The sequence below is a fragment of the Anabas testudineus genome, chromosome 3, assembly GCF_900324465.2.
Source record: "Anabas testudineus chromosome 3, fAnaTes1.2, whole genome shotgun sequence".
Taxonomy (NCBI): Eukaryota; Metazoa; Chordata; class Actinopteri; order Anabantiformes; family Anabantidae; genus Anabas; species Anabas testudineus.
Genome location: NC_046612.1, coordinates 192,883 through 321,366, shown reverse-complemented (window position 1 = coordinate 321,366; position 128,484 = coordinate 192,883). Strand labels below are relative to the sequence as shown.

General features: G+C 42.2%; 5 protein-coding genes and 1 long non-coding RNA gene across 10 annotated transcripts; 1 reads left to right on the top strand and 5 right to left on the bottom strand.

Moving 5' to 3' along the window:
* Positions 1–3,780: 3,780 nt before the first annotated feature.
* tppp3 (tubulin polymerization-promoting protein family member 3) lies at positions 3,781–9,073 on the top strand. Of its 2 annotated transcripts, XM_026378227.1 has the most exons (5): positions 3,781–3,899; positions 6,207–6,406; positions 7,237–7,390; positions 7,684–7,847; positions 7,978–9,073. In XM_026378227.1, the coding sequence occupies exons 2-5, from the start codon at positions 6,219–6,221 to the stop codon at positions 7,994–7,996; spliced, it is 525 nt and encodes a 174-aa protein (XP_026234012.1). In that variant the 5' UTR covers positions 3,781–3,899; positions 6,207–6,218; the 3' UTR covers positions 7,997–9,073. The 2 variants fall into 2 exon arrangements, with proteins under 2 accessions (XP_026234012.1, XP_026234010.1); XM_026378225.1 differs by having other exon boundaries at positions 7,684–9,073.
* Positions 9,074–21,401: 12,328 nt separating this feature from the next.
* On the bottom strand, positions 21,402–27,699 carry LOC113174520 (arachidonate 15-lipoxygenase B-like). Its single transcript, XM_033325929.1, is given in 14 exon segments — positions 21,402–21,581; positions 21,726–21,896; positions 22,859–22,959; positions 23,039–23,175; positions 23,574–23,743; positions 23,822–23,908; positions 24,084–24,287; positions 25,302–25,445; positions 25,538–25,701; positions 26,053–26,156; positions 26,245–26,367; positions 26,993–27,068; positions 27,204–27,408; positions 27,544–27,699. Coding segments are annotated over 14 exon segments (2,022 nt in total).
* A 7,255-nt stretch (positions 27,700–34,954) lies between these two features.
* On the bottom strand, positions 34,955–36,904 carry LOC113174885. The gene is made up of 3 exons (XR_003299918.1): positions 36,878–36,904; positions 35,070–35,173; positions 34,955–34,994 (listed from the first exon to the last, which is right to left on the bottom strand). It is a non-coding gene; the product is annotated as an uncharacterized LOC113174885 (long non-coding RNA).
* Positions 36,905–45,807: 8,903 nt separating this feature from the next.
* LOC113174748 (lectin-like) lies at positions 45,808–49,069 on the bottom strand. Of its 2 annotated transcripts, XM_026378865.1 has the most exons (7): positions 49,043–49,067; positions 48,650–48,760; positions 46,964–47,067; positions 46,749–46,888; positions 46,380–46,532; positions 46,136–46,259; positions 45,808–45,935 (listed from the first exon to the last, which is right to left on the bottom strand). In XM_026378865.1, the coding sequence occupies exons 3-7, from the start codon at positions 47,019–47,021 to the stop codon at positions 45,865–45,867; spliced, it is 546 nt and encodes a 181-aa protein (XP_026234650.1). In that variant the 5' UTR covers positions 47,022–47,067; positions 48,650–48,760; positions 49,043–49,067; the 3' UTR covers positions 45,808–45,864. The 2 variants fall into 2 exon arrangements, with proteins under 2 accessions (XP_026234650.1, XP_026234649.1); XM_026378864.1 differs by lacking the exon at positions 48,650–48,760 and having other exon boundaries at positions 49,043–49,069.
* A 13,763-nt stretch (positions 49,070–62,832) lies between these two features.
* LOC113174618 (transient receptor potential cation channel subfamily M member 1-like) lies at positions 62,833–112,757 on the bottom strand. The gene is made up of 29 exons (XM_026378698.2): positions 112,695–112,757; positions 112,512–112,574; positions 111,330–111,406; positions 110,938–111,130; positions 110,640–110,853; positions 110,231–110,355; positions 109,191–109,362; positions 106,791–106,965; positions 105,498–105,621; positions 104,454–104,526; positions 104,167–104,267; positions 101,457–101,621; positions 88,708–88,842; positions 87,396–87,446; positions 86,750–86,890; positions 86,597–86,626; positions 86,229–86,521; positions 85,552–85,780; positions 85,122–85,250; positions 84,892–85,029; positions 83,957–84,085; positions 83,061–83,312; positions 82,609–82,783; positions 80,414–80,434; positions 79,726–79,870; positions 79,031–79,233; positions 78,820–78,952; positions 64,560–64,936; positions 62,833–64,212 (listed from the first exon to the last, which is right to left on the bottom strand). Exons 1-29 carry the CDS (start codon positions 112,755–112,757, stop codon positions 63,749–63,751), a joined length of 4,590 nt encoding a protein of 1,529 aa, XP_026234483.2. The 3' UTR covers positions 62,833–63,748.
* A 6,904-nt stretch (positions 112,758–119,661) lies between these two features.
* Positions 119,662–127,959, bottom strand: galr1b (galanin receptor 1b). Of its 3 annotated transcripts, XM_026377546.1 has the most exons (4): positions 127,134–127,959; positions 124,279–124,344; positions 121,512–121,831; positions 119,662–121,259 (listed from the first exon to the last, which is right to left on the bottom strand). In XM_026377546.1, exons 1-3 carry the CDS (start codon positions 127,839–127,841, stop codon positions 121,514–121,516), a joined length of 1,092 nt encoding a protein of 363 aa, XP_026233331.1. In that variant the 5' UTR covers positions 127,842–127,959; the 3' UTR covers positions 119,662–121,259; positions 121,512–121,513. The 3 variants fall into 3 exon arrangements, with proteins under 3 accessions (XP_026233331.1, XP_026233330.1, XP_026233332.1); XM_026377545.1 differs by having other exon boundaries at positions 119,662–121,831; XM_026377547.1 differs by lacking the exon at positions 124,279–124,344 and having other exon boundaries at positions 119,662–121,831.
* Between the last annotated feature and the right edge of the window lie 525 nt (positions 127,960–128,484).

Genomic DNA, 128,484 nt, shown 5'->3' with positions numbered 1-128,484 from the left:
TTTCATTTTTACACTTTACTTCACTTTTAACTGCTCTCAGAGCTCCATTCTATCTTGTCGACCTTCTTCCTCTAGTTGTCTGTCCCCCACTGTAGTCTTCATCCTCCTCCCTCACTGCTTACATGCTGTAAGTACAATGAGCTGTTTTTATTTATGGTTCACTGTGCAGCTGCAGCATCATTTCCTTTGAGCTTTATCTTTTACTCTGCACACAGTTTAGTAAAGGTCAGTCTGTTTCCCCTCTTCGTGCGAAGTTAAGATAAGCTAACAGCTGCTGTCTGCAGCTTCGTGTTAAGCTTCTGACTGACAGAAAGAAAAGAGGATTTATCGAAATGTAGAACTGGTTCTGCAGCTGGACATGTCCATTCCTCTTCTTAGAGACTGATTTTACCTGTTTAACAATAAATGATGAAAACTGATCAGATCTGGATCCTGTGGTGCTGAAAACACAGTTATTAGAACAACACAACAGAAACTGATTCATGTCAGTGTGATAGTAACCCGTATGAGCCCTGACCTGCTTCACACAAGTAAACAAGTGCAGCTACTTCAAGCTAAAAAATATAAATTTTATCCATTGTGTTTATGTGTGTTTAAAAAATACCAACCCAATCTCAGCATTAGCAGGACTTTCACACCACCGTCAGACCGCAGTGGTAGCAGTGAGGAGCTCAGCCCACTGGAGCTCGGACGAGACACTTGTAGCTGGAAGCCGCAACCAATCAGCTCCTGAAAAACCTTCCCTCATCCGTCAATCAAAAACAGTTACCTGTAGAGAAATCCACAGAAGCAGACACATGCTGCACAGCACAACACGGTTTTTAAATCAAAGCACAGTAATACTTGTACTCACATTTGTCAAACAGTTCTCCGTCCGTCCTCCGACTGATTCAGTCTCACCTCAGTTTGTTCTTGTAGTACGTTCACCAGTGGAATGATCGTCATTGGGCTGTACGGTGCCTGTTCCCTACGGTCATGGTGGTGCAGGCTAGTCCAGCGGCTGTTTGTGTCTGTGAACTTGTGTGAATCATTTCAGGCCTCAGTCTGTTCCTCCTAGTATTTTCTAACTTGCTCTACCAAGCAGCACCTACCTGGACAGTGTGAAGTGGTAAAATGGCTGCCTTCAAAGACCGGGGTTCAAATCCAAGCTGTGGCCTACCTCTAGTAGGGGTCCTTAAGCAGCCTTAGGACCTCCTTACACTCCTAACATCGGCCTGTAAAATGACTGGTTCTGTTGACCCTGGGTTTTCTTCTGACTACAAGGTCCATGAGACTGAGGAGAAGCAACAAAGTCCAAACCATGAGTTAAATACTGAATATAATGTGGACGAAACCAAGATACCTGCAGGCAGCAGGACTGATAGAACTCCAGTCTTTGTGATTCTAAGTTTTCAGAGAGTAATGGAGACTGCAGATCTGAGGACGATTTATGGGAGACAAGGCTCCTTATTGAAGGCAGACAGGATAAAATAAGAATTTAAAATAATTCCCGACAACTGTAGCTTGACAGTCTGAGGAATGACTTTGTTTCTCTGCTGCATGAACTGAAAATAAAAGTTTAGTAGAAATGTGGTCACAGCTGATTCAGACTCTGTCAGCAGTTTGTGAGAAGCAACTGAATTAAGACCAGCTGGTGAAGATTAGTTCAGGAAATCTTCTCCATTCTGTCCATAACAGCTGCTTCCTACTGTTTCCTTCATTAACCAGGTCCTCTCAGCACTTCAACACAAATATGTTCTATCATCAGTGATCAGCAGCAGCTCAGCTTTTATTTTGACAGGCTGATAACATCTGCATGTGCGTGTTTCTGTGCATGTTGCATGTAGCATGTCATCATCCTCCACGGTGTGAGGAAGAGTTGCCTCAGCAACGAGCCACGACAACACCATAACACAGTCAATCAAAAAGGAGCGGCACAGAGATGTTTGCGTGTCCTCTGGCAGCGGCCCAGTCCACCCACAGCCTATACTGGTTTGCACTATGCAGCTGAACTGGAGGAAATCCGATAAACAAAGCTGCTTTGTTGTGTTGTTCTGCACACAACTGTGTTTTTAACAAGTAGGACTAGAACTAAGAGACCAAAAACCTGAATCCAGACCCGGAACTTGAATCAGATCAGGTTCTCCTCGGCACACCCTTTCTTAGGGTTCCCCCCATGATCCTGAGGCCACACCATCTACACCAGGACTCCCAGTTCCTCGGGTCTGTGGACATGGTTTGTTTTGACCGTGCTGTTTGAAAATCTCCAAACAAACGCCAAAAAAGCTTCTGTCGTTCATGTAACCTGCTGCCTGCATGTCGTGGGGGTCCCTGGAGACTCCCCCACCCTCTACAACATGATGTCATCCTGAAGTCTTCCCACACTGACAGATTCTTCCTGCTGACATCACCGCTGACATGAGGTCATTTCCTGCTGCAAATAAACACAAACACACATGTTGGGTTTACTGTAGTTGTGAGGACTCTCAGTGATGTAATTCATTCCCTAACCATCATAAGCAAATGTCTAAGCCCAGTCCTTACCTAAACACTAAACCTCCAACCTGATCCATTCATCAGGTTTGAACCCCTTTGAAGATGAGCACCAGACAAAATGCTATACAAATAAAACTGAATTGAATAGCAATAATTAGAATAATTGAATATTCAGAAACAGTCTAGGGCTGTGAAATGTTGAAAAGGGTTGCGTGACCTCTGTCCTTCTACACACTGTCCTGACTCTCTGCAAGTTTATCACCAGAACAAAGCAGTTGCACCACTGACAGACAAAATGTTGACACGTCATCCGTCATTCCCTGTTGATCTCCTGCTCTCAGGAAGAAGGTGCAGTCCCCAATCATGCATCCTGTTCACCACACGACTGTTTCTGCACTGTCTTTTAAACTGAACATGTCATATACATCTCTAAACAGCTCCATTATCAGCTGCAGACACAGATGACTTAAAATTCAGCAATAGAGTAGACATTATAACAAAAATCAAGTCAGATACAGAACAGAATAATCAGTTTAGTACGAAAATCCAGAATAGAGGCACAATCGTAGTGATACAAAAGGAACATGTTGAGGGAGGTGAGGACGCCTACAGTAGATAAGTGTGCTGCTTCATGAGAGGCAACAGTGACACCAAGCTGACAGATTCCTCAGGCTCTGGAATCTCCGTCTGCAGTTATCTGAGTCACTTCAGTTTGCTGGGAGCAATGGAGGCTGAAGTCAGATCTCAGCAGAGACCAAGGACCTGCAGCAACCAACTGTAAGCCAGGGCCGAGTTCATTAGGCTATGTCCTGATATGGTCCATGACCGGCCCTAATGATTCTTCTATTATACTGGAGAAGCACTGTGTCCGTTCTTCTCAGCGCTTCCTCTTCAGCTCGTGGTGCATTTCAGTATTAAGTATCTGATTAAATCTAAGATGAGAAGAAACGATCTACATCTGCACATAACGACAAAGCTGCTGGTCAGGTCCTCCTAGATTTTACCTGTAAAACCCAATCATGTTGTCATGACGACAGAAAAACAAACACCACATGTCACAGAGTGATCATCTGAATTAAGCTGAGGGGAGCTTGAAGTTTTTAATAAAGCTTTGTCCAAACCATTCCGTGGTTACAACTGCCTCAATACAAACTGGAGTTTGTTTAGTTGGTTTGTATTTACTGATACTTTGACCTCTGACCTCTGACGTCCCCTCTGGGAGCCGACAGAAGCATGAACGCACTGCAGCAGGACCAGCACTCCCTCCCTCCCTTTTATTGCCCTCCCCCAATGTGGGACAGAATGTTACCGTGGCAACAGAATAAACAGATGATAACAAGCCCGCAGCAGTTGAGAGCTTCAAATCCTGCGACCGCCAGAAGAGAGAGAGGAGAGACGCAGGAGAAGAGACAGAGGACAGACAGGTAGGACGCTGCAGCACAGTGTGTGTTTATGTAAATGTCTTTAATATGTATGATGAAGACTTTGGTGGATTTCATTAGATAGTTGGGAACTGTAAAAGTTCAGACGGAAAAACAGAGTGTAGATGGTTTTATTTTTTTATGTTCTAATTATTTTAGATTTACTTCTAATGCAAAGAAGAAGGAATGTCGATACCAGAAAAAAAACATTAACAACAGAAGCCTACAGGAATAACAGTATGAGGAAACAGAAATACATGTTACTGCAGCTGTAGAGACACAAAGACACAGTTGGCTGCGCTATTTAGAATTTTTACTTTATGCATGAAGTTGATGAGCTGCACAAAAATTTTAGAGCTGAAAGCAACCAGTGTCAGTTAATGTGCAGATTATTTATTAGATTACAGTTTATACATGGTTACACCAAATGTCCTATTTTGTTCAGACCCCAAAGATTTTATCTCCATACACAGGAAATAACAGCAAAGTTTCCCTGTTTCACTTCACTGTTTTCATTGAATCAACTAAAGGTGCAGCCGAACGTCCTGCAAACAATGAAATAACAATGAATAGTTCTGAATAAGTGACAATATGCAGTGTGCAGAGATAGTTTATAACACACACAGTGTCCACGCTGGTAATGATTAAGGACGGTTGCTTCTGTACCTGAATACATCACGCTGCTTCCACCAAACCTCCTGTTTAGGCGTGGTGTCAGTGGGGAGATTTGGATCAGGAAACCTTGTCAAAACTGGGAACTTTTTTAAACACACCATGCTGTCCTTTGACAACTAATCCCACTATAATGTCACACAGATGTCAGCTGACATCCACACCTGGCGGAAAACTGCTGACAAAGACGCCTCTAACAACACAGTCTGACAGGCTGAAGTTTATTATGTGTCACCAAACAATAGCAGGTGTCACGGACTCTGTGGACGCCCGCTGTTCTGCTTCATGTGGGTGTTTTCCTCTGAAATCGTCCCCATTCACTGTCGGTCTTCAAACAGACAAACACATCATAACCAGCAGCCTCTGAAGAAACTGATCCGTTACTGTTGTTGTTCTTGTTCACATTTGGCTCATATTTCATTAAATCTGAGCATGTGGAAGTTTAAGAAGTGTTGAGTCCCAAAGACCTGGGTGGGGTGGTATCAACCAATCAACATGGTGTAACTTGAATAAAGAAGAAATAAAGTAAGGCTGTGTGCAGTGCTCCTCCCTCAACAGCCCAATATCATATGTACAGATACAGGCTGTATTAGAGACAGCATGCTCTGCCCAAAGGTACTTGCTCATCTTCAGGAAATCACACTGATGTGTAGATGGCACAGAGTGAACTTTATGTTAGTTAATTAATAAACTTAATGTTTTTGAGAATGTGACAAGGGATCATTGCTGTGGAATAGCCTAGATGATAGAGTCAGAACACAGCATTTTTTCTAACCTGAACCAAGAATCTGTGAAGTCGAAACTCTATAAAGTTGTTTAATTATGTCATAGTCTGGTACGATTTGGTGAAAAAACTAACAAACTGAGTATATTTTACTGAAACGTTCAGTATCCACAGATTCCACTTTTCAGCATGCCGATCAAAAATGTAATCTGGTTCATTTCATTCAGGTGCAGTTGCAGTGTATAGAAACATACTTTTAAGGAGACAGGCTTGGTGTCTTTTTCTGTTTTGGGGTGAGGCAGCAAGGTGGTGATTTTAGAGATAAAGGGCGGATTGGACATTGTTCTATAATTTACTAAAACCCCTGAGTCCAGAGTAGGCTTTTTGAGACTATGACTACTGCAACCTTAAAAGCCTGTGGTACGTAGCCTGTTAGCCTCTGATCTAATATGGACATGCTGATCAAAGGTAAGACACCTTTGTGCAATTTAGTCGGGATGGGGTCTAAGAGAGGTTTAGATGAGTTAATTGCTGAAATGAATTCAGAATGATCTACGTGGAAGAGGCAGTATAAGTAAGAGTGTCAGCTGACAATTTAATCTAGAGCTGTACTTAACAGTCCATCCACTCCGTATGCAGGGAGGATCTGAATATTTGTTTCTCTAATAGTTATGACTTTATAGGTAAAGAAATTTAAAGTCATTACTACTGAGAGTTAAGGGGACACTGGGCTTGACAGAGCTATGAGTCTTTGTCAGCCTGGCTACAGTGCTGAAAAGAAACCTGGTTTTGTTCTTATTTACTTCCAAAAATGATGAATACGTAGTTCTAGCTTTATGGAGAGCTTTTTTTTTATTATAAATTATTAAACTGTGTTTCAAGGCAAGATTAATCTAAATTAGTGTTGGCTGTAGATATTTTCCATCATGGCGGAGAGTACAGATGTGGACCAGCTTCTGGAGGCTTTTAAGAAGTTTGCCATTCACGGAGATACAAAGGCGACAGGGAAGGAGCTCAATGGAAAGAACTGGGCCAAACTATGCAAAGACTGCAAGATCATCGATGGCAAGAACGTCACCGGCACAGATGTGGACATTGTTTTCTCCAAAGTCAAGTGAGTCTACAGCCTGCACACAGCTGCTGATCCAACACGAGTTGTTATTGTGATCGGTTGATTGATCGATTTCATTTTTAAACTGGATCATTGAACTTGTGTGGTGACGCAGCCAGGTAAATGTTATCCTATAGGTGCTCATAAGTGGTGTGGAGGAAGAGTGGGTGGATTTTGGATGGAGCACAGAGCAGCAGGGAGCTGCAGCCTGTGTCTGGCTCCAATTTGGCTCTGGGGTTGCTCTACTAAAGAATGTTCTTTTCGAGTTGTTGCTCCAGTTTAGGTTTCACGTCGATTTACCCGTTTAAAATATATAGAGTGGTTGGAGTGAGCAAATAGGTCTGTGAGCAAAGAGCATAAATTCTCACCACTCCACTTGGAGAAGATGTTTTTCAGATACTGTTAAATTACCACCACTGAAATATAAAATGTGAAGTCGTCTTTGATTATAACACATCCTACACTGACATTTTCCGCAAAATGAAGCTATACGTGTACGTTCACAGTATCTACAGTGCCTATAAAAAGTATTCACCCCCTTGGATGTTTTATCCTTTTATTGACATTATAAATGAATCATGGTACATAAAAGTTGGCAACTTTGAAAAAATTTAAAAATACCTCAGTGTCAAAGTGAAAACAAGTTTCTACAAAGTAATGTCAATTAAACACCCTTTTGGGCATAATTTAGTATTTAGTGTTTAGGCTGCAATCAAAGGAGTTTGTGATAGGTCTCAACTAGGTTTGCACATCTGGACACAGGAACTTTTGTGCTCTTCTTCTTTACAAAACTGCTAAAGCTCTATCAGGTTATCTCTGTTGTTTTTGTGCAGACAGAAGACATCCAGGGTGATCACGTTTGACGAGTTTCACAGGGCCCTGGAGGAGCTGGCTCCAAAGAGGTTTAAAGGTCAAAGTAAGGAGGAGGCGGAGCAGTCCATCTTCAAACTGGTTGAAGGGAAAGAGCCCACCAACGTCGGAGTGACGGTAAGACATGAAGTCTTTATCTGAACACTGCTTGTTTTACAACCAGCTGACTGATGTAGGCAGTAAATGAAGCCTACTCATTCTTCTTGATTCTTAGAGGAAAGTGAATGTAAAACATTTTCTCCTCTGTCCGTCTAAAGAAACTGAAACATTTCTCCTCTTCTCATATTGCTTTAAATGTCTTCTCCCTGACTTGGCTTTCTGCTCCGTTTTTTTTTTTTTTTTTAAAGTCACTATCCAAAATCACATGGGACATGTAGCTTCTGAATATATATTTTCTGTGTGTCTATCAGAAAGTGGCCAAAACGGGGGCGGTGGACCGTCTGACCGACACATCCCGTTACACGGGATCGCACAGGGAGCGATTCGATGAGAGCGGCAAAGGCAAAGGCCGAGAGGGCCGGGAGGAGCTTGTGGAGAACACTGGCTACGTGGGAGCGTACAAGAACGCTGGAACGTACGACACTAAGATCAAGTCAGATAAATAACATTATGGGAAGCAGTGCCCCCAGCCGACAGAAAGTACCGTTTATCAAGCGCTTAGCCTGGACCAAACTTTTGACCCACTCCTTTTGTTTGTATGTTAGTTTGAACAGGACTCACTGACAAAGCTTCATGTTGAGCTGCACTCAGATCACACCTGTCCAACTCTGCAGGCACATGGACATGACAGAGAAGATGCCGTTTGTATGTAAGGAAACCTGACTGGACCACCACACATTATCTTACACCATCCTTTTAGCCCCATTCAGGCTGGATCTCTGCCTTAAGGGGAGGTGGGGTGATTTAGTAGCAACAGACTGTACGTAATATTTCACCCTGATCTCTATATTCCTGCCACAATCAACTCCTGTTTTCCTGTCCTTTCAAAGCCAATTACAAGCCTGTTTGTCTGTCACAGGTAGGTCCTGCTGTCCTCTTTTGTGCCCCTGGTCTCACTTAGTTTAACTGTCCTTAGACTTTAAAGTATCTTTGCTAACCATGTTCATGTTTCATCTTATGTTCATCTGTGTTTGTACGTGCACAGCCACACTACAGTCAGGTATCACTGTACCTGTGTCACTGCAGAAAACTAAAGACACAGAACTGCTGGACAGTCTTCATGCTTCTAAGTGGATTTCTGGAAGTTCAGTGTGTAGGGAGATAATATCCTCAGGAAGGGGAGGTTATTTTCTCTCATGTCTTTAATTACTGACTCAGATTCACCTCACACAGTATCTTCAGTATCCCCTTTAGCTCGCTCTGTATCATCCCCTTTGTCTCTGTCCTGCTGAAAATCCAATATTGTCTGATACTGAGTAGATTCAACAGTAGTCTTTTCATCAGGTTTAAAATGATTCCCAACTTCCCCATCATGTCTGGATGCAGCTTTAGCTTGTAATGTTCATGTTAAAGGTGGTAACTAGTAAGGATTGCCTTAGCTACAGTAGTTATGGTTTGAATAATACTAATGTACTACGCAACAGCTTTTGGATCCATTTGAACTTAACAGAACAGAACCTGCAGCATCCTGAGACCGGAAGCCATGTTGGGTTTTTGTCTTTGCTTTTTTAATATGAACGTTTTGCAGCCTTGTTGTCCTGCAGTATTATCATTGTGACTTTGCTCCATAACTTTTATCTATCTCAAACTCTGTTTGGAGTTGGTTATATTTAATGAATAAAGGCAAAGAAGTATTTTTCAGTTCTCTCTTTGTTGTCGTTTTCCACTGCGGAAATGTAAAGGAAGAAATGAAAAAGGGTTCTTGTTTCTCTGCCTTGAAACACATTCTCTCAGTTGGCTTCCTTAAGCTAGACATCCTCCTGCTGATTTGGATGGATGTATGCTTGTCTAAGACACAATTTCTGATCTGTCAGGAAAAGTCCTGGATTTCAAGCAATTATACAACATCACTTCCAAAAAGATGGGAACTCTGTAAAATCTACATAAAAGCAAAATGCTATGATTTTAAAACCCTATGAACTAAGGTTTCACTTACAATAGAACATAGAAAACAAATCAAATGTTTATATGGAGAACATGTATTTGGTTCTATGTTTTCTAGTGTTGCGCTTCCTTCACCCTCTAATAGTAGGATAGTGCCCTGAGCTCATAAAATGTTCTTCCCCAAGTTGATTCATGAACAACCCCTTAAGTTTAAGTAACGACTGAACGGAAACTCTTTGCAAAATACTCACACTCCTCCTTATAAGTTGTCTACTGTTCTCGTTCACGCTATGAAACAAATAACAAAACAACTACAGTGGCAAGAAAAACTTTGTGAACCTTTTGGAATTTCATGGTTTTCTGAATTAATTTGTCATAAAATGTGCTCTGATCTTCATCTAACTCACAACAATACAAAAACACAGTCTGCTGAAAATAATACTATAAAAACATTATATGTTTTCATGTTTTTATTAAACATAACATGTAAACATTCACAGTGCAGGGTGGAAAAAGTATGATAACCTTTGGACTTAATAACTGGTTGACCCGTCTTTGGCAGCAATAACCTCAACCAAACGTTTCCTGTAGTTGCAGATAAGACCTGCACAACAATCTGGAGTAATTTTGGACCACTCCTCTTTACAAACCTGTTTCAGTGTAGCAATATTCTTGGGATGTCTGGGATGAATCGCTTTCTTAAGGTTATGCCACAGCATTTCAATCAGGTTGAGGTCAGGACTCTGACTGGGCCACTCCAGAAGGCGTATTTTGTTCTGTTGAAATTATTCTTTAGTTTAATTACTTGTATGCTTTGGGTCATTGTCCTGTTGCATCACCCATCCTCTGTGGAGCTTCAGTTGGCAGACAGGTGGTCTTATGTTTTCCTGCTAAATGTCTTGATAAACTCTGAAAAATATTGCCATCAATGACAACAATCCGTCCAGGCCCTGAGGCAGCCAACAGCCCCAAACCATGATCCACCATGTTTTACAGTGGGGACGAGGTTTTGATGTTGGTGTGCTGTGCCTTTTTTTCTCTCCACACTTAGTGTTGTGTGTTTTTCCTAAAAAATCAATTTTGGTTTCATCTGTCCACAGAATATTTTGCCAGTAGTGCTGTCGAATATCCAGGTGCTCTTTTGCAAACTTCAAATGTGCTGCAATATTTTTTTTGGACAGCAATGGCTTCCCCCGTGGTGTCCTCCCATGTACTCCATTCTTGTTTGATATTTTCCTTATTGTAGATGTGTCAACAAAAATGTTAGCATGTGCCAGAGATTTCTGTAATTCTTTAGCTGACACTCTAGGATTCTTCTTTACCTCATTCAGTATTCTGCGCTGTGCTCTTGTAGTCATCTTTACAGGACAACCACGCATAGGGAGAGTAGCAACAGTTCTGAACTTTCTCCATTTGTAGACAGTCTGTCTTACCGTGGACACATGAACATCAAGACTTTTGGAGATACTTTTTTAACCCTTTCCAGCTTCATGCAAGTCAACAATTCTTGATCGTAGGTCTTCTGAGAGCTCTTTTCTGCGAGGCATGGTTCACATCAGGCAGTGCTTCTTGAAACCAGTAAACCCAAAACTGGTGTGTTTTTAAAGGGCAGGACAGCTTTCAGCAACACATCCAATATCATCACACTGATTGGACTCAAGTTGGCTAGGGGTTCACATACTTTTTCCACCTTGCACTGTGAATGTTGACATGTTGTGTTCAATAGAAACATGTAAAACATACAATGTTTGTTGTTGTCTATTGTGACTTAGATGAAGATCAGAGCACAGTTTATGACAAATTAATGCAGAAAACCATGAAATTCCAAAAGGTTCACAAAGGTTTTTTTTTGCCACTTTATGTCCCCAAGTTAGAGCCGAATTTGTTAAATAAAAGAAAAAAATAGAAAGCCCTGACTGTTGTCAAGGTTCTTTTCATATCTCATTTTGGGCCAGTAAAAGCAGTCTTTAATAGGTTCTGTGGTTCTGTCAATGCCCAGGTGACCAATGTCGTCATGCAAAGACTTCAAAATGGGTCTACACTGCGCAGGTAAAACCAGCTGCTTTGATCTTTCTCTTTGTAATAGAACGACATCAGAGTTGCCATGTCCAGAAATAGAGGTACCCTTGCCTTTCTTTACTTGCTGCCTTACATTGCCAATGACTGGGTCTGAACTTTGAGCTTCTATTAGGTCTTTGCGGCTAAACTGCTCAAGTGGACTATCTGCCTCTCTATCTGCGTGAGATGGGCATACACAGCAGGAATGGCATCAGGGGCTCCAAGCTGATCAATTAATCTGCTGCTGTCATGTATGGGAATCCTTATACCAATCTGGTAACACAGGGCTTACACATTCTGTGTCTCTTGCATGTTCCTCAACAGCAAGTCAGCATCAATGTTCTCCCATGCAGAATTATTTTAGATGGTAAAGTCACAGGTGGAAAGTGCAGCTAACCATCTGTGACCTGTGGCACTCAGCTTGGCAGTTGTCAAGACATACATGCGCGCAAATAAATATGCATCCTCACAGGGAACTCTGTCCCATACAAGTAGTCATAAAACTTGTCGATTACCATTTCCATTTCAAAGCTAGAAATTTTAGCACGTGAACTAGATAGTTCCTTTCAGGTGCATTCGATTTTTGGCTGCCAAATGTACAAGTCGGAGCCCTTGGGATGCTGTTGGTTTAGCACAGCCCCTAATCCGTTCAGACTTGCATCTACATGCATCTACCTTCTGAATAACTTTAGCAGAATTCTCAAGAGCAGTACAGTTATTGGCAATATGGTCATCCTCTCCACATCTGTAGCAGAAGTAGTTTTCTGAACCTTTTCCTTTCTGTAGTTTATCTGCTTTGTCTTTGTTTCTCCATTCTTTCCTATGAAATTCTCGTAGTACAGAACTGTTAGATACTAACATCACTGTTAACTGTTGTGGCAACTGTTATACCTGCTGCCTTAACATGTTTACTTCACTCTCTCTTTCAATGTCAGTACGTATCTTGATGGGTTTAGTTTTAAGTTCTGTGCATTTGTTTGCTGCTTGTTAGCTCAGAGAACTGGGAGTGCAACTCTTTAATCTCTGGCTTTAATTCTTCAACCCGTTTCTTTGGGCTTTGGTCCATCATTAACTTCTTCTTCCTCCCATGTCTCATTAAGCAGCTTTAGAAAGCTGGGAGGCATGTCTCTTCTTTCTTGCAGCCTTAGATTTAGTAACATCATATCAGATTCTGTGGCACGTCTTGTGAGCTGGTCAATCCTGGTACGATCTGCCCTGTGGCCAGAAAGACCTCCCTTTTTCACAACTTTAGTTAGTAGGCACTGTAATCTCCTCAAGAAGTCAGAGAACTTTTCATTGGACTGTTGGTGTAAACTGAAACGTGAAGTAGAACTCTTCACCAGACTCAAGAGCCTGAATTTTTCAAGAAGGGGACCTTTCAATTCAATTCAATTCAATTTTATTTGTAGAGCGCTTTTTACAATTGACATTGTCACAAAGCAGCTTTACACAACCAAAGAACAGTACGTGAACAGTGAATGTGTATGAATCATGAAATGAGATTGTCCATGATGAGCAAGCCAAGGGCGACGGTGGCAAGGAAAAACTCCCTGAGAAGGCAACAGGAAGAAACCTTGAGAGGAACCAGACTCAACAGGGAACCCATCCTCATATGGGTGATTACACGCTGTGTAGGCAGCAGGCAGTCCAGTATAACAGTTAATGTCTTAAGTTAATGTGGAGTCCAGTTAGTTAATTGCAGGCAGACTTGTTCCATTCCTGGACTATCGAGCGTTGAGTCGAGACCTCCTAGAAACAGCTGCCAACGTCCGCCGAGGCCGACTTCATAGTAGTGTGTGACCAACAACCTTTTAGGCTTTTTTCTCTGTCAGAGCAGTTGCACTCTTCAATCAATCAATCAGATGAGCTTGTTCAAGCCACTGCGCCAGGTTCTCTTCACCTGCAGAGGTGGGCTGGTTTCCAGAAAACATAAGCAGGTTGCGAAAGGCATTGTTCTCATAGGTAAGTCTCATGGTATTTCCAGGTAGATCTTCTACTGCTTGAATGATGGATTCAGAACTAGCCTGTGGGACATCGGCAAACAGCAGAGCATGCACATCACTTACTGTTTTGCTTTCCTCTTTCATTCATTTGTGGAGCTTCGCTTTGAAGTCATTTGCATTTCCACAGGTTCAGTAAGAAAGACAACTTTCCATTTTGAATCTACACTCAATGGTTGCTGGTATCTTATCTCAATTCAATCGTTCAGGTGTACATCCCCTCCCGTCCACTGCGCTCAACCGGGGAACGTCGTCTGGTGGTACCAGCACCACACAGTCGACACCAAGGAAAACTGTTCAGCTCAGTGATCCCACGATGGTGGAATGAGCTGCCTATCTCTGCACGCTCAGCCACCTCACTTTCAACTTTAAAAAACTGCTGAAAACAGAACTCTTCCGCATCTTCATCATCTTCCTTTGCACTTAAAAAAAAATAAAAAAATAAAAATTCTACCCTTTCATTCTCACATCTCTTGAAACAGAAACACTTTTTAACAGCACTTTGCTTTGATGTTGTTTCTTCTTGACTTAGATTTTGTTTGCTTGCCTTGTTCCTCATTTGTAATTCGCTTTGGATAAAAGCGTCTGCTAAATGACTAAAATGTAAAATGTAAATGTATGATGTAATGGCGTCTGGATCTACTTTGTAACAGCACTCACAAAGCACCAGGTTACTGCCCGTCTCAGCATGCAGTTAGGTGACTCTTTCTTTGACTCCTCCAAATACTTTCACTGAATGAGCTGCTTCTTCATTATCAGCTATTTCAGCTTCTGCCGGGACATCATACAATACTAGCATGTACTGGATCTAGGTTTAGCTTGCAGCTGCAACTCTTGGTGGGTTGACATGATGGTTTGACTGCTACTTATAACTCCAACACAATTGTTGTCAAATTTACTTTTTTTTTTTTATTTTATAAATGATATTTTTTAAAATAAGTAAATTAGGAAATATCCCAGCAGTGCCTACAATTTGTGTAGGGCTTCCTTCACCCTCTAATAATATGATAGCACCCTGAGCTAAACTTTACTTCCCCAAGTTGATTCATGAACAACCCTTTAAGTTTAAGTAACGACAGAATGGAAAGGTACTGGTACTGTGTTCAACCCTTTAATCATCTGCATTTAATATTTAATATATCCTACATTTAAGAAACACAATAACAAAACAAAAAACTGTATTAAAAAAGTAAAAGTTAATAGCTTTGACCATCTCACTTTAACTTCACTTTGTGGGCACACACACACACACACACACACACACACACACACACACACACACCAGCTGGTGAACAGAGAGAAAACACATAAATTAAGTAAAAATACAACTAACCCCCTGTTCCATGCCTGGTCGACGCCTGGGAACGTGGTGGCCAAAAACGTTGAAGCCCTTTGACTCTAGCTGCAGTCAAAGTTGGAGTACTCACATACAGCCAGTGTCAATGTCCGTGTCCAAACGCTGCACCTCCACGCTGTCGGGACGATCCAGCAGCAGTCCGTAGGTTAGCTCACAGCTAACGGCAGTGGGCAACAAGAGTCAGTTCATCGGGGAGGTGAACCGTGCCCTTCTCCCTCGTTGCCAGAGGAGCTGCCAGGCTTTCTCCTGGTCACCTGGAGCGCTATCTGGGAAGTCTGGAAGAGTCTCTTCTCACGCTAGCTGGTTGTTAGCCCGACATGCTAATCAAACAGAGTCGGCCTCCTCCTCTTTGCGGGGTTAACAAAACTATTTAATGTAGTGCAGTCCACAGGGCTGCAGCGGGTACAACAACAGGAGAAACAAGCACAATATTCACCGTTAAAACTGCACTTTTCATTCTTAATGTCTCCGTGTCTCTCGTTCACTTTTCTCCCAGCTGACCCCCTGACCTCTCTAACTCCCGCCCATTAGCCAATCACCTACAAATCCACCGTGTTGACACTTTCATTTTCCAATCACAATAACAGGATTAAACAACACTGGTTGTTCACAGCACTTTGTACATAGTACATCACAACCAAACTACAGTTTGGCTACACCATGTTGTGCTGTGCATAAAATGTGGGTTTATGAGACTTGGAAGATTTGACACAGTGTACCAACCTTTTTGGAATTGGGTGTGTATAAACATTTGTGTGAGGACTTATGAACAATCTGCCTCACAGTGACTTCACAACATTTTAATGCCACTTAATGTCATTTGGAATAATGCTGTGCACCTGGTCTGAGACATAGCACATCTTGTTTCACTCCCTGTAGTGTAGTTCTACTGAGGGATGATACTGTAGTCATTCAGACACAATGCTCATGTTGTCATAGGTCGGAGGTGTTAAAATACCTGTCAGAGTATATGTCCAGGTATCGTCCATAAAATCTGGTCTTGCAGTCACACATGCAAGTGTTCAGTGCATCAAACTGCACACACACTGAACTGCTCTGAGAGGAAGGTTGCTGTTTGACTAATACTCAAGGAAATGGTGGGGGGGTAAAAGAGTTACCGTTCCACCACTGTGAAATGTCTCGGATTTTATGCTGAAACAAAATGTTGAGTTGTAAGTTTTGTGAACAATGAGTTGAGTTTTTTAGCTGAAGATGCTGATCTTTAGCTCATTGGGTAGCACCACCTAGTGGACACAGAGTAGAGCACCAGCACCAGAGTTGTCAATTAACTGGTAGATCTTAAAATCCAGCCACACACACAACTTCCAAAAACCCTGTGTAACAAATCAAACAGCTCGTGCGGCCTGTTACACCCCCAGATCCTCCACTGGAGGTCCCCAGTTCTTTTTTTCCGTGGGGGGGCTTGTAGAGGAAGTGCATGAAAGGGATCCCGCTCATCTGGACTCTCCACGCCACTGCAGTAATCCTACAGCATCTTCTGCTCATCAGCAGACAGTTTAGTCAAGACCAGTTTTAAAATCCTTTTGGAAACCAGTGCTGATCTGAGACCCAGGCCAGAGGCCAAGGCCGGTAAAAAAACACTCTGATAAAACAAAGGTAAAACTGAAATATTAAAAACAGTGCAGTGTCAAGGAAGTGTATCGGCTGTTTGTAGAATGGCAGAGTCCTCAGGTCTCCGGAGAGAAACCTCGGAGCAAACTGCAGCCTGAAAGCGGACACTCTGCTGGACAAGTGGATCAGACATTGACCACCTTGATCTTTGGTTAAAATAAAAACACACTGCAGCACCTAGTGAAGCTGGTCCCAGAAAAAAATCACAATGATGAACTAAACCTGTTTAAGAAGACCTGCAGGACGGTCTACACAGGCCAGGTGATGCCAGAGTACGCTCACCAGAAAGTTGATCACGAGAGCCCCTATATGACATCTGTGGTAGTAACCATCTCCACTCCTATAGGCAAAAGGATTTTAAAACTGGTCTTGATTCACTTCCACCTTCTCAACAACACCATCCCAATTCCTGCTGACACTCTCCTTATTCCTCAGATGCACAACTACATGCACAGGGAGCAGCCCTGTCTGATACCTCGTTGCTCAGCCCACCATCGATCTTCAGTACTTTAAGTTTAGGCTTAGCTGCTACTAGTGGCCCCTGTAGTACTAGTTCAACTGATAGCACTAGTTTGCAATAGTGCCACTAGTAGCGTTGGTTTGACTAGATGCAATAGCAGTACTAGTAGGATTAGTGTAAAAAGGCCTATGCCTCAGCCTCCCTGGGAAAGTCTATGCCAGAGTGCTGGAGAGGAGAATTAGGCCGCTAGTCGAACCTCAGATTCAGGAGGAACAATGCGGTTTCCGCCCTGGCCGTGGAACACTGGACCAGCTCCATACTCTTGCCAGGGTGCTTGAGGGTTCATGGGAGTTCGCCTATCCAGTCTACATGTGTTTTGTTGACTTGGAGAAAGCGTTTGACCGTGTCCCTCGTTGCATCCTTTGGGAGGTACTTCGGGAATACGGGATTCGGGGCCCTTTGTTAAGGGCCGTTCGGTCCTTGTATGACCGGAGTAGGAGCTTGGTTCGCATTGCTGGCAGTAAGTCAGACTTGTTCCCGGTGCATGTTGGACTCCGACAGCGCTGCCCTTTGTCACCGATCCTGTTCATCACTTTTATGGACAGGATTTCTAGGCGCAGCCAGGGGCCAGAGGGAATCTGGTTTGGGGACCACAGGATCTCATCTCTGCTTTTTGCAGATGATGTTGTCCTGTTGGCCTCATCAGACCGGGACCTCCAGCAGGCACTGGGGCGGTTTGCAGCCGAGTTTGAAAGGGCTGGGATGAGAATCAGCACCTCCAAGTCCGAGGCCATGGTTCTCAACCGGAAAAAGGTGGCTTGCACTCTCCAGGTTGGGGGGGAGATCCTCCCTCAAGCGGAGGAGTTTAAGTATCTTGGGGTGTTGTTCACGAGTGAGGGAAAAAGGTAAATCGAGAGCTTTGCCTTTCGGCTCAGCTCCTTTTTCACAACGACGGATTGGTGCATCGGCAGCAGTAATGCGGTCGGTGTACCGGTCAGTCGTGGTGAAAAAGGAGCTGAGCCGAAAGGCAAAGCTCTCGATTTACCGGTCAGTTTACGTTCCTACCCTGACCTATGGTCATGAGCTTTGAGCTATTTAATACAGTAGCCAAATTAACTAGAAAGAAGACCACTGCAGATATCTCCGCAACAACGTTGTGCAGTAGTGAGGACTTCATGAACTTTTTCAATAACAAAATTGTGAATATAAGGCATAAATCCAAGCTTTAAAACCAGACAATTTAGTTGACACAGGTGACGAGCTAACCTCAGCAGATCAGTACCTAGATTACTTTACTCCTCTTGAAGCGAATGAACTAATTTCACTCATCTCTTCTGCAAAATCTTTAACCTGTACATTAGACCCTATACCGACACACTTTCTAAAACAGATAGTGCCAGAAATAATAGAACCCCTGCTGACAATCATAAATTCCTCACTCAGATGTGGGTATGTCCCAAAGTGTTTTAAATTAGCAGTTATTAAACCGCTAATCAAGAAACCTGATCTCGACCCCTGTCAGCTGTCCAATTACAGGCCGATATCAAACCTCCCCTTTATCTCAAAGATTCTCGAAAAGATAGTAGCTGGGCAGCTATCCACGTATCTTCATAGAAATAACATACACAAACTCTATCAGTAAGTTTTTAGTCCTCATCACAGCACAGAGACGGCACTTGTTAAAGTAGTAAATGACCTCCTATTGGCCTCTGATCAGGGTAGCGTCACTATGCTTGTGCTACTCGACCTCAGTGCAGCTTTTGACACTATTGACCATAGTATTCTCCTTCACAGACTAGGAAATGTTGGAATTAAGGGAACGGCCCTCTCCTGGCTTAGGTCCTATTTGACTGATCGTTATCAGTATGTAGATCTAAATGGCGATTACTCCACATGCTCTCCAGCGGAGTTTGGTGTTCCAAAGCGTTCAGTTTAAGGCCCACTGCTCCCCCCCCCCCCCCCCCCCCCCCTACATGCTTCCTCTGGGCAACATTATCCGTAAGCATGGTATTAACTTTCATTGTTATGCTGACGACACACAGTTATGTTTCATCAAAACCAGATGAGATCAAACTGCTTAATAAAGTTGAGCAATGTGTAAAGGATATACGAGACTGGATGCTAATTAACTTCCTTCTGCTAAATCCTGATAAGACAGAAGTACTAGTTATAGGATCATCTGCAGCTAGAAGCAAGATTTTAGATCATGGCGTAACTCTAGATGACCTTTCTGTTACATCTAGTGCAAAAGTAAAAGACCTTGGTGTGATTCTAGATTCCAGTCTTTCATTTGAAGCTCATGTAGATAATATCACCAGGACAGCTTTCTTTCACCTCAGAAATATTGCCAAGATAAGGAATATTTTGTCACTAAATGATGCAGAAAAATTAATCCATGCTTTCATCACCTCTAGGTTGGACTACTGTAATGCCTTACTGTCTGGCTGCTCAATAAACAAGCTGCAGTTAGTTCAGAATGCAGCAGCGAGAGTCCTCACTAGAACCAGAAGATACGATCACATCACGCCTATCTTATCTACACTTCATTGGCCTCCGAATGAAATTTCGCATTGATTTTAAAATACTACTTTTGACATTTAAAGCATTAAATGGTCTTGCGCCGCAGTATCTAAGTGAACTGCTAGTGTCTTATGATCCACCACGCCTACTTCGATCAGAGGATGCTGGCTGCCTGTCAGTACCTCGTATCATAAAAACTACAGCTGGGGGCAGAGCTTTTTCTTACAAAGCCCCAAAGTTATGGAATAGCCTTCCAAATAGCGTTCAGGACTCAGACACAGTCTCAGTGTTTAAGTCTAGGCTGAAAACCTATTTATTTAGTCAAGCATTTTTGTAGATAGATTTGGGAAGGACTCATGGACGTAGAGCATTATGGTGAACTGGTATGTTTAGATGCTGTCTTCCCAACTCTCACTGATCACTCAGGTTTGTTGATGGTGAAGTGATTGGTTGCTCTACATGCCAGGGAGCCCTCATGTCTGTGTTTCCTTCTGGCCCACCCTTTTAGTTAGGCTGTCATAATTAGTCCTGCCGGAGTCCCTGTTGCACTACACTAAATATACATTCACCTCAAACTTCATCCGACTGTGAATACAACTAATTGCCATCTCTCTCTTTCTCTACCTCTCTATTTCCCTCTTCCTGTCTCTCTGTCGAGCTACACGTCATTCCACCCTTTGCCCTCTGGACCTGTCTGACTCGTCCTGATGCCCAACTTCTGGCTGGAGATCTCGTCGCCTGGATCCACCGTTTGCCCAAAGGGATGAAGTCGGTCTTGGCCTCGGCGGACGTCGGAAGCTGTTTCTCGGAGGTCTCGACTCAACGCTCAATAGTCAAGGAATGGAACAAGTCTGCCTGCAAATAACTAACTGGACTCCACGTTAACTTAAATACATTAACTGTTATATTGGACTACCTGCTGCCTACACAGCATGTAATCACCCATATGAGGATGGGTTCCCTGTTGAGTCTGGTTGCTCTCAAGGTTTCTTCCTGTTGCCTTCTCAGGGAGTTTTTCTTGCCACCGTTGCCCTCGGCTTGCTCATCAGGGACAATCTGATTATTATGATTCATATACATTCACTTACATGTACTGTTCTTTGGTTGTGTAAAGCTGCTTTGTGACAATGTCAATTGTAAAAAGCGCTCTACAAATAACATTGAACTGAATTGAATTGAAACATGTAAACAGTATATTCAGTCATGCAGAGTGTTAGGAGAACACTTCTTGATAACAAGATGTAATTGTTCTACCCATTGTTGATTTTGGATTTTTTCTTTTCTTTTCTTTATTTCTTTCGGTGGTGGGCTGTGATTCATCTGGACCAAGTACATGTGAGAAGCCTTTGTCAGCTATTTTCCATTTCTTCACCTGTGCATCACTCTGGTTTAAAAGCACTCCTCAGTCCTTAGTTCGGTGCTGGTTTGTCACCCTGACATGCATTCATGCTCTCACACTACTCCTCCATGATTCTGGTTAGTCTGTCTGTTCGTTTGTCCGTCAGGAACCTCCATTTTGTTTGTACGTTTGGTTTGTCTGATCTGCGTTCATGCAGTGTTTTTTAGTTGATACTTTGTCCTGTTTGTTCTCGTTTTTCCTGCCTTCGGCAGTGATTTTCGTTTGTTACTTTTGTATTTCTGTTAGTGAGTTGTAGTTTGTATTTTTGTCTGGTGATTTCTTGGTTGGTACTTTGTATGTTTTGTAGGTTTATTGGTTCGTCTTTTGCCTGCTTTACGGCAGTGCTTTTGTTTGTCACTTTGTTTTTGTCCACCGTGTTCCTTTCAGTTGTTACTTTGTTGGCGTTGGTTAGTTCCTTGTGTCCCCTGCCCTTTTTGTTAATAAATATACTTTTTGTTCGCACCCGTTTGGTCCCCGTCAGTCTTGTCCGTCCGTTTTGTAACACTATTACACAGTAAACGTAATTAAAGATGTAAGATATCATGGAATATTATGATTCAAACTATTTATTTAGCACAGGCAGCATAAAGACATCAGTAAACAGTTTTCTGTTCACTATCGTTTCAGCTAAAAGCATCAGTTTCTGTGTTTGTCGAGACTCAAATGGCTACACTGTTTTCCATCACAGCTGGATCCATGTATGTATAGGGGATCTCCAGGCTCTCGTTTCTGACTTTGATGTTTGCACTTAACTGTAGAAGTTTTCCTTGAAAAACCTTGATCAGTTTGCGGGGAGTCTCCTCGGTGAAATGTTCCTCTGGGTATTGGCCAAGAGTGATCTGATGATACATTAATGACACATTGTTAACAAATCTTTCTCAGAATTGTCTTTGATCAAGTGACATATTAACATACTTTCCCATACGTGAAATCAATACATGTCGAGTTTCTGTGAATTTCAAGTCTTGTACACATGTACTTACACAGTCCGGTGACTGCCTACTGAGTAGCCACAAGGTAGCCATGCCGTGAACGGTTGCATTAATGTCTGGCAGTGTTTGCAGCAGCGTGTCCTCATTTGCAACCCCTTTTTTGGTTGGTGGAGGAAGTTGTAAAGTGATGGGAGTGTTGGGCATAAAGCCACCATAATCATACTGCAATGAAGGAGTCATTAGTCCATCAGTCGTTTTTTGTCCAGTACTATTGTTTACGAGCAAATACAGCAAAACTACACTTTGTGTTTACTGCCAACTAGGCAATGCTAACATGCTTAAACTCTGACTGGAACTGTGTATCAGCTCAGCATGTTTGCATTGTCAGAACACAAGAATGTTATCCTTTGTAGCATTTATAGCACAGCCATACAGAGCTGCTAGCAGAGCTGCAGACTCTGCTCCATTCGTGTCGTACAAACCAGTCACTTCAGCAGCTCTGCACAGTCCCTAAAGTTTCAAATCATCATTTATAGTTCTGTTGTACTACTGAACAACAGGATTGCAGAGCTTGGTGACTCCAGGCCTGTCTTTGAGAAAGTGGTAATTTTCCTCCTTAAATCAATAACCAACCTGCTGTTGGACAGTTTGCAGTCCTTCAGGTAAACGGGTCTGTGCATGACACAGTCAATCTAGAATTGGACTACATCCTCCAGTGTGTGAGAAGTTGGAAACCAATGTCAGAGACTAGTTTGTTGAGTTTAAATCTGTATTTAACACCATCATACCAGAGCTGCCCCAGACCAAATTCTCCCAGCCGACTGTGCATGAGCATCATCTGCTTCCTGACAGACGGGAGGCAGGGTTTAGGAAAACAGCTCCTCTGACCATCAGCACAGGAGCACCTTAGAGCTGCCTGCTCTTCCCCTCGTCTACTGTCTGTACAAAAAGCACTGCACCTCCTCTAGCGCCTCTATTAAACTCCTTAAATTTGCAGCCATCATTGGACTGATCCAGGATGGAATAAGGTCTGCATGCATAAAACATTATCAAAACAGTAGAGCTGATATTAGCTGATTTCCTTCAGAAGAGGACGGCGTGATTTATTCACCCCTCTCTCTCCAGTTATCAACAACTCCTTCGAGAACAATAGCAACATTATAATTAATCATCCTGGTCATCACCTGTCCGGTGTTGACAGCAGAGTGCTGGGCTGAGCAGGAGAAAATCACCATGGTGACAAACTTGACCAAGTCAGCCACGGTTTTAAAACTCTGTGGAATTCCTGAGAATTAGAGAGAAAAAACTTAGATTTAGATTAATTTAGATGATACGCATTATGATACTGGTTCAGAAAATTGCACCATTTATCATAAAGACTTAGTTTTCTTTGGAATAGAATCCATGTTCAAAAATGTCGCGAACCCAATTCTGTAGCTCAGAGTCTTCCAGGACCTCTTTGTCATTCTTGTAGTAGTATTCCAATATTTCCTGCACAAAGCTTTAACAAACAGTGGATAAGAGGTGTAGTAAACATTCTCAGTCAAATATGGTCTCTAATGTTGATTGAGACTGCAGTTAACTGGATTCAGTGTAGTGGCAAAGTCAACTGCAATGTCAGAGCAGCCAGACAGTGACAAAAACCATCTGACCCCAAATCATGTCTCCACAGAAAATGGACATCACATACCTGATGTTGGACAGGTGTAAATGGAAAAGCAAATTCTAAACTGAAATCTCTTGTGGCTGATATCAGGTTGGATGTGACCCCAAGTCTCATCTGAGACGCACACTGAGCAAAGAATGTGACTTTGTTTTCCACCTCAGTGCTGTGAGTCTTTATATACACATTAACTATCAGTTTGTGTTTTTCAGACAGCAAACTGTCCAAATATCTACCTGTGGATGATTTCCCAGAGCTTGAGTCCATCATCCCTGTAGTAGAAGCTCGGCACAGACTCCAGTCCACAATCAGCAATGTCGTCAGGTATACAGAGGGATTTATAAGTCAGTGACGACAGGGCTCTCTCCAGGATTGTGATCATAGCCTCTCCACCAGAAGCTGCATACTAAACAAGACAAGACAGGTAAGACACACAGTCGGATACAAAACATAGATAGTTGTTTACTCAGCAGTGTTTTCGTACCGTTGTAAAAGCACCATTCTCAGATATGAGAAGATTTCGAGCTAAGATGTTGATCTGCAGAGTGTAGCGAGTGTGAGGTATGAGGAGCTGAAGGAAAGAGGGAGATCTGTAAATAACACTACTTCTTGTCAACAAAGTCAGAAATCCTGGTGCTGCATGAACATGCAAGAACTATATCTGTATAGTGTACGCACTAAAATACTGTGGTTGGAATTATGCAAAAATCAGCATATTGAAAAAACTACAGCAGGTTCAGTCTTACCTTGTACAGAGGATGAATCATGGGAATGTTACGCAGCAGTGACACTGCAAACACCTCAGCCAGCAGGTGAGTCCGCAGCAGATGAGAGCTGAGCTGATGCTCACTGAAATCTGCACTTCTCACAAAGGTCTTGGCCAACAGCCAGTCGTACACAGAATCAGTGGGAACAAAGATGGGATTGTCATCTGCTGGAGTCTGTTTCAGCTGCAGAAGACAGAGTGACTGGGTTCATTCACTCCAGTTACCAGAACCCATCAATTCCTTATCACTGATAAGAGATCAGTGATTCTGCAGTAAAAAGTAGTATATTTCTGAAAAGAGCAATTATTTTACATGTACTGTTCTTGAGTAAATGTACTGCATTCCCCCACTGTTTATGGGGAAATTCCTATATTCATTGATTAGCTTTAACTTCAGAAGAAGTGCTTGTGTCTCTAAAGTCTCTAAATATTGTTGTTTATTAGATGAAAAGTACAAAGAAAGCAATGGTGCTGTAAGGTGAGGAAGTCCAGGGACCTCTTCAAAATCCACATTAACACAGGTCACATTTTAGATAGCTAAAAAGCCTACATGCTGGTAGATGAAGCTCGGATTAATAAATTAAGTACATACTGTAATTGTATCACTGAAGAGTTATAGGTATACGGTGGAGAATGACGTGAGAGGATCATCACCACTCAAGTGTCTGGTACTCACTCAGTATGAGCGACATAAGTTTGTTTCAATATTTTACATTTTTCTTAGTCACAAGGTACAAGGCAATGGCAGGGAAAGCGTGAGCTATGGCAGGTAGAACAGTGACACCATAACAAGTGGTGAGCATAGACAGTAAAGACGTTTCAATGCAGCTAGGACGACGGTTGGTTTGACTGGACGTCCTGTACAGGAGATGTTTAACAGCACAGAGGAAGCACCTTAGAACAATGACAAGATGAAGCTGAACTTGTACTGAACTTGTGTTTTTGGGAGCTTCAACAGCTTGTCAAACTGGTTTACGACAATAACTTTCATACGTGTTGAGCTCAGTGAGGAAGTAATAAAGCGATTTTACCAGCAGCAATTTTACCAGAGAATCCATTTCAGCGACAGTAGCTGCTACTTGCAAAGGTTGTAGCATGTTGTTACACCATTAGTAAGGTGGATGCTGCTGTTGTTACAGCCACATTGAGACTGTAGCTCACAGTTTTGAAAGTAGGTGTATGTGATTGTCACTCTCACCTGAATAGCGATGGGCATCAGTTTATCATCAGGGGTTTTGTGGAGCAGGACCAGTGGCGCCATCAAGTACTGTTCCTTCCCATTGACGATGTTTGGTTGCAGTCCATCCAAATTCTTGTAGTCACACAGAAATATGTTTCCATTCTGTTTGGAAATTTAGGGTTAGGGTTAGGGGGTGAAGTCATGGGACAAGACATTGCTCTAATAATATCTACCAGAATCTATTTACCAATTACCTTCATTTCATCTGCCAAGCTACGACCGTGGAGGAAGACCATGTCATCGGTGACAGGAAAGTTACTTGGCAGAGCAGTGCAACGCTGGATTATCATGGGGTTGATGCCATTTAGAAACTGGTACCCGAACAAAGAGTCTGCTTTCCAATGTTTTGTGATGTAGGCTGGAAAAAGAAAAGTGTGTGTGCATTTTTGCTTTTTTGCGGATGTTCTATTTTTGCACTTTCAGAGATGTGCCATTCATTTATAAAAGGGTAAAATGCACTCCAGAGTTCAGATGTTCAGTCTTCATGTCCCAGCACAATCATTCAATGTCTTTACACACTGTAGAAATTCTACAGTAGTTTGTAATGTGATTGTCCATAATGCAAATCTACTATGTTGCTCTTCTCTGTATGTTCCAGTCAATGGCTCTTTCACTCATCATTGGTGTCGTTGTACAGACTGTAAATCCCCTTTCAGGTAAAATTAGGATTTGTATATTGATTTGATGAACTACTGTAATAATAGAGTACCTGATAAGTCCGTTGATTTGCAACAGAACACTTGACTGATATGCTGCATATCAGGCCACCTCTCTGCAAGATCAGCCAGCCCCTTTAGTTTCAGCTCCGTCAGTCTAGAAAATAAACATACAGTAAAGTGTTGCCGTACATTATAGCTACACATATAAAGGTGGATGGATAGATAGGATTGGAGGACCTCACCCAGTGGCTATATTGTAGAAAAACTGTGTAGCCTTGGTGAAGGAGAACTGCAACTCACAAGGCAAAGACAGAGCGTTTTCTGCTCTCATGCAGTGAGGCAGTCCGTCTTTATACACGTCCCACCTGGGAGAAAACAGAAGAGCACACAGGTGAGAAACTTGAAAAGTCTAGATTCCAGTCCATCTGCAATTTTCATTTACAGTATTACATGCAAGAATACCATACCGGCATGGAATCAGTATTGTAAGTACATAAACGTCAAACTGGTGAGGAGGTCTGGATGAATGTGATCAACAATAAAATATTAGCAAACCCCCTGTCACTGTATAAACTAGTTAAAATCAGCTCCACCTTTACCAGCTGAAGTTAATGTTCCTCAGTCTGTTGGTAGCAACACGCTTTGGTCTCGATTTTCTCTTTTTGTCAAACAAATCTGGTCTCAACTTCTACACTGGTGAGTTTGTTTAAAACACACTTGTTCTTAAAGTAGAGGTTGTAGTAGTGAAGTATTTCTCTGAGCAAGTACTTTTACTTGACTGCAGTATTGTGTAAGATAAGATTTAAAACGAACGTGCTGTTCCTCTCTATTCTGTCACATTATCGTGTTTCCGCTATGTGTCTGATAAACCCTGAATCTCAGTTTATTAATATATAATGAACTTTAGAGGAATCCAGAGTTCCCCCAACCCACACCCATAAACATTGCTCTACATCTGCACACTCGTGGTCCACAGCTCTGAGATCTCACCGGTAGTCTTTCTCTCGTTGCCTCAGCTCCTGCTGCCGACAGCTGTGTAGATCGGTGTCTTCAAAGACTCTGAGAGCTTTATAGAAAATAAAAGGTAACTGTAGACACATTGCTGTGATTTTTCCCGGCCAGATTATTATATTATATATATTATATTATGTAATATATAGAGATTATATATTATAAGTACAGAACCTTGCTGTTCACAAACCTGTTCCCTCCCTGAAGCAGTGCACCTTGCTGTCACTGATCCAGCGGTAGATGGGAAATATGTAGGTTTGCCCTTCAGGGGATTTTATTTCCACCTTGTCGGGGAACCATGAGTCTTCTATGAACAGCCAGCCGCACTGTTTGTTCAGCTCTACCAAAACCAGCTTTCCGACAGATTTAAAGCAGGAAACAGTAAAACTCGACACATGGAGTAGACAAAGTAGAATGTGGATCAACTACAACTGGTTTCACTACAGTCACTTAGTTTTTATGTTTCAATACAGACAAAACTGAGGAATTTATTTTACCATAGAGATGGGTATTCCATATTCTAGACTTACTTCTCCTTTGCTGAAGGGTAAAATCCAGTGGACTGTACTGATGAGCTTCGTGTCTTTGCTCTCCCCATCTGTGCCCACCAGCTTAATAAAGATATTGTTAAAGGTGGTGGCATCAACACACTTACCAGTGTATACAATCACTTCATAATCCACCATGTTAACTGCAGAAAGCAGAAGAACCCTGGTGGCAGAGGAAAATAATATGGTTTATTCAGTGTTAGCCAGAGGAAGAATCGTTATTAAGGTAGAGGTATGTATGAGATATTTATGAATACTATATAGTTACATGTGTTAAAAAATGTAAATGTAGAATATAACAGCCATTATTGTTGCAGCAGTGGTGCAACCACTGGGAACATTATGTCCAGACAACATGGGTCAGCAAAGCCACTGGTACAAATCAGAGTACAATATCACCAAGGGGAGGATGGCGTTCATTTATGTCCTGTCCAAAACCATCACTCATTGCTAAACTACCAGTCCTTCATTCCTGGTTCAGCTGACCATGCCATGTGCATGGCCATGTTATCAGACAAAAAACCTAACCCTAACCCTGGAAAATCAACATTCTCCCTCTGTTTATGTTTAGCAGCAGTAAAAAAATGAAATGCTTGACATCGTTAGTAATGTTTAAACCACCTGACAGATTTTAATTTTGATCACATTTTTGTTTAGTTTAATTTACTCATGTTTTATTATTTCATTTTACAGTTTTTATTCCTCATATAGACCTGGCCTACAATCTTTTTAGGCCACTCTGAACATAAAGAAAACAGAGAGTCTTTCATACTTGTAACCCTTGAATATTTAAGGTTTTTATGAACATTATTCCTAAATTTATAGAAATCCCTTTTTGTCCAGTTAAAATCAATCAAAATGTGATCGAATGTAATAACGGCTTAAAAATCAGGCCTTGACCAGGGAGTCTTTAAGTACAGTAAAAATAAAACAAATGAAAAATGTTATTAACAGCAGACCAAAGTCAACACAACAAACAAAATAGGAGAAGAAAGGCTGTATTAGCAATGACAGTGTTTGTACAACTCTGTAAAACACCATTAATTGAATGAATAGCTATCACTGTCATATATACACTACAGTACTGCTGCTAAACTCCATCATACATTAAGGTTCATTTGTTCAGTCTGCCCTCAGTAATAGAAATTGAAGTAGATAAAATACACAGGTGAGGTCTCTGACAGTTTCTTTATGGGTGTTGAAATCTTTTTAGAGCACAATGGTAAATAGTAGTAGTAGTTCTGCTCTTATATATATATATAAGATATATAGCACTTTTCTACATAATGGATACTCAACGTGCCTTTACACTACATCCCATTCGCACACACACACTCCACGCCGATGGCAGAGCTGCTGCTGTGCAGCTGATCTGACTCACCAGGGGCAACTTGGGGTTCAGTATCTTGCCCAAGGACATTTTGGCATGTGACAGAAGGAGCCGGGAATGGAACTACCGCTCCTATGATTGGTAAACAACTGCCTACAGCCACCCCTTCAATCACCTGGAGATTTGTATCAGAAATGAATTTTTTATGAAATATAACATCAGAAAAATTCACAGCAACACTGTAACAGACTAGTCAAGGCTGCAGCAGCTAATTATTAAAAACTTTACCTAGAGCAGCTGTTATGTTAGGCTACCTTAGGTTCTTAAAGTCCTGCACCTTTCTTACCTCTCATCCCTGTAACCTCACTGATCCATTTGGGTTCCTTTCATTCACACACATGTATTCTGTCTAACCTCATTGTCAACCTGTGCATCCACAGAGCAAACAAGAAGGGGCTCAGAGCTGATCCTTGATGCAGAGTCACCTCCACCTTCAACTCCTCTGTCACACCTACAGCTCACCTCACCACTGTCTTACGGCTCTCATACCTGACCTGCATTACTCTCACATCCTTCTTCACTCCAGACTTCCTCATACAAACCACAGCTCCTCTCTCAGCACCCTCTCAGATGCTTTTTCTAGATCTACGAAGACACAGTACAACTCCCTTTGGCCATCTCTGTACATCTGTTGTACTGTTTCTAAGCATGAAACACTATTGCTGCTCACAAACACTCACCTCTGCTCTCAGCCTAGCTTCCAATACTCTGGGTCATCAGCTTTATTCCTGCCACAGCTCTGCACGACTCCCTTGTAAATTACACTTCTCCTCCATTCCTCGGGCGTCCTCTCACTCTCCAAGATCTTGTTAAACAAGCTAGTCAGAAACTCTACTGCCACCTTTCCTAGACACTTCAATACCCCCACAGGTATCTCATCAGGATCAGCTGCCTTTCCACTCTTCATCCTCCTCCTCCTCACTTCACTCTTACTAATCTTTACTACTTCCTGCTCCACAACAGACACCTCTTCTACTCTTTGGTCTCTTTCATTTTCCACATTCACTAACTCTTCAAAGTACTCCTTCCATCTTCCGTCACACTTCTGGCACCTGTCAATACATTTCCATCCCTATCTTTAATCACTCTAACCTGCTGCACATCTCTCCCGTCTCTATATTTTTGCCTCGTCAACCTGTACCAATCCACCTCTCCCTCCTTACTGTCCAACCTAACATACAAATCCTCATATACCCTTTGTTTGGTCTTCGCCACCTCTACCTTCACCTTACGCTGCAGCTCCCTGTGCTCCTGTCTACTATCTTCAGTCCTCTGTGTCCCAGTTCTTCTTAGCTAACCTCTTACTCTGTATACACACCTGGACTTCTTCATAGCAGCGCCAAGTCTCCTTGTCCACTTTCCACTTCCCTGATGACACACCAAGTGTCCTCCTACCTGTCTCCCTAATCACATTAGCTGTAGTTGTCCAGTCATCTGAAAACACTCCTAACCAACCAGAGCCTGCCTTATCTCCTCCCTGAAAACTACACACCATTCTTCTCTTTTTAAGGTCCACCACTTCGTCCTTTGTTTCCTTTACTCCTCTTCATCTTCCTCACCACCATAGTCATTTTACACCCCACCACCTGAGATCTAGTCCACCTGAGTGCTTCTACCTCAGCTCTTGTATGTCACACTATGTTCCTGCCTCTTCTGGAAGAAAATATTCACTACAGCCATCTCCATCCTTTTTGTAAAGTCTACCACCATCTGTCCTTCTGTGTTCCTGTCCTGAAGACAAAACCTGTCCATCAAAATCTCATCACCTCTGTTCCCTTCACCAACATGTCCATTAAGTTCTTCACCAATCACCACTCTCTCACCTCTGAGGATGCTCTGCATTACATCATCTAACTCACTCCAGAACTCCCATCCTACCTGTGGGACATACCACATAACAACACTGAACACCACACCTAATTTCCAGCTACAGAGTCATCACCCTGTCTGACACTCTTTTCACCTCTCGAACATTCCTGACAAACTCCTTTTTCAGAATAACTCCAACTTAATTTCTCTTCCCAACGACATCATGGTAAAACAACTTTAACCCTGATCCATCTCTTCTAGCCTCGCTACCTTTTCACCTGGTCTTCTGGACACACAGTATGTCCACCTTTCTTCTCTGCATCATGTGAATCAACTGTCTAGCCTTGCTTGTCATTTTTCTAACAGTCAAAGTCCTACTGTCAGCCCTACACTCTTGCATTTTCCTCTTCTCTTTCTGCCTATGAACATAACGTCCTCCTGTCCTCTTTAGACCAAGGCTCTGCCCTTCCTCAGCTCATTGTTTCACTCACCATTTCACTGGTCTTTGATTCACCTCAGACCTGCCTCCTAGCTCCTGTGTCTCTAAACTCCATTACCCTTTACTCTACTGCCTAGTTTTGTCTTTTAGTCTTTCTCTCCCAACATTCCTCGCTCGACCCCCGTCTACCACTGTCTGTTCCTGGCCATAGACGTTAGCTACGACCTATCACCCAAAATCTCCTGCTCCCTGACTCCACACTCTCCTGTTCAACAACAATTTCCAGAATCCTCAGCTCACCTGTTACCAGCTCTTGTTTCCTGTGTCATATTTCCCTTTTCCCCTCCTGAGCCTCTTAAAATAAATCTTTTAACTAATCATAGTGTTATCGTGTCCTCCTTATCAACTGGTTGAGGTACCAATCCTTTCATACACTTTCATCCTGCAATATATACAGTTCTGCATAATTTATTTATTTATCTCTTCTGTTGGTGTATGCTTTTGCACAATGGTTACTGCAACACTGGAATTTCCCTTTGGGCTTAATAAAGTATATACAGAGAAGAGCGAGGCCATAAATGTTATTTTGCATGTGCTGTAACCACTGGGATACCAGGAAACTCCTTAAAGTAATTTCTAGATTGTATATACAGATTATGCTAAATTATAATGCTAGATGAATAATAAGGCAGTGACCAAGTTTGTTGTGCATAAGAACTTTTATCACTTTGTTTTATCCGGAGCTTAGTGAGATGGAAAGTTGCTACAACAATTTATTAAGACTGAAAGAAAGAATGGCTGAGATGGATTGATTCAGAAAATATTAATCTCAACTACAAGCAGAAGGAGGTGTGCCGCAGCTACATGGATCGGATTTATTCCACATTTTCCTTCCACATTCCCCCCAAACACATTTGTTGTGTCTTTAGTCTTTAGAAAGATTCCCGTAAGAGAGGATGTGCTGATTTACGGTAAATTGTTTAGAATGAACAGAACAAGTTAATCAGGACAAGTTAGTCAGGACATTTCACTTGAGTTTCAATTTCTCTTTTATTGGACACGATCCAAGGTCGTTCAAACATGTCCCTTTGTGTGCACCATGTCCTTATGAGACATCAGTAGAGATCACTGAGCCAGACTGTATGTAGTGAAAGATGTTAGGAACTAAGATTGAATTAAATATTATTGTCTATTACATTATTCACAGATCACTGATTCCACAACTGGAGACGGTTTTCTGCTGACTTTCAGGACAGATTCACTTGTAAACCAACACTTCAGACCCACATATTTACATTTAGTCATTTAGCAGACGCTTTTATCCAAAGCAACTTACAAGTGAGGAACAAGGCAAGCAAACAAAATCCAAGTCAAGGAGAAAAAACATCAAAGCAAAAGTGCTATCAAAAAAGATTCCAGTAAGAGAGGATGTGCTGATTTACAGTAAATTGTTTAGAATGAAACCTTGTCTGTTTCTGTCATCACAGAACAAGTTAGTCAGGACATTTCACTTGAGTTTCAATTTCTCTTTTATTGGACATGATCCAAGGTCGTTCAAACATGTCCCTTTGTGTGCACCATGTCCTCATGAGACATCAGTAGAGATCACTGAGCCAGACTTTATGTAGTGAAAGAGGTTAGGAACTAATAAAATATTATTGTCTATTACATTATTATTATCTATTTTCCTTTGACAGTTTCAGCCAAACCACAATTTTAAATCTAAATAAATAGTAACCACTGACAGATAGGCACTGATTGCAATTATCTAAGCCAATTCTGATTTCTTTTCTTTCTAATACATTTGACAGCATATACGATTTTTTGTACTTTTTCATTCATGAATATATTAATTGTAATTTTTTTAATCAACTTTTATGTAACTTTTACATCGTCCGTCTTTCTGTTGGTCTTATACCATAGTAAAAGTTCCCCAGGTTACTGGACAAACCAGTAACCAAGTTACATTTTTCTACCGTTCCACATAACAGTACCAGGCAAACAATATGATAAAGAAGATGTGTTGTGTGTCTGTCATTTTACTGACTGTAACTGTGCAACAGAGCATGTAAGCAGGTAAAGTTTGGACAGAACTGCCTTGTTAAAAGAGGAGGCAGTGTCCTGAAAAAGTATGTGAACCTTTCAGAATTGAATTTTTTTTCTGCATTGATTTATCATAAAGAGTCCACTTCCAGTCAGGAAGGCACCTGGCTGACCAGTGAATTCAAACCTGAATCGCTGCGTCGAAAACAATATCAAAGGAAGAAATGTCTGAAGACACAGTAGAGTTATCCAGTGAAAATAATAGGAAAAGGCATGTGAGTGTGTGATAGAACCCAGGAACGTAGTGTGGATGGTATCAACTGCTGATCAAAGTTCACAGCTGTGTAGCTCTGAAACCAGAAGGGAACCAAGTTCAATTGAAATTCATGTGAATTTATTTTAAGAAACAAATTTCAGTCTTTAAAAGTTTCCAACTAACACAAAACTGAATTCAGACAAAATGAAACAAGTTTTTCTGATGCTCTTTATTGATTGCAGTAGATGCAGGGGCTTGTTGGGGGTGGTCAGTGTGGAAATGGCTCCAGCTGCAGCTCTTCATGCGAGTCTCACTTGACACGTATAAGGTTTTTCTTCCCCACATGGGGCATCGTTCCACAGCCCCCAGGCTGCAAACACAGAACATGATTGAAACTAACTGTGGCTACTGTCGCTTATTTAATCAATTAAAACACAACAACAACCATTTCCTGTGTTTGGACAGTTTGTTGTAGATGTTTCCTCCAGAAGAAAACAGAGTTTATTAGTTCAGGAGATTCAGTTCCAAGTAACTAAAACTGTCAGATACATGTAGTACAATATTTCCCTCTGAGTTGTAATCAAGTAAAAGTAAATTAACTGGAACCACTCCCGTAAAATGCTACTAAATATACTACTACTAAATATACTTTGCCAGCATCAGCTGAGTTCATGTTTGATTTCATGTTTTATCCTGTTTACAGCTCTAATGATCCACAAATCATTCCCTTCAGTTACTTACACCAGTAGTTCATCTCCACACATCCCTCTCTAAACAGGAAATTGTCTGGCTGCCGACCGGCCCAGTTGGTAAAGGTGCGATCAAGACCATCTGTCCACTGAAAAACATATTTACCCGAAGGTATCTGAAAAAACAGAACAGTTATTAGATGAGTGTTGCATTTATTACATTTCATTATGTCAGCTGTCTTACTCAGCCCCACAACCTCAAGGTCCTAGCTACTTCACAGCTCTGTATGTGAAAACGCACCTTTGAAAGTCTGAATCCGATCCAGTAGTGAGGTTTCCTGGGGTGAACTTTGTACATGGCACACAGCACTTTGTTCAGTTCATCTTGGTTATGAATCGACACCAGCTGCCCTTTGAAACTGCCAACAATGTACTTATTGCAGGCAGCCTGAAATCAGTAAAGACCAGAAGAACTGTCATCTCATCTAAAAGTATTAAATACAACAAAATAAAAGTACTTGTATATTGTCTAGTGTTTGTTATTACGCTACACGTAAAAGTCAGACATTCTACTGGAAAGGACAGGAAATAATAAAGTTAATCTTATCTTACATCGAGTACTCAGGGTCTCGGGGTCATGTGGAGGTAAACAGGTTAAAGATCTCACCTCTGCACTGTCAAAGTTGAGATTCTGTGTGTAGAAGAAGGCCCTGACACAGCGGTTGGCATCCAACTGGTACCAGGGTCCGTCCTTCAGATCCTGTCTGCACGGCACCACAGGATTCTTCTTACACAGCTCATCAATTTCTGATAAGAGACACAAGTGCTGTCACAGTTGGCTCCCTGTTCTGAAGAGAACATCAGAGGCTGTGTGTTTCTTACCCTGTGCTGAGACTTTCATGGTCAGCGTCAGCATCAGGATGGCAACAGCAGGACGCATGGCTCACAGATCACTGATTCCACAACTGGAGACGGTTTTCTGCTGACTTTCAGGACAGATTCACTTGTAAACCAACACTTCAGACCCACACATTTACATTTAGTCATTTAGTAGACGCTTTTATCCAAAGCGACTTACAAATGAGGAACAAGGCAAGCAAACAAAATCTAAGTCAAGGAGAAAAAACATCAAAGCAAAGTGCTATCAAAAAAGTGTTTCTGTTTCAAGAGATGTAAGTACAAGTGCAAAGGAAGATGCGGAAGAGTTCTGTTTTCAGCAGTTTTTTAAATATTGAAAGTGAGGTCACTGAGCGTGCAGAGTTTTGATTGAAAATGAGGCATCCTGCTGAATTTTGGATTATCTGCAGGGGTTTGGGTCAAGACAAGATATGATCAACGCCTGTACAATGAGTTGGGTCGTGTACTCCGTCAGGTAGGGTCGGATCTTTCTGATGTTGTAAAGGGCAAATCTACACGACCTAGAGACTGTGGCGATGTGTTCCGTGAAGGTCAGCTGATCATCATAATTAACTAACTGGACTCCACATTAACTTAAAGACATTAACTGTTATACTGGACTGCTGCCTACACAGCATGTAATCACCCATATGAGGATGGGTTCCCTGTTGAATCTGGTTCCTCTCAAGGTTTCTTCCTGTTGTCTTCTCAGGGAGTTTTTCTTGCCACCGTCGCCCTTGACTTGCTCATCAGGGACAATCTGATTATTATGACTCATACACATACACTGTTCATGTACTGTTCTTTGGTTGTGTAAAGCTGCTTTGTGACAATGTCAATTGTAAAAAGCGCTCTACAAATGATGATGACCCCCAGATTTCTGGCCATCTTAGCGGGGACAATCACCACAGATCCAATGTTGATGCTGATGTTATGTTGTGTCAAAGGTCTGGCAGGGAAAACTAGAACTTCAGTCTTGGAAATGTTAAGTCGAAAGGGTCTTTCTCTCATCCAAGCAGAGATGTCAGAGAGACAGGCAGCGATGCGAGATGAGACAGTAGAGTCATCAGGTGGAAAGGACAGGAAGAGCTGTGTGTCATCCGCATAGCAGTGATAAGAAAAGCCATGTGAATGGATGATAGAGCCTAGAGAAGAAGTATAGATGGAATAAAGAAGAGGACCAAGGACTGAGCCCTGCAGTACACCGGTGGAGAGGTTATGAGAGTCAGAGACACGCCTCTGCCAGGATGCCTTTAAGGTTCGTCCGGACAAGTATGACAGAAGCCAGGCTAGAGCTGATCTAGAGATGCCCAAGTCTGAGAGTGCAGTCATAAGAATCTGATGTTTCACAGTGTCAAAGGCTGCAGATACGTCTAATAAAATAAGAACAGGAGAGTTACCTGCAGCTTTTGCCACCCGTAGGGAAGAAGCAGGGAGTTCGTTCTCAGCCCTGACTACAGTCTGCAGCTTAACTCTCTGGAAGCATACAACTACTGTGCCCTGCGAATTTCCTAAGCATTGAAAGAGGAGGAGGAAAGTGTGTACGATGCACTTTTACATGTTTTCCTTTGAGCTCACCGCTGATGATTGACACATTGTTCTCACTCAGATCAGGGGAATGTGGCTGATTAGAAGTAGAGTCTGAGATCTATACACAGCATAATCCTTCTTCATACAACAAGATAACTGACTTCACATCACTCACAAATTCTCTACTGATTGTGTTGCAGGCCCGGGAGGCTACGACCTGTCAAAATTACCGACACATTTTACAACAAAGATGTTTTTCTCACCTCTGTCTGTTGGTCTGAATCTTCGTCTGTCTGGAGTCTATCGGGTTGATCACTGTAACCCTTTAATACAAGTGGAAAATGCCTTGGATACATTTTGATTTTACTGTTCAAACACAGGCCAGAACAAATTTTCATGACCTGTAGTTAATTAACCTCATTAGCTGCTAAATGTTCTTCCAGCGCTACCTTGTTAGTACCATTGACTTTTCCAGACTGTTGGTGCCTCTGTCCTCCAACTTTTTGAGACATGTTTCTGCATCAGTTTTAACATGACTTTGTTGTTAAATTGGTTCATTTTCATGTTCTCACTTAAAACATTTGATGTGTTTTCTTTGTTCTAATCTAAATAGAATATTAGTTTAGAAGATTTCCAAACCATTACATCTGTTCTTATGTAGGTTTTACATTGAGTCCTAACGCTTACTTTGGAATAGGGGTTGTATTTTGCGGTGTCCAGTGTCCCTGTGCCTTAATGAAACTTAATGTTATTCTCTTATAGTGAGATGTAACATCCTGAACCTGAATGTGAAAAATTTATTAGGGAAGTTGATGTTTGTGCTGGATCAACTTGTGGTTTCCTCCCTGTCCTGCAGCGTTGTCACAGCAAACACAGATGTACTAAGAACTAATGTTTGTGCTCATCAGCTCAGTGAGCCTCACATGCTGTCCTTTGTCTCTGCAGAGCGAGTCTGATATGTCATATGATATGTCCACATACCCTACTCTTGAACCTGGTTGAACCATTCAATTCTAAAAGAGTGATATGTTGACACCATTACTACAGGATGTGACTGATGGAAACGTGATCAGGTCAGCTCTGTCTGTTTGACAGAGACCAAGCTGTGGCGGACAGGGGCCTCCATGGGACTAATGACAATGACTTTAGTAACAACATGTTTTAATTCTTTAAATATTATGAACATATGCTTTCATTCTGTATGAAATGAAAGAAAAGAATCTCTAACATTGCACAGAGGAGTAAAAGGCACCACACACACACAAAAAAAATTCTTCCTGTTTCTTCCCTTTGCAATTGGCTCTAGAAAAGCATAAGTGAACAAAATTAGTTAGGTAACATTTTTAGATTATAATTTGCAAGTTTCTTTTTGCTGTTAATAAGCTTTTCTATACTCGTGAGACATTTTTAAACAAAGTTAAATACATGAAGACACGACCTTAAAAATGAAATAATCTCTTGTTAATTTTAGGTAATACATTTGAGAATTTTAGCAAATCAACCTAACTCACATTATTTGAGGAAAACTCACATTATCTATCCCTCCAAATTCCACCATTGCAGGCAGTGCAGTCATTAACTTTAAACTTCAAATGGATTAATAAAGTTCATCTTATCTTAAATGTAATGTTACTTTGGCTCTGTTGAACTTCACATGGAATGAGTCAAATGCAGTCAATCGTGTTGTTGCTCAAAAATGAGTAGCTTAGTATGAGCAACTACATTAATGTCACAGCATTGCTATCAAAATCAGAACCAGGTTCCTACAACCTTGACAAAGGTTGAGATGGATAGAGACTAAACTTGCACAAAGATGATTGCGCATATTTTCACAGCTCAATAAATACTTATACTGTTATTTGTAAACCGACTGTTTTAACTGCTAATTTACATATGAAGGTTGATTAACTTTCTCCTCATGTCTTGTAAAACCAAACAATGAGCATTTACTTTCCAAATAATCTTGGGTACGAGTCTGGAAAAAGAAGAACCTGCAATATCCACTTTAAGATGACTTTTATTTTTGACAAAGATGTGACAGAGTCTGAAACACACTCTGAGTATTGGAGGACCAAGGGCAGCCTGTTCGTTCTTTTCTCCGGACTGGACTTTTCTCATGATGCCTCTGCACCCAAAACAGCTGCTTCCAGATTAATTATTTCTCAGGATGTCTTGTGAAAGTGAGACCTTGAGGGTTTTTCTAAAATTTGGAACCATTAGACTGAGTCTGGATAGGCACACATGAAAATTTCTATTGCATTGTGCTTTGTACTCGTTATGTTCCTGTACTGCTAAATTAAGTGATATTTCTATATCAAGTTGAGGAGTCTGCTTTGCTTCTGACTAAATCAAGGGAAGCAGACATTTCTGGATGATGTAACATTTATTTTATTAAATTCCAGAGCTGGAGGCTAAACCCAAATTATCATATGGTTTAAGATCACATTAGCATGGTTTATTAGAGTCGTTAGAGTGTTTGTGTTGGATCAACACTAAATCAGTTTAATGGTTGGGGTGTCAAACTGAATGAATAGCGTTTGTGCCCAGCAACTCACACTCAGCCTAATGTATTAATTTGTACAGGCCTGAGTGCATATTGCACAGTCTGATCCCTGCAGTGGATAATGGTTTACAAATGTGCTCATTGGTCTGAGTTGTGGAAACTAGTCAGTAATAAGATAAATTCTGATCTACATTTACATTTACATTTACATTTAGTCATTTAGCAGACGCTTTTATCCAAAGCGACTTACAAGTGAGGAACAAGGCAAGCAAACAAAATCTAAGTCAAGAAGAAACAACATCAAAGCAAAGTGCTCTCGAAAAAGTGTTTCTGTTTCAAGAGATGTTACCGATCTATTTACCGTAGATTGATTAAATTCCTCAAGCAGGTTATTCTCCCCACAATTAATGTCCCAGTGATCTTGAATGGCCTTTATTCACCTGCATCCAGCAGACAGATCATCAGAAATTCACAGTAAAACTACAAAAACATGCAGGTTGACACTCCCCTGATCTCCTGGATCATGGACTACCTCACTAACCGCCGACAGTACGTCCTCCTGCAGAACTGTGTGTCTGACACTGTGGTCTGTAGCACAGGTGCTCCACAGGGGACAGTTCTGTCTCCATTCCTCTTCACCCTGTATACCTCAGACTTCAGGTATAACTCAGAGTCTTGTCATCTTCAGAAGTTCTCTGATGACTCTGCAGTTGTAGGATGTATTAGAGGTGGAGATGTCACAGAGTACCGTGGAGTGGTGGACAGTTTTGTTGACTGGTGTGGACTCAACCATCTGCAACTCAACATCAATAAAACAAAGGAGCTGGTGATGGACTTCAGGAAATCTGGGAGTCCTGTCATCCCTCTCTCTATACAGGGGGAGGAGGTGGATATCATATCCAAGTACAAATACCTGGGAGTGTACTTGGACAACAAACTGGACTGGACTCAGCAGCATTGTACAAAAAGGCTCAGAGCCGGATGTACTTTCTGAGGAGACTCAGGTCCTTCAAGGTCTGTAGCACCATGCTGATGATGTTTTATGAGTCTGTGGTTCCAGTGTCATCTTCTATGATCTGGTCTGCTGGGGCAGCAATATCACACCCAATCTTCACAATTTTGCCATCAGGGAAGATGATTCGGAGCATTCGGGCCCTCACAACCAGACTGTTGAACAGTTTCTCCCCCCAAGCCATCAGGCTCCTCAACACACACACACAACAAACTGAACTGACCACACACACTCAGTAGATTTAACATGTTTCCATTTTGCACAAATCATTTGACTTTGCTGTTCTTGCACATGATTTTCACTATAGTTTTGGTCGCTGCTGTTTTGTGTTTTGTGTTCTCTTTTTGCACTGTCTTCAGATGTCTGTCTGCACTTTTTCTTTGTGTTCTTGCACTGTTTGCACTAGGTTGCACAGGATGCACTTTATGTGGCTAAGACTACTTAGCAGTCCTCAGCCCCATGTTCTGTCTTGTAAATGTCTTATGTAGAACCATGGTTCTGGAGAAACGTTGTCTCATTTCACTATGTACTGCTTCAGCTATATGTGGTTGGAATGACAATAAAGCTTCTTGACTTGACTTGACTTGACTTGAAGGTGGCAGGCACTAACCTCTGTAAGGGGTGGCACAACTGACAATTTCTGTCATTCCACCCTAGACTATATTTATTGACTCACATATTCTGTATATATGTTGAGTTCTCTGTATTGATGTTATTGTGTATTTATGTTGGTGTGGATCTTTTCTGGTTGTCATTCATTTTCTTTCTGCCTATGTTGAGATCAACTGTAATGAGGCAAAACAATTCCCCTCTGGGATTAATAAAGGTTTTTAAATCTTGAATTAATGGAGCATTTTTCACAGGATTGGTGGTTCAATTCCCGGCTGCCACATCACATGCCAAAGTGTCCTTGGGCAAGATGCTGAACCCCAAGTTGCCCACGGTGAGTCAGGTCAGCTGCATAGCAGCTCTGCCATCGGTGTGTGAATGTGTGTGTGTGCTTGTGTGTGTGAATAGGTGAATGAGACGCAGTGTAAAGCGCTTTGAGTACCAGCGAGGTAGAAAAGTGCTATATAAGTGCAGACCATTTAGCTTTTGCTTGTAAACACCACCCAGCTCAGTCAAAGTGGTTATAACAGCATCTGATGGTTCTGACCATTAGGCATTAGGTTCAAAATTCCGACTTCAATTCCATTCAGTTCAATTCAGTTTTATTTGTATAGTTCCAATTCACAACAGAAGTTATCTACAGGCACTTTACAGTGTAAGGTTTAAGACCTTACAGAGAATATTTATACAAAAAAATTATATAAAAAACCCAACAATCCCATTTGAGCAAGCTTTAGGCAACAGTGAAAAACACAGGAAAAACTCCCTTTAGAGGAAGAAACCTCCAGCAGAACCAGGGCCATAAATGGCAGCTATCCACCTCGACCGGTTGGGGTGAGTGGAAAGAGATGAGAGAAAAGAACAGCAGGCAACAAAGACAACAATAAGCAGCAAGAACATTGGGCAGGTCAACTGGATTCTGGAGATGTACAGCTCCAGGCCGAGGATACCTGCAGAAAAGTACAGAGAGAGGGAGACAGAGAGGAGGAAACACGACTACAGGAGAGAGAAGACACAAAGTTAATGACATGAAATGGTGGCATTAGAATGGATAGAGGAGAAAGGAGAGAGGAGAGGAGATCAGTGTATCAGTAGAGGTCCCCCAGCAGACTAACCTATAGCAGCAGAACTAAGAGATAGTTCAGAGTCACCTGATCCATCTCTAATTATAAGCTTTATAAAAAAGGAATGTTTTTAGTCTAGTCTTAAATGTAGAGAGGGTGTCTGCCTCCACAACTTGAACTGGGAGCTGGTTCCACAGGAGAGGGGCTTGATAGCTAAAGGCTCTGCCTCCCATTCTACATTTGGAAACTCTAGGAACCACAAGTAAACCTGCAGCCTGAGAACGGAGAGTTCTGCTTGGAAGATATGGAACTATGAGGTCTTTAAGATAAGATGGAACCTGATTATTAAGGGATTTATAAGTGAGGAGAAGAATTTTAAATTCAATTTTGGTTTTACAGGGAGCCAATGGATCCATATCACTATGGCCTCTGGAGTCTCTAACTTCACGTTTCTTACTATATTCAATTCAATTCAATTCAATTTTATTTGTAGAGCGCTTTTTACAATTGACATTGTCACAAAGCAGCTTTACACAACCAAAGAACAGTACATGAACAGTGTATGTGTATGAGTCATAATAATGTGATTGTCCCTGATGAGCAAGCCGAGGGCGACAGTGGCAAGGAAAAACTCCCTGAGAAGGCAACAGGAAGAAACCTTGAGAGGAACCAGACTCAACAGGGAACCCATCCTCATATGGGTGATTACATGCTGTGTAGGCAGCAGTCCACAGTTAAAGTATTTTAAGTTAATATGGAGTCCAGTTAGTTATTGCAGGCAGACTTGTTCCATTCCTTGACTATCGAGCGTTGAGTCGAGACCTCCAAGAAACAGCTTCCGACGTCCGCCGAGGCCGGGACCGACATCATAGTAGCTTGTGACCAATCCAGTCTCCAAACGCATCCCATAGGGCAAACGGTGGATCCAGGCGACGAGATCTCCAGCCAGAAGTTGGGCATCAGGACGAGTCAGACAGGTCCAGAGGGCAAAGGGTGGAATGACGTGTAGCTCGACAGAGAGACAGGAAGAGGGAAAAGAGAGAGGGAGAGGGAAAGAGAGAGAAGAGGAGAGATTGCAGTTAGTTGTATTCACAGTCAGATAAAGTTTGAGGTGAATGTATATTTAGTGTAGTGCAGCAGGGACTCCGGCTGGACTAATTATGACAGCCTAACTAAAAGGGTGGGTTCAGAAGAAAACACAGACATGAGGGCTCACTGGGATGTAGAGCAACCAAACACTTCACCATCAACAAACCCGAGTGATCAGTGAGAGTTGGGAAGACAGCATCTAAACATACCAGTTCACCATAATGCTCTACGTCCATGAGTCCTTCCCAGATCTATTTACTCAAATGCTTGACTAAATAGGTAGGTTTTCAGCCTAGACTTAAACACTGAGACTGTGTCTGAGTCCCGAACGCTATTTGGAAGGCTATTCCATAACTTTAGGGCTTTGTTAGAAAAAGCTCTGCCCCCAGCTGTAGTTTTTATGATACGAGGCACTGACAGGCAGCCAGAATCCTTTGATCGAAGTAGGCGTGGTGGATCATAAGACACTAGCAGTTCACTTAGATAATGCGGCGCATGACCATTTAATGCTTTAAATGTCAAAAGTAGTATTTTAAAATCAATGCGAAATTTCACGGGGAGCCAATGAAGTGTAGATAAGATAGGCGAGATGTGATCGTATCTTCTGGTTCGAGTGAGGACTCTCGCTGCTGCATTCTGAACTAACTGAAGCTTGTTTATGCACCTGGTTGAACAGCCAGACAGTAAGGCATTACAGTAGTCCAACCTAGAGGTGATGAAAGCATGGACTAATTTTTCTGCATCATTTAGTGACAAAATATTCCTTATCTTGGCAATATTTCTGAGGAGAAAGAAAGCTGTCCTGGTGACATTATCTACATGAGCTTCAAATGAAAGACTGGAATCTAGAATCACACCAAGGTCTTTGACTGTTGCACTAGATGTAACGGAAAGGCCATCTAGAGTTACGGTGTGGTCTAACATCTTGCCTCTAGCTGCAGATGATCCTATAACTAGTACTTCTGTCTTATCAGGATTTAGCAGAAGGAAGTTAATTAGCATCCAGTCTCGTATATCCTTTACACATTGCTCAACTTTATTAAGCAGTTTGATCTCATCTGGTTTTGATGAAACATATAACTGTGTGTCGTCAGCATAACAATGAAAGTTAATACCATGTTTACGGATAATGTTGCCCAGAGGAAGCATGTAGAGGGAAAAAAGCAGGGGGCCTAAAACTGAACCCTGTGGAACACCAAACTCCACTGGAGAGCATGTGGAGTAATCGCCATTTAGATCTACATACTGATAACGATCAGTCAAATAGGACCTAAGCCAGGAGAGGGCCGTTCCCCTAATTCCAACAACATTTTCTAGTCTGTGAAGGAGAATACTATGGTCAATGGTGTCGAAAGCTGCACTGAGATCGAGTAGCACAAGCATAGAGACACTACCCTGATCAGAGGCCAATAGGAGGTCATTTACTACTTTAACAAGGGCCGTCTCTGTGCTGTGATGAGGCCTAAATCCTGACTGATAGAGTTCATGTATGTTATGATCTATATAGCTGCCAATGACCAGAGTGGGTTTCTCAGCGAGTGAGTCGCTGAGTGGGGAAAATCGATTTGAAACGTCAACCTGGTCGTGGTGAACCTTGGGCGAGTGTCTAGGGTTATGCTTCCTACGGACCGTCACCCAGCCGGCCTGACCTTCTGGCTGCTCTGGAACTGCTGGGGTACAGCTACCGGGACCTGGCTAGCTGGCTTATTTTCCCCGGTGCGGAGCCGAGTCTCTAAATCAGTCAGCCTCGCCTCCAAAGCTGCAAATAAACTACATTTATTACAAATTCCCTTCTCACTAAAGGAGGCAGAGGAGAAACTAAACATATGACACACCGAGCAAGAGAGAGCAGGAGGAGAAGAGGGAGAAGAAGAAGAGGGAGAAGCAGCCATGGCTAACAGAGCTAACAGACCTCACAACACAGGAAAACAAGAGTATTAAGTATTATGAAAGGTCCTTAAGTAACACAGGTGTATGTTACAACCCTTATGCCAGTAGTGCTTTTCACTAACACTATTAATTTAGTCTTAAATTGTTAAAGCTAGCAGAACAAACAGAGCAACTGAATAGTGAATCAGCGTCGACAACAGGAAGTGATACGATATGCCTACCGTAGGAGGAGCAGCAGGTCAGTCCAATATCTAAGCCAATTCTGATTTATTTGCTGTGTGTATGCTGTCGTTTAATTGACAGCATACACAATTTTTTGTAACTTTTCTTTCATGAATATATTAATTGGAATTTTTTAAATCAACTTTTATGTAAATTTTACATCGTCTGTCTTTATGTTGGTCTTATACCATAGTAAAAGTTCCCCAGGTTACTGGACAAACCTCCAAGAACAATTGAAGTTCAATATTTCAGTAACAGGCAGACAATATGATAAAGAAGATGTGTTGTGTGTCTGTCATTTTACCGACTGTAACTTTGCAACAGAGCATGTAAGCAGGTAAAGTTTGGACAGAACTGCTTTGTTAAAAGAGGAGGCAGTGTCCTGAAAAAGTATGTGAACCTTTCAGAATTGAATTTTTTTCTGCATTGATTTATCATAAAGAGTCCACTTCCAGTCAGGAAGGCACCTGGCTGACCAGTGAATTCAAACCTGAATCGCTGCGTCGAAAACAATATCAAAGGAAGAAATGTCTGAAGACACAGTAGAGTTATCCAGTGAAAATAATAGGAAAAGGCATGTGAGTGTGTGATAGAACCCAGGAACGTAGTGTGGATGGTATCAACTGCTGATCAAAGTTCACAGCTGTGTAGCTCTGAAACCAGAAGGGAACCAAGTTCAATTGAAATTCATGTGAATTTATTTTAAGAAACAAATTTCAGTCTTTAAAAGTTTCCAACTAACACAAAACTGAATTCAGACAAAATGAAACAACAAGTTTTTCTGATGCTCTTTATTGATTGCAGTAGATGCAGGGGCTTGTTGGGGGTGGTCAGTGTGGAAATGGCTCCAGCTGCAGCTCTTCATGCGAGTCTCACTTGACACGTATAAGGTTTTTCTTCCCCACATGGGGCATCGTTCCACAGCCCCCAGGCTGCAAACACAAAACATGATTGAAACTAACTGTGGCTACTGTCGCTTATTTAATCAATTAAAACACAACAACAACCATTTCCTGTGTTTGGACAGTTTGTTGTAGATGTTTCCTCCAGAAGAAAACAGAGTTTATTAGTTCAGGAGATTCAGTTTCAAGTAACTCTAATGATCCACAAATCATTTCCTTCAGTTACTTACACCAGTAGTTCATCTCCACACATCCCTCTCTCATCAGGGAATTGTCCGGCTGCCCTCTGGCCCAGTTGGTAAAGGTGCACTTATGACCATCAGTCCACAGAAAAGGAGGTTTTTGGAACGGTATCTGAAAAAACAGAACAGTTATTAGATGAGTGTTGCATTTATTACATCTCATTATGTCAGCTGTCTTACTCAGCCCCACAACCTCCAGGTCCTAACTACTTCACTGTGTGTGGAAACGCACCAGTGAAAATCCAAGTTTGAGTCCAATCCAGTAGTGAGGTTTCCCAGGGTGAACTTTGTACATGGCACACAGCACTTTGTTCAGTTCATCTTGGTTATGAATCGACACCAGCTGCCCTTTGAAACTGCCAACAATGTACTTATTGCAGGCAGCCTGAAATCAGTAAAGACCAGAAGAACTGTCATCTCATCTAAAAGTATTAGAACAACAAAATAAAAGTACTTGTATATTGTCTAGTGTATGTTATTGCGTTACACGTAAAAGTCAGACATTCTACTACAAGACAGGAAATAATACAGTTAATCTTATCTTACATCGAGTACTCAGGGTCTCTGGGTCATGTGGAGGTAAACAGGTTAAAGATCTCACCTCTGCACTGTCAAAGTTGAGATTCTGTGTGTAGAAGAAGGCCCTGACACAGCGGTTGGCATCCAACTGGTACCAGGGTCCGTCCTTCAGATTCTGTCTGCACGGCACCACAGGATTCTTCTTACACAGCTCATCAATTTCTGATAAGAGACACAAGTGCTGTCACAGTTGGCTCCCTGTTCTGAAGAGAACATCAGAGGCTGTGTGTTTCTTACCCTGTGCTGAGACTTTCATGGTCAGCGTCAGCATCAGGATGGCAACAGCAGGACGCATGGCTCACAGATCACTGATTCCACAACTGGAGACGGTTTTCTGCTGACTTTCAGGACAGATTCACTTGTAAACCAACACTTCAGACCCACACATTTACATTTAGTCATTTAGTAGACGTTTTTATCCAAAGCGACTTACAAGTGAGGAACAAGGCAAGCAAACAAAATCTAAGTCAAGGAGAAAAAACATCAAAGCAAAGTGCTATCAAAAAAGTGTTTCTGTTTCAAGAGATGTAAGTACAAGTGCAAAGGAAGATGCGTAAGAGTTCTGTTTTCAGCAGTCTTTTAAATATTGAAAGTGAGGTCACTGAGCGTGCAGAGTTTGGCAGTTCATTCCACCACTGTGGGATCAATGAGCTGAACAGTTGTCCTTGGTGTCTACTGTGTGATGCTGGTACCACCAGACGCCATTCACTGGCCAAGCGCAGTGGACGGGAGGGGATGTAGACCTGAATGATTGAATTGAGATAAGTTGGAGCTGTAGAGTTGACCACTCTGTAGGCAAGAGACAGAGCTTTGAACTTAATCCTTGTAGCCACAGGAAGCAAATGCAAAGATCTGAAGAGCGGTGTGACATGAGACCTTTTTGGTTGATTGAAAATGAGGCGTCCTGCTGCATTTTGGATCATCTGGAGGGGTTTGGGTCAAGACAAGATTTGATCAACGCCTGTACAATGAGTTGGGTCGTGTACTCCGTCAGGTAGGGTCGGATCTTTCTGATGTTGTAAAGGGCAAATCTACACGACCTAGAGACTGTGGCGATGTGTTCCGTGAAGGTCAGCTGATCATCATAATTAACTAACTGGACTCCACATTAACTTAAAGACATTAACTGTTATACTGGACTGCCTGCTGCCTACACAGCATGTAATCACCCATATGAGGATGGGTTCCCTGTTGAATCTGGTTCCTCTCAAGGTTTCTTCCTGTTGTCTTCTCAGGGAGTTTGTCTTGCCACCGTCGCCCTTGACTTGCTCATCAGGGACAATCTGATTATTATGACTCATACACATTCACTGTTCATGTACTGTTCTTTGGTTGTGTAAAGCTGCTTTGTGACAATGTCAATTGTAAAAAGCGCTCTACAAATGATGATGACCCCCAGATTTCTGGCCATCTTAGCGGGGACAATCACCACAGATCCAATGTTGATGCTGATGTTATGTTGTGTCAAAGGTCTGGCAGGGAAAACTAGAACTTCAGTCTTGGAAATGTTAAGTCGAAAGGGTCTTTCTCTCATCCAAGCAGAGATGTCAGAGAGACAGGCAGCGATGCGAGATGAGACAGTAGAGTCATCAGGTGGAAAGGACAGGAAGAGCTGTATGTCATCCGCATAGCAGTGATAAGAAAAGCCATGTGAATGGATGATAGAGCCTAGAGAAGAAGTATAGATGGAATAAAGAAGAGGACCAAGGACTGAGCCCTGCAGTACACCGGTGGAGAGGTTATGAGAGTCAGAGACACGCCTCTGCCAGGATGCCTTTAAGGTTCGTCCGGACAAGTATGACAGAAGCCAGGCTAGAGCTGATCTAGAGATGCCCAAGTCTGAGAGTGCAGTCATAAGAATCTGATGTTTCACAGTGTCAAAGGCTGCAGATACGTCTAATAAAATAAGAACTGGAGAGTTACCTGCAGCTTTTGCCACCCGTAGGGAAGAAGCAGGGAGTTCGTTCTCAGCCCTGACTACAGTCTGCAGCTTAACTCTCTGGAAGCATACAACTACTGTGCCCTGCGAGTTTCCTAAGCATTGAAAGAGGAGGAGGAAAGTGTGTACGATGCACTTTTACATGTTTTCCTTTGAGCTCACCGCTGATGATTGACACATTGTTCTCACTCAGATCAGGGGAATGTGGCTGATTAGAAGTAGAGTCTGAGATCTATACACAGCATAATCCTTCTTCATACAACAAGATAACTGACTTCACATCACTCACAAATTCTCTACTGATTGTGTTGCAGGCCCGGGACGCTACGACCTGTCAAAATTACCGACACATTTTACAACAAAGATGTTTTTCTCACCTCTGTCTGTTGGTCTGAATCTTCGTCTGTCTGGAGTCTATCGGGTTGATCACTGTAACCCTTTAATACAAGTGGAAAATGCCTTGGATACATTTTGATTTTACTGTTCAAACACAGGCCAGAACAAATTTTCATAACATAACAATGTCGTGAAGTGAACCAGGATCCAGAGCAAGAACTGTTATGGAGCTTCATCATTTCACAGCCTCCTCATCCTCTGGTAGAAAACGTCCACATTACATGAGTATCAAGTTTGACGTATTTGTACTCACATTTGTCGTTTTCTGAGTAATAAAAGTAACTAGTAATTACTGTAAATTACTCCAGTGGTTCTCGGAAAGTTCAACCAAGTACTATGGCCACTGTTAAGTTTTCAACATTAAAGATTAAAGCAGTGTGTTTTCATATCAGATTTTAACATGTTGTCAGGTCAAATCCCTGGAATGTTATCAGCCTGTAGAAATTAATTTCCTAACCTCTGTTAGATCATTTATATGAAAGGAAACATCAAATGTTTAAACTAGGGAACATTTACCTGCAGTGGCACATATGAAGTATGAAATATGTGAGGCCTTTCCTGAAAGTATTCCTGAGCCAATGCAGTAATGTCCATCACAGAATCCAGTCTGAGGACCTGAAGATCACAGGGCTCTAATACTCCAGATTCTCTGAATCTTCTATTATAAAGTGTAGCTAATGATATGTTTCAAGTCTTAATTTTCAGTGAGGAACATTATTCTGAGATTGTTTGACAGTTTCTAGTCAAGTCTTTCACAAATCGGTGAAGCTCATGTTACTGACCTGTAGTTAATTAACCTCATTAGCTGCTAAATGTTCTTCCAGCGCTACCTTGTTAGTACCACTGACTTTTCCAGACTGTTGGTGCCTCTGTCCTCCAACTTTTTGAGACATGTTTCTGCATCAGTTTTAACATGACTTTGTTGTTAAATTGGTTCATTTTCATTTTCTCACTTAAAACATTTGATGTGTTTTCTTTGTTCTAATCTAAATAGAATATTAGTTTAGAAGATTTCCAAACCATTACATCTGTTCTTATGTAGGTTTTACATTGAGTCCTAACGCTTACTTTGGAATAGGGGTTGTATTTTGCGGTGTCCAGTGTCCCTGTGCCTTAATGAAACTTAATGTTATTCTCTTATAGTGAGATGTAACATCCTGAACCTGAATGTGAAAAATTTATTAGGGAAGTTGATGTTTGTGCTGGATCAACTTGTGGTTTCCTCCCTGTCCTGCAGCGTTGTCACAGCAAACACAGATGTACTAAGAACTAATGTTTGTGCTCATCAGCTCAGTGAGCCTCACATGCTGTCCTTCCTCTCTGCAGAGCGAGTCTGATGTGTCCACATACCCTAGTCTTGAACCTGGTTGAACCATTCAATTCTAAAAGAGTGAAATGTGAAATGAGACCAAGCTGTGGCGGACAGGGGCCTCCATGGGACTAATGACAATGACTTTAGTAACAACATGTTTTAATTCTTTAAATATTATGAACATATGCTTTCATTCTGTATGAAATGAAAGAAAAGAATCTCTAACATTGCACAGAGGAGTAAAAGGCACCACACACACAAAAAATTCTTCCTGTTTCTTCCCTTTGCAATTGGCTCTAGAAAAGCGTAAGTGAACAACATTAGTTAGGTAACATTTTTAGGTTATAATTTGCAAGTTTCTTTAAATCGACTGTTTTTGTCACAAGCTGAAGGAAGGACTCCATGGCCAGAGATAACACAGGTCAAAACTGAGAAGTCAATTTTTATTTAAGACGACAGAACAACAGTGGATCAATGAATGCAACAGTCACTAGATGGGAGGAGACGAGGTAGGGTGAGTATGGTGGTCTGGTTGGAAACCGGAAGTGATATCACGAGCAAGATGGTCGACCAACGAAGAGCACATGGACATAATGGAGGATAGTGGAGATGGTAAATGGTGGCGACTGACAACCGGTGGAGAGTGTCCAGGAGTGTAACCAGAGTAACACAGAATCACAATGAGAAAACAGTCACAGAATGGGATGAAATCCAATGTCCAAATGAGGGAAAACAGTCTGAGGTTTTGTACACAGGCAGTCCAAACAATAAATCCAAAGGCTGAACTCCGAGGTCAAGCGTAATCCATGTCATACACAGATAGGCAGTTCGGAGATAAATCCGGCAGGCAAAATTCACAACAGTGAGACAATCCAAGTCAAAACACTAAGGGGTCCAAACAGTCAGAGCAGGGAAGAGAACAACGAGGGAGAAAACAGAACAGAGGGAAAAACTCACAGAACCAGAGGGGAAGCAGGGTCAGGTCAGGCTGGTCCAATGAGGGGGAATCCAAAGGAGACAGGGTAGAAGGGGCACAGGTCCAGGTACAGGTCTGGTACCGTGAGCAGGGGGAATAACAGGGAATAAACAGAACTCACAGCACCAGGGGGTCAGGCAAGAGACGGGGTCCAGGGCAGGCAGAGTCCAAAAAATCCAAAATAAGTCAGTCAAACAGAAACGCTGGATAGTGTTCAGGAGTGAAAACATCTGGCAGGGGAGACAGGTGAGCAGGTCGTATTTATAGAGTGGGGAAAACCAGGTGTAGTCAATTAGGTGAGTGCATGTGATCAGACTGGGAAGAGGAAACAGGAAGTTGTCAAAATAAGAGCATAGGGGAATAAGGGCAGCAACGAGGCTGGAATCATGACAGTTTTAACTGCTAATTTACATATGAAGGTTGATTAACTTTTATCCTCATGTCTTGTAAAACCAAACAATGAGCATTTACTTTCCAAATAATCTTGGGTACGAGTCTGGAAAAAGAAGAACCTGCAATATCCACTTTAAGATGACTTTTATTCTTTGACTTTTATTTTTGACAAAGATGTGACAGAGTCTGAAACACACTCGGAGTATTGGCGGACCAAGGGCAGCCTGTTGGTACTTTTCTCCGGACTGGACTTTTCTCATGATGCCTCTGCACCCAAAACTGCTGCTTCCAGATGAATTAGTTCTCAGGTTGTCTTGTGAAAGTGAGACCTAGAGGGTTTTTCTAAAATTTGGAACCATTAGAGTCTGGATAGACAGACATGAAAATTTCTACTACATTGTGCTTTGTACTCATTATGTTCGTACTAATTTACAATGTTTGTACAGTTTTTAACGATGAAGCCTGAAATATTTTTTAATTCAATGCTGAAACAAATGTCTGTGTATGAAGTCTAGTCCATAACATAAAAAAACACAAAAAAAAGTAGTAGAAAGAAATGTATGTGAGGTAAAGGAGACCTCCTGAGCAAAATGACTTTAAGGTTCCTCACAGTAGTACTTGAGGTTACTGTTAAAATATTTAAAGTCTTTGGGTGCCAAGTACAATAACCTCTAACTTATCTGATCTTACAGCATATCCAGGCCTTTTTAAAACATGCTTGGAGCTTGACAATTGCTTTGTTTTGTCTGGATAAACACAATGACAACCTTTTGGGATCTCATTTGGGCCTGCTTTGCTGCATCGAGGCCTGGCCAGCAGTAGTAGCCTGCAGTATTTGGGAGGCAAGATGAATTCTCAAGTGTATCAAAAAATTCTTCAGGATATTGTGAGAATGTCTGTACGTCAGCTGAAACTCTGTAGAAGTTGGGTGATGCTACAGGACAATGACCCAAGACACACAACAGAATGGCTTCAGAAAAACAAAATCCTATTTTTGGACTAGCCAAGTGCCCAGATTTGACCCAATAAAGATGCTATGGAACGACTTGGAGAGAGCCACACACGAGACGTCCCAAGAATATGACACAATATGATCCACAGCTACAGGTAGCACCTGGTTGACTTTATTGCTGCCAATGTACAGCAGGGTGCAAGGCTTGATGTTTCATCCATCCATCTTCTGGGGCCAGGTCGTGGGGGCAACAGCCTAGGCAGGGATGCCCAGACTTTCCTATCCCTAGACATCTCCTCCAGCTCTTCTGGGGAAATACTGAGGCGTTCCCAGGCCAGCCAAGAGACAGTGTCCCTCCATCCCATAGGTGGGCAATTATTTTTTCCATGGGGCCACATGACGGACTCCGTAGTTTTCTCTGGGCCCCTTCCCAATCTGACCAGTGACGACATGTTTAGCCGCATGACGTCATTCAACCGCTGGCTGTCTAAGTGGTGTCCCGCTAACAACGTGGGCTACAGAGACAATTGGAAAACGTTTTGGAGAAAACCTGGGCTGATTAGAAGAGACGGCATCCATCCCACTTTAGATGGTGCGTCTCAACTCTCTAGGAATATGACAGAGTTTATTAGACGACCTAAACCCTGACATGTCAGAGTGGAGCCCAGGACGCAGAGACGCAGTCTTACACACCTCTCTGCAGCTTCCTTACAGCCGTCACCCCCCAAAAACTACTATAACCCTATAGAGACAGTGTCTGCTCCCCGAGTACCTAAATTATTTATATCTAAAACTAACACAAGAGGAGTAATTCATAAAAACCTAATAAAAATAAAGACGACTCCTCTCTTAGAACAAAATAACAAGAAAACAATCAAATGTGGACTTTTAAATATCAGATCTCTCTTGTCTAAATTCCTGTTAGTAAATGATTTGATAACTGACCATCAAATAGACTTATTCTGTCTTACTGAAACCTGGCTGCAGCAGGATGAATATGTCTCTCTGAATGAGTCGACCCCCTCAAGTCATGTTAATTATCATGTTCCTAGAAGCACAGGTCGGGGTGTCGGAGTAGCAGCAATCTTCCACTCAAGTTTGTTAATCAACCCCAGACCTAAACATAGTTTTAATTCATTTGAGAGCCTCACTCTTAGCCTCTCTGATCCTAACTGGAAAAATCAAAAACCAGTCCTGTTTGTTATTGTGTACCGTCCTCCTGTCCCTTACTCTGAGTTTTTAACTGAATTCTCAGAGTGTCTATCTGATTTAGTTCTTAGTGCAGATAAAGTCATTATAGTGGGTGACTTTAATATCCATGTAGATGTTGATGATAACTGCCTCAACACTGCATTTAATTCACTATTAGACTCCATTGGTTTTACCCAAAATGTAAATAAACCCACTCACTGTTTTAATCACACCCTTGATCTTATTCTGACATACGGTGTGGAAGTTGATCAGTTAATAGTTTTTCCCCAAAACCCTCTTTTATCTGACCATTTCTTAATTACATTTGAATTTACAGTACCAGACTTTACTAAACCTACAGATAAGATTCACTACAGTAGATGTTTATGTGAAAATGCTGTTGACAAATTTAAGGAACTGATTCCATCTTTTATTTCAGAGCCATGTACCAACACAGAGGAAGGCAGTTATTTCAATGTTACTCCAGCACAAGTGGACTATCTTGTTAATAGTACTGGTGCTTCACTTGGAACAATACTTGACACTGTTGCTCCTCTGAAAAAGAAACTAGTGAGTCAGAGGAAGTTAAGTCCATGGTACAATTCACAAATCCGTAGCTTAAAGCAGAAATCACGTAAGCTGGAAAGGAGGTGGCGTTCCACCAATTTAGATGAATATTGCCTAGCCTGGAAAGATAGTTTAATAATATATAAAAAAGCCCTGCGTAAAGCTAGAACTTCATATTACTCCTCATTAATAGAGGCAAATAAGAACAACCCTAGGTTTCTTTTCAGCACTGTAGCCAGGCTGACAAAGAGTCATAGCTCGGTTGACCCTAGTATTCCCTCAACTCTCAGCAGCAATGACTTCATGAATTTCTTTACAAATAAAATCATAACTATTAGAGAAAAAATTGATCAGATCATCCCTGCATATAGCATGGATTGTACAACAACTCTAGATCCACGCTCGTACTTAGACTGCTTCCTCCCTGTAGATCATTCTGAATTAATTTCAGTAATTAATTCCTCTAAACCATCAACATGTCTCTTAGATTCCATCCCGACTAGACTCCTCAAGGATGTCTTACCTTTGATCAGCACGTCCATATTAGATCAGATCAATCTGTCTTTACAAATAGGCTACGTACCACAGGCTGTTAAGGTTGCTGTAGTCAAGCCCCTACTCAAAAAGCCTACTCTGGACTCAGGGGTCTTAGCGAATTATAGACCAATATCCAATCTGCCCTTTATCTCTAAAATCCTTGAAAAGATAGTTTCTAAGCAATTGTACGACCACCTGCGTAGTAATAACTTGTATGAAGATTTCCAGTCAGGATTTAGAGTACATCATAGTACAGAAACAGCACTGGTAAAGGTCACTAATGATCTTCTATTAGCATCAGACAATGGTCTACTCTCTATACTCGTCTTGTTAGATCTTAGTGCTGCATGGGACACTATAGATCACAACATTTTATTACACAGACTGGAACGTGTCATTGGAATCAAAGGAACAGCACTAGAGTGGTTTAAATCGTATCTATCGGATAGATTTCAGTTTGTACACGTTAATGATGAGTCTTCCATGCACAGCAAAGTCAGCTATGGAGTTCCACAGGGATCTGTGCTTGGACCGATTCTTTTCACTTTATATATGTCCCCTTTAGGTAATATCATTAGGAAACACTGTATAAATTTCCATTGTTATGCAGATGATACCCAGCTATATTTATCTATGAAACCAGGAGAAACTAATCAATTAGTCAAACTTCAGGAATGCTTAAAAGACATAAAGGCCTGGATGACCTCCAATTTCCTTCTCCTAAATTCGGACAAGACAGAGGTTATAGTGTTTGGGCCTAAAAATCTCAGAGACACTATGTCTAAACACATTCTCACCATTGATGACTTAGTTCTGGCCTCAAGTAATACTGTAAGAAACCTCGGAGTTATCTTTGATCAGGATATCTCCTTCACTTCATACATCAAAGAAATCTCTAGAACTGCCTTTTTTCACCTAAGAAACATTGCTAAAATTAGGAGCATCCTGTCCCAAAGTGATGCTGAAAAACTAGTCCATGCATTTGTTACTTCCAGACTGGACTATTGTAATTCATTATTAATAGGATGTCCCAATAACTCATTAAAGAGACTCCAGTTAATCCAAAATGCTGCAGCCAGAGTTCTGACTGGAACTAGCAAGAGAGATCATATTTCTCCAACGTTAGCTTCTCTCCATTAGCTCCCTGTTAAATCCAGAATTGAATTTAAAATTCTTCTCCTAACTTATAAATCCCTTAATAATCAGGCTCCATCTTATCTTAAAGACCTCATAGTTCCATATCTTCCAAGCAGAACTCTCCGTTCTCAGACTGCAGGTTTACTTGTGGTTCCTAGAGTTTCCAAATGTAGAATGGGAGGCAGAGCCTTTAGCTACCAAGCCCCTCTCCTGTGGAACCAGCTCCCAGTTCAGGTTCGGGAGGCAGACACCGTCTCTACATTTAAGACTAGACTTAAAACTTTCCTTTTTTATAAAGCTCATAGTTAGAGATGGATCAGGTGACTCTGAACCATCTCTTAGTTATGCTGATATAGGTTATTCTGCTGGGGGACCTCTACTGATACAGTGAGCTCCTCTCCTGTCTCCTTTCTCCTGTATCAATGCAAATGCCACCATTGCATGTCATTAACTTTGTGTCTTCTCTCTCCTGTAGTTGTGTTTCCTCCTCTCTGTCTCCCTCTCTCTGTACTTTTCTGCAGGTATCCTCGGCCTGGAGCTGTACATCTCCAGAATCCAGTTCATCTGCCCAATGTTCTTGATGCTTGTTGTTGTCTTTATTGCCTGCTGTTCTTTTCTCTCTTCTCTTTCCACTCACCCCAACCCGTCAAGGCAGATGGCCGCCCACTATGAGCCTGGTTCTGCTGGAGGTTTCTTCCTCTAAAGGGAGTTTTTCCTCTCCACTGTTGCCTAAAGCTTGCTCAAATGGGATTGTTGGGTTTTCTCTATAATTTTTTGTATAAATATTTTCTGTAAGGTCTTAAACCTTACACTGTAAAGTGCCTTGAGATAACTTCTGTTGTAAATTAGCGCTATACAAATAAAATTGAATTGAATTGAATTGAATGAGAAACAAAAATTATTGTGGAGGGCTGGACCAAAATTGCATATGAATAAAAAACAACTTCAAAATAAGGCAGCACATCTTTTGTCCATACATTAGGTAAAATTTTTAAATGTGGTTGAAATTTACCTCACACGGGCCGGTCGGAGTCAACAAAATGTTCTGATCTATAGTGTCAAATGCAGCACTAAGCTCTCACATGACGAGTATAGAGAGTAGACCACTGTCTGATCCTAATAGAAGATCATTAGTGACCTTTACCAGTGCTGTTTCTGTACTATGATGTACTCTAAATCCTGACTGGAAATCCGCATACAAGTTATTGCTACGCAGGTGGTCATACAATTGCTTAGAAACTACCTTTTCAAGAATTTTAGAGATAAAGGGCAGATTGGATATTGGTCTATAATTTACTAAAACCCCTGAGTCCTGAGTAGGCTTTTTGAGTAGGGGTTTGAAATCATTCACTAACAGGGATTTAGACGATCTGATATTTAACAGTCCACATTTGATTGTTGTCTTTTTATTTTGTTCTGAGAGAGTCGTCGTCTTTATTTGTATTAGGTTCCCAGAGAAAACTCCGACATCGTTTTAGCAAAGTTACACACCAATTCCACATTAATTTTGGTAATGAACTACTGTGTGAATTATAATCTTACTGTATTTACGTTTACCCTTAGACAGAAGTTTTAAATATGATTCGACGACGCCCGCTCTGGCCTCGGGAATACACTTGACCATGGCCGCTGGAGTCTCTAACTTCACGTTTCTCACTATAGAGCTGCCAATGACCAGAGTGGGTTTCTCAGCGGGTGTGTTGCTGAGTAGGGAAAATCGATTTGAAACGTGAACCTGGTCGTGGTGAACCTTGGGCAAGTATCTAGGGTTATGCTTCCTACGAACCGTCACCCAGCCGGCCTGACTTCCCAGCTGCTCTGGAACTGCCGGGGGACAGCTAACGGGAGCTATGCTAGCTGGCTCCACACCGGCTACCGGGACCTGACAAGCTGGTTTATTTTCCACGGTGCGGAGCCGAGTCTCCAAATCAGTCAGCCTCACCTCCAATGCTGAAAATAAGCTACATTTATACAAATCCCCTTCTCACTAAAGGAGGCAGAGGGAAAAACTAAACATGTGACACACTGAGCAAGAGAGAGCAGGAGAAGAAGAGGGAGAAGCAGCAATGGCTAAAAGAGTTTAGCTAGCAGACCTCACAACACAAGAAAACAAGAGTATTAAGTATTATGAATGGTCCTTAAGCAACACAGGTGTATGTTATAACTCTTACGCCAGTAGTGCTGTTCACTAAAACTATGAATTTAGTTTAAAGTTGGTTAATAATTAGCAAAACAAACAGAGCAACTGAAGAGCCAGGAACAGGTGACAACAAGTGATACAATACGCCTACACCAGAAAAGAAGTAGCGATCTTAGACAGCATCAGCGTCAGTTTATCATGCTGCCTTTTCATCCAAGAAAAATCAAGACCACTTCACACATTCTCCAGGAAGGCCAGTTTAACAACTGACTTTATGGGGGTAGGGACTGTAAGAGGTGTGACTACGACATCTTCTCACACACTTCCACCTAACTAGCTTTTTCACAGCAGGTGTGAAATTAAACAAAGCTGAAGGATATATTTGTAAATCAAACTTTCCTCAGACTTGGATGAGGAGTCTAACCTAAAAAGCCTCAAAAAGTCCTCAGCTTCCAGATTCTTCCCTTCTCCTTTGTAGTGCACTGTGTAGGGTGTTTGTACTAGGGTCTGAATGCTGACTGTGTAAACCTGTCCACTACACTATGCACTCAAAGCTTCCATAGTGGAACCAAAAAAGCAGGGTACTATGTGCTAATTCAATTCAATTTTAAAAAATAGAACTGTATACAAAATGATATAGAAAACCCGACAACCCAACTGAGCAGCACCAGGAGACAGCGGAGAGGAAAAACTCCTTTTAGAGGAAGAAACCTCCAGCAGAACCAGGCTCAGAGTGGGTGTCTATCTGCCTCGACTGGTTAGGGTGAGTGGAAAGAGGAGAGAGAAAAGAACAGCAGGCAACAACAAGCAGCAAAAACACTGGACAGATAGGTAGGAGCTGTCACCGTTTCGGCCTGGCACCCGGCCAGCTTTGGCTTTTCTCCAGTTCCTCCTCTCCCTCTCCCTCTGGTCTCCGCCCACCAGCCACTTCTCTCCCTGTGCTCCCAGTCATTAATTGCACATTGGCCTCACCTGTATCCCCCTCTCCCTACAAAAACTCTCCTCAGTCAGATTGTCGTCGTTTCTCAACCAGCTACCAGCCCGCTATCAACCAGTTTCCAGTCCTGCTCCTGCTATCAGCCCTGCTCCTAGCCATCCTCCTAGCCATCCTCCTCAGCCCTGCTTTCTTCCCCCTGGATCCTCTGGACTCTGACTTTCTGAACATTAGTTACCCGTTTCTGTGTCTTTCTGTGTCCAGTTGTCTGTCTAACACTGAGCAGTGGTTTTCTTTTGTACTTTGATTTCTTGTTTGTTACTTTGTACCCTTCCATATTGGTAGTTTTATGTTGTTACTTTGTCTTCATGTTTTTCCCTGTTTTTGTAGTGTCTGTTGACACCCCCCTTAGTTCCCTGTTTTGGGTAGTTTTCTACAATAAATCCTGTTTACCTGCCTCGTCCCTTTCCCTTAAACTGTGACAGGACCAGTAACTGGACTCTGGAGATACACAGCTCCAAGGAGGAGGATACCTGCAGAGGAGAATGGAGAGAGGGAGACAGAGAGGAGGAAACACAACTACAGGAGAGAGGAGACACAAAGTTAATGACATGAAATGGTAGGATTTGAATGAATAGAGGAGAAAGGAGAGAGGAGAGGAGCTCAGTGTATCAGTAGAGGTCCCCCAGCAGACTAACCTATAGCAGCAGAACTAAGAGATGGTTCAGAGTCACCTGATTCATCTCTAACTATAAGCTTTATAAAAAAGGAAAGTTTTAAGTCTAGTCTTAAATGTAGAAAGGGTGTCTGCCTCCAGAACCTGAACTGGTTCCACAGGAGAGGGGCTTGATAGCTAAAGGCTCTGCCTCCCATTCTACATCTGGAAACTCTAGGAACCACAAGTAAACCTGCAGCCTGAGAACGGAGAGTTCTGCTTGGGAAAACAGCATGGCACCACATGTTTGGCCATGCTGAGCCACTTCAACTAAACTTGTGTTTTACTTTGCCATCTTAGGGAGAGATCAACACACATCTCTCCCCACTGGGGCAACTGAGGTCTTTGCCAAGATATGGGAGGACATTGCAAATGCAAATCCAATACAAAAACACAGTCTTAAAATAATACTACACAAACATTATATGTTTTCATGTTTTTATTGATAACGTGTAAACATTCACAGTGCAGGGTGGAAAAAGTATGTGAACCTTTGGACTTAATAACTGGTTGACCCTTCTTTGGCAGCAATAACCTCAACCAAACATGTCCTGTAGTTGCAGATCAGACCTGCACAACAATCTGGAGTAATTTTGGACCACTCCTCTTCACAAAACTGTTTCAGTGTAGCAATATTCTTGGGATGTCTGGTGCGAATGGCTCTCTTAAGGTCATGCCACAGCATTTCAATTGCGTTGAGGTCAGGACTCTGACTGGGCCCCTCCAGAAGGCGTATTTTGTTCTGTTGAAGCTATTCTTTAGTTGAATTACTTGTATGCTTTGGATCATTGTCCTGTTGCATCACCCATCCTCTGTGGAGCTTCATGTGGCGGACAGATGGTCTTACGTTTTCCTGCAAAATGTCTTGATAAACTCTGGAATTCATTTTTCCATCAATGACAACAATCCGTCCAGGCCCTGGGGCAGCAAAGCAGCCCCAAACCATGATGCTCCCTCCGCCCTGTTTTACAGTGGGGATGAGGTTTTGATGTTGGTGTGCTGTGCCACACATAGTGTGGCACAGCAGTTTGATTTTGATTTTTGATTTTGGTTTCATCTGTCCACAGAATATTTTACCAGTAGTGCTGTGGAAGATCCAGGTGCTCTTTTGTAAACTTCAAACGTGCTGCAGTATTTTTTTTTGACAGCAGTGGCTTCCTCCATGGTGTCCTCCCATGTACTCCATTCTTGTTTGATGTTTTCCTTATTGTAGATGTGTCAACCAAAATGTTAACATGTGCCAGAGAAGTCTTTAGCTGACACTCTAGGATTCTTCTTAACCTCATTCTGCGCTGTGCTCTTGTAGTCATCTTTACAGGACGACCACGTCTAGGGAGAGTAGCAACAGTGCTGAACTTTCTCCATTTGTAGACAGTCTGTCTTACCATGGAAACATGAACATCAAGGCTTTTGGAGATACTTTTTTAACCCTTTCCAGCTTAATGCAAGTCAACAACTCTTGATCGTAGGTCTTCTGAGAGCTCTTTTCTGTGAGGCATGGTTCACATCAGGCAGTGTTTCTTGAAACCAGTAAACCCAAAACTGGTGTGTGTTTTTAAAGGGCAGGACAGCTTTCAGCAACACATCCAATATCATCACACTGATTGGAATTAAGGTTGGCTCACTCCTGACTGGTTTTCCACGCTGCACTGTGAATGTGGACATGTTATGTTCAATAAAAACATATAATGTTTGTGTAATATTATTTTAAGCAGACTGTGTTTTTTTTTTTTTTTTTTTTTTTTTTAAATTGTTGTGAGTCAGATGAAAATCGGAGCACATTTTATGACCAATTCATGTAAATCTCCACGTAATCCCAGAGGGTGCCCATACTTCTTCTTGCCACCGTAGATACTAATAAGAATTCCAATATCTCCTCCTCTGGATCTGAATATTGTCTGAAATATCTTCCTAAATAAAAAGATGCAACTAAAGCAGAAAAATGTTGTGCATTTCAGTTGGCAGTGAATGTCTGCTAAGGTGCACAGACAAAAAAGGCAGAGTAGATATTTTGGTCACTCCACTCTGCCTTTTCTGTATTTTCCACTTTCTTGTTTGAAAATAAAATAGGAAATAGGAAATAATATGAAATGAAATGCTAGTGAGACCCTACATGCCAATGTGAAAATGTTCAATCAAGTCCTCTGCTTGCTATACATGAACGATCCTCTGCCAATGATCCTTTAACACAGTCAGTTAGGAGTGCTCCCCCCCCCCCACACAAACAATGTTTTTTTTTTGTGTGCATGGAAGACTCATCATTAACATGCAAAAAATAGAATCTCAGATATGATTTAAACCAGCCTAGTGCTGTTCTTTTAACCCCAATGGCATGTTACAGCCCGTGTAATAAAATGATGTGATCTAGAGTGTGTGTATAGGGGTGGCTTTGACTCAATAGGTAGAGCAGTTGTCTGCCAATCACAGGATCAGTGGTTCAATTCCTGGCTGCCATGTCACATGCTAAAGTGTCCTTGGGCAAGATACTGAACCCCAAGTTGCCCCTGGTGAGTCAGATCAGCTGCATAGCTGATTGGATGGAAGCTTCATCCAATCAATTCCCTGAAAACCTTCACACTCATCAATCAACATAGGTCAGCTCTGAACAGGATCGCAACAGATAGAAATGTGCAACACATCCAGTGCAAGATACTGTGGAAAGCAGTAGTGGTAAGAGTACATTATGCTTCTGGACACCAGTATGAGATGTGACAAAGTAGGACACAAACACCTTTGTGTGGCTGAGATCTGAAATGGGGGGTCAGTCTACCAGAATCACTGATGGCAAAAAGACTTTGAAAGACTGATGATTTATTCTTTATTTTCAAAAGCAATTAATCTGTACAGAGGTAGATTTAATTCCCTTTAATATTTACCTGACAGGTTTGAATTAAATTTGGCTGATAACAGAATGAGATAAAAACACAACTAAAGGTCAAACATTCAATATTTTGATGAATTAGTTTTTTTTTTCTTTTTTTTTTTTAAAGGAATAATCAGTAAGAAGCTATAGTGACTTTAATAACAGTTACACAACATCTACTTCTGCTGGACTTTTAAGCTTTATTTAACATTTACATTGTCATATTATTGAACTATTCATTTAATGAGTAACGAGAAAATTATATAAGAGCAGAGCAGGGATTAGAAATTGTTCACAGATTTGTCAAAACATTGTCAAAGATTTGTCAAAATTCTGATTCTCTGAAATGATCGACTGTAAATTAATAATTATATTGTTTTATTTATTGTTTACTCTGATTAATAAATGTAAAACCAACAACACAAAATCATATGGGCAAGTTGCTGCTGTTGGTAACTTACGAATCTAGGTCTTTTAGGGGTAAAATGAACCCTTCACTGCATTTATTAGCTCCAGTTAATGTGGAGGGTTTACGTTTTAGATAATCAAAAATGTATCAATAACCTTCTAAACACATTTTCAACAAAATTTTCATCAACTAATTCAGAGGTGCTTTACTTTCATTTACTGTATAATTAATTTGAATCTTTCAACATCTACATTAAATGCTCAAGTTACTGAATTAGTTTTACTTTAATAGACATCCAAGACTTTGGATCTGCAGTGACTAGTCAATCAATCATCAGAAAACAATGATAAGCTGAATATCTTTAGGTTTTAGTCACAAATATGAAACATATAGAAGTACAAAAAGAAATCTTCAAATGTCAAGAAGATAATAGAACATGTTTGTTTCATGTTCTAAATTAACTTTTTGATACTGTTGAATTTTTTGAATTGAACATGTCACCTGGTTGATTTTACATTATAGCTGTTTTAATGATAAGCTGCTGCTTTAATCTCAAACAGCTTATGGATCATGTGTCCCTGGACCTGGTCCTGGACTGTGCCCCTTCTGTCCTGTCCCTACCCCCTCATGGAACGCAGACACCAGGTCTCTGATACTGCTGGTCAAGTGTGGCATCCCTTCACTCTGCTTCATCTTTGTCTTTGTCTTCCTGGGGTTAGTGTTGAGACTCTTTGAGCGTAGCGTTGGGTACATCTTGTCTTCCCCCAATAGAAGCTCTGAAGACTCCTCCCCCTCCTTGTTACTATGGTTACTGTCAGCTGTTCCCCCCACGTGCTTCTGAGTAACCTTTGAGACCTCCAATTCCAGCTGACTCTTCTGTTCTTGATCCAGGTCAGCCTCAGGTGACGCATGATAAGTGGAGGGGGGTCTGTGGTCAGGGTCGCAGGGGGAGATCAGGATGTCAACGTTGGACAGAGATTGTGTCGTCTCCTTCAGTCCTCTCATGTCCAGAATCAAGCCACACTCTAGAAACAGGTAAGAGGTAACTGGTAAGTTCAAAGTGTTAAGCTTCCATCCTTACACAAGCTAACGATTCAATTCTGTATCTTAGTCTGAGTTTAAAACCTTGACTTTAAAACACTGTCAAGACTCACATATTGTATCTGCTGCAGTACAACATTTTCGTCATGTTTCTCTGATTCCACCTTTTTGGTCTTTCTTATTAAGTCTTTGAGTTTGACTCACTTTTTTGAAAGAAAAAATGCCTCTTTATTCAAATTTAATAAAAGCAACACTGAATCAAATTTCTATGACTGTCTGACTCTGGATGGACACACACATCATGTTCTGATGTGTTATGCGTCTGGTCTACCTGTTGCTTTTCCTCTTTCTGTGCTTACTCCTGGTCTTTCTGGACTCAGTTGGACTCTCCTGTCATTTCCCTCCACATCTCCAGACACAGAATTCCTGTCGTCATGCTCCAGCTGGTACCGGTACAGACTATATCCATCTGCGCTGTTGATGCTGCAGTGCCGCAGCAGAGTGGCAGAGTCACAGACAGATGATCCTCTTGAATGTGTCCTGACAAGCTCAGCTCGGTCGATGCCCACTAGCTTCTCCAGGGCGTTCATCATCCGGCCAGAGAACTCCTCCAGCTGAGCCAGGCGGAGGTCCACTGTTTGCAGTGATGCCTTCATCGAGTGCTCCCTCTCATTCACCTCCTCCAGGCGCATAGACATGTTCTCTACCCTGTAAACACAGAGCAACAATTCAATTAGGATATGATAGAGCTTGATTATTACAGTTGTTCTCAGTCGCTTTAGTACAATTCTCAGATCAGAATGAAATTGTCAAAACTATTTGTTCAATCTTCACATCATGATGTCACGTGCACATCATATAAGCAGTTTCTCACTTCTTTGAACAAGTTGCAATTGCTTTGGTACATCCATGCAAATTATTATGTACAATTATCTGCTCTTTGCTACATTATAAATTGTTTATGTCATGTTGATCAAAATGTATTATATAGTTCACTGTGCAATAGTCTTACTCCTCAAAACACCTAGTCATTAGTTCATCGTATAAGTCATTAACTGCAAAATGGTTGACCAAGTTGTCATAATGTGACAAACATATTTCTATACATCTCCATTATATATTTTTTTCTAAATCTGTCCTGAATTGGTAAATTGCTCTCAGGTGACTTGACTTCCTCTAACAAAGGTGCATCTCATTGACAATCAATGGGCAAGTATATACTGTATATGGCTGAAGCACAACACAGTGTTCTATGTCTGACAATGGAAGGACAAGGAATTGGACGGGGTCAACAGCCAGAGAGAAGAAGAAGAGGAAGAGGAGTGAGGCTGCGTGGTGGAGGAGTTAGGGGGCAAAACCGAGGAAGAGGCCGAAGACATGTACGTGTTCCTGATGAGATAAGAGCCACACCTGTAGACCATGTTGTCAACCATGGGCTCACAATGGCTGAGGCTGGTAGAAGGGTGCAGCCAAATGTTGGGAGAACAACTGTGTCCTCAATCATTCAGACCTTTCGTCGAGAGAACAGGTATGTAATCTAAAATATGAACTGTTCTGTAATGCTTCATACAATATTACAGTATTTTTACAATATGTAAAGCTTTTTGCAATATTCAGTAAGTACTGTAAGTAGGCCTACATTTTATACAGTGACATTTTATCTTCCTGAATTTTGTATTTTGCATTACTGTATCTTTTCCACATAGGACTGCAAGACAACTTCACAGGGGCGGCAGAGGGCCCCTTTTCACTGCTCAACAGGAGGAGGCTATTTGCACCATGGTTGTAGAAAACAATGCGATAAGACTAAGGGAGATAAAGAGTGCCATTATAGAGGACAAAAACATATTTGCAAATATCCAAACAGTCAGCATCTCAACCATTTACAGAGTGCTGAAGGACACCAGATGAAAATGAAGCAGCTTTACACTGTTCCATTTGAAAGAAATGGTGAAAGAGTGAAGGAACTACGCTACCAGTATGTACAGGTAAAACATGCATGGACATGCAGCAACTGTACTGCACAGTAAACACTATGTATATCATACAGCGATATACATTACAGTAAGCCTGTTTTTACACATTACACAAATCTTTACACATTTGCTATGGCTGTAGAAAAGTGATGCAATATGTGATTTATACATTTGATGTAATTCTATCTTGGCCAAAATGAAAATTCTTGTAATTCATAAAACTAATTTTGTGTCTTCTGTATATAGCGTATGATGGAACTGGAAGCAAGTGAACAGCCGCACAGCTTCATCTACATGGATGAGGCTGGCTTCAACCTAACAAAATGCAGAAGGCGTGGCCGAAATATCATCGGCCACAGGGCTACAGTTGATGTGCCAGGCCAACGGGGCGGGAACATAACCATGGGTGCTGCATTCTGTGACAATGCTGTGCTCACTCATATTCCCATAATAGGTCCATACAACACAGAACATCTAATAACCTTTCTAGAAACTCTCTACAGAGATCTCATCCCTGAAGAAGAGGGGTCAGAGTGGAGATCACCTGCCAACGTATGTGATAGTTTGGGACAATGTGAGTTTTCATCACTCCAACATCATCAGGCAATGGTTTGCAGCCCAAAACAGGATGCGGATAGAGTTCATTTCACCCTACTCTCCATTCCTTAACCCTATTGAGGAATTTTTCTCAGCATGGAGATGGAAAGTTTATGATCGCCAGCCACATACACAAATGACCCTCCTGGCTGCCATGGATGCAGCGTGTGATGACATCACAGCAGACGCCTGCAGAGGCTGGATAAGACACTCTAAAAGATTCTTTCCACGCTGCATTGCAAGAGAGGATATTCGCTGTGATGTGGATGAGAATTTGTGGCCTAACATACAGGAACGACAAGAGGTGTAGGAAGACCACACCAATTCCTATTGCACTGCCTGTACTGTTGTACAGAATATTGTCTTTTTTTCCCTTTGTGTTACCGTTTGCAGTGTTTTTTTCTATGTTGGTATGACATGGTCTGTCAACAAATTACAATATAAACAATAAAAGTGTAAATGTGAATCTTGTCCAGTCTCTTGCAATCAAACAAAAAGGTGTAACTTACATTTTACAATAAATGTCATCAAAACTTTAGCCATAGTTTACATCAGAACCTCCCTCTAAAGTACACAGTTATATTGACAACATGAAGTAATTTGACTGTCTTGTTCGTAGACAATGACACAGGCACTTGACATTCTGATGGCACTGACATGTTCAGTGACATAAAGACTTAGTTTTGAGAGATGAACTAAAGATTTTGAGCAAGTTACAGGCTTTTGCAAGAAATCCGGTGTTTTGCTGTTTGTACAAATTGTTTTGAGAAATGCACACACATATTTGCAAACTTCAATTCTGATCTGAGAATTGTACTAAAGCGACTGAGAAAAACTGTAAGTGCTTTATATATATGAAGAGAAAGATTTTACATTTACATTTAGTAATTTATCAGATGCTTACAAGCGACATAGAAGTGAGGTACAAGGAGAAGTATTTAAGCCAAGGAGCAACTTGCTCTAGGAAGATCTGTTTCCACTTCATGATGTGGAAGAGCAAGATTTCTTTTTAAGTTAACATTTAAGTGCAGAGAGGGTTATGGAAGAGTTATGTTTTCATCAGATTGTTGAAAGTTGAGAGTGAGGCTACTGAGTGTGCAGAAGTCGAAAGGTCATTCCACCATCTTTTGAGGTGTGGTCAGGGGACCACAAGACATTATTCACTGGCACAGCGCAGTAAGCGAGAGGAATTGTACACCTGGATGAGGGAATTCAGGTAGGCCGGTAAAGTTGACCACTTTGTAGGCAAGAGTCAGGGCTGATCAAAAATGAGGAGTGCTGCTGCATTTTAGATCATGTGGTGTTTTGATGGTGCAGCTGGTAACCCCATCAGAAAGACAGTGAGGTGGTCAAGCTGAGATATGAGCAGACTATGTACGATGAGTTGTGTTGTATAGTCTGAAAGGTAGAGCATGATCTAGGGTAGGACCGGAGAACCCCGGGCGAACGGCCCGGAGGCGCCAGACAAGAGGACAGGAGAGCCGCTGACCCAAGGGATTCGGGGGGACGGCCGGGATGAAGCAAGCAGGAGACAGGGGGACCCCGGGCGGAGGGCCCGGAGGTGCCGGACGGGAAGACAGGAGAGCCCCGGGCGGCTGGTTAGTGTAGTGGTAACATCACCACCTCCCATGTGGGAGACCGGGGTTCAATCCCATCCTCCTCACGCTCACCCTGCCTACCGTTGTACTCGGCCTACCATTGTACTGAAATATGCAAGTCGCTTTGGATAAAAGCGTCTGCTAAATATTTAAATGCAAGCTGCGGTGACGAGAGCAGGGGCGGCAGAAGCCACAGAGGCTGCAGGAGCAGGAGACTGGAGAGGCTGCAGGAGCAGGAGACGGGAGAGGAAGCGACGGCGATGCCCTTGACGTTGGCCCGCCTGGAGATTGGCAAGGTGTTGCTACTGAAACTGGAGCAGGAACCTGGAGGAACAGTGTCCCGGGGAGTGGGCAGGTGTCAATGCGGCGGCAGCAACACAGACAGCAGGATCCACAGACACAGTAGCCATGACAGAAGCGGGAGTGACGTCCGCCATGATGACAAGAGCAGAGGCCGGAACTGGAGATGTTGTGGTGGTGGCAGTAGGGGCTGGAGCAGCTGTGGTGACAGGGACTGAAGCTGAGGCAGCTGCAGTGACTGGTACTGAAGCTGAGGCAGCTGCGGTGACTGGTCCTGGAACCAGAGCTGGGGTTGAGGCGGCCTTGGCCGTGGTATCCGGAACTGGAACCGGAGCCGAAGCTGGGGCTGAGTTGGCCTTGGCCGTGGTAGCCAGAACTGGAACCGGAACCGCAACCGCAACGGAAGCCAAAGCTGGGGCTGAGGCCTGGAGATTCCGCCGCTTCTGGCGGTACCGTCGCAGGTATCTGGATTTAATGTAACTGACCGGTCTTGCTGGACGAGCTGGAGGAAGGGCTCCATGGCCAGGGATAACACAAGGTACAGGAGAAAGTTTTCAGGGGTTTTATTAATAGCAAAGGTACAGTCAGATGAGTTCTTGTAGGAAATTTGTCAGTGCAGGGTGAGTGTGGAAGTCTGGGTGGAAACCGGAAGTGATTGCTGACCGGAAGTGACGTCGCGCCCAAAATGGCCGACCAACGGGGAGCACATGGAACAAAATAGATGACAATGGAGATGGTGAATGGTGGTGACTGACAAACGGTGGGGAGTGTCTAGGAGTGTAACCAGTATCACAGAAGCACGATGACAAATAGTCACAGAATGTGACGGAGTCCAAAACACAGTGTAGGAAAACAGTCTAAGGTGATGAATAAGGCAGTCCAAACAGTAAATCCACAAGGCCAAACTCGGAGATCAGGGGTAATCCAGGTCACACACAGTAGTCTGTTCAGGGACAAGTCCAGAAGGCAAAATCCACAACAGTACAGGTCGAAAACACTAGGAGGTCCACACAGAGTAGAGACAGGAGGGGTACAGATTAGGGAAAAACACTCACGCAAAGGCAGGTTCCGGTCTGGTGAGTGGAATCACACAAACAGGTCCGAAGGGGTGCAGGTCCAGGTGGGGGAATCAGGGAGATACAGGTCCAGGTCTGGTACTGTGAGCAGGGGGGAATAACAGGGAATAACAGAATTCACAGCACCAGGGGATCAGGCAAGAGACAGGGTCCAGACCAGGCAGAGTCCGAAAAATCCAAAACGAGTAAGTCCCAAGAAAGATGCAGGATAGTGTCCGGGTATAGAGAACAGACTATCAGGCAGGGGAGACAGGTGAGCAGGCTGGTATTTATAGAGTGGGGGAGACCAAGTGTAGTCAATTAAATGAGTGCATGTAATCAGACGGGGAAGAGGAAACAGGAAGTTGTGAAAATAAGAGCTTGGGATAATACAAGCAGCAGCGAGGCTGAAGCCATGACATTAACACACACCAACCAAATATACAAAGTAACAACATAGTAAATGCACAACAATGAACCAAACACAAACAAACTAACAAAAGACGAAGTAACAAATGATAATTAATGCACAAAAGTAAGAATCCAACAAACGAACGAGAACATACTTGACTAGCTGACAGACGAACAAACAAACCAGAGTCATAGAGGATGTAGAGTGTGCAAAAGAAATCCAACAAACCAGCAATGAACAAAAACTGAAGGGAGCTTATAAAGGAACAGGGACAAAGAGGGGAAACAAATCTGTAATCACAGTCCAGGAGAGTGGAGGAAGAGGAAGTCCAACTAGGGGCAAACAGGAAGTGACAGGGGAGTGAGTGACAAAATAAAAACAAAATCAACAGACGGGAGAAGGGAGAATTCGTAACACATTGGAGTCATCTAAGGACAGAAAGAGCTGTGTATTGTCATTATAGCAATTATAGGAAAAGCCATGCAACTGGATAAATTTTAAATAAATAAGTAAAGCAGATATCCTGGTCAAAAATAACCTAGGTTGCTTTCACACCTACAGGATTTAGTTTGATTAAATTGCACTCAAGTTCGTTTTCCCACTTCTTATTCTCTGCGGTTCGTTTTGTCCAGTGTGAACACGGTAATCGCACTCGAGTGTGCACCAAAACAACCGCACAGAGACCCCCAAACTCTCCACTAAACATCCATGGAGCGTCAGTGGAGATCGTCAAGAGCACCAAATTTCTTGGTGTCCATCTGGAGGAGAACCTCACCTGGTCACTCAACACCCGCTCCATCAGCAAAAAGGCCCAGCAGCGTCTCTACTTCCTGAGGAAGCTGAGGAAAGCCCATCTGCCGCCCCCCATTTTGACTACATTTTACAGGGGAACCATTGAGAGCATCCTGAGCGGCTGCATCACTGCCTGGTTTGGGAACTGCACCGTTTCGGATCGCAAGGCCCTACAGCGGATAGTCAGGACAGCTGAGAAGATCATTGGAGTCTCTCTCCCCTCCATCACGGACATTTACACCACACGCTGCATCCGCAAGGCTACCTGCATTGTGGACGACCCCACCCACCCCTCACACCCAATCTTCACACTTCTGCCATCAGGGAAGAGGTTCCGGAGCATTCGGGCCCTTACAACCAGACTTTTGAACAGTTTCTTTCCCCAAGCCATCAGGCTCCTCAACACACACACAACAAACTGAACCGAGCACACACACACACACACCCTAGATTTGTCATGTTTCCATCTTTCAGATGTAAATTGTATTCATTTCCGCTATTGGTCGCTGCTGTTTTGTGTCTTGTGTTCTGTTTTTGCACTGTCTTCAGACGTCTGTCTGCACTTCTTCTTTGTGTTCTTGCACTGTTTGCACTAGGTTGCACAGGATGCACTTTATGTGTTTTGCTAGGACAACTTAGCAGTCCTCAGCTCCATGTTTGTCTTTTTATGTAGCACCATGGTTCTGGAGAAACGTTGTCTCATTTCACTATGTACTGCTTCAGCTATATGTGGTTGGAATGACAATAAAGCTTCTTGACTCTTGAAAATGAGTTGGTCTCAATCCGAATCATTTAGTGAACTCTGGTGCAGTCCTCCTGGTGAGAACGCGTACCGAACCAAAACAGGACCAAATGCTATGAATCGCATGAAATGATGACTTTAGGTAGTGTGTAGATTTTCATCTTTTTTGTTTGTCCACCAGAAACTGATTAATGGAGGACAAACGTAGAGACATGAGGAGGTGTCTCACAAACACCAGGTCTGATGACTCTGCAAGCAATGCAACGTAAAAAACAATAATTATCGGAATGACCAATCTGCGTTAAAGTTCATAGTGAACTCATCTCCCTACTGTCACACAAACAGACAGTAGTCTACAACACTTCACCTTCTTCCTGTATTTACTTTTCTGTTCCCGCGGCAGAAACATCTGACCAATAAGCAGAGAGGAAGTTCTCGCGTAGCTTGCAGTGACATGTTTTGGTTTGCTTGGATTTTTCTTGGTGTGAAACGAAACCGAACCGAGGAGAAACTGCTGCAATGTTACAAACTCATCAACTTATTCGGACCAAAGCAAACAAATTGTCATAATTGCATTGAAACTACTTTTTTTAAAGAGTTTTACAGATAAAGGGCAGATTGGATATTGGTCTATAATTTACTAAAACCCCTGAGTCAGCAGTAGCTTTTTGAGTAGAGGTTTGACTGCAGCAAACTTAAAAGCCTGTGGTACGTAGCCTGTTAGTAAAGATACATGTAGATTGATCTGATCTAATACGGACATGCTAATCAAAGGTACACTTCCCTCCAAAAGTACTGGAACAGTGAGGCCAGTTCCTTTATTTGTGCTGCAGACTCAAAACATTTGAGTGTGACATTAAAAAAATTAATATAAGACAAAAGATCAACATTTCATTTACATTTCCATTTTTCATGTGAGCAAAGGTATTGGAAGATGTGACTGACAGGTGTTTTCTTTTGCCCATGTGTGTCCTATTGCATTGATTATTCAAACAATAAATAACACTGAATGTCTGTCACTCAGTTTTCACATTTGCCTGTCCATTTAGAGTTAATTGGTGAGAAATGTCACCATCTGCAAGATTATCACCACACGCCCCAATCAGAAACCAAGGCTCACTGCTGAGGTGCACATGCTGCAGAGGGACCGACACGCTGCCTTCGGAGCAGGCAAAAGGCAGTCCTGACAACAGCAAGGACCAAACTGTCTCAGGCCATCAAAGTGGCAAAGCTAATCCAAGGTCACTTCCAGCACAGTGAAGACACACGGCACATGTGGCAGGGCATTCAATCCACCACCAACTACAGGAGGACACAACTAGCTTGTGACAGTGATGCCCTCCTTCCCAGATAAGCTAAACAACTTCTACGCCTGGTTTAAGGTGCTGAACGACATTCTGGTGAGGAAGATCATCCCTCCTCCCAACAACCAGGTACTGGTCTCACAGTAGTTGACGTTAGAAACGTTTACACAGAGTCAACGTATGGAAAGTGGCTGGACCAGACAACATCCCTGGAAGTGCTTCAAAAGGCTCCTCATGAGGCACATCAAGAGCATGCTGCCACCTACACTAGACCTGCAGCAGTTCGCGTATTGTCCCAAGTACTCAACTAGTGATGCCATCAACTCCACCCTTCACCTGGGACTCATTCATATGGACAATAAGGTCAAATATGTTTGAACGCTGTTCATAGATACTTAATCTTTACCAAAGTGATGGAAAAACTAATGTTTGATGTATCTGACTCAATACTTTCGCTCACATGAAAAATGGGTGGGTTCAAACAGAAGTATCTTCTAAGTTGTTTATCAGATCCAGAACCCTGGAAATAGAAAGCTAAAATCTTGATATTTTGTCTCATTTTCATCTTTTGATGTCAAACCCAAATGTTTTCAGTCTACAGCAAAAATTAATGAGGTGGCCTCACTGTGCCAATACTTTTGTGTCAAGTGTAAAACATCTAATCAGGCAGTCTAGTTGGGATGTGGTCTAAGAGACATGTTGATGGTTTAGGTGAATTCATTAAAAATGACAAATGAATCTAGATATGTTGTACATACAAGACCATCCGTGCCGCTTGCAGAAGATCTTATCATTTTTACTCTAATAATTCAGATTTTATTAGTAAAGAAATTCATGAAATCATTGCTGCTGAGAGTTAAGGGGATACTAGGCTCAACAGAGCTATGACTCTTTGTCAGCCTAGCTATAGTGCTGAAAAGAAACCTGTGGTTGCTCTTATTTGCCTCTACTAATGAGGAGTAATATGTGGTTCTAACTTAACGGAGAGCTTTTTTATACATTATTAAACTATCTTATCAGGCTAGGCAAGATTCATCTAAATTAGTGGAACGTGTCACGATTCCAGCTCCTCCTGCCTGTCCGCCCCTGATTTCCTGATTTGGCCTGTTGCCTGTTTTCTCTCTCTCTTCTGTCAGGGAACCTGTTGATTGCCAATTGCCTGCACCTGTGTCTCTTCTTCCCTTTATTAACAGATCCATTGGTCTCCTAGTTTGCCAGATGGTCTCACTGTCAGCGGCGAGTGAGACCACCCGCCCGGTGAGATGTTGAACCCAATTAAAATGCCAGTACCAGAACTTGTGGTTGAACAAGCTCTTTATTAGAGAATATGAATATATAGGTAGAAGTCTGATTGCAGGAACCGGGTAGCCAGAGTGCGAGGATCTATGGAGAAAGAGAGGAGAGCTGATAATGAAGCAGGTGTCTGGAACAATGGTGAGTAGCCTGTAGAGGCCCGGGGTGAGCGTAGAGGTTAACTAGGCACTGTGTTGTGTAGCTGGTTGGATTAGGTCCTCCTCTTCGTGTGCACACAACATTCAGACAATCCAAGAGAAGGCCACAGTGAGGACCCACAAATCACAAGGTGCACGTCCAGTAATACAGTCATCCACAATCCATATACCAAAAGAGGGAGCTCCGGTACTCACAACAGTCGTCCTCAGTCAGAATTCTAGACAGGGGCAAGAGCAGGAGAGCAGGTCCAAATGAGAGCAGGGGTCCAAAACCAGAAAGGCAAAGAATCAATTCACGGTCTTTCTAAGGAGTAGGCAAAACTCAGGGTCAAGAATACGGTCCGGTCTGTAATACATAAGCAAATAAGATAACTCGAAATGCTAGAAAGTCAAAACACAGGGTCAGGACAATCTGGCAGCTCTCTCAGGGGAAGATTCAGAATATAAAAAGGGAGCTGGCACCAGGTGAAATCAATGAGCACAGCTGAAAGTGATTGGACAATTAGAATCAAGCTGCCAGCAACAGGAAAGAAAAACAGGAAGTCAGCCACCAAACTAAAAGCAGGAGAGGAAGCCCTGTAGGATCATGACAGTACCCCTCCCGGAACGGACGGCCCCCAACGTCCCCCAGGCTGGGAACGGCGGAAGGTGGAGACCAAGGCAGGGTCAAGGATATGATGGACCGGAACCCAGGAGCGCTCTTCCGGACCATAGCCCTCCCAGTCAACCAGATACTGCAAACCACGCCCCCGCCGCCGGGACCGCAGAATGCGCCGGACGGAGTAGACTGGACCGCCACCGACGAACCGGGCGGGCGGAGGGGGACCGGAGGCGGGCACGAACTGACTGGAGAGTGCTGGCTTCAGACGGGAGACATGGAAGGTCGGGTGAACACGCAGAGCCCGAGGGAGTTGCAGGCGGACCGCCACTGGATTCACCACCTTGGAGACAGGGAAGGGGCCAACGAAGCGAGGCGCCAATTTGCGGCACTCAGTCCGGAGAGGTAGGTCCTTGGCAGAGAGCCAAACCGTCTGACCAAGTCGATAAAGGGGGGCAGCAGCACGGAGTTTATTAGCCCACTTCTCGTAACTACGGACAGAGCGAAGGAGGACAAAGCGGGCACGCCACCAGGCTCGGTGACATCTCCTGACTAGAGCAGAAGCTGAAGGTACCAGGGTCTCAGGGTCCAGGCTCGGGGACACGGGGGGTAGATACCCATAGACGACTTCAAATGCAGGCCGTCCGGTAGCAGAGGAGGGAAGGGAATTGTGGGCGTATTCTGCCCAGACCAGATTCTCAGTCCACAGGGAAGGATCCCGACCACAGAGCAGTCTCAGTGCCGTCTCCAGCTGTTGGTTCAGCCTCTCTGTCTGGCCGTTCGTCTGAGGATGGAAGCCAGAGGAGAGGCTTACAGAGATGCCCAGGAGGCGACAAAACTCAGTCCAGAATCGCACCACAAACTGAGGACCACGGTCCGAGACCACATCGCGGGGGAGGCCGTGTAGGCGGAACACATGTTGGAGTGCTTGAGCCATTTCAATTCAATTCAATTCAATTTTATTTGTAGAGCGCTTTTTACAATTGACATTGTCACAAAGCAGCTTTACACAACCAAAGAACAGTACATGAACAGTGTATGTGTATGAGTCATAATAATGTGATTGTCCCTGATGAGCAAGCCGAGGGCGACAGTGGCAAGGAAAAACTCCCTGAGAAGGCAACAGGAAGAAACCTTGAGAGGAACCAGACTCAACAGGGAACCCATCCTCATATGGGTGATTACATGCTGTGTAGGCAGCAGGCAGTCCAGTATAACAGTTAAAGTCTTTTCTCCCCTCTGCCATTTCCTTGGCAGAGGGGAGCTTGGGAAGTGAGACGAAGTGAACCATCTTGGAGAAACGGTCCACGATAGTGAGAATGGTTGTCATGCCCTTGGAGGGTGGCAGGCCGGTAACAAAGTCCACAGCGATGTGTGTCCATGGGCGGAGAGTAACAGGAAGAGGGCGAAGCAAACCAGCAGGACGTCTGTTGGAGGGTTTGTTCTGGGTGCAGTCAGGACAGGCAGCGACGTACTCTGACGTCTGCCCGCAGGGTAGGCCACCAAAACCTACGTTGCAAGACAAAGCAGGTCCTAGCAGCCCCTGGGTGACAAAAGAGGCGAGAAGCATGACCCCACTGCAAGATCTTAGCCCTGAGGGCTTCTGGGACGAACAGCTTCCCCTCAGGACAGGAGGAGGGACCGGGTGCAGACCTCAGAACATCAAATACCTCTTGTTCGACGTCTAGCCTGGCTGCCCCGAGACGAGCTGAATGAGGGAGGACAAAGGCAGGTTCTTCTGTCAGTGGCGAGTGAGACCACCCGCCCGGTGAGATGTTGAACCCAATTAAAATGCCAGTACCAGAACTTGTGGTTGAACAAGCTCTTTATTAGAGAATATGAATATATAGGTAGAAGTCTGATTGCAGGAACCGGGTAGCCAGAGTGCGAGGATCTATGGAGAAAGAGAGGAGAGCTGATAATGAAGCAGGTGTCTGGAACAATGGTGAGTAGCCTGTAGAGGCCCGGGGTGAGCGTAGAGGTTAACTAGGCACTGTGTTGTGTAGCTGGTTGGATTAGGTCCTCCTCTTCGTGTGCACACAACATTCAGACAATCCAAGAGAAGGCCACAGTGAGGACCCACAAATCACAAGGTGCACGTCCAGTAATACAGTCATCCACAATCCATATACCAAAAGAGGGAGATCTGGTACTCACAACCGTCGTCCCCAGTCAGAATTCTAGACTAGGGCAAGAGCAGGAGAGCAGGTCCAAATGAGAGCAGGGGTCCAAAACCAGAAAGGCAAAGAATCAATTCACGGTCTTTCTAAGGAGTAGGCAAAACTCAGGGTCAAGAATACCGTCCGGTCTGTAATACATAAGCAAACAAGATAACTCGAAATGCTGGAAAGTCAAAACACAGGGTCAGGACAATCTGGCAGCTCTCTCAGGGGAAGATTCAGAATATAAAGGGAGCTGGCACCAGGTGAAATCAATGAGCACAGCTGAAAGTGATTGGACAATTAGAATCAAGTTGCCAGCAACAGGAAAGAAAAACAGGAAGTCAGCCACCAAACTAAAAGCAGGACAGGAAGCCCTGTAGGATCATGACACTCACATCAACCTGAGAGCGAATCAATCCAGTACTCTCTTTGGACTGATCACCTGCTACATGTATGATGTGATGTCATACTCACCTCTCACCTCAACACCACTTCTGGATCATCATCTCACCATCTCTTTGCTTCCTGGCTCACCTTGCTCACTTAGGTCAACAACTTGTCAGTTGGAATGGCCTCACCCACCATACTCCAGTGAGTCACACCATATTACATCAGTATTCTATGCAGTGTGAACCCGGTTTACTGTCTCCTCTCTTAGACCTCCATCCACCCTCACAGTCGCCCCTCTTCAGCTGTGACACTACTGGAGCTCATCACATTATTGTATTTCTTTCTGTAATAAACCTCTTTAAACTCATTCTGGTTTCTGAGTGGTCTCTTGTTATGGCGTCTGATCATAGCCCCATGACGCAACGCCACCTCCTTTCCAGCTGACATGATCTCTGCGAGAAGCTACAGATTTGTGAATTGCACCATCGAGCTAGCTTCCTCTAATTCACTGCATTTTTCAGAGGGTCCATAGTATTGAGTAGTGATCGGAGTGAGGCTGCAGAATTATCAACAAGATAGTCGACTTGTGCTGGAGTAAAGTTAGAATACCCTCCTCTGTGTTGGTACATGATTCCTCTAATTCCAAAGATGGAATCAGTTCCTTAAATTTTTCAACAGCCTTTTCAGATCTACTGTAGTGAATCTTATTCTTAGGTGAAGTAAGGTTTGGTAGTGTAAATTCAAATGTTTAAAAAATGGTCAGATAAAAGAGGGTTTTGGGGAAAAACTATTAACTGATCAATTTCCACAACGTATGTCAGAATAAGATCAAGGGTGTGATTAAAACAGTGAGTGGGTTTATTTACATTTAGAGTAAAACCAGTGGAGTCTAATAGCGAATTAAATGCAGTGTTGAGGCAGTTATCATCAACATCTACGTATATTATTAAAGTCACCCACTATAATGACTTTATCTGCACTAAGTCTGAGAATTCAGTTACAAACACAAACATACTCAGTGGTGGTTTATTAGGCATTGCTGTGTAAAATGTACATGTAGTAATACATTCTCTTTCACAAAGGTGAAACTGTTCAGTGTTTGTTCAGACTGTTTCACAGATAAGTTAAAAAGACTGTGGTTTATGTGTGTGTGTCCTCCTGAATAATGCAATAAAATGTAGAGAGAGAGAGAGAAATGTGTGGCTGATCCTAACCTCTCTGAAGTGACTCTGATTCTTTCGTTGTTGGATGACTGCTTCTCGTCGTCCTTCTCTCTAAAATATTCCTCCACACACTGTTCCTCGAACTCATGTAGACTCCTCAGCTCGTCTGCACTCAGCACCAGCTCTGAGAAACCAAACACACTACTGAAGTTGTACAGACTCTGGGAGAACAAACATATTTAACTCTGAGAGTGAAACTTACGAAGTCCTCTCTCGCGATCGTCCTGCTCTCCCTCATGCCTCCGTCTACAGTGGCAACACAGCCTCTTCAGCAAGATGTAGATGTGTGGGAAGATGATGAGGGGCGGCGGCAGGATGGGACGGTCGTGGAAGGTCATGATCAACTGATACCGCTGGAACTTCCACACCTGGTTGGAGATGGACTTCACTTCGAAGAAGGTGTTGCTGTGAATAGGAAGAAGAAGAAAAAGGGTCTCTGTAGAGGCCTTCTAAATACTGAAGGTTTTATTTCACTACATTTATCTGAAGTTACTGGGTAATTTAGGGACTGCTATAATTTTCTTGATTAACAGATTTATTTGTGAAATAAAATTATTGATTTCTTGTTTTATCTAAAATGAGGCTCAGTTCATATAATGAAAGCTAAAAACTGAATAAGACAAATAAATGAATAATTGATCATTGATCTCTATTTTCATTTTTAATGTGGTTTATTAAACTCTTACTGACACTTAATCAGAATTCTTTTTAATTTAAAGTCATGTTCAGTCTGAAGCTGAATCTTACTGTTGAAGTATAATAAATAATAACATTCAGCAAAACTGATACTGGCTCTCTCAGTCCAATATGGATATACTCAGAGGTTAAACATATCTGATAACTAAAATATGCATGTATATGGACAAATGATGAAACATGAATGATTAGAGCACTGACTTGAAGACGGCGATGAGCAGGTTGACCAGCAGGATGTTGGCCACCAGCAGGTAGCACGCCATGATGGCTGGAGTGAGCCAGGCTCCGGGAATACAGGGAGGAAGCTTCTTCCCATCTTCATCATACATGTTGTCCCCACACGGAGCTGAGACACAAACAACACTCAGGCTCAATAATTTATTAATTCAATTTACTGATAAATAACAGGTTGTTATCTGCTGTAAAATGTGTACTGTTCATTTCACAATGTCCAGTCTCTGCAATAAGTATGATCTCTTCCACATAAGATCTGGTTTATATTTTTTAGCTTATTATTTGCTTTGATAGCACATCTTGTATTTAATTCTGCATTGTAAGTAAACAGTAGAAGCAGCACCTTTGTGTCTTCAGTTGTCTTATTGTTGTCCTGTTGTGCACTATATTTCCTTTCTCCAAAGACAAAATGTTGTCATTTGGGATGTACTGAACTCACACTGTAAGACAAGCAGCACTAATTAATAGTTAAAGTTCAATAGTTTGTTTGATGTTTGTTGATATGTTTTCTATGTTCTAGTGTGAATAAAATATTATTTTCTGAGATTTGTAAATTACTGCTTTCGGTTTTTTGTAGATTTTACACAGTGTCCCAACTTTTTTGGAATTGGGGCTGTAGTTGCAAGACTGTGACTGATGTTAATTAAATACTTACGGTTGATTTCCATCGCATAAACTGTGCATTAAGAGTCAAAGAGAAAGTGAAAATGATCAATAGCAGAAAACAAACATTGTAGCTCTTTTCATACATGAGATACACAACATTGCTGCTTTCATCAATTTGTCAAAGTGGCAGTGTTACGAACTGACTGACGGGACGAACGAGTAAGAACAAAAAAGATATATTTATTAACAAAAAGGGCAGGGGACACAGGAAACTACACAAACCAACCAACCAAGTATCAAATTAAAGAGACCCAAAAACGCTGTAACAACATACAAACAAAACCATAACCCAACATACAAAGTAACAACTGAAACTACACACTAATGTGGACCAAACTAACAGACAAAGCAGAAGTACAAAGTAACAAACCAAAATCACTGCAGGAGGCAGGATAGACGGAAACAAACGTACAAAACTAACAGGACAAAGTAACAACAAAAAATACACTGCAAAAGGCAGGCCAAACAATTCAAACTAACAAACAAAACAGAGGTTCCTGATGGACAAACGAACGAACGAACGAACAAACTGACCAGAATTGTGGAGCATGAATGAAATCAGGGTGAGTGAGCATGAGAGTCAATGTGCGACAAACCAGCAACGAACTGAGGACTGAGGGGTGCTTATAAAGCAGAGGGAGTGCACAGGTGAACTGAGTCAGTAATTAGTCCGGTGTGTGGAGTGGAGGGTGGAAAGTGGAGGAAGTCCATATATGGTGTGAGACCAGAACAAAACAAAAGCTGCAGACAGGGCCAGAGGGAGGAACTGTAACAGGCAGCCTTTCCAGCCTCTATTCCCCATGCCCTTATTTGGGCAACTTCCTGTTTCCCCCTCCGAACCTGATTATCTTCTATCTAGATAGTCTAACCTCAACTCCTGGACACTATCCAGTGTTTCTTTTGGACTGACTCATTTTGGATTTTTCGTAATCTGCCTGCCCTGGACCCTGTCTCTTGCCTGATCCCCTGGTGCTGTGAGTTCTGCTTATTCCCTGTACCCCTACTCACAGTACCAGACGTGGACCTGTATCTGCCTGATTTCCCTTCTTGGACCTGCACCCCTTCTATGCTCTGTTGTGGATTTTGCCTGCCGAGTTTAGACTGTTGGATTTATTGTTTGGACTGTCTTTGTACATCACCTCAGACTGTTTTCTCACACTGTGTTTTGGACATTGGATTCGTCACATTCTGTGTTAAAGTTTTGGACTGTTTTCTCATTGTGCTTCTGCAAAAACTCTTGTTACTCTCCTGGACTCGTTACACTGTTGCCAGCCACCCTTCCTGGCATTCACCATCCATCTGTTCCATGTGCTCTCTGTTGGTCGGCCATATTGGCCGTGACATCATCAACATCCCTCAGACCTGCACTCTCACCTCAAGAGAGTTGCACACACAAGAGTTTCCTACAAGTTTCCATCTGAGTCATTGCCCTGTACCCTTGTTATTAATAAAACCTTGAAAACTCCTTCCTGTACTAGGTGTTATCTCTGGCCATGGAGTCCTTCATCCAGCTCGTGACAATATCTTGGCATGGGCAGGTCTCTAACTCCCTGCCACTGGTGTTCCACAGGGCTCAGTCCTTGGTCCTCTTCTCTGTTCCATCTATACTACATTCCTGGGTTCCATTATCCAGTTGCATGTTTTTTTCTATCATTGCTATGCTGACGACACAAAGCTCTTCCTAACCCTTTCTACTAGACACTCATTTTTTATCAGTCAGACTGTGTTTACCTGGGTTCCTGTAGTTGCTGCATCAGGTTCAAAGTCCTGACTCTTACCTACAAAGTGGTCAACTGAACAGCACAGGCCTACCTGAAATCCCTCATCCAGGTCTACAATCCCTCGCGTCCACTGCACTCTGCAAGCAAACTACATCTTGTGATCCCCTGAACTCACCTCAAAATATCCCAGGCTAAACGTTTTAGCTCAGTGGTTCCACTAATTGAGATATTAGATCAACAGAAACACAATGCACAGTAACATTTGCAGGAAAGTAGTCAAAACACAGAAAAAAGGGAATTATGGTATTTGGACAGTCGGAGAGGATTGAGTGTGAGTCTTACTATGAACTCTGCTCTTACAATTTAGGGAGGGTGAGGTCAGAGGGTGAGGACCAGCAGATGATGACTGTGTGTGATGACAGCAGGTGAGGACTGTGAGTCTTACTATGAACTCTAGTCTTACGGTCTATGGAGTCAGCAAACACCTCTCCGTAGATCATCCAGTACGGCATGTAAAAGATGTTTCGAGCTAGACGCCAGGTCGGCTCCTCATCTGGGTGAAGAATGGCCTGTCGAGCTACACCGAAACTCATCAACACCACGAGCATAATGACCACAAAGTACAGCATATCGATCATCTGGAGACATATAAGGGGACGATCAGAGACATCCTCTCCACTGTTGCCTAATGCATGCTGAAATTGGATTGTCTGGTTTTCTATGTAATTCTTTATAAAGTTATACTCTGTAAGATCTTAAACCTTAAACACTGTAAAGTGACTTGAGGTGACTTCTGTTGTGATTTGGCACTATACAAATAACATGTAATTGAGTTTACTGTATGAACAGATACATTTAACTTCCTGAAGATGTTAAGCTGATCTTCATCTGTGATGTGAACACAGCACATCGTACCATTTTTCCGATCATCATGACGTAGGGTCCTAGGTATTTATTGACACCGAAGATGTCAAGGACTCGAATATACCAGAAGATAATGTCAACGCAGTAGATGACACGTCCGTAGCCCATGTAGGGCTCGTTCTCCAGTCGCAGCAGCAAACCAAACACAAAGACTGAGATGGCAGCCAGGTCAGTGATGTTCCAGTAATCTTCCAACCACACTTTAATCTTCTGCTTCAGCTTCCCTGGCTCCGACATCAGGATCTGAAAACAGCAGGCAAATGGAGGTCAGTATATTTATAAACATTTATCAGTGTCCTGTATATTCTGTAAAGGTAGATCCTAAAGGAAGCAGGACACTGAAAACACAAGGAAAAACAAGGCACAATGTAGAGAAAAATCATGCAGAGGAGTTCCAACAGAGGCTGATCTGTCCTGGATGTTGAAGGTAAGGAAGTGTCCTAAATGCCAATAAAATGCTAAAGTAAGAAGGCTATAGACTGATTGAGAACTAAAAAGTCAATGAAGAGGGAAAATGGAGTTTGTGCTATTAGTGAAGCTGAAAAACCCACAAAAATAAATCCCAAATAACCTATTTAGTTTAACAGATGAGACTGATCTGACTGATAACAGCAAAGTCATTGAACTGAGTTGTAACAGTGTGCCGTTTTAGATGACACCTTGACCACAGTCTATAGCCTCATCTATCATCAACTGCCATATCATTCTCAGTTATCTATGAGTCAAATCCCAAATACAGAACCTGAAACATTTTTACCATGTAGGAGAAAAGAACAAATTCAGTATGAAATAAGGCAAGAGATACTAAACAGGACAAGGTTCATAGAAAAGACTTATGTCAGTAGGAGATGCGTTAATTTCTGCGACAACCATCAGACTGTGTTTACCTGTCTGACTTTTTCTACTCCCAGGGTGATGATGTAAGAGATGACGATCCACTCCTGCAGAGATGGCCATCGTTCCATCTTCACCAGGATGATGTAATTATATAACATGAGATACACCAGGTATGAGATCTGACACACAGAGAGGAGAAGGAGGCTTTCACGTTAAAGTAAGGTTTACCTAACAAAGCTCATCCCTTTGTCCTGAAAATTATGTATATGTATGATGTGATTACGTTTTTGTAGGGAACGTATTCAGTACATAGATTGTGTCCCTTCCAACACTTATGAATGGAAAGTGACTCACAGTGGGATGGGTGGGGTGGATAGCAGTTGAGCAACATGATTTCTGTCATGATTCCAGCTCCTCTTGCCTGTCTGCCCCTGATTTCCTGGTTTGGCCTGTTTCTTGTTTTCTTTCTCTTCTGGAGAAATGTTCTTGGACATTGACGGCATTTCACCTCTACACCACTTCAGGATCATGAGCACCTCTCACCTATACACATCATTGCCTCTCCTTCCTTCCCGGTTCCCCTCGCCGCTCTCACTCAGGTCATAAACTCTTCATATTACATCAGTATTCCACTGTGTTACTCAGGCTAACCCTGTCTCTGCTCATAGACCTCCACCTACATCCGAAGCTAGCCCTCTTCAGCTGTGACATCACTGGACTTCCTCACATTCATATTATTATATTCTCTTTTGTAATAAACCTTCTTAAACTCATCCTGTCTTTCGAGTCATCTCTGGGCACAGAGTCTGATCCTAGCTCTGTGACAGATTTCATGAAGATGTGGATCTGCACACTAGAACTTCTGTGGCAGAAGTGGATCCTTTCATAACTGCCATTGTTTATGTTGTTGATTAAAATTACAGTATAGCTGGTAAATAATGGTATGACAGTGACTGTGCTTGAAAATGATGAAATGTGTTCTTGCCGTGTTGAACCAGAACTTGGTGAAGGGAGCAGTATAGAATTCGTAGATCTTCTTCCTGATGGGAATTTTCCTGTGTTTCTTCTGGTTCTCTTCCTCATCTCCTTTCTTTGACGTAGCATCGACATTAGAGGCCGCATCCTAAAATAAACTATGCCTTACTCAAACTGCTTTGAACTATTAAACTCTCAGATGGTGATAAGAATCCTGAATCTGCACCATTTGTTTTATACCTTGCTCGATTTGTCGTTATCTTTAGTTTTGCCTTCATCGTTCTCTTTGGACGAATGATGTGAAGTTTCCTCTCCAAGACGAAAATCCAGGAGGAGGATGGCAGGAGGGAAAATGATTCCTAAAATCACCTGAAGACAGGATGACAGACAGATTCAACAGAACTGCATTAAGGAAAACTCATTAATACAGATTTAATGGATCTTTGTATGTTAATTCTTGATAATAATCAGATAATGAGATCCTACTAAATCATGTCATGTCATTTCACTCAGTCACTCTGGGGAGAAGGGCTGTGCTAGATCCAAGATGAACTGCAAAATCTAACTTCCTTTCATTTTGACACTATTTAATTAATAACTAATAATTTACACTTCATGTCAGGTGTTGACATGTATTCAGGTCTGACAGAACCTGACAGGGCCTCAGTACCTTGAGACTGTTGCTCTTGCCCATTCTCAGACAGCCCATCCACATGTCAGTCAGCAGCATCTGGCTGCAGGTGTGGGCGATGAAGTCTCTATGTTTGGCAGCTACAGCCAGCTTTAGACAGGTGGAGTTGCTCCAGTTCTTCAGTTCATAGGTCAGCAGCTTCATGGCCACCTGCTCATCATGTTTATAAGACTGGTCCAACAGCTCGTATGCCAGCTGACCAAACTCCCTGCACAGAGAACATAGCAGCACCCCCCTCAGGCTGTAAACATGGAAATACCTTTGTGGTTCTTCACGTGTGTTTAGATCAAACACTTTTGCAGAGAAGCTCCTGTTCTTTCTCATGTTTTATCTTAATGCAATTTTAGGCCGAATTTTCCTAAATCAAGAGATAAATCCTCGCCTTTAGTCATTCAAGCGCAATAAATCAGTGATGACTGATATTAACATACAAAACCAGCAAAACCTGTAAACGGTACAGTAACGTTCACTATTTGGCTCATCAGTACAAAAACACAACATAAAATACCATTTGACATTTTTTTGTTTTCTGTTTCAGTTCACAGTAACATTGAGATTTTTAATCTTGAGATCTAACTGATCACATTTAAGGGATCTGCCTCAGGCCTTATGTGGACTTCCGAACAGGACCTGGACTCTGGCTCTGCTGGACTCACTTGGAGTTGTTCTCCAGGTCCTGGTAGATGTCATCCACCAATTCACTCTGGGATGATTCGTGGGCCATGGCTTTGTAGAGTTTACAGGCCACCAGAGCTTTGGCCATGGCCTCCTCCCCCCGCTGCCACAGGAACAGTGCCATCTTCTGACGCTTCATCAGCACTGCCCACACCATCAGCTCATGGAACGGGTACTGAAACCTGCTGACCTCAGGGTCGTCCAAATCTATGTCCACCTCCTCCTCTTTCTTCTTGATCATCTTTCCTTTTCCCTTGGTGCGGGGTTCATCGTCCTGCAGGAAAAAGACCAGAACATGTCAGGAAATATCCTTCTAACACAAACAGAGGCAAAATCCAGAACAACTCACCTCCATCCCGAGAAGTTTCAGAGCTTTAGGCTGTAAGAGAAAAGATTTTAAACATCAACAGGTCACTAAAAATCAGAACCTCTCACTGTGGGGTGTTTTACAATTTTAGATCCTGCTGTGTTCAGGTCTTTAGACCCCTAGAGGTTCACTCACTCTTTTGAGCCCGTACAAGTTGTTGTACAGCATCCTGAAACATTTTCTGGTGTATTTGCAGCGGTACGCCCCGCCCATCAGGAACTCCACCACTAATCCAATATCAATCAGTGTGATCTGGTAATCTGGAGGGAGATTCCCCTGAGGCACAAAGTTCATCAGTCAACTCTTACATTTTTCTTCTCTATGTAAACAGGATGTAAAAGTGAAAGATATATTTCATAGCTCCCATCCAATATCTCATCAGCCAAAACCAACAGAGAGAAACTCAATTAATCAAATCTCAACATCTTATTCAAACTTTTACAAATTTATATTTTTTATGTACAGCATGGATTAATGCTGTACATAAGAGTATAAATGTCACAGAATGTCGATGGATTCATGTAACGGAGCGAGAAAACTCCAACATGGACAAATATCCAGTAGTGTGTAGCACATACTTGCAGCTCTTCTGGTTTTTATAAGGAAATGTCTCAGTATATTTCCTGGATGTTAAATGTTGAATTTTACTGAAGAAACTTGGATTTGTAAATTATGCCTGTGCACACTCAGAGGCTCTGAGCTTTGAACATCTTCTTCCCGACACTGGACTACAACAAAATCTAAATCTTTGATTTAACCTGATTAAAACCACAGCACTGACCTTTTTCACATCTCTGACCACAAAGTGCAGCGTGTTAGCTGGTCCCAACTTCTGCAGAAAATCAGAAAGACAAACAGAAAATTCTGTGATTAACATAGTTTTAATCTCATTGTGGAGCTGTCAGTAGTAAGGACAGACAAGTTTGTCTGAATAGATCAACTTGTGTAGACATGAAAAAAAATACAAGAACGAAACAGAGCTGGGGACACAAAGACAACAGCAGAGAGCTTTACTTCCATCTGACAATAATGTGAGCTTTAGATTTTAGTGAAACAGATAAAGATTAAAGTCTACAGCAAGAAAGAAAGTACTGGTGCACTGATGGATGCTAAGCTGCAGATGAACACGTCAAAGACAATATAGAGCTTAAAGCTTGTCTGCAAAAAATAAATGTTTTACTTTGTGGCTGATTGAGAAAAGTCAGACAGTCATCTGAAGTTTCTTTCTTAAGGAATAGAAACAGGTGAGTCACCTGGTTCAGAAACTGTAGTCGTGCACTCAGGTGAGTCACCTGGTTCACAGACTGTGGTCGTGCACTCAGGTGAGTCAGGTCATTCAGAGACTAGTTGTGCACTCAGGTGAGTCAGGTCATTCAGAGACTAGTTGTGCACTCAGGTGAGTCAGGTCATTCAGAGACTGTAGTCGTGCACTCAGGTGAGTCACCTGGTTCAGAGACTGTAGTTGTGCACTCAGGCGAGTCAGGTCGTTCAGAGACTAGTTGTGCACTCAGGTGAGTCAGGTCATTCAGAGACTAGTTGTGCACTCAGGTGAGTCAGGTCATTCAGAGACTGCAGTCGTGCACTCAGGTGAGTCACCTGGTTCAGAGACTGTAGTCATGCACTCAGGTGAGTCAGGTCGTTCAGAGACTAGTTGTGCACTCAGGTGAGTCAGGTCGTTCAGAGACTAGTTGTGCACTCAGGTGAGTCACCTGGTTCAGAGACTGTAGTCGTGCACTCAGGTGAGTCAGGTCGTTCAGAGACTAGTCGTGCACTCAGGTGAGTCACCTGGTTCAGAGACTGTAGTTGTGCACTCAGGTGAGTCAGGTCGTTCAGAGACTAGTTGTGCACTCAGGCGAGTCAGGTCATTCAGAGACTGTAGCCATGCACTCATGCGAGGCAGGTTGTTCAGAGACTAGTTGTGCACTCAGGTGAGTCAGGTCATTCAGAGACTGTAGTCGTGCACTCAGGTGAGTCACCTGGTTCAGTGACTGTAGTCGTGCACTCAGGTGAGTCAGGTCATTCAGAGACTAGTCATGCACTCAGGTGAGTCAGGTCATTCAGAGACTGTAGTCGTGCACTCAGGCGAGTCTCACCGTGTTGTAAAGTTCCTCCAGACGAGGAATCGTGAGAAAGTGATGCATGTTGACACCGTTTTCTATGAGCAGCTTCACAAAGTCCACTCTGTCCATTACAAGAGCGTCCATCATGGCCTGCTCCAGAGAGTTCACCTGTCACAGGATCATCATCATTATCATTGTGCATTAACATTATATTATTAAGAACTAATTAAGCTGATTAAGCTAATTGTTTTTCATGGTGCCATTACTGAAACTGTCCTAGCTACATTTTAGTCAAGGAGCATAAAGGCAACTGTGGGTGAGCACACACATACAGGCTATAGACCACCTCTCATACACACATGTAATCATAAAGTGAATTAAACAGGTGACAGTTTGATAGAATGTCCTAAAAACAGTGTCCACCCACTTAGTTGTGCTTTTTCAGATTAACTACATCTCAACAACCAGCTGAACCTAATTTGTTTTGTGTAACATATCTATGATCCAAAAGTGTATAGTCCAAACTCTAAAGTATTAAATGAGATTTTGTCAGCGTGTGAGAGGGCACAGTAACTTATTTAAGTGGGCATTGCCTATAAATGAATGGTTGAGTAGAAGAAGCAACTTGGCCATGGCTGTTTAAAGGACAGAGGGGGCACACTTTGCCCTGCAGGGATGCTTTGAGGATACAGATTGGGAGACTCTCTGTGAGCCTCATGGTGAGGACACTGATGTACTGACAGACTGCATCACTGACTACATCAATTTCTCTGTGGACACCCAAGTACCCATAAAAACCCATTTGCTGCTTTCCAAGCAACAAGCCCTGAGCCACAGAGCACACTACAGTTCACTACCTGCTCCTAGCCCTAGTCTCTCCCCCCTGGATCCTCTAGACCCCATATGTCAAAGTCAAGGCCCGCGGGCCACATCCGGCCCGGCGTGTAATTATATCCGGCCTGCGAGATCATTTCTATATTATTGTTATTAATGTCCCGGCGATATGAAGCGCTGGTAACACAATAAACTACAGATCCCATAATGCAGCGCTTCAGCTGCCTTGCCGAACACATTCCACGTTAATCAAGTCTAGATTATGATGCTGAAAGTTATTATGAAGCTGGTCCTCACGATGCCAAGTAATGTTGAACCATATCGTTACAACGGTGTACGCAAATACGCACTTGGCTGATAAACTGAGTTCTCACGGAGCTTTGGTGACTTTGACGAGCAAGAAAATCATTTTGCCGTCGATTTGGAAACTGCACCTCTACATATTCAGATGGAGCTGATTGAGCTGCAGTGTAATGACTGAAGGTAAAGTAGGACACTGCAGGACCCGCACAGTTTATTCACTCCATTCCCACAGAAATGTCTCAGCTCCGTCCACATGCGGCTCGAACCTTGTTTATGTTTGGTAGCACAAATCTTAGTGAGAAGCTGTTCTCAGTGATGAAGACTAACAAAACAGAACACAGGAGTCGTCTCACTGATGAGAACCTACAGTCCATCCTGAGAATCTCCACAACACAGAACCTCACACCAAATATAAACGAACTTGTTGACAAAAACAGATGCAGCTCTGATAAAATGATTGAAGAACAAAGACTGAATGATTTGATTTGTTATTGCTGAAAAGCACAAATTTTATTTATATTTCCAGGTTTTGTTATGCAGCATGTTCATAATTTTGAATTTGTATAATTTTGACAGGATATATTTTTATGGAGAGCAAAATCTTTTGGGATATTTAAATTTAAGTTTATTTTTTATATAAAATGACATAAGATTAAAGAAATTTGAATGTTTGTTCTTTTAATGTTAACTTTATTTCTAACTTGTTTAATTTAGAGAGGATATATTTTTATAGAGAGCAAAATAGTATAAGTTATTTAAGGTTTATGTTGAAAAAAGTTAAATTTTAGTCTGTTCAATAAATGTTTATCCTGTTCGGCCCGCGACCTAAACTGCGTTTTGGATTTTGGCCCCCTGTGCAATTGAGTTTGACACCCCTGCTCTAGACTTTGCCCCTCCTGCACTTGAGTGAGTTGTTGCCTGCCCCTGTGCAGCGATTTTCAGTTCAACCTTTATTCCCTGGTTTCTGTTGTTACTTTTCTAGTTTGATACTTTGCACTATGCCTTTGTAGGTCATTTTAGGTTGTTAGCTTGTCTCTGTGTTTTTGCGTCGTGTCCATGAACCCTCAGTTCCCTGTTTTTGTGTGCTTTTCTGTCATGCGCCTAGGATCCGACTCCATAGCCAGAGACCACACAGGACCAGAGAACTGAGACAAGAAATGTTTTATTGACAATAATAATGCAGTGGATGAAAGTCGGGACTTGCGGCCGAACAGGGCTGTCGTCAGGTGAGTATGGTGTTTGAAGTCCTGATGAGCTGTGGCTGAGAAGCGGGGAGGAGTGAACCAGAGAGAAGACTGAAGAGTTGTAGATTCCAAAATGGCCAACAGTAGAGTGAGGCATATGTTGACTGGGAGCAGAGGAGGAATGATATGCAGAACAGGCTAAATGGCAAAAGCACAAGGGGTTAGTGATATGCAGAACAGGCTAAATGGCAAAAGCACAAGGGGTTAGTGAACAAAAACAGTGACAGATTTCCAGAAAGACGAGGCGCAGAGTAAGAGACGAATCCAGGGTCCACACACAAGAAGCAGTCCAAGCACTAAAGTCCGTGAGGCAAGATCCGAGGTCCAAACAACAATCCAGGTCAGTACTGAGAGGTAATATAGAAACAGAGATCCGATAGACTGATAACGATGTCAAGGGACGGTCCAGGTCATACACAAGGGAATCCAACTTGGAGACAGAACAGAGACACTGGGCAGAGGGGAGCAGGAACAGGTCAGGCAGAAAACACTCACGCTGTCGAAGAGCAGAGCAGAGGCAGGTCAAAACTGAAGGCAGGTCCGGTTAGGGGGGAGTCAGGCAGAGACAGGTTTCAGGTCGGGCAGGGTTCGTTTCCAAATATCAATCTTAAGGTAATGCTGGATAGGACTGTTCACAGGTTGGAGTACAACTATCTGGCAAAGGGGAAGCTGACTGACCTGCTAATAAAGGGACAGGGGAAGCCCAGGTGCAGACAATCAGTAATTAGCAGGTCACCTGACAGGGAGAAAACAGGGAAAGCAGGGACAGACAGGGAGGCGGAGCTGGAATCATGACACTTTTCTATTAATAAATCTGGTTTCCGTTAATCCCTGCCTTTACCCGTCCCTTACTTGTGACAGAGTGTACTTTGACAACAAACTGGACTGGACTAAGAACTCGGCAGGATTGTGCAAAAAGCCTCAGAGCAGGATATACTTTCTGAGGAGACTCAGGTCCTTTAACGTCTGCAGGTGCTGCAGACGTCTATGAGTCTGTGGTTCCAGTGTCTGTGGTCTGTGGGCTACATAGAGAATTGGAAAACATTTTGGAGAAAATGTGGGCTGATTAGATGGTTCGTCTCTACTCTCTAGAAATATGGCTGTTTATTAGTTTATTAGATGACCTAAACCCTCAGAGTGGAGCCCAGGATGCAGAGAAGCAGGCTTACACACTTCTCTGCAGCTTCCTTACAGCCGTTGCCCCCCAAAACTACCTTAACCCCATAGAGACAGTGTCTGCTCCCCGACTACCTAAATGATTTATATCAAGAACCAACACAAGAGGAGTGATTCATAAGAACCTAATACAAATAAAGACGACTCCACTCTCAGAACATGTCGGGGTGGAGGAGTAGCAGCAATCTCCCACACAAGTTTATTAATCAACCCCAGACCTAAACATAGTTTGAATTCATTTGAGAGCCTCACTCTTAGTTGATGTTGACAGTCTGAATGAGTCAACCCCCCCAAGTCATATTAATTATCATGTTCCTAGAAACACAGGTCGGGGTGGAGGAGTAGCAGCAATCTCCCACTCAAGTTTATTAATCAACTCCAGACCTAAACATAGTTTGCATTAATTTGAGAGCCTCACTCTTAGCTTCTCTGATCCTAATTGGAAAAGTCAAAAACCAGTCCTGTTTGTTATTGTGTACCGTCCTCCTGTCCCTTACTCTGAGTTTTCAACTGAATTTTCAGAGTTTCTATCTGATTTAGTTCTTAGTGCAGATAAAGTCATTATAGTGGGTGACTTTAATATCCATGTAGATGTTGCTGTAGTCAAGCCCCTACTCACAAAGCCCACTCTGGACTCGGGGGTTTTAGTAAATTATAGACCAATATCCAATCTGCCCTTTATCTCTAAAATTCTTGTAAAGGTAGTTTCTAAGCAATTATTTTACCACCTGCACAGTAATAACTTGTATGAAGATTTCCAGTCAGGATTTAGAGTACATCATAGCACAGAAACAGCACTGGTAAAGGTTACTAATGATCTTCTATTAGCATCAGACAATGGACTACTCTCTATACTCGTCTTGTTAGATCTTAGTGCTGCATGGGACACTATAGATCACAACATTTTATTACACAGACTGGAACGTGTCATTGGAATCAAAGGAACAGCACTAGAGTGGTTTAAATCGTATCCATCAGATAGATTTCAGTTTGTACACGTTAATGATGAGTCTTCCATGCACAGGAAAGTCAGCTATGGAGTTCCACAGGGTTCTGTGCTTGGACCAATTCTTTTCACTTTATATATGTCCCCCTTAGGCAATATTATTAGGAAACACTCTATAAATTTCCATTGTTATGCAGATGATACCCAGCTATATTTATCTATGAACCTAGAAGAAACTAATAACTTAGTCAAACTTCAAGCTGCTTAAAAGACAACGGCCTGGATGTTCTCCAATTTCCTTCTCCTAAATGCAGACAAGACAGAAGTTATTTTGTTTGGGCCTAAAAATCTCAGACACTATGTCTAATCACGTTCTCACCCTTGGCTAAACCAACCGTCTGCTAGCTGCACAGAGTCGTCACCCAGGGTTCAACATATTGAGACTGTGTCTGTTCCTCGAGCTAAACAAAAAGCTAGAAAAACCCCAGAAAGTATGTTTTAATAATTTAATTAACATACAGACCTCAAATTCAGAGCACACTGATTGTGCAGCCAGCACCTCTGATCTGAAGTTAGGATTGTTAAATATTAGATCTCTTACATCTAAAGCTCTTACTGTTAATGAAACTATCACAGATCAGGAGTTTGATATACTCTGTTTAACAGAAACCTGGATTAAACAGGACGAGTATGTAGCTTTAAATGAAGCAACTCCTCCTGGATACAGCTACATTCACCAGCCTCGTCTGACTGGTAGAGGAGGAGGTGTCGCAGTTATTTATAATGATAAACTGACTATCGTACAAAAGCATGTACACAAATTTAAAGCTTTTGAATGTCTTTATAGTAACATAACAAGTATAGATACAAATATAAAGTCTGCTCAGCCGATCCCACTAATTATCATTTACAGACCCCCAGGGCCCTACTCTGAATTTCTTTGTGAATTTGCAGATTTCCTTTCCAACCTAGTTGTTTCTGTAGACAAAGCATTAATTGCTGGAGATTTTAATATTCACTTTGAGAATCCAGAAGACCCTCTGAGAACAGCATTTATGTCCATATTGGACTCGCTAGGAGTAGATCAGTGTGTAGTAGGACCCACTCATAAAGCGGGTCACACCTTAGATTTAATAATATAATTCGGTTTAAGTATAAGAAATTTACTTACGCTCCCACTGTCTGAAGTTATCTCAGACCACTATCTTGTTTCAACTACAGTGTGTCATATTAATAATGTATACTCAGCGCCGCGCTATCGCATTAAACGTACATTTACATCAACTACCGCACAGAGCTTTATTAGTAATCTTCCAGAGTTATCAACTTTGATTGGATCACCGTCTGACACCACAGAACAGACCAGGCGACTGAATATCTCGAGTCGTCATTACGTTATACCTTAGATAATGTAGCTCCAGTTAAAAGAAAAGTCATCAGAGATAAGAAACTTGCTCCCTGGTATAACGATGACACGCGTGCCTTAAAACAGACTACTCGAAAGTTAGAACGTAAATGGCGCCAAACTAAATTGTTAGTATTCCAGATAGCGTGGAAGGAGAGCATCCTGAACTATAAAAAAGCTCTTAGTGCAGCTAGATCAACGTATCTCTCCACTCTCATAGAAAACAACAAAAACAACCCTAGATTTTTATTTAATACAGTAGCCAAATTAACTAGAAAGAAAACTACTGCAGATATCTCCATAACAACGTTGTGCAGTAGTGAGGACTTCATGAACATTTTCAGTAACAAAATTGTAAATATAAGGCAGAAAATTCAAGCTTTAAAACCAGACAATTTAGTTGACGCAGGTGACGAGCTAACCTCAGCAGATCAGTACCTAGATTACTTTACTCCTCTTGAAGAGAATGAACTAATTTCACTCATCTCTTCTGCAAAATCTTCAACCTGCACATTAGACCCTATACCGACACACTTTCTAAAACAGATAGTGTCAGAAATAATAGAACCCCTGCTGACAATCATAAATTCCTCACTCAGCTGTGGGTATGTCCCAAAGTGTTTTAAATTAGCAGTTATTAAACCGCTAATCAAGAAACCTGATCTCGACCCCTGTCAGCTGTCAAATTACAGGCCGATATCAAACCTCCCCTTTATCTCTAAGATTCTCGAAAAGATAGTAGCTGGGCAGCTATCCTCGTATCTTTATAGAAATAACATACATGAACTCTATCAGTCAGGATTTAGGCCTCATCACAGCACAGAGACGGCACTTGTTAAAGTAGTAAATTACCTCCTATTGGCCTCTGATCAGGGTAGTGTCTCTATGCTTGTGCTACTCGATCTCAGTGCAGCTTTCGACACCATTGACCATAGTATTCTCCTTCACAGACTAGAAAATGTTGTTGGAATTAGGGGAACGGCCCTCTCCTGGCTTAGGTCCTATTTGACCGATCGTTATCAGTATGTAGATCTAAATGGCGATTACTCCACATGCTCTCCAGTGGAGTTTGGTGTTCCACAGGGTTCAGTTTTAGGCCCCCTGCTTTTTTCCCTCTACATGCTTCCTCTGGGCAACATTATCCGTAAACATGGTATTAACTTTCATTGTTATGCTGACGACACACAGTTATATGTTTCATCAAAACCAGATGAGATCAAACTGCTTAATAAAGTTGAGCAATGTGTAAAGGATATACGAGACTGGATGCTAATTAACTTCCTTCTGCTAAATCCTGATAAGACAGAAGTACTAGTTATAGGATCATCTGCAGCTAGAAGCAAGATGTTAGACCACACCGTAACTCTAGATGGCCTTTCCGTTACATCTAGTGCACCAGTCAAAGACCTTGGTGTGATTCTAGATTCCAGTCTTTCATTTGAAGCTCATGTAGATAATGTCACCAGGACAGCTTTCTTTCACCTCAGAAATATTGCCAAGATAAGGAATATTTTGTCACTAAATGATGCAGAAAAATTAGTCCATGCTTTCATCACCTCTAGGTTGGACTACTGTAATGCCTTACTGTATGGCTGTTCAACCAGGTGCATAAACAAGCTTCAGTTAGTTCAGAATGCAGCAGCGAGAGTCCTCACTCGAACCAGAAGATATGAGCACATCACCCCTATCTTATCTACACTTCATTGGCTCCCCGTGAAATTTTGCATTGATTTTAAAATACTACTTTTGACATTTAAAGCATTAAATGGTCTTGCGCCGCATTATCTAAGTGAACTGCTAGTGTCTTATGATCCACCACGCCTACTTCGCTCAAAGGATGCTGGCTGCCTGTCAGTACCTCGTATCCTAAAAACTACAGCTGGGGGCAGAGCTTTTTCTTATAAAGCCCCAAAGTTATGGAATAGCCTTCCAAATAGCGTTCGGGACTCAGACACAGTCTCAGTGTTTAAGTCTAGGCTGAAAACCTATTTATTTAGTCAAGCATTTGAGTAAATAGATCTGGGAAGGACTCATGGACGTAGAGCATTATGGTGAACTGGTATGTTTAGATGCTGTCTTCCCAACTCCCACTGATCACTCGGGTTTGTTGATGGTGAAGTGTTTGGTTGCTCTACATCCCAGTGCGCCCTCATGTCTGTGTTTCCTTCTGAACCCACCCTTTTAGTTAGGCTGTCATAATTAGTCCTGCAGGAGTCCCTGCTGCACTACACTAAATATACATTCATCTCAAACTTTATCTGACTGTGAATACAACTAACTGCAATCTCTCCTCTTCTCTCTCTTTCCCTCTCCCTCTCTCTTTTCCCTCTTCCTGTCTCTCTGTCGAGCTACACGTCATTCCACCCTTTGCCCTCTGGACCTGTCTGACTCGTCCTGATGCCCAACTTCTGGCTGGAGATCTCGTCGCCTGGATCCACCGTTTGCCCTTTGGGATGCGTTTGGAGACTGGATTGGTCACAAGCTACTATGATGTCGGTTTTGGCCTCGGCGGACGTCGGAAGCTGTTTCTTGGAGGTCTCGACTCAACGCTCGATAGTCAAGGAATGGAACAAGTCTGCCTGCAATAACTAACTGGACTCCACATTAACTTAAAGACATTAACTGTTATACTGGACTGCCTGCTGCCTACACAGCATGTAATCACCCATATGAGGATGGGTTCCCTGTTGAGTCTGGTTCCTCTCAAGGTTTCTTCCTGTTGCCTTCTCAGGGAGTTTTTCCTTGCCACTGTCGCCCTCGGCTTGCTCATCAGGGACAATCACATTATTATGACTCATACACATACACTGCTCATGTACTGTTCTTTGGTTGTGTAAAGCTGCTTTGTGACAATGTCATTGTAAAAAGCGCTCTACAAATAAATTGAATTGAATTGAATTGAATTGATGACTTAGTATTGGCCTCAAGTAATACTGTAAGAAACCTCTGAGTTATCTTTGACCAGGATATCTCCTTCACTTCATACATCAAAGAAATCTCTAGAACTGCCTTTTTTCACCTGAGAAACATTGTTAATCCTGTGCATCCCTGTAAAATCCAGAATTGAATTTAAAATTCTTCTCCTCACTTAATCACTTAATAATCAGGCTCCATCTTATATTAAATAACTCATAGCTCCATATTTTCCCAGCAGAACTCTCCGTTCTCAGGCTGCAGGTTTACTTAACTTTGTGTCTTCTCTCTCCTGTAGTTGTGTTTCCTCCTCTCTGTCTCCCTCTCTCTGTACTTTTCTGCAGGTATCCTCGGCCTGGAGCTGTACATCTCCAGAATCCAGTTGACCTGCCCAGTGTTCTTGCTGCTTTCTTGTTGTTTTTGTTGCCTGCTGTTCTTTTCTCTCTTCTCTTTTCACTCACCCCAACCGGTCGAGGCAGATGGCCACCCTGAGCCTGGTTCTGCTGGAGATTTCTTCCTCTAAAGGGAGTTTCTCCTCTCCACTGTTGCCTAAAGCTTGCTCAAATGGGATTGTTGGGTTTTCTGTATCATTTTTTGTATTCCCTGAAGATGGCACTCCTCTTATCGTCTTAGGAGACCTCAACATCCACCTCAACAAACCACAGGCATCTGACGTGCTCGCTCTTCTGAACACGTTTGACCTTAGACTAGTCTCCACTCCTCCAACTCACAAAGCTGGCAACAACCTGGACCTCGTTCTGATCCGAAATTGCACTGGGATGACATCTCTGTCACTCCTCTGCATTTGTCGGATCACTTCTTCATTCAGCTCACAGTCTTCATCTCTAGATCATCTCATTCTTCCACTGCATTGGAAACATTCCGCCGCAACCTCAGATCTCTCAACCCGGAGCAGTTTTCTTCCCTGGTTTCTGCAGCGCTGCCCTCATCGCAGGTTTTATCCACCTACGACACCGACGCAGCCACGGACAGGCTCTGCGATACTCTTTCGTTCTGCCTGGATAGTCTGTGCCCGACATCTACTAGACCTGCTCGTCCTTCAGCTTCCAACTCGTGGCTCACTGACCAGATCTGTGAACAGCGCACTGTGCTCAGGAGTGCTGAGAGGAAGTGGCGCAAATCCAAGTCTCAACCTGCTCTAACTGATTATCAGGATTTGCTTCAATCTTTCTCTTACAGTGTCACCAGGGCGAAGAATGAATACTACCAGGACAAGCTCAGCAACACCACAGACACCAGAAAGCTGTTCTCCACTTTCAAATCTCTACTCTATCCACCACCCACCTGTCTCACAGCTGACAACTTTGCCTCCTTTTTTACCAACAAGGTGGCAGCCATCAGCTCCCAGTTCACTCCTCCTGACAATGACATTCTGCTTACTAAACCTGACGATGCATCTCACTTCACTTTTTCAACACTGTCAGAGGACAATGTATCCACCCTCCTCCTCTCCAATCGCCCGACCACCTGCTCTCTGGATCCGATCCCCTCTACTCTTCTTCAAGCTATCGCACCAACACTAATATCAGCCATTACACAGATCATCAACACCTCTTTCACAACAGGCACCTTTCCCACCTCATTCAAGCAGGCCCAGATTACTCCACTGTTGAAGAAGCCTTCTCTGGATCCCTCCCTTGTGGAGAACTACAGACCGGTCTCTCTTCTTTCATTCCTGGCCAAGACTCTGGAATGTGCAGCCTTCAATCAACTCTCTGACTTTCTTTCCCGAAACAACCTCCTTGATGTCAATCAGTCTGGCTTCAAGAGTGGTCACTCCACAGAGACGGCACTTCTGACTGTTGTGGAATCCCTGCGGGTGGCAAAAGCTGCAGGTAACTCTTCTGTCCTTATTCTATTAGATCTATCTGCAGCCTTTGACACTGTGAACCATCAGATTCTCATGACTGCACTCTCAGACTTGGGCATCTCTGGATCAGCTCTAGCCTGGCTTCGGTCATACTTGTCCGAACAAACCTTTAAGGTATCCTGGCAGGGGCGTGTCTCTAACTCTCATAACCTCTCCACCGCTGTACCGCAGGGCTCAGTCCTTGGTCCTCTTCTTTTTTCAATCTATACTTCTTCTCTAGGCTCTATCATCCATTCTCATGGCTTTTCTTATCACTGCTATGCAGATGACACACAGCTCTTCCTATCTTTTCCGCCAGATGACTCAACTGTCTCATCTCAAACCTGGGGGTCATCATTGATGATCAGCTGACCTTCACGGAACACATCGCCACAGTCTCTAGATCGTGTAGATATGCCCTCCACAATATCAGAAAGATCAGACCCTATCTGACGGAGTACACAACCCAACTCATTGTACAGGCGCTGATCTTATCTCGCCTGGATTACTGCAATGCACTACTGATGGGTTTACCGGCATCCACGACCAAACCCCTCCAGATGATCCAAAATGCGGCAGCACGCCTCATTTTTAATCAACCAAAAAGGTCTCATGTCACACCGCTCTTCAGATCTTTGCATTGGCTTCCTGTGGCTGCAAGGATCAAGTTCAAAGCTCTGTCTCTTGCCTACAGAGTGGTTAACTCCACAGCTCCTTCTTATCTCAGTTCAATCATTCAGGTCTACATCCCCTCCCGTCCACTGCGCTCAACCAGGGAATGCCGTCTGGTGGTACCAGCACCACACAGTCGACACCAAGGAAAACTGTTCAGCTCAGTGATCCCACGATGGTGGAATGAGCTGCCTATCTCTGCACGCTCAGCCACCTCACTAGCAATCTTTAACAAAACTGCTGAAAACAGAACTCTTCCGCATCTTCCTTTGCACTTTGCTTGCCTTGTTCCTCACTTGTAAGTTGCTTTGGATAAAAGCATCTGCTAAATGACTAAATGTAAATGTAAATGTATAATTATTCTCTATAAGGTCTTAAACCCTGTAAAGTGCCTTGAGATAACTTCTGTTGTGAATTGGCCCTATACAAATAAAACTTAATTGAATTGAATTGAATCTTCTATGCTGTGGTCTGCTGGGGCAGCAACATGAACGTGGTGGACACTAACAGGGAGGGCTGGCTCTGTTCTGGGGGTGGAGCTGGACCCTCTACATGTTGTAGCTGAGAGGAGGATGCTGTCCAAACTCCTCTCAATCCTGGAGAATCCCTCCCACCCACTGCACAGTTTGTTGGCTGGACAGAGGAGCATGTTCAGACTTATTAACATTAAATGCTCCACAAAGAAACACAGGAGGTCCTTTCTACCTGTGGTCATCAATCTGTACAATTCTTCCCCCCTCTCTAAGTTCTCCCTGGACTTGAAATATTGACCTTTTTTCATCCGTCTCACATATTCTGTATATATGTTGAGTTCTCTGTATTGATGTTATTGTGTATTTATGTTGGTGTGGATCTTTCCTGGTTGTGGGTCCTTTTCTTTCTATCTGTTGTGTGACACCACCCAGTTCAGTTCAAAGTGGTTATAACAGCATCTGATGGTTCTGACCATTAGGCATTAGGTTCAAAATTCAGACTTGTTATTGACTTACCTGAAACAGCAACTAATTAAAGGTTAAAAACATAAAACCTTTATTTGTAGTTATTTGTTGGTTATTTGTTCGTTTTGTTGCAGAGAAAAATAAAATAAAATATAATGTGTGTGTCCAGCTCACAATTCATGTCATAAGGCACAAAGGAGAACAGGGACTATGGACATATTGATAACCAGACTGAATTCTTTACTGTAATAAATGACTTCAGTGCATGAAATGCATATTATCAATTATCAAAACGGATTGGTGATTATAGCCTGTTAATGTTCAGCTGACTGATGACTACTGCTGTAGTTGCCACTTGACATTGTGACACTATTAAAGGGTTTCCATGAGTATTTGATGATGGTTCCTGTAAAGCAGCTGTTTAATGACTGAACAATGGTGATTTTAAAGATCAGGGCATTCGAGTTTCCTTCACTCTTACCCAGTTGAGCAGTTCCAGTTTTCTGGGGTCGGTCTCCTCAGACGGTTCAGGTTTAGATTTGCCTCCTTTTCCTTTCTTCCCTCTGGCTTTTCCTTTCCCTCCTCCTGCTGAGGCGTGTTGGGTCGCCGGGCTTTTGGGGCGATCAGCAGGTGCAGCACTGGCAGGCTGCAGAAACACAAACACAGAACATGAACAAACTTTAAAAGGTAAAAGTCATTCATACAAAATGATAAATGAAACTGGACTGTTTAGGAGGAGGACTTTCTCTAGGACATCCCACCTACACTACAGCTCAAAGGTTTGGGACTTGCAAATGTCTTTGTTTTCTGAAGACAATTTTATCTATCCAAAAATGTAGATCATTCTTTAAAAATCATCTATTATTATCATTTGTCAGTCCTCTGCATCAATCTCCTGGTATGGCTGCTAATTCAAGTTAATCATTTTATAAGGCTAATTGATTATAAGCCTGTGTTGCTGAGCTGAGAACAATTGTACTAATGGAGTAAACAAAGGCGCATGATGTTCTTTAGGTTAGTTTAGTGCCTGAACATCAGCAGTTGTTTGTTTACAGGTTCCAATAGTTACCAATAGCCAGAAAGAAAGAACTTTGATTAGAGACCTGTAAGACTTTTTTGTCCTTAGGCAGGACGGCTACTCAATTTGAGAGGAAACTTAAAATGTCTTATCATGCTGTTAACTACTCCCTTCAGAGAGCAGCATAAACTGATTCTAACAGGGACAGAAAAAGGAGGGGGAGGCCAAAGGCAAACATCTGAGAGTATTTAGTGTAAGACAAAGACGCCTCACAGGTCCTCAACTGGAAGCTGCACTGAATATTACACATCAAACACCAGAGTGAAGAGGAGACTTCTGCAGGACTTTGTAGAATTGCCAAGAAAAAGCTGTATCTCAGACTGGCCAATAAAAACAAAAGACTGAGATGGGCAAAGGAGCACAGATATTGGACCATTGGACACTGGAAGATTGGAAGAAGGTGTTGTGGACAGATGAGTCCAAGTTTGAGGTCTTCGGATAAAACTGAAGAACGTTTGTGAGACTCAGAACAGCTTTGGAGTTGGCTTTGGACTCAGACACAGTCTCAGTATTTAAGTCTAGGCTGAAAACCTATTTATTTAGTCAAGCATTTTGTAAATAGATTTGGGAAGGACTCATGGACGTAGAACATTATGGTGAACTGGTATGTTTAGATGCTGTCTTCCCAACTCTCACTGATCACTCAGGTTTGTTGATGGTGAAGTGTTTGGTTGCTCTACATCCCAGGGAGCCCTCATGTCTGTGTTTCCTTCTGGCCCACCCTTTTAGTTAGGCTGTCATAATTAGTCCTGCCAGAGTCCCTGCTGCACTATTCTACATATACATTCACCTCAAACTTTATCCGACTGTGAATACAACTAACTGCCATCTCTCTCTTTCTCTACCTCTCTATTTCCCTCTTCCTGTCTCTCTGTCGAGCTACACATCATTCCGCCCTCTGGACCTGTCTGACTCGTCCTGATGCCCAACTTCTGGCTGGAGATCTCGTCGCCTGGATCCACCGTCTGCCCTATGGGATGCGTTTGGAGACTGGAGTTGGTCACAAGCTACTATGAAGTCGGTCTTGGCCTCGGCGGACGTCGGCAGCTGTTTCTCTGAGGTCTCGACTCAACGCTCGATAGTCCAGGAATGAAACAAGTCTACCTACAATTAACTAACTGGACTCCACATTAACTTAAAGACATTAACTGTTATACTGGACTGCCTGCTGCCTACACAGCATGTAATCACCCATATGAGGATGGGTTCCCTGTAGAGTCTGGTTCCTCTCAAGGTTTCTTCCTGTTGCCTTCTCAGGGAGTTTTTCCTTGCCACCGTCGCCCTCGGCTTGCTCATTAGGGACAATCTCATTTCATGATTCATACACATTCACTGTTCATGTACTGTTCTTTGGTTGTGTAAAGCTGCTTTGTGACAATGTCAATTGTAAAAAGCGCTCTACAAATAAAATTGAATTGAATTGAATTAAATAAATTGAGTTGTTAAAATAGGATATGCTATATTTCCGATTCAGACTAATTTCATGTGTGTTTCCTTGGACAACAATAAAATATCCAAGTGATACAAACTTTTGAAGGGTATGTATGTGTGTAGTAAAACATTGTGAGTTCTGCTGGGCTTGAACAACTAGACTTTTATTAATAAGTTAACACATTTACCTAACGTCACCCAGAAAAGATTATTTATCAACACAACAAGGAGGTGATTTTCTTAAAGGATTTCTCTGTCATATCTTCTCTGACAGCTTTTCTACCGTTTCCACGCCTAGCAACTACAACCTGATGCAACATTTTTTTCTGCTCACCTCTGAGTTCAGGCTCAATATTATGAAGTAAGTCACAAAAGTAGTTACATGTTTTAACAGAACGTGAGTCACAATGAGGTGGTGTAAGATGGAGGTAGAAGGATAATGTGCAGGACTGACAGACCCACCATTGCACTCCAGAGTCCATGTGTGTGATTTAGACAAGAAAAGCAGTTTGGTTGGGTGGGACCACAACTGCCAGTGTCACAGTATCTGTCAGCATGTCTGTGGGTAGTAAATGTTTAGACTGACAAAGATCCAAGTTTGATCAAAGTCAATCTGTTAAACTGTAGAGTCATTCAACACAGCACAGGAGATACAGACTGGTGGACTGATGGACAGACTCACAGGCCAGTGGTGTCCACATACAAAGATCTGACTGTGAGCGATGTCCACTCTGTTCCAGGCCAGAGCCAAACTCAGCTGGTCAGACGCTGAAGCATTCGTTCCTGAAATCATCCACAATCACAACAACAGATCTTCTCGTACTCCAGAGTCACACACTGTATTTTATTTAAATTATTTATGTACCTGTACCTAAGTCTGATGTGAAGCTGCAAAAACAGTAATTGAAGAAAACACAACGACGTCCATTGTCATCCATGTGCAGTGTGTAAAAACTGTGGTGATGTTACCTTTGAGCAGAGCAGTCAGGATGGACATCTCAATGTCCTGCTGTCCCTCTGAACCCATCCTGAACACTGTGATCTACACACACAGACAAACAGCTGAAATTTAGCTTTCATTAATGTCATGCTAAAAGAATTTATGCCACTTCATTACCCTTTACTCTCTGCTCTCAGAGGTTCTTTCTGGAGGAACACCAGAGATGATGAAGATGAAGGCTAAGTCACACTGAATCATCATCAACATGTAACAAACGTATTCTGTTTCTGAATTGACAGTAAAAATTAGTTAGTGTATTAGAACCTTTTCTTTACCAGAACAAATCATCAGACGACTGGAAAGTTTTGTCTTCATGCTAAATGATGAATTAAAAAGAACTAATTAAAGAAAGAACCACAGTGCAGCTTTCTTTTCCCCTGAGATGTTCATCCTATTCTGAGCAGTTCTGTTTTGAGCTACAGTAAATGCTAACACCTCATAGGCTCCTTATATGATAAATTTAAGATTTAATAAAAAAGATACAATTTGCCAAGCTGGAAATTATAATAATATATATTATATTAATTATATATATATTTGAACCTGTTCCTGTTTAAGTCAGCAGTCAGCATGTTTATTCCTCATGTTACCATTCAGTTAAGACTTCAGGTCTTTTCTGCAGAGAAACATCTGAACATGCTGCGGAGCACTTTAATCTGACAACAAATCATTTTAAGTGAATGGATGTGATTTTTTAAAATGTATGGCCAGTCTGCTGCTGCAGCTGTTCTCAGGGAGAATCAGAGGATTGTAGGATTAAATTTAATGGTAGGGGGTCACAGAACAATCTCCATTAAGTGCTGCAGTTTAAGGTCAAAGGTAAAACCTTTATCATCAAGTTGATGTCACAATGTTGTGGATGAGATGTTTTATTTTTTGTACTAATGGAAAATTTATTTGAATGAACCCAGAATAATGTAATGACTGACAGAGGTTCAGTCTGGTTAATAAAGTACAATCCACCTTAATACCTTCTCCAAATCAGCTGCAGTCCTTCTGTCTGTCTAACCTACCAGAGCTTTCTTCTTCATGCACTCCATCACCATGAGGTAGATCTGCTGTGCCTGGCTGCGGCTGTAGTTAAAAGTTTTCTGGATGGTGACCATGAGCTGATCCCTTACACTCTCACTCACCAACCTGTGCAGGAAAAAACACCAGAAGGGAGAGGCACATATATGGCTTATACACAGAGGATGTTCGGATGTGTTGCTCTGTGGAGGGAATGTCATCACATTGCTGCTTTTGTTTTGGGGAGTTGCCTCACAACAAGACGCAGCCTTTAAAAATGTAGAAATCTCCACAGGCCCTAAATCTGGACCTGAGCCTGAAGAGATATTTTAAATGCAGTCGTAGGATGCCCACCAGACATCATATTCCATACAGATCACATTAACACCAGATGGAGACAGAGACCTGTGCTGCCCTCCTTCAGATCCCCTATGTTCCTCCGTTAAACACAGTTCAACAGTGGGCTGGCTGTGGGTCAATAGGTAGAGGAGTTGTCTGCCAATCATAGGATCAGTGGTTCAATTCCCAGGTGCCATGTCACATGCCAAAGTGTCCTTGGGTAAGATACTGAACCCCAAATTGCCCCTGGTGAGTCAGATCAGCTGCATAGCAGCTCTGCCATTGCTGTGTGAATAGGTGAATGTGATGCAGTGTAAAGTGCCTTGAGTACCAGTTAGGTAGAAAAGCGCTATATAAGTGCAGAACATTTACCATTTAAAACCTGCTTAACATCTGTCTCTGTCTACTTGACCCCAAAAGTCATGGTTAGGATTTGGTGTCATGATGGATGTTAAATACAGGTCTGTCAGATCCTTTAACATCTGGAACATCTGCCATTTGTCGGATGATTTAATCCAGATAACCTTTCTGCAGTTCAGCACAAGGTTATGTTTCAACATTTTTTTTAAGTTTCACTGCAGCTAAAAAATACATAAATTACAACAATCATAAACTACAGATCTAGTTGTGGTTCTAAAACCAGAAATCCAAAATTTTATATGGTGCAAAGATAATTTAGTTTAACCCTGGCATTTCTGTATAAGGATAGATTTAAAAAAGTCACAAACATCATCATATTTGAGTCATAAAGGAAAATTAAACTGGAACTAAAAACAGTTCCACGGGTGAGCAGAGCTAAATCAGACACTCGATCAGTGAAATGTTTGGAAGAAAACCTGCAGCTCACTTAATATGACTGAAAAATAAAACATGATCTAGGACCTAAAATGTGATCATTTCCTTTAGACCCTAAATAAAGAGCCATTTCCCTGGAGATAAAGTGGGAGTGAAATCCTCACCCGTCCTCCTCACAGTATCTGTGAGCAAAGGAGAGGATGTCAGAGGCTCGGCCGCTGCCATCACAGACCACAACAGGGACTGGAGGCTCCTCCTTCAGGCTCTCCATCACGATGGAGATGATGTTGGGACCTCCTTCTAGAATCAGACACACCACTGGGACCCCCTGACCTAGACCTGACCCACAGAAAAGAGAGACAGACAGACGGTCACTGAGATATATCAATTGCAGATACAGTATTTGTCAGAAAGACTTTGGATCTGTTCTTCTGGTTCCTCTGTGGTTTCAGTGAGAGGTGGCAGCGAGCCTCCCTTTGCTGTCCCTGCCTTTCAGACAGTTCCAGGCATAGGATGACAAAGGGAAACCCACAGGTCACATGGTTACAGCAGATAGAACAGACAGGCCTCGATGAGAAAATGAAATGTCCATCTCACAGACAGAACTCCACCAAGAAATGGTCTGACATCCATACTCCGTACGGCAGAGTTCAGTGGTCCCATCATGGTTCAACAAGCTGCTCACTTGGCAGCTTCATTCTCCAGTACTGAAAATTAACACCTATCTGGCACTAATGTGTCATAAATCATCTCATGGCATTTTGTTGTTTATGTGCTCTGATTAAGCTCTTACTATTGTAAGTTAACTACACTTCCCGTCCAAAACAGAGTTACCACCTCAATTTAACTAAGTAAACAGGTAAGAGCCTCTCATTGGATGAGGTTGGTGATGGGAGCAGAGGAGGGTAAGAAGAGAAGAGAGTGAAGTGATGCACCCATCATGACTAGTACCTACTGTACAAGCCTGTGGGGGCAGTGCTATGATCTGGGATTGCTGCAGTTGGTCAGGTCTAGGCTGGAGATGTGGATATTTTTCTTTCTTTTTTTATTTATTCAAATTTTTATATAGGGCTTTCTTTTATTGTGAACTTCTGCTGTGTGAACCCATAGTTTCGCTTTACTTGTACAATGATAAATAAAGTTCTATTCTATTCTATGTGTCCAAGAATGAGGTCAGCTGACTAACTGAATATACTGAATGACACACCATTTTAACACATGAATTGGCCACCACAGTCCAGACCTTAACCCCACTGTTGTTCTGGAGAAGATTTTGTGCAGCGTCCAACTCTCCCATCATCAATACAAGATCTTGGTGAGAAATAATGCAACTCTGGACAGAAATAAATGTTGTGACATAGCAGAAGCTTATTGACACAATGCCGTGGTAAATGTGTGCTGTATTCAAAGCTAAAGGTGGTCCAACAAAAGTGTGTGACTTTTGGATGGGCAGTTTAATAACTTTCTTAACTACTTAATTAGCTAGTTGGTATCTCATTTGTCGGGTTATTTTGGATAAAAGGGCCTCACAATTAGCTGATTGTTTTATAATCATGTTCCTCACTCCGTGGCCCATGCTTTTATTTTGACTTTTATTTCTCTCATTATTTTCTTTATTATACCTGTCCTCACTTTTCCAGCTTCACTTAATCCTCCCTCATGGATTGCACCTGCTCTTTCCTGCTACTAATCACCTGATCTGTTTCACTTGGTCTCCCTTGCTCCTTTTTAAGCCCCCCTCAGGCTGGCAGTTTCTATACTGCTCCCCAGCCATTACACTGCCTTGTTTTTTTGAAATCTAACCTGGTGTTTGACCTTGTGACAAAAACTGACATAAACAAAAAGACATCATCATCAGAGATTCTCCTAACTGGAGCCAGGAGTTGCAGCCCAGACTTTCTGCTGTGGGACCAAGATGAAGCAGTAATATCTTTACTCTGGTCAAACTAGACAGATGACAGTGTGTCTACATAAACTAAAAAATCAAGTCTGGAAAATGGATAGACAACACTGGGTTCTAGTTAAAAATAAATTCAAGTTACAGGACCTAAAAGGGAAGCAATGTAGAGGCAAATAAAACAAAGCCAAGAGGGGTGGAAGCCTACTACCACCAGGTTTCTTTCAGTTAACCCTTTTTGTTTATCAGCTTCAGCTAGATGCCATGTGTCCACAATAAGAACACAGGTGTAGGGGAATATATATTATTCAGTAAACACTTTAGTTTTTAGAGTTTTAAATTCACAATATTCAACACTTCCAACCAACAATGTGCTCTGAACACAACATCGTGAAGCTGTGAGCTGAGCGCTAACTTCTAGAGGAACTAACTGAAACCATTTAAACCTCTGTGTTTTTCCTCGTGTTGAGGGGTACTATCATATATGTTAAAGATAAAGCCTTTGGTGTCTCCTGAGTCTTTCTAATCCTTAGTTAAGGTACCTTGTACATTGTTCCAGTGCATGTTAAAATCCACTTGATAGAAAACATGGGAAATATGATGTTCTACATTGTTTCTGTGCAGAGGTCAGCAGGGATTGGTTGTTTCAGTAGTTCACACGACTCACGTGTGTTAATCTTCTGCAGAGAGATGTGTTTCTCCAGCTGTCTGCGAAGCCGGACCTCAGCTCCATACTTCCCGGTGGTCCCGTTATCAGCCAGGATAAAGTGGGAGTGGCTGCTGTTCAGAACAGACAACTTGCTGAGTGGGTTGGACATGGTCTGATAGGGTCGGGTCACCTGAAAAAGACAGATGTGACTGGACCAATTAGAGGTAGGGGGAGCAAATCACATTTATAAATTACAGCTTACAATCAACTGAAGACGGGTAAGTTTATGTTAACAAAATCTCCTTCAGTCTGTAGATCTGTCAGGGTCCATTCTGTCAGTGTGGGGCGCTATGCCCTCACTACAAAAATATTATCACTGAGAAGTATGATGCCAATTTCTATGCAGATGACACAGTTCTATGTTCATTTGACTGTACCCCATAATTACAGTCCACATTTCCTCCTAAATCTCTCAATAATGGTAAATGTACTGGTCCAGTACAGTCCAATCTGGTTTTAGCTTGAGTCTTGTTCCATCCAATTTGGTCTGTTTTGTTCAGTTTTGAATTAGCAAGAGAGACATATTTATCCTACATTTGCTTCATTCCATCCTGAATAGAGTTTAAAACACTTCTCCTCACATATAAAGCACTTAATAATCAATCTTATATAATCTTATCTTAAAGACCTCATAGTTCCATATTTTCCAAGCAGAACTCTCCGTTCTCAGACTGCAGGTTTACTTGTTGTTTTGGTTCCTAGAGTTTCCAAATGTAGAATGGGAGGCAGAGCCTTTAGCTATCAAGCCCCTCTCATGTGGAACCAGCTGCCAGTTCAGGTTCTGGAGGCAGACAACCTCTGTACATTTAAGACTAGACTTAAAACCTTCCTTTTTTATAAAGCTTATAGTTAGAAATGGATTAGGTGACTCAGAATTTGTGATTTGGCTCCATACAAATACAATCGAACTGAATTAAACTTTGGCTGGTTCTGTCACTTTTACTCTGGCCTAGTTTGGTCCACCCTGGTTTACTCTAGTTCAGTCGTGTTTGTCTTACATCTCTCCCGATCAGGTCTTCTTTGTTCTCAATGATCCCCCATGGTGCAATGCCGATAGCACATACTTTCCCTCTGGACTTTGATGAATGATCTTTCAGAGCGTCTCCAACATGGCGGATCACTCCTGAAACAAAGGACCAGGAGGAGGTTTATGAAGCTATCTAGCTAGTTATCTGGTTGTTAATGTCAAGTTAAGAAAAATGTTTTTTTACACTAACAAACACAGCAAAAACACACTAACAAAAGTCAGAAAGCAGCATCTCCTGTCACTGTACAGTTAAAATCTGTGAGCCAAATTTCCAAAGTAGGTCTGAGGCAGAAGAGAAATCAGAGAAAATTATTCATTGATATTGTAACTCCTTATGATCATCCTTAAACCCTGCTGTGTGTGACCCTGAAGCCTTGTACCTGTACTGACTCCTCCGGTGAAGATCCAGGCCCCAGTGGTTACAGCTGCTTTAATCAGACCCTTCCCAAAAACCTGCTTCAGTTTGGGGGGCAGGTCGAAGTTCTGAAGGCCTCCGTGGACAGAGATGAGCAGTGTAGGCAGCTCCAACTGCCAGTCCTTCACCATCAAGTGGAGCAAGGAGTCTGGTTTGGAGTCATATGAGACCCTGATGTACTACAGGAGTAAGAAGAATCAGAGACAAAAGCTTGCCAGCAGCTGTTAGTCTGTCAGTACTGTGGTGTATCAGAGTTTTAGTACCATGGCCTTGTTGACGTGTCCCCCTCCCTGGAACTCAATGACTCCATAGGCGTCGGTGGGAGAGGTCTGGGTGTGTTTGAGGGCACTCCACCTCTCAGCAGGTTGGGCTTCCAGCTGAACCAGTGGGGCCTCCTCCTCTTTGGACCCTGCAGTGATGGTGCTGTGCTGTGTCACCAGCTGACCACAACTGCACCTGAACAACAACAACACGACAAAGATGTTTTATATTTTTATACCTGCAGAGAGATGACAGGACACCAGGGACAGAGCTGAACAGATGCTGTCAGAGAAAGGAAAGATGAAAGAGCCAGTTACTTCAGTAAGTTGGTGAGGTCCATAAGAAGGTTAACATTATATTTGGTCTGAATGTGATGGTGTAGATGTGTCTGTACCTGCTTGGGTCTTTGCTGGGAATAATCTGGATACATACTCTCTTCTGGAAAGTTTTCTGGATCCACACTCTCTGAATCTGAAGATAAACAAGAGGCTGACATTTCTTTTTCTTCACATTGTAAAAAAGAAACTGGAAAACACAAAAACGTTTCCTGTGAAGTTTCCTGCAGTCCAATGTACAGTAAGTCCTGATTTAAAGGAACATTATTAATCAACATGTTTTACATTGATATTTGATTAGGCTGGTTATAAAACTCTGTGGTGACATTAAGATCTTCTTTGTTCTGCCTCAGACCTGATCCTGAATCAGTAGTTAGACCAGTAAACGGTGAGTATAAAGCACTTTTCTACATTGTCTGTACCAACAGGTACATTCCGCTCTGCAATAAACTACGACTGGATTAGCCTCTGGCTAATTACTGGGAGAGTGGAGCTTTCTATTTCTTTATTCACCAAATCCTCTTATGGTCGGTCCTAATCCTGCTGCTGCTGCACAGACAAACACATAGAAGTGCACTTTAAATGTCTGTTTCCAGTGTGTTTAAACCAATTCAGCACTAATGACACTGTGTGTATGTTAGTCTGTTTTATTGTGAGTCACTGAAGCACTTTGTAAAATTCCAGCTCTCTGGATGATGGAGGATTAATGTCTGAATGTGACATGAACCTCGGTTTTATGTCTTTGTCTTGTGAGTGATGAAGTAGCATCACCGTCATCATCGTCATCACTGTGTTTTCTAAACATCCTCCCATCAGCTCATCAGATTAATTTTTATTGATTCATTAGATTAAATCATTTAATACTTGAAGCTCACACGTTCATTAAAACACACAGAGAAAACAGGAAGTGTAAAAGTAAATGTTGGATCAGGAAACTTACCTTACATGTGCAGGTTGTATCTGATTAAAATCTGTTAAAATAAACTGGCATCACAGTGAATAACTCTGAAAGCAGACAGTCTGCAGCATGGATCAGCTTCTTGCTGTCAGCAGAAGAGAGCATCACACACCTTAAACCTCAAAGATGATCCTGTTCCACCACCTCCTTCTGGGATGCAGGATTCATTGTTTCTACTCTTTTGTCAACATTTATGTCCGGACAGTTTTTGGACTTTTATGTACAGTCATCGGACATTGATCCCACTCCGACTCCTAGATATTAGATGAAGAAACATTCAAACCTCTGAGACAACATCATCTTCTTTATCATCATGTAGAACAAGAAGTTGACTGGACGATCGTCTCTACCAGAATGTCCAAATGTTTCACTGAAACCAATCCAGATCCAGCAGCTAAGTGTGAACCAGGACCCAGTAGCTCTGTGGTCTGGTGCAGCTCAACAGGAGTTGAAGTGACTTACTGACTGTGAGCAGGTTCACATGACGAGCATGTGAGGCACCAGGACTCTTTGTTAGAGCTTGTCTCATGACTCTGGTCTAAGGGTCTCGTGACCCCTGAAGCTCCAACACAAGAGTATTTTCATCCACAGTGAAGCCTGGTTCGACAAATCTGCTTTGAGAAATCCCCATGATCCTCCACCCTCCATACACCCAGTGTCAAACTGAGAACACTCCTCCTTTCAACAGAAGTGAAAACTGGGTCGATCTTCTTCAGTCCAAAGTCACAGACTCACATTCTTTACTTCAGTTTTTTGTTTCTAACACACAGACAAATACACACTTTATTTAACAAGCTGCGTAAACTATGTGTGTGTGTGTGTGTGTGTGTGTGTGTGTGTGTGTGTGTGTGTGTGTGTGTGTGTGTGTGTGTGTGTGTGTTTCTTTTTCGTAGCCTGAAGCAAAAATATATATATGTGTCTTTAGAAAATGTTAAACTGAGTTGATGTTGACAGTCTGAATGAGTCGACCCCCCCAAGTCACATTAATTATCATGTTCCCAAGGGTGGAGGAGTAGCAGCAATCTTCCACTCAAGTTTGTTAATCAACCCCAGACCTAAACATAGTTTGAATTCATTTGAGAGCCTCACTCTTAGCCTCTCTGATCCTAACTGGAAAAGTCAAAAACCAGTCCTGGTTGTTATTGTGTACCGTCCTCCTGTCCCTTACTCTGAGTTTTTAACTGAATTCTCAGAGTTTCTATCTGATTTAGTTCTTAGTGCAGATAAAGTCATTATAGTGGGTGACTTTAATATCCATGTAGATGTTGATGATAACGGCCTCAACACTGCATTTAATTCACTATTAGACTCTAAATGGAAATAAACCCACTCACTGTTTTAACCACACCCTTGATCTTATTCTGACATACGGTGTGGAAGTTGATCAGTTAATAGTTTTTCCCCAAAACCCTCTTTTATCTGACCATTTTTAATTACATTTGGATTTACAGTACCAAACTTTACTAAACCTACAGATAAGATTCTCTACAGTAGATGTTTATTTGAAAATGCTGTTGACAAATTTAAGGAACTGATTCCATCTTTTATTTCACAGTCATGTACCAACACAGAGGAGGGCAGTTATTTCAACTTTACTCCAGCACAAGTGGACTATCTTGTTGATAATACTGCAGCCTCACTTTGAACAATACTCAATACTATAGCTCCTCTGAAAAAGAAGCTAGTGACTCAGAGAATCTTGCTTGCAAAGATAGTTTAATAATATATATATAAAAAAGCCCTCCATAAAGCTAGAACCTCATATTACTCCTCTTTAATAGAAGCAAACAAGAACAACCCTAGGTTTCTTTTCAGCACTGTAGCCAGGCTGACAAAGGGTCATAGCTCTGTCGAGTCTAGTATCCCCTTAACTCTTAGTGGAAATGATTTCATGAATTTCTTTACTTAAAAACTCATAACTACTAAAGAAAAAAATGATCAGATTCTCCCTGCATATGGCATGGATGTCTCGTATGTACAACAGCTCTAGATTCATTTGCCAGACCTCATTCGTACTGCCTCTTCCCCGTAGACCCCCGTAATTCATCTAAACCATCAACATGTCTCTTAGACCCCATTCTGACTAAACTGCACAAAGATGTTTTACCCTTGATCAGCACGATCAGATCAATCTAACTTTACAAACAGGCTACGTACCACAGGCTTTTAAGGTTGCTATCCTCAAACCTCTACTCAAACTCAGGGCTTTTAGTAAATTATAGGCCAATATCCAATCCTGCCCTTATCTCTAAGTAGTTTCAAAGTATATTTTTTGACCACCTGCGCAGGAATAACCTGTATGAAGATTTCCAGTCAGGATTTAGAGTACATCATAGTACAGAAACAGCACTGGTAAAGGTCACTAATGATCTTCTATTAGCATCAGACAGTGGTCTACTCTCTATACTCGCCTTGTTAGATCTTAGTGCTGCATTCGACACTATAGATCACAACATTTTATTACAAAGATTGGAACATGTTATTGGGGTTAAAGCAACAGCACTAGGCCGATTAAAATTTACATTCACATTTTGTCACTTATCAGACGCTTTTATCCAAAGCAATGAGGTACAAAGCAAAATATCTTTGTCGAGAAGAACTTCAAAGTAAAGTGCTTTAGAAAGAGCTGTTTTATGGGGTAAGTGCTAGGGTAAATTTTTTTTCTTTTAAGTGCAGAGTAAGTTGTGAACAGTTCAGTTTGTGCTGAAGAACTCAAGCAGCGATAGATGTTGTGTTTTATGAATGACAGAATGAAAGAGTGGGGGAGGGATTATCAGGGATTTTAAATGGGATTAATGTTCAGGGGAGCTGCTTGTTTGCATAATGAGCTCTTCTACACAGTCTTTACAGTCTTTTATTTTGTGCAATGGCAGGAAGTGGACCCAGGTCTAAACAAAACCAACAGGGAGCTGTGTAAACTTTACCTAGTTTATTTTATCCAGAGAGATTTGAAACCCAGTCTCCTGCATGGAGGGAGGTGATTTTACCACTAAACTGTCCAGCATACTAGGGTTAGGGTTAAATATCTGACAGTAATCTGAAGCCAAACCACACACAGCTGGGTAAAGTACCAGTGCTGAACAGACCCAAACTGGGTCACTTCATTGACCCACTAATGTGTTGAGTGATGTAATATCAGTAATGATGTTTTTTATGTGTTGATGCAACTGATAGAACCATTACTAACACCGTGAGAAGTAGAACATTTGATGTGTCTCCTTGTATGAGTAAAAAGTATTAATTGTTATTATTCTTATTATTATTTCTTCCTTGTGTATTTTATTTCTGCTCTGTCCATTATCATGAATGTGTACTCAGCATTTCTCCTCTTTTTGTTTTATTCTTTTATGTTGTATAAGTGTAACTTGACTGTTTATTCATATCAGATCATGTGTTTTCACCTTTTAATGTTTCACTGAGGAAATAAATATATTTTAGTTGGGGATTTAACTAAGAAAGGATTTTCATTCCCACACTGAGCAGCTTCTGTCAAACTTAAAAACAACATTAAACATGAGGTGGACAATGTCATTGATGTTATTGATTTGTGTGTGTATATATATATATATATATATATATATCTGAAATAAACATATTTTTTAGTTTAAGTGTGGTCTTCCATCCTTTTCCAGCTTTTAGCCAGGCTGTAACATTACAGCAGCTGTTGGCAGGCTACCTCCGACTGGTTGTGTTCTGCAGCCAACTATTAACTTGATGATTGGAGGAGAACTGAAAGCTGCTATGATGTTGAGGGGTGGACGAAACCTTTTCTTTACTCTGCACAGTCCTGAGGATTCAGTTACTCAGCTGTTCTTTTATCTTATTTAGGACTTTTGCTGTCAAATGTATGTAAATAGAATTCCTACTCTTGTTCAATGAGGAAACTCCTACTTTGTTTAAAGTTAAGGAGGTAGAGCCGTTGCCCTCCAACCGAAGGGTCATAGGTTTAAACCCCAGCTCCATCCAGCTCTGCATGTCAGCATGACACTGAAGCCCAAGTTGGTACCGAAAATCTTACCTTACTTCCCTTAATACTGAACAGAGTGACACACTGTCCAGCTCTGGTTTGAACAGCTCTCAGTTAGCGTCTGAAAACTGTCTCTGAATTTAGTGGACAACAGTCTATTACATTATGAATATAATGAAATTATTATTATTTATTTCAGTAAGAACAACGGGACACACCCACCCAGAATAAGACAGTGAAAACACAGTTTACATATAGCAGAACAAACAATTGATCAAGTTTAACCAACTCAGACTCAGCTGCGAACAATTCAAACCCCAGATTTGATGGTTTTATGTGTGTTCTGTTTTTTAGAATGTTAAATAAAGTTGTGAGAAGTTTCTCAGAGGTGAGTCCCAGTCTTACCTTCTGTGATCCAGACGACGTGCTGCGTTTGATGGAAGAGCGTTTAACTGAATCATTAGTGCCTCTCCTCCCTCTGCTGTCCATTGTGAGAAAGTTCAGCTGTCCCTCACTTTCATCCTTCTTCCTGCTCCTCTGACTCCCCTTTCTGTTCCCTGCGTCCTCTCTGCTGTCCGGCAGTCCAGTTTGTGATGCGTTTCTATGATGTGACAAGCAAAGACCCCGTCCTCCCTCTGTAATCAGGATTAGTGGACGCTGCAGAGGACAGAGGGCGGGACTCTTTAATGGATGGAGATTGCATAAATGGAGATTGGAGGTAAATCTGCTTCCAAAACCACTTTCAACACAGATATTATTTATGCCTTTCTGCTGCTAAAGTGAAATAGAAAACATCACATATTATATGATAATCAAGTGAACAAACTTTATTAAGAACAACCTGTAAAAACCTCGTAGTGCTAGTGGAAAAAGTAGGTGAATCCTTGCAATAATGACCTCCAAAAAGCTAATTGGAGTCAGGTATTAGCATACATGGAAGAAAATAATTTTGAAGGTGTAGACTAGAGCTACTTTGACTGACAAAAAACACTCACACCTTTTGAGTTTTTTCAACTTTTAAAAAGAACACACAGCACTACATCTGGCAACAAAAGGGCACTGCATTTCATCATGAAAACATCACCCCAGTCATAAAGTGGAGTGGAGGAAACATCATGATTTGGGCCTGCTTTGTCAGCTTAGAGTGAATGGGGGAAAGATGAATTCAGCATAATGTGAAAATTTCAATATATCAGCTGAAACTGGACTGATTTAAATATAAAGACAGATGACAGAACACAAAACACCTGTTGCCACTGCAACAACCAGCTTCAGGTTTGTACAGGTGATGCAACCTGGCCAGGGTCAACCAGTTATTAATTTCAAGGGTTTACATTTTTATTCCACAAGCACTATAAGGTTTTTATGGTTGTTCTTAATCAAGCCATAAAAAATCAGAATTTGTTTGTGTTATTACTTTAGACACATTATATTTGTTAACACTCTTGACTTAGATGAAGATCGGATCACGTTTTCTGACAAATTAAAACAGAAAACTACAAAATTCCAAAAGGTTCACATACTTTTTCTTGCCACTGTAAGGGATGCTGTCAAGCTGAAGAAGGAGTCTCATCAGGCCTGGTTGGCTTGTGGGACTCATGAGGCAGCTGATGGGTATCGGCAGGCCAAGCAGAGGATAAAACTCGGACCTGGGAAGAGTTAGGCGAGACCTTGGAGGAGAACTATTGGTCAGCCTCAAAGATTCTGGCAAACTGTTCGGCGCCTCAGGAGAGTGAAGCAGTGCTCTGCCAACACTGTCTACAGTGGAGGTGGGGAGATGCTGACCTGTGAAAGGAATAATTCGAGGATCTCCTCAATCCTGCTGACACGTCTTCTGTAGAGGAAGCAGAGCCACAGTTCTCAACTGGAAAAAGGAGACCTGCCCTCTCAGGGTTGTGGAGAAGTTTAGGTACTGTATCTTGGGGTCTTGTTCATGAGTGAGGGAAGGATGGAGCGTGAGATTGACTGATTGGTCCATTGGCAGCAGTAATGTGGTCGATGTTCAGTCATGGTGAAGACCTACAACAATGTTTTAAATAATATCGAAGAAGAGGGACAACATGCAAGATAGTTTTCTTTTATTCTAATCAGAAGGGGAACACTTCTACTACTACAACTTTATTTATTTATGTTTAACTGTGTCCTCTCCGGCAGCATAACATGCAACATAGGAACTGGTTGCCTTGTTGTGCTGGACAGTTTTACTTTTCAGGTTGTGTTTTCATCCAAGTGTAATTAGGGTGTAGTTTAAAATAGGGCACCTTTCCCAGGATGAAAGGTGTTTGGACACTGCCAGAATTTTTGCACCGGTGTACTTGACCTTAGTGCATGCAGGTAACTATGGGCTGAGTCACCTGTACAGTGTGGGCAAATGTTTGAGTGAGTGAGACCCATTTGGAACATTTATTGTCCTGTGTAGAGTACTCTGTGAACAAATTTGTATTGTGTTATTTGTAGGTTTTGTTTTTTAGCCATTTTGAATGAATTTAATCTGTTTTGGTAAGATATAGAATTTTGACCGTAACCTAATCTAACCCTAATCCATTTATATGAAAACATCTGCAGCATGATCAGCTCAGACACATGGAAACTAGTGTCTGACTCCAAAGACAAATTTGGTGCAGGATCTTGGGAGAAGCTGAATGTGTGGACGACAGATTCCAAACAGCACTAATCACTTTCCAAAGACCGAGCCCTCTTGCCATCAAGTCCTTACTGGACCCCCTGCACCTTGCGCAAAAGCCCCAACTTGGAGCAACAATGCCATTATCCACCTGCTCCACCTACTTCTACACCTGAACCTGCCTGAGGGACTGTGAGGATTTAGTCTTTCGATTTTTCCATTGTCTTCACTTTCCAACCTGCCCCGGACACTCTCTTTGTTTCATGGATTTTGGACGGATCCCATCTGGATTTTGGACCACTGCTGTAGACCCCCCTTTGGTTATTGTAAACCTCAATTTATTTACCTATACATTTTCTTTCTTCTTACTAATGGTTGTTGACATTGTTGTTTTCAGAATGACACCAGAACCTGTTTAACCAGTGGCTCAGAGAGTCTGAGGAAATCTCCATTAGATAACACAATTCTACTATGTGTCCACTAGATGGAGCAGACTGACCATAAAAACATCCTTATTGACAGGACATGGTTTTAATTTTATCTGCAGTAGTAGTTTGGATTATTATTAACCCCCCATGAAAATGTTGTAAGAACTGTCAGAAAGGTGAACATTACACAGTACATTTATTACTGAGGTCTCTGTGGGTCGCAGAGTTGTGCTAGTGTTCTTTATAGTGTGAAGTGACTAACGTTTTAGCCCCCTCATTCATTTTAAATTGGAATGTAGGCAAAACAACCACACACTGACGTTGTTTTTTTTTTTTATTTACAAATGTTTATTTCCATTGTTGGTCAAGTACTCATCGTTATTAACGAGAGACAAACCTCTCACCTTTCATCAGTGATGTGATGCTGGACGCTGAGAGTTTAAGTAGCACCGTTGAATGACACCGAAAACAGTTTGAACATTGATGGATGGATATGATGGAAATGTACATCCATTAGTTACAGCAACACCACCAGGGAAGTTACTCCATCCCCATGCAGGTTGAAGGTGCAGTGGAAAGAAATGAACTGTGTCACAATATGACGCTGAGAGTGCTGTCACAGTTTGTGTGATCACTGCTGGTGGAAGATCGTGACAGACAGAAGTCCTCACTGCTGTAATTTTCCCGTTGTGATCGTTTTCCTGTCTGGTGTTCTCTTTCTTAATGGGTTGGGTGAGACTTCTTAAACTTTAATAAAAAAAAGACAGAAGTAATGGTTTTTAGTGGTCCCCCACTGAAGATCTGGATTCTTTGGTTCAGTACAACAAGCAAATCATCTCAAATTTAGGGGTTAAAATGGACCCAGATCTTAAGTTCGATTGTCAAGTCAGCCAAGCTTATTCTACTCAAGACAGCCACTGTGAAGTCGGTTTTTGAGGCAGCACTTTGACCCAGTAATCACCACTCAACTGGATTATTGGAATGTATCCTCCATTGCACCTCTTCAGATGTTACAGAATGCTGTTGCACGTCTTTTAACTGGTGCCACTCTCTCCATTGGCTGCCCGTTCATTTAAGAATCCATTTTAGTTGTTTAATTTGTGAGTTGATCAGCTGCTCCTTAGTGTGCCAAAAGCAAAGCAGGCTCCTAAACTGTAAAACGACTTTTACATTTCTTCTTAAAATGCAAGTTCTCCCTGAAAATGACACCTTATGAGGTATGGACTTTATTTGATATTGTTAGATTTTTGTCTTTTAATAAGTTAGTTTATGTACTAATTTTTATTCATTGTGTATTTGATGTCTATTTATTCTTTTGTATGGTACATTGGTCCACTGTGGTTGTTTTAAAGTGCTTTCTAAGTAGAGTTTGATTGAATTAATGTGGGATTTGTGAACATGTTATGTATTAAAGGTACACATCAACCTCCACCACACACTAAAACTAGTTGTCAGTGCAGCAGCGGCTGCTAACCTAAGAGTGCAGGCAGGATGGCATACTTCAAAATGGATGGTAAATTATAGATTTGCCCTGGTAGATTGGTGCATTTAATTGACATATATACAGTTTATCAGCAAGAATAATATCCTGAGCATGTTGTCAGCCTTCAGTGAAAAGTTAATTGTTTAACAGTTTAACAGAGTTTAACAGGAAACGTAATATATTGTCTTCAGCACAAAAGTAACAAACTCTAAACTGGTCACACATTCTTAGGTCAAGCCAAAGATTAGTCTCTGTTGATTCATGGTTTATGGTTATGCTTTTTTATACTTGTGTTCACAGACGGACGGACCCCTTCAAGTCACTCCAGTCATCTTTCCAAACAGTATTTGATATGAAATATTGACGTTGATGTTTCGCTTACAACTCCCTGGACCGCTGCTGCTGCTGCTGTTGTTGTAGTTGTTAGCCACGTAGTTACACTAGCTCTTGCAGGTTTTGTGATCTTCCTGCCCCGTCCTCCTTTGTGCCTCAGTTCACCAGATTTTGAACTGACTTCCCCATAAGAGGAGCTTTGACCAAAAAAAACAATGATAATTTGTAGAATGTGAAACCTAAGTGTGATGAGAAGGATTAAATGCTGAATGTTGTTTAAATGCAAAGTGAATTTAGCATGTGGATAGGTACACATATAAAACAGGTTTCTCTCCAGTTACAGAATTACTGATTGAATCTGAATCAACACATTCAATCAATCAGCCAATTACATGGTGTCCTGTGGTCCTGTCAACTTTCCCTGCCAATTCAGCTGGAGGAAGCCCCACCTTCATATATTGGTGGTGGAGTGTGTGGTGGAGAAGTTCTCCATGCGGAAACGAACCACCTTTCCCTTGGGTGGAGGTGGGTACAGGGAGCAGCAGGTGAAGACCTGGCGACAGGCTTTCCGGAAGTTCTCCGACAGGAAGGCATAGAGGACTGGGTTAACACAAGAGTTTCCGTAAGACAGGCAGTGAGAGACGATACGAAAGACAAAGGAGGCGTCATTCAGGGGGAAGGTGCCGAACTCCACCCACATGGCGATGATGTGGTGGGGCATCCAGCAGATGGTGAAGGCGGTGACGACCAGAAGGACCGTCTGAGCCGTCTGCAGGAAAACAGAGAGCAAACATCAAATATTAGAGTTCCCACCACAATCCTGAACTACATAGACAGTCCACGGCAGCATTCTGTTCCAGAAAAAGGACAGGAAGACTAGGCTCACCATACATCCACCAGGCTGACCACACCTAACAGGCCAGGAGGGGTTGGCACAGGTGTGACTAATACCAATACTGTGAATCTTCACCGACATGTTCACAACAAACACTCACAGTCACTAAATATTATAACCCGCAACACAAATTATCATTTTCTGTAAAAGCCTTTAGCAATACAAACCAACAGGTGAGTCCCTACAGCACCTGAACAGACTCTACTGATTAAAGGCAATGAAGTAAAAACTACATGTAGGAAAAAGTTAGAAATGGAAATGGAAAGAAAACCCCAACAACCCTGAAGCCTTCGCCATTCTGAGGGATAAAAGGTTTTCTGTTGTCACGTCTTCACTGTGACTCATCTCCAAACTCACCACGTCCAGTTTTTCCCGCCCACAAGTCTGGAACCAACTGCAGCAGTTATTTAGATTGAGTTGAAATCTATATTTAATTGGATTAAAAAGAGACACTTCTCCAATTGAAAGTGTGCCACAGAAATACCACTGAGAATCTGTTTCACCTCAGGTTACACAGCTGCAGTGTAAACACCAGTTTGTCCAAGTGGACGTACAGATGAAATCCAGCATCACAGCCCTTGTTCCTGTGAGTCTGTTATTTAGTTATTTAGCTAGAGTATTTACAGGGATTTTCCATTCACACAGTCACCTGTTCTTTGACAACTTCTGGGTAGAAAACCACATATATTTTGAGCCTTAATATCTAATTTTCACAGTTAACCAAAAATGATGTATTATAAGGGCAGCAGCTGCGTATGATCCTATGATTGATTGAGTATGATTTTCTGCCATTCTATGTCAGTTTGGCTGCTGAAAAGCATTTAACAAACATGCAGTCAACTAAACACAACCTAAAGATTGGTGCTGGTTTCACCTGCAAACATAAGTTTTAAGGAAATTGTGTTGATGAAGCTGTTCAGACTGCTGCGTCTGGAGCGTTAAGCTGAAGCTGCTCCTCAGACTCTGGATCTAAATATTTATCAGCAGCTTCTGAACCAGGAGCTCAGACCCTGTTGTAAACTGTGATCTGCTGCTAAGGACGTCTGGACACTGTCTACTGCCAGCCAGGGCGGGGCTCCACCCCCCAACAAATGACTCGGAGCTGGGACAATGACTCGGCCAAAACAGAATTAATATGTGTAAATATTACGTACATTATTTAAAAACATCAGAACAAGGGAAAAACAATCAAGGTGTATCTTTAGAAGAATAAAGAAGAAGACAGCTGTAACCATGGTCACTAAACCAGGATCAGGTCTGAGATTAGAAGTTTAGTTTGTTCTGTGGAGCTTTGTGCAGAGAGAAGTTGAGGAGCTAAAGACAATAAAGGGCTCTCAGTCTCAGTAATGTGGAAACAGGGACCATCAGCAGCAGAGCTGATTGGCTGTGATGGCTCTGGGTGTTTCCTGTCATCAGCTGCTTCATCAATCGCCAACATTCAACAGGGTCTTAAGCATAGCATGACACCACATCTTCATCATCATCTTCATCCTCATTGTACAGATTTAAAGTAAAGAAAATCGAAGTTTCTCTAAGTTCCAGTCTCTGGTCTTGTTGAATCTCAGTGTGTTAAAACATAATTTAATCATGTGACATGTTATAATAATAATAATAATAATAATAACAATGTTAATGTGTCAACTGTCAGATGTGTCACATGTTCAAAGAAACTGAGAACTGAGATAATTAATGATTTATTTTGATGTTTACTTATGAATAAAGCTAGATTTCAATTTGTGTGCATGCTGTAATGCTGTCTGAGGTCAGAGGTCACCATCAGCCCACCTGGATCTTCACCTGGCTCAGGTCTTAGGCTCTAAACTTCACCACTCAGAGTGTCATGACACAGTAGAGCAGGGTGAAGCAGCCTTTGTCTGTCTTGTGTCCTTGTTTGCCTCCTGTCTGTGTCCTCTGCTGTGGCCTTGATCACTCCTGTCAAAGATAAATGTAAATAACGTACGAACAGGACAAAAACTCCGGAGCCCCGTGGGAAAATAAAGGCTGGTGAGTGGAAACTGGCAGCGGCTGCAGAAGTATGGAAGGTGAGTCAGGTGAGACACTTTGGGTTCAGGTCCCCTCAAAACACACAACACGTCACATGATCATATTCAGAATGATTCAAATGAAAGCGATGATGGCTGCAGAGAACAGTGATGGATTCCTGAGGTGGCCTCATGTTCTCAATGACGAAAATGATGATGATGATGATGATGATGATGATGATGAGCCACCACAGCACGCTGTCTCTCTCCACACTGTTTACATCACTGAGGCTAAAACAGAACCAGCAGCACAAACCTGGAACTAGGGGAGGACCATACCTTTCTCTTGGAGCGCTCCGACTTCTTGGACATGTTCTTCATCTTTTTATGAAGGTGAAACAAAACCTGAAGAAAACAACCAAAAGAGCAGGAAGGAAGAGAGAAGCACAGAGAGAAAGACAAAGAGATGATGAGACAGCTTAACCTTCACAATAAAAGCCCTGAGGATACTTCAGAGGACTTTTACTATGACGTCGGAAGCTGTTTCTTGGAGGTCTCGACTCAACGCTCGATAGTCAAGGAATGGAACAAGTCTGCCTGCAATAACTAACTGAACCAACCACTAACTAACCATATTAACTTAAAAGACATTAACTGTTATACTGGACTGCCTGCTGCCTACACAGCATGTAATCACCCATATGAGGATGGGTTCCCTGTTGAGTCTGGTTCCTCTCAAGGTTTCTTCCTGTTGCCTTCTCAGGGAGTTTTTCCTTGCCACTGTCGCCCTCGGCTTGCTCATCAGGGACAATCTGATTATTATGATTCTTACACATTCACTGTTCATGTACTGTTCTTTGGTTGTGTAAAGCTGCTTTGTGACAATGTCAATTGTAAAAAGCGCTCTACAAATAAAATTGAATTGAATTGAATTGAATTTTATTGTGGAGTCCTCACTCAGATTAAACTGGTTTGAGCACTGAAATGTGAAAATACACAAAGCTTTAAATAAAATTGAATCTGTTTGAGAAATGATGATGATTTTTAAAAACCACACGCTGGCTGCTCATTAACAAGTTATAAACTAACTAACCTTTGCTCTCATGTCCAGGTGTATCACTAAACCAGAGACGTATTATGCTGTTTATAGTTTTCATGACCTGGTCTCAGACAACTCTCAGTGCAGCAGAGTCTCTAATCTCTGCCCGTTTACTGGGTCAGTGTCTGGAGATGTTCACCTAGAGGCAAACATTGAGCGTCTCTGTCAGATCAGTACAGTTCTTAAACCTGACCACAGCCTCCTGAAGATGATTTAGATCAAACAATAGATACAAGATAAAAGTTCAGAATTGATTCAACATAGAACATAAGACATTTTGTATCAGATGACACACGTTCCATTTTGCATTAGACAGAGATTGTAAAAGAAAATCAAACTTGATATTTGGTTTTAAAAGTAACTACATCAATCCTTTGACTCCCTGACACCAAACTGTTGCTTTCTTCTTTGATTGTCATTTCCAGACTTTTCCTGTAGTTGTTTGTTTTGGGGGGATTCTCCCTTTAAGTCCCTCTTCACCAGGTGAAATCTGTGTTCTGTTGGGTTAGGTTCTGGTCTGGACTGGTCCCTTGACAGAGTGGTTAGATCGTTGTCTCTTCCCAGTTAGTTTGATGAATTTCTCTGTAAATCATCAGACTTAATGTTCGTGTCCACCTCTGAATCGATCCTCCTCTTCAGTCAAGATCAGTGAGTCTGTTCCAGAAGCAGCTATGCAGCCTAAACCATGACTCTACCTCCACCATGCTGCACAGAAGGGCTTGTCTGGTTTGGATTGTGGGGAAATTGTTTCCTCCTCCACACTTTGCTCTTTCCGTCGCATTAGTAGAGGTTCATGTTGGTCTCATTAGTCCATAAAGCTTTTGTGGATCGTCTCTGAACTTTTCTAAAACTTCCACCCAGACTTTCTGCTTCTTTCTGCTGATGACGGTTTAAATCTCGCCTCTGTATCTCTGATCATAAGGAAACTTCACTCTGCTCTGTGGACATTGTTGCTGATGTCACTGTTTCAGGTTTTTCTTATCAGCTCTCTCAATGTTTCTTTCACTAGCAGTTGTTTTTCTTGGCTGACTCGTTCTGTGTGAGTTGCTCAGTGCACCATTTCTCAGTTTCTTTCTTTTTCAGCACATTCCAGATGGTTGGATCGACTATGTCCAGTGTTTGTGCAGTGACTGATTGTTTTTCCATCTTTTCTCAGATTCAAAATAACTTACCCCTCTTCCACAGACAGCTCTCTGGTCTCCATGATAGTTTCTCCTTTTTAACAACAAATTCAGTCTCCACAGGTGAAACCCAAGTTTGAAACTAAGAGAAGTCATTTAGAGTTAGATATTGTTTGAAACTCAATCTCACAGGACTCACAAAACTGTTTTTAAATTCAATTCAATTCAATTCAGATCATTAGTCTCATATCCATCACCTGATCTTAAACCCAAGTGTGTTTGGTGTAGCTACTGTAGAAACAAACAAATTAGTCTGGTTGTTCCAATACTTTCAAACAAGACTGTAAATGGCACAAATCTTGATGATAAAGAGACAAAGAAGTTCTTCAGTGGACAACATGCAGGAAGAGACGAAATCCTGAAGGCTGAATTTTTAGTTTTCAGTTCAACGGTATCAGGATTGTTGCCATGGAGACAAAGCTTGGTGAAAATATTGATGTATCCTTGAAAGACAGAACGATCTGTGATAAAAAAAATAAATAAATAAAAAAAACACTGTCTGGTGTTAGTGTAGAAAAACTCTCATGATAATCACGGTGACATTTCTCAGGCTGAACAGATAAAACGTGTCTTATCTCATTGTATAAACTCAACTTTCTCTGGAACTCTTCAGGCCCATTGAAGAGAACCTGCTTCTCCTGTCACAATATTATTATAACAAAAATATCACCAGCTCTTTCTTCAGTCATCCATTATCAACTTTAACAACAACAACAAAAAAATTCGGTCGGTGTTTTTTTTTTTTGGAAACCTCTCCCCGGTACTGGTCTCCGCGGGTGTTTTACGCGCGGCTTTTATGGGCAGCTGGACTTTGCGCGCGCCCTTTGGTCCCTCTGCTACGGTGATTAATTCGTGTTTTACAGCTGCTCGGAGTCAAACATTATCCTCCTAAATGAACTGTTCTTTGCACTGACCTTGATGTAGCAGCAGCTGACGAGCAGCAGCGGCAGCAGGTATCCGATCACCAGGATCGTCACCTTGTAGGTGCGCTTGGAGGCTCCGGACCAGTCTTCCCAGCAGAAGGTGCTGTTAGGGGCTTTGGGGTGGTTGGTAAGCACCTGGTGCTGGGCCACCGGGACCGAACACACCAGAGACAGCGTCCAGATGACGCACACTCCTGTCAACGCGTTCCTCCGGCTTCGGACGCACGGAGACTTCTTGGAGCGCACCACGGCGATGTACCGGTCCACGGACATGGCGACGAGGGTGAAGATGCTGACGAGCATGCTGACGGTGGAGAAGTAGTGTCCGAACCTGCAGAGGAAGGCTCCGAATACCCACTCCGGAAGCGAGTATATGGTGGCTTGGAAAGGGACGCAAAACAGGAGGAAGCTGAGGTCCGCCACGCTCAGGTTCAGGATGAAGATGTTGGTCGGGCTGCCGGAGCGCTTCCCTCCTCCTCCCCCTGCTCCCCCACCGCCTCCCCCCCCGACGCTGTACCTCATCTTCCCGATCACTACCATCACCAGAGAGTTCCCCACCACCCCCACCACGAAGATCAGCCCGAACACCGCCGGCACGACCACCGCCTCTGGCCCGGATCCGCCGCCCTCCGCCAGCTCAGAGCGGTTGGAGTCCGGGAGGTCAGCCCAGCCGGAGGAGTCGTTTCCCCGCAGCGTCATGACGGAACCCCGCGGAGGGGTTAGAGAGGTAAACTGTGGCAGACCGACCACAAGACCAGCTCCATGATCTGGATCAAATACTTGCAACAGCGGAGTCCACACTCTACAGACTGTTGGAAACAGGACAAGTTAACGGAAACATGAAGTACTGTTTCCTGTCACGGTATTTCAAATTAAAACGACGTTCAGCGATCACCTCGGACGGGTTTTCTCTGGTCTGGACTCTGCAGGCAGAGACCATGACCCTGACGTTCTTCATCAGATTCTATTCACAAGAACAAAGGTTTAAAAACACTGTCACAATTTAAATTGTTTTCACACGTGAACTTTAAAAACAGTAGTTTTATGTTCTGACAGAGGGTCTTATTATTATTATTATTATTATTATTATTATTATTATTATTATTATTATTATTATTATTATTATTATTGTAGTTGTTGTCATAACAATAATAATAATTATTATTGTTGTTATTGTTATTACCAGTATTATTATTATTATTGTCATCATTATTATTATTGTTGTTGTTGTTATCATCATTATTATTGTTGTTATTACTATTGTTGTTCCTGCAGCTTCACACACAAAGTGAAGAGACACGTTTCACACACAACACAATTTATTCAATTTATTTTGTTGTAC

Excerpts from the sequence above, each read along its gene's own strand:
- tppp3 (XM_026378225.1), top strand. The coding sequence starts at position 6,219 with ATGGCGGAGAGTACAGATGTGGACCAGCTTCTGGAGGCTTTTAAGAAG. Across the intron at positions 6,407-7,236 it reads ATTGTTTTCTCCAAAGTCAA|ACAGAAGACATCCAGGGTGA; the intron begins GTGAGTCTACAG and ends GTTTTTGTGCAG. Across the intron at positions 7,391-7,683 it reads CCACCAACGTCGGAGTGACG|AAAGTGGCCAAAACGGGGGC; the intron begins GTAAGACATGAA and ends TGTGTCTATCAG.
- LOC113174748 (XM_026378864.1), bottom strand. The coding sequence starts at position 47,021 with ATGCGTCCTGCTGTTGCCATCCTGATGCTGACGCTGACCATGAAAGTC. Across the intron at positions 46,260-46,379 it reads TCAAACTTGGATTTTCACTG|ATACCGTTCCAAAAACCTCC; the intron begins GTGCGTTTCCAC and ends CTGTTTTTTCAG. Across the intron at positions 45,936-46,135 it reads TGTGGAGATGAACTACTGGT|CCTGGGGGCTGTGGAACGAT; the intron begins GTAAGTAACTGA and ends TTGTGTTTGCAG.
- LOC113174618 (XM_026378698.2), bottom strand. The coding sequence starts at position 112,757 with ATGAGACAAGCTCTAACAAAGAGTCCTGGTGCCTCACATGCTCGTCAT. Across the intron at positions 86,522-86,596 it reads TGAAACTTCTCGGGATGGAG|GACGATGAACCCCGCACCAA; the intron begins GTGAGTTGTTCT and ends TTTTTCCTGCAG. Across the intron at positions 85,251-85,551 it reads GCAAGAGCAACAGTCTCAAG|GTGATTTTAGGAATCATTTT; the intron begins GTACTGAGGCCC and ends TCCTGTCTTCAG.
- galr1b (XM_026377545.1), bottom strand. The coding sequence starts at position 127,841 with ATGACGCTGCGGGGAAACGACTCCTCCGGCTGGGCTGACCTCCCGGAC. Across the intron at positions 124,345-127,133 it reads TCAGCTGCTGCTACATCAAG|GTTTTGTTTCACCTTCATAA; the intron begins GTCAGTGCAAAG and ends TGTTTTCTTCAG. Across the intron at positions 121,832-124,278 it reads CGGAGCGCTCCAAGAGAAAG|ACGGCTCAGACGGTCCTTCT; the intron begins GTATGGTCCTCC and ends GTTTTCCTGCAG.